The sequence below is a fragment of the Corylus avellana genome, chromosome ca3 (genome assembly GCF_901000735.1).
Source record: "Corylus avellana chromosome ca3, CavTom2PMs-1.0".
Classification (NCBI taxonomy): Eukaryota; Viridiplantae; Streptophyta; class Magnoliopsida; order Fagales; family Betulaceae; genus Corylus; species Corylus avellana.
The window spans coordinates 6209857-6354035 of NC_081543.1; the positions used below are offsets into that span (position 1 = coordinate 6209857).

The window sequence follows — 144179 nt, forward strand, 5'->3', positions numbered from 1 at the left end:
GTCAAGTGTTTTGTGTCTATAAGAGCATCTCCAGCAGTGTACTAAAATAGAGAATTGTGCTTTTTAATTAAGTAGAATACTTCTTACTGCTGGAGATGCTCTAAGTAGACACATTAGCATGAATAACAAAAGTAAAATTTATTATTTATCCACAAAATATAAAATTAAAAAAAAAATCATAAAATAAAGAACAAATCAAAAGATAAAGATAAAGATTTGGTGTTTTTACCGCACTCACTCTTGTTGTTTTATTTATTTAATAGACGAGACAAAAATTTGATTTGTAGGAGTCCGAGAATTACGATGCTATTAGAACAAAACACTAATCCAAACAAATAGGTAAAGGAAAAGGGCATAAAAAAGGAAGGAAAAAGGAAAAACACACAAAAACGCCGTCGTCTCATCTGGCTCAACTTTCTCATTTTTTTTCTTTCTCACCAACCAAACAATGCTTTCTCTCTCGCTCTCTCACTCAGACCCGTCCAAATTAGGGTTTTCATAGACACACCACCCTCTCTTGGATCTCCACCTCCCCCAAAGAAAATGCCCACCAATCACGAGATCACCACCGACCCTCACCTCTCTCTCCCGCCACTCACGAGCCTTCCCGGCAAAACGGACGGCCATAATCGGGCTTTACACACCTCCGATTGCCACGGGCTGTGGCACGACGCCGTTCTGGTAGTCTTTTCGGTGGGCTTCGTAGTGTACCTGGCGCTCCACACCAAGAAGAACGTGAAGAAGCTCTGCAATCGACGCTCCTACATTGTGATTTCTTACTATGCCCTTCTCTGGCTCGCTACCCTCCTCAACCTCGCTTGGTCGTCTCTCCAGGTACACTAAAACAAGTTTTTTTTTTTTTTTTTCCTTAGTAACAATAACAACAACAACAATATATTTGGTATTAATATCATATTCATTTGCTAACTTTAGTTCAATCAATTATAGGGATGCAAACTCACCCCTAACTTGAATAATTTTGATGATAATAATAATAATGGTATTAGAAAAATAATAAGATATTATTCATAAAAAAAAAAAAAGAATATTGTTACTGATAGTGATCTTAAATTAATTATTTTGTTGGTTTAGTTTGGAGTAGGATGCAATGTGGTGACAGACAGTACTCATTGGTTAATCACACTTGTTGACTCAATGCGGATGTGCATTTTGCTAATGAAACATGATGCAAGCTCACCTGTAAGAACGATGATAATTATGGTGATAATAGGTGTAGTTGATTGAGTGGTGGAAAGTGATAGACCTTAATCTTGTGGAGCAAGAAGCTAGATAATTAGGTGATTGTCATTCATTGTCCTTGAAGATAGATTTTTTTTTTTTTTTGATAGTGCTTAATGGGTTGAAATTTGATTTGATGAGGCAGGCATGGCAATGCTCTCCTGGGAAGGAGGCAGCGTGGAATGTCCTGTCATTGTTCACGGCATCCGGGATGCTTTGTTTGGAGATTAGCTTGTTGGCTTTCTTACTCCAGGAAGATTACAGTACTGGGTTGGATGCTTTGGCGCATAATTTCGTTGTCTCGGGGATTGTTGTTGGTGTGGATATGCTTCTTAAGGTAATATTTGGCATTTCCTTACAAAGATATGGGTGGTCATTCTCGTTGTGTAACATTTTATGTTTATGTATGAACTGTGATGGTTTTGGTTTTGTCACTGATACTTACATTAAAAAAAAAAAGAAAGTTTTGTCTCTAACGAGTGACACCCCTTTGGTATCTATGTTGGGGCCTTTCTTTATCTGGAAAAAGTCATGCTCTCCTGTTTACATGTGATCAGATTTATGGGTATGGAAAAAGCCATGCTCTGCAAATATTGCCTTGTTATCTCAAGCATTGCAATTTTACTGTTATTTAATGCTCCCGCTGCTATTTCAATTAAGCAGTAATGCTAAATGGGGTCTATTTAGGCCACTTCAAGCTAACCAAGTTGCCATTTTTGCATACTACATTTATGCTTACATAAAAGCTCTTTAAGTTCATGCTAGAAGAAAATGCCAGAGTTTAGGAGTGATTTTGGGTAAGTATTTTTTCTTTTTGCAATGGGTACTATCTCTAGCAACAAATCAAAGAGGCTGAGCAAGTTATCTCATATATTTAGATTAATTGGAGGAATCTATTTAAGACTATCGCTTTGCTCTAGCATGATAAAAACACCAAATTGCTTATGTGCTAGAGTTGATGGATATTCCTTCTTTTATTTTTTGATATTTATTTATTTTTTATCTTTGTTAAGAATGGAAACATATATCTTTAATAATTAATTACGGAGCGATGCTATTTAGTAGACATCTATACAATTAAGATGAAGTGTGTTTTTTTTTATTATCTTACAAATGCTGATCCAATGACTAATTTTCACTACCATATCATCGAATTTTATTGAAGTCGTATATTAGTCTACTAAATAACATTATTCTTAATAGCTTTTTACCTCTCCAACTAACAAAACATGAACTTTATGAAGTTAATTTCCATGTTGTATATGCATAATTTGGAAAATGAAAACAAAAATGTAATTTTCTTGAATAACTTATTTGAATTCTTACTGGAAGAGCTTGGGCATGCATGGACTCCTGTTGGACATGGCACACTACCAAAATGATAATGGATACACTATTATTTTAGATGTGGGGCTGGAATTGCACTGGCATAGAACTGATACAGTAGGAAATGGTGGGTTTATCCATAAGATATCATGTGTTTCTAAATTGTTGACATACACCGTGGAAATTAACTATATAAAATTTGTGTCGTTACTTACAGGGTTAGATATGTAATTTGTGATTAAAAATCATCTGCTTGTGATAGACGTTTCCTTTCTTGATTAGAAAAAAAATATAAAGGAGGAATGTGGAATCTATATGCAACAATGTGATCATATATTTCATTATCTGATATGCAAGAATGTGAGCACATTAAAAGAAAGCTCTCCTAGGTGCTCTTTGTTTATACTTCCCATGTATGTGGGTTGCGCCCCTCTACGCTCTTTTTATATATCATCATTACTTATCAAAAAAAAAAAACAATGTGATCATATTGTTGACTAATTTGTATTGAGGCGATCACTTAAATTACTTGGTACTTGTATAGAATGTTGATTAGAGGGGGAAGAGGACTATTCTGGGGCATTTTTAGAATGCTTACACTAAATTAGATAAACGTTTCACCATTTATGTGCACATTTAAGGATATTAGTGGTGACATAATATTTATCTCTATGGTATTACCTGGGACCACGGAAGTTACATAAGTGAAATGGTATCTGGGAAGATGATCAGATGAAGCCCAATTTTTATTCATTTACTTTACATACTCCCGGGGGGGTTCAGTTATGCACAGAATGTACATGCTCATTTGCTTGTATGGTCAATTTCTACCAAGTTTGCTAGAATTGTGTCTTTCGCTGAAGTAAGATTCTGAGATGAGGATCTTGAGCGTCTTTCCTGCCTCTGGGCAGATGTGGTGTTTGTGCCGCAATACAGGGAGTCACATTATTCACTGATTGCAAAACGAGATCCCATTGCTCAGCAGGCCTGTATGTATTGTTATATACAATTAGTTTAAACAAAGCTTGTAATATTGTCATATTTGGTGAGATCAGTCATTGCAGTTTCCTAGGATCATATGATTTTGTAGTTTTTCTTTTATGGATTTTTTCTAGTTGGTTTTGGTAGACAAGTGAGGACTGAGGAGCAAATTTCTGACATATTAGACTCTTGTACTTGCTCTAAAAATGTATATACTGTCTTTTTTCTTTTTCATTTTTTCTTTTTGGCTAACTAAGGAGAAAGGAAATTAGTAGATGAAACTTAAAAAGCATAAACCCCAAATCGAGAAACCAGTCTCCATTTATATATTTACTTGTACCTCATCTTATACATCTATTGGTGTGATTATCAGCTTTTTCATTTTTGAACTCTTCCATTTTCAGGTAATTTATGTATTTGGGTTTGGGGTCCCACTGTTCATCGACGGTGCTGGAAGTTCAAATAAGGTGAAGTGGGGTTTGTGGATCATCCACAAACTATTGCTTACTGCAGTCTATGCCTTCATATTGTTTGTGCATTTCTCAAAATGGAGAGACAAGCTGCCTCGTGAGTACATCTCAAATTTTGGTTGTCATTGTTATTCTTGCAGGATTTGATGTAATTTAACATGCAGTTGCCTCTTTATCTTTTGCAGCCAGACCAGCATTCTACAACTATATCGTGATCATGTTTGTGGTTAATGCGGTAGCATTATTTGCCTGCGGGCTTGCCGGGATCGGGGTTGGCTTTGGGATTTGGTAACTCTAAATTCCAAGTTTGTCAATGAAGTTAAAATTATGTACCCATATTTTCATTTACTGCATTTTGACATGGATCTACTGCAGGTTGTACAATCTCACAGATGTCTGCTATCACTCATTTTATCTACCTTTTCTGTATATAACTTTTCTAGCTGATTTTTTCCAGGTGATTTCTCTACCACATACATTATCTTCTTGTTTACATTGTGCGCATGGTGACGATAACACAAAGCTCAAATTTTGATGTTTACAGGAGGACGATTTTCTTTTGGAAAATGCATATTACTCCGAGATGAAAGATGCTGGGTTCTTCGATGCTGATTGGGATTAGTACATTTTGACAATTTTTGCATTGCAATACCGTTTGTTGTTTACTATGTAAATAAATGTAAAGGTTGTTCTCTTGGATTCTGTGCATTCCGGAAAAAGTGCTACTCCATTGCATTTTTGTAAGTTTTTACAAAGGTGCTATATTACAAAAGTGCCATGGAGCAGAGCACTTCTCTTACAATGTAAATCACTAAATTGTGAATTTTACCCCACTTGCTATGTACTTTCTTTCCTTTTACGGCCCACCCCAAAATACCCAAAAAAAAAAAAAAAAAAAAGAGAAAGAGGAAGAAAACTGAAGCTGTGTTTTTGTTAAGGATAATGCCATAAAACTCCAATTACCGAATGACATTTTTTGTTTTATTAAATAAAGTTGTTTATTTACTAATTTATTTAATGAACATGAGACATATAACTATTTACATGTATGCTTTTAATGATTGATATTTATTATATACATTTTTTTTTTTTTTTTTTTTTTTTTTATGACTAGGAACCTCGACAAAGCCAGGCTCTTTGGACCCATTCCTACTTGGTAAATCTTGAACCTATGCAACGCACCCTTGAAAGTTTTCTTACACGGATCAGGGTAAATCGCTAGCTTTTTACATCAAGGGGTTTGGCTCCAAAGGGGGTTTGCATCTAGCAAGTCTCAAACTTGGGATATAAGGGGTGATATTCCTTAAGACCACGCGCCTCAACCACTAGGCCAATTCCTTGGGGTTTTATTTATTATATACATATAAAGTCTATAAGTTATAGAATGTGATATAGGTGTGAGTAATGTGATTATAACACAGAAAATTTAAGTCATAAATTTTGTAACTTAAAAATTGTAGTTCATAGTTGGCAATGAAGTTGTGCATTCCATTTGCCAAGACTATAACACACCAATCATGAAGATCAATCTTAATAATGTGAATTGGAGATTTAGGATTTGATGTGTTGGTGGGATTACAATGCATTGAATGGTCTACATAAGTTGTTAGTCTTTTATAACACTAACAAAAGAATAGTAGTCACTCTCAATCTTGAGAGGGTCATGAACTCAAATGTGAAAAGTAGATCACTTTGATACCTTTACGAGTGAGATTTTTTACGGTAAAAACCACTCTTTGATTTAATCAAAGCGATAAGAAATATCCCATTGAGGTATATTTAATAAAATTTGCTATTCTCAATCTCTGGTCAAAGTATTTTAGTAAGAGTTACTAAAATTATTATGTATATAAGGAAATGAGATTTCACAAGTACGAGAATAATCAATAGATTAAATTGGTTACTCAAGGATAAGAGGTAATGAATTAAAGTGACAGTTATTTTATGGCTTTAATTCGACTACATATTATTTCATGGTTGGGTCATTGACATTATTTGATGAGGACTGCTACAGTTTTTCCTAGTGTTATCCTGATCATACGTTCATGTTATTTTATTAATTTTTTTAAGAAAATGAGGGATTGGTAGGGTAAGGTTTTTTTTTTTTTTTTTTTTGGAAAACAATATCCATGTAGGATTATGAGAACACTATGAGAAACCGTAACATTTCTCTTATTTTAGTTATATAAAAAAAAAAAAAAAATGACTAGTTTAATTGCTCCTAATTTATGACCATATTTTTATTTATGCCTCAAAACTTTAAAAAGTTACATCGGGGCCCTAAACTACGATCTAGTGTTAAATTATACACTTTTTCATTTTTTGTCCCAAAATGCCCTTGAAGTTATTAAAAAAATTACCATTTGCAAAAAAATTAAAATTATTAAAAAATTAAACAAAAAGGGAGCCTTTCTCATATTAAGTTCCTTAATTTGAGACAGTGACTAGAAAGTTGTGCTTTTGTCAAGAAGTATTAGTTTTATGGTGACATGGTGTACTATAGTTTAGAATAATAATAATAATAAAAATCTTACAGGAGCAACTGCATTATCAAAATCATGGTTTCTCAGTTGTTTTTGGAGATGTTAGAGGGAACAAGGTAAGCAACTCTGGCTCAGTGTATCCTGGTCTAGACCGGGGTGATGGATGCAAATAAAATCTTCTCTCTTTTATGGCTTTCTCTTCTTCTTGAGTATTCAATTCAGGTATTCCTGATTCTCCTTTCTTTTCATCTTCCAAGATGCATAGCCTTGAGAAAATTGTAGAAGGGGTCACAGGGCTTGGGAGAAAACCAGAGTTTCCTGATGTGGTGGGGGAGAAGCGAGGGTGCTGGTTGGTTGATGCGCCTGCAGGTTTAAATTGGACAGGGGGTTTAACTATCTCAAGTCTAGGCCTAGAGTATTGCCTTCTCTCATGTAGTCTTGGTGTTGCTCTCTTTACACCCACCTTCGTTGTTGCCACTTCTTTTGCTGCAATATTACCCTCTGATGGGCCGGTTAGCCTCTGTACGACCTCTCGGAAAGTATTTGTATTTGTTTGTACAAATGTTGTTAAGGGTTTACAACCGGTTGTGCCATGGCTACCCGGCTTCTCCATGGATTATGTTTATTTCATTTGACAAGCTTTTTAATTAATTACCACTTATCCAAGCTCTTACCTGCAATAGAGACCCGCTTATAAACTGGGATAGATGTGTTTTCATTTAGAAGACAAATTATAGATAGATAGGAGTTTAACATCTTTAAATGATAGCAAATACATCATGGTGGAAATATTTATAAATTAGACTACTAAATCTTATTAGGTATGTTTATGAATGACTTTACTTGCCTAACTTAGTCTAGTCAAGAGCAGCTAAAAGGGAGCATTTTAGAAGTTAAACCAACACATTATCTTTAACTTTAAGATGAACAATATCAACTTGTTGCATGTTGGAAGTCATATGTGCATGATATACATTTTTATTTTCAAAAAATATTGTAAGCAATTTTTTTTCAGTTAGAGAGTATAACCAGCCTAGTTGCATTTATGGTGATGAATGGTGAATGTCACTGACATGCTATATGATATTAGCAATAAGGATATAATGCAATGAAGCTGTCCATTGCATGTAATGGCCAACCACATCTGAGTGGCTGCTCGGGCCTCATCTACTCAGGCAGGTGCCTTGCCCCTACCTGAGTAAATGGAGCTCGAGCTGACTGGGCACTTACCCGAACAAGTGAGGCTTGTGCAACCTCTCTCATAAGCTTCATTGCATGTTTCAATTATATGACCCAAACCAATTAAGATTCAGTACATAAGCAATAAAAAGAGAATGACTTGTGAATGTGATTGAAATGCTATATGATATAAAGGATAAAGATCCAATTCAATGAGGTTGTCTATTGCGCATGGGATCATGATTCAGTTTAATGAGGTTGTTTGGGCCCACCGGCTCGAAGACGTGCTCGATCAGCCCGATTAGATGGAGTTCGAGATGCCTGAGCAACCTTTTACATCAATCTCATTGCATGGAATCCCCATCTTGATTTCAGTTAGTTGATCCACACTAGTCAAGTTTTGAGTATGTAATCAATGGAAAGAAAATGACATAGTGAATACTCAAAACTTGAGGGCGTGGTGAGAGCTCGAGGGCGTTCTTGAGGACTCCTTGGAGCAAGAGTGTGTAGAAGCTTGAGGAGAAGGAAATCACTCCAAAGGTAAACAGCTTCTCCTCTGTTTTATTCCCGTTTATTGGAGTTGTAAAAAGGATAGTTTAATATTGTTGTAGGGTGTTAATTTTTTTGTGGAGTGTTAAAGGAGTTGTTGAATTGATGCTTTGAAATTTATGGCATGGCTGTGCCGGTCACTAACTTCATTCGTTAGTGAACTCTAATTCAAGTGATTCTCTTGCCTTACCAAAACAGGGTCAAGTTTGAGGTTGTAATTAAATTCAACACTCACCTAATTAATGTACGTGCACTACCGGTAGAAGTATAGAACTAAAAAAGAATAAGAATAAGATACGTAAAAGATTATCAAAATCTGGGTTTTAAACAAAATGCAACCAACTTTAATCATTAGTAGGAACATATGGAAATGGAAGTAAGAACATAAACAAGTGGAAAATCTAATCATAGTCCACAACACAAGATACTATGATTCATGTTTACTTCTCAGTTAATGCATGTCAATATAATGTGATTCCAATTTATCAAACATAAAGGAAGAAAAGTTGGAATGGAGAGAATAATATATATGAAAGAAGATCCAAACATCACCTCAAGAACTGTGTAGCTGTACGTGCTTCAACACGTCGGAACATGAAAATTAGGTAGAAGAAAGAGAACGTACATGAGCAAGAAGAAAGAAAAGGAAATAATAAGTGAGAGAAGTATATGGGAGGAGAGAGTAAATAGAGAACAAAATGCAGCTAAGGTTTTCTGGCATACACTTTACTAGCCAGTTAGGACAGAAAATGTGACCTCAAAAGCCATTGCAGCCGTTGGTTTTGCCAGATCTCATGTTGTTTGTTATAAAAGGGCAAAACCCATATCACAACCCCTTCAAAATAACCGTGGAAATGCCTTTGATTGTTGAGATTCTGCAAAGCTTCTCACTTTTAGGGAATGAATAACTAATGCCCCGATATGGGTGGCATGCCCTTGCTTGAGGTGAGTTGACCCTAGTACGTACAGTGGTACTGGTTAATTGGCGAGTCCTCTAGGCCACATCTCCATGCAAGGCCTTCATGCATGTTCAACTTGTTAGATTTATCGGTTGGCTCATTTTGTGTCCAAAATTAGATTTTATGTTTATTGGAACATTGGTAGTTGTTATACTTAAGTTTAATGTAAAGATGATGAAGATCTCTTTAAGACGACAAGTATTGCAGCTCATATCCGAACATGATAGATAGGGTCGGTCCAATGTATTTGGAGGCCTTAAGGCAAAATTTGTAAGTGAGACCTTATTTCTTTTAATATTTAAATATTAATTAAATAATATTTATTTTAATATTTTTATTTAAAAATAATTCTTCTTACTTTTTTGGATGCAAAATTACTGATTAAATTTTTATATTCAAGATTTACTAAAATAAAATAAAATCACAGTGACGCAGAAACAACTCCCTAGATGCCTAATGCTAGTGTTTCTTGGATGGCTAAAGCATCCGTCCTGGCAGCTAAGATTTTAGTGTCTTGGTGAGTGACAATATTTTGAGTAACAGCAACAATCATCACTCCATTTTCCATGATCGAATTTGTCACTTTAATTGGATTACTAACGGCAGCAGATGTTGGTTATTGAATGTGTAGAAGGTTGCCCAATGTTAACAGCAGCAAAAATAAAAAGAAAAGAAAAATAAAAAAATAAAGCGGCAAAAATTGGAAGAAAAAGAATAAAAAAAAGAAAAAGAATTGGAATAAGAATAAGAATAAGAACCCCTTTCGTAATCATTTTTTATAACAATTTATCTTAGACCACTAACTAATCACATGGGAGTGGGACAATATATGCTGTTTTGCTTTTAGACCACTAATCTTAGACCACTGATCTCGAGACGCGGCAAAATGTGAATGTACAAGGCCATTGGATGTTTAACACAGGCCATTGAATTGTAGTAGACCACCAACTACAATTGCATTTATTCTGCGTTTTGCACGCACAGTTATGCATCTGTTTCAACAGCTATTATTGAATCATGGATTCACTATCTTTAATCAACACTTGAGATTCCTGCATCGAGTGGCATGGAGCGAATCTTATGCAACTACACTTGTACATGATTATATGCAAGGTTTGTTTATTCGATAGTGTGATACAACTGTAATGCAATTTTATCAAACAACAATTATATGGTGTGTGAAGGCCATGAGATCATACTTTTTGGAATGATCAAACGTCTTAAATTGAAACTTATAATTGATGATCGTGGGCAAGAGTCAAGAGAACACATGGCCATTTATGTTTCTACATAAGCTTGTAGAGGAATTGAGGCCCTATTAAATTGAGTCATTTTTTAAATTATTCATTTACCATGATTAGAGGCCTTAAATTTTTATGGAAAATTTTTTTTGTGCCTTATTAATAAAATGTAACCAAAATATTTTTTTTCGGGCCTTATTCAAAATTTTTTTTCGGCTTTACTAAATTGGGGGCCCTAGGCAACGGCCTAAGTCGCTTAGCCTTTGGGATGGCCCTGATTAAGGGCTTCGAAGAAAGTGGGAGGAAGGTGGTAAGGACGGTTGCTCATTATGTCCGTGGGTTACACCAGTCTCGTTCTTTTTTTGGTGATATTTTTCGGAGAGTACATATTCATCTACCTTCTATGTCCATTACATTTCCCTTTCAACCTGAAAGTCAGTGAATGATAAGGCTCTACTTTTAAAAGGCATAAGAACAGATACCAAACACTTCCGATTTTTTGTTATGAAGCTGATTCTGAAAGATGGAAATCATTTGTCACCTCTGTCAGATGATCTTAAATTTTTTGTTTTTGTTTTGTTTTGTTTTTTTTTCTCCTCCGCACTTTTCCAAGGGTTTGACATCAAGGAGGTCCAAAGTCGTACTCCATTACATCTTCATGCAACTCTTCCATCGGGCAATCTTCAATTGTGCTGATCGACTTAATTTTATAAGTGCAATTGCGGACTACCGAAGTTGTAATCATAAGCTGTTTGACACAAATCTCAGATTTGATAAAATGGCCTATTAGCTACATGAATGAAGAATTTTTTTAGTCACGACCATTCTCTTACAAGCATAGCGAACAGATCCACTCCTAGTAATCCATCAAAAACAGCAAAAAAAGGCAAATGCTATGGTTATGTACCATGGTTTATTCGTTGTATTCATAATCATTTACCAGTCTTGTTCTTTTTTTGGTGATATTTTTCGGAGAGTACATATTCATCTACCTTCTATGTCCATTACATTTCCCTTTCAACCTGTAAAATCAGTGAATGATAAGGCTCTACTTTTAAAAGGCATAAGAACAGATACCAAACACTTCCGATTTTTTGTTATGAAGCTGATTCTGAAAGATGGAAATCATTTGTCACCTCTGTCAGATGATCTTAAATTTTTTGTTTTTGTTTTGTTTTTTTTTTTCCTCCGCACTTTTCCAAGGGTTTGACATCAAGGAGGTCCAAAGTCGTACTCCATTACATCTTCATGCAACTCTTCCATCGGGCAATCTTTAATGGTGCTGATTGCCTTAATTTTATAAGTGCAATTGCAGACTACCGAAGTTGTAATCATAAGCTGTTTGACACAAATCTCAGATTGGATAAAATGGCCTATTAGCTACATGAATGAAGAATTTTTTTAGTCACAACCCTTCTCTTACAAGTATAGCGAACAGATCCACTCCTAGTAATCCATCAAAAACAGCAAAAAAAAGGCAAATGCTATGGTTATGTACCATGGTTTATTCGTTGTATTCATAATCATTTCATCGAAATGATTTGATAAGTTTTTCATCTGTCTAAAAAATTTAAATTTATTAGTATAATATTTTTTGTTTATTGACATTATTTTTTATGTAATAACATCGTCATGTCACTCAAAATCAGCTCCAATTCACTCAAAACTGAGGATACAAAGAAGTGAGTTGAGATCTCAAAAGCAAATTAATCAAACACTTAATCGACTATTTCCCAGTATATGCGCAAAAATATTAGACGCGTTATTGATGTGTTTTCATCGTAAGAAAGTTTTCCTCATCATTTATCTGTTGTGTAGAGGATGAGTTGTTCAGTTTTAAATCCGATAAACCCAGGTACAAAATCTAAGTTGATGGGAAAAAAAAAAAAACTGTTTATTTACTTATTATTATGATTAAAGTTCTTTTCCTTTTTTATAGAATATTCGTCTGTTTTAGAACACTTGGACTAGTTAGATGCAAATGCTAAAAATCAATTGGAAATATGAAAATTCAATCGTAAAGGAGACATTAAGGGCAGGGCTGGCTCAATGTATTTGGAGGCCTTAGGCGAAATTTGTAAGTGAGACCTTATTTTTTTTTAATATTTAAATATTAATGAAATAATATTTATTTTAATATTTTTATTTAAAAATAATTCTTCTTGCTTTTTTGGATGCAAAATTACTGATTAACTTTTTATATTCAAGATTTACTAAAATAAAATAAAATCACATTGAAGCAAAAATAGCTCCCTGGATGCCTAATGCTAGTGTTTCTTGGATGCATGGCTAAAGCATCCGTCCTAGCAGTTAAGATTTTAGTGTCCTGGTGAGTGACAATATTTTGAGTAACAGCAGCAGCCATCACTCCATTTTCCATGATCGAATTTGTCACCTTAATCGGATTACTTACAACAGTAGATGTTGGTTATCGAATGTGTAGAAGGTTGTCCAATGTTAACAGCAGCAAAAATAAGAAGAAAAGAAAAAATAAAAAATAAAAAAAATAAAGCGGCGAAAATTGGAAGAAAAAGAATAAAAAACAAAAAGAATAGGAATAAGAACCCATTTCGTAATCATTTTTTATAACAATTTATCTTAGACCACTAACTAATCACATGGGAGTGGGAAAATATATGCTGTTTTGCTTTTAGACCACTAATCTTAGACCACTGATCTCGAGGCGCAGCAAAATGTGAATGTACAGGGCCATTGGATGTTTAACACAGGCCATTGAATTATAGTAGAGCACCAACTACAATTGCATTTATTCTGTGTTTTGCATGCACAGTTATGCATCTATTTCAACAGCTATTATTGAATCATGGATTTACTTTCTTTAATCAACACTTGAGATTCTTGCATCGAGTGGCGTGAAGCAAATCTTATACCTCTACACTTGCACATGATTATATGCAAGGTTTGCAAGGTTTGTTTATTCGATAGTGTGATACAACTGTAATACAATTTTATCAAGGGAAATTATATATAAAATTTTTAGGTTAACGCGCTTTTATTAAAAATTCTTTGGGTATTTTTTTTTTTGGAAATTTAGTTCCTAGGTCACTCGAAACTACTAAAAAATTTTATTTCGTCAATTTTTGTTAACTGCTGTTAGTCCACTCAAAACTCTCTGTTTTATCTGATTAAAATATTAATTTTTTAAAAAACAAATAAAAAATAAAAAAAATTGAAGGGTGCGCAAGCCACCCCAAACCACGTGGGGGTGGCTTACGGCCACCCCATAGGGGTTGGGGGGTGGCGGTGCCACCCCTGGCCACCCTTCAATTTTTTTTATTATTTTTTTATTATTTTTTAAGATTTAATTTTTTGAATTAAATTAATAAAAAATAATATTTTAATCAGATATTACGGGGAGTTTTGAGTGGACTAACGGCAGTTAACAAAAATTAACGGTAGGAAATTTTCTAGTAGTTTCGAGTGACTCAGGGACTAAATTTTCAAAAAAAAATACTTAGAAATTTTTTAATAAAAGCACGTTGACCTAAGAATTTTATATATGATTTCTCTTTTATCAAATAACAATTATGGTGTGTGAAGGCCATGAGATCATACTTGTTGGTATGATCAAACGTCTTAAATTGAAACTTATAATTGATGATCGTGGGCAAGAGTCAAGATAACACATGGCCATTTATGTTTCTACATAAGCTTGTAGAGGAATTGAGGCCTTATTAAATTGAGCCATTTTTTAAATTATTCATTTACCATGATTAGAGGCTTTAAATTTTTATGGAAATTTTTTTTTGGGCCTTATTAAAAAAATGTTACCAAATTTTTTTTTTTGGGGCCCTATTCAAAATTTTTTTTGGCTGCTACCACCCCCAATCGGCCCTTGGGGGTGGCCATATTTTTTATTTTTATTTTTATTTTGTTTTATATTTTATTTTTACAATTTAAATAATAAAATATTATTTTTTTAATTAATGGGACACATGGCAGCTTGTACACCCTTAGATGGGATTTAATGGCCAGAATTTCAAAAAAAATTAATGGATAATTCCTCAACTATTGCTGAGGATCCCCAATCTGTCTTAATGTATTAATTTTGACTGATTACTAAATTGGAAGTCACTAAAAAAAAATAAATGAAGGCAATGAAAAACTGATCATAGCTCTATCCAAAGTAACTTAGCACATACTTTTATGCGAACTTGATCTAGAATGATAAATCTAAAGCCTAGAAAATTCTTCTGAATTTGTATTGGAGGTCCCATATTTTTACTTTATTGTTAGTTTACCTAACATATACCAAAATTAATGATATCTTCCTTAACAAAAAACTAACATTTTTTTTTTTTTTTTGGCCTATTTCTTAGTGGAAAAAAGTCAAGCAAGCAAGAGTAAGATGAAATGCCTATTAATTACGTTAATTATATTTCAATATAATTAATTGCATTAATTATATTTCAATATAATCCACATGTCATTAATTAGCATAATTAATTGCGTTAACTATATTATAATCCATGTATTCTTCTTGCTTAATTTTTTTTTCATTATACTATTCATTTTAAATCATATATACTTATATGAATAAAAATTTATTTATTTTTATTTAAAGATATGAGATATATTTTTATACGTCTTTTTAACTTATAATGAAAAATGATGTGTTTAAATTTTAAAATTAAATTATAATTAAGAATTATGTGCGGGGTATAAGCTAGTTAATGTAATTTTAAGTCAAATCGAAAATCAAGCAAGATTTAAAGATAATTGTAGAAGGGGAAAGTAATGCTTTGCTGAAGAAGTGTTCTCTATAATGTGACATGGTGTGTAGTAGTTTGGAATATGCAAAAAACAAAGTTGTTACCAGAGAAACTGTATTTTCAAAATCATGGTTTCTCAGTTGTTTTTGGAGATGTTAGAGGGAACAAGGTAAGCAATTCTGGCTCAGAGTATCCTGGTCTGGACCGGGGTGATGGGTGCAAATAAAATCTCCTCTCTTTGATGGCTTTCTCTTCTTCTTGACTATTCAATTCAGGTATTGCTGATTCTCCTTTCTTTTCGTCTTCTAGAATGCATAGCCTTGAGAAAATTGTACAAGGGGTCACAGGGCTTGGGAGAAAACCTGAGTTCCCTGATGAGGTTGGGGAGAAGCTAGGGTGTTGGTCGGTTGACGTGCCTGCAGGTTTAAATTGGAGTGGGGGTTTAACTATCTCAAGTCTAGGCCTAGAGTATTGCCTTCTCTCATGGAGTTTTGGTGTTGCTCTCTTTAGACCCACAACCTTCATTGCTGCCCCTTCTTGTTCTGCATTACCTTCTGATGGGCCAGTTAGCCGTTGTACGACTTCTCGGAAAGTATTTGTATCTGTTTGTACAAATGTGGTCAAGGGCTTACAACCGGCTGTGCCATGGCCCCCGGGCTTCTCCATGGATATTGTTTATTTCATTTGACAAGCTTTTCACCTCTTATTCAGACTCTGACCTACACTAGAGAAAAAACATCTTTTAGATAAACATGAGTTTGACGTCTTAAGATTATAGGCTTATAGCAACTACAACATGGTGGAAATATTTGTAAATTAGATTATTAAATCTTATTAGGTATGTTTGTGAATGACTTGAGTTGTCTAATTTATTCTATTCAAGAGTAGTTAGAGAGAGCATTTTAGAAGCTAAACTACCCCATTAACCCTAACTTTAAGATGAACAATAACTCGTGGCATGTTGGAATTGAAGTCATATATGTGATAAACACTTTATTTTTTTTCAAAAAATGTTGTAAGCAAAATTTGTCAGTTAAGAGAGTATAACTAGCCTAGTTGCGACGAGGTATCTCAAACACATGGTCTCTTCTTCACTGATCTATCATCTTCTTCTCAACTAGAAGCCTTCTTAGATGCTAACTGGGCTAGGTGCCTTGATAGTAGTTGGTCCACAGGATCTTATTGTGTTTTCTTGGGTTCTAATTTGATTTCATGGAGTTCTAGAAAGCAACCAACCATTTCTAGATCAGTATTAAGGTGGAATATTATAAATCTCTTGCCAATACGGCTACAGAGTTACTGTGGATTCACTCCTTACTTCGGGATCTCGGTGTTGTTCTCTCATCGATCTCCACCCAAATTGTGGTGTGATAATATTGGGGTTACTTATCTCTATACTAATCCTATTTTTCATGCTAGGACCAAGCATGTTGAAATCGATTTCCATTTCGTTCGTGATAGGGTTGGTACCAAACAATTTGAAGTGTATTTTATTTTGAGCAAAGACAAGATTGCAGATGTGCTTACTAAGCCTATCGTGTCTGGTCATTTTCAATTCTTTTGTTCCAAGTTAACGTGATGTCCCCCTTGTTAACTCACGCTTTGAGAGAAATGGAAAGACCGATACATCCGTCTTGGACACTTTCATTCAGAGTTGGAGAAATAGAAAGAGAAGCAAAAGATGTGGATAATATTAGCTAGTTTTGGGCACAAAGGCGAGTGACTATGACAGCTGGATCTTGTGCAGAGCAAATTTGGTGAAAAGTCTAATCCTGGCTACATGGATTTTGAAATTTACTTGCAATGTGGCTTGGGAACATGATGGTCCACGTAGTATTACGCACCAAGAGCATCTATCATCATAAAATTATGTTGAGCGTGTAAAAAATGATAGAGTTTTACATTAGAACAATGTAAAAAGTGTGAGTGAATAATATAGCATTGTTGGGTTCAACCTCATAAGCTTAAATTTTTGGGTTGTGTGGTGTCTCAACATATATGCTATATTATAAGCTCACTAAAAAGACTCTCTAAGATATCAATCTCCCTAACAGTGGTATTAAAGCCGATGATGTAACACTCTAGTCTCATATTGGGAAAATTTGAGGAGTAGCCCATATAGATTGGTTAGTTTATAAAGATAGTCATGAGCACTAAGTCCCACATTGCCTAATTACAAGGTGAAACTAGGTTTTATAAAGAATTTTAGGAAAGTTCAAAATTGACTAATTATTTTAGGGTGATAGTGCAGATGTGGCTAGACCTTTTTCTTAGGCCATTACAAATGGTAGTAGAGTCATGTCAGGCCATGTGGTATTGGATGATGTGGCCCTGACGAGGACGTGAGAAGTTTAAGAGGGGGAGTTTGTAACACCCCCTCTTAAAAGATGAGGAATAGCTCACATATAGTGGATGGTTTATAAAGATAGTAATGAGTGCTAAATCCCACATTACCTAGTTACTAAATGAAACTATGCTTTATAATGAATTTTAAAAAAGCTTTAAATTGACTGATCATTTTGGGGTGAAAAAGTAAATGTGGTTAGCGCTTTTTTCTAGGTTGTTACAAATGGTAGTGTGTGATATGGTGGAGTGAAGCATGCACATACAAAGGTCACTAGAGTATGGACAAAAATGTGCAAATGTGCAAGTATGGATGAGCGTCCTTGGAGTGAAGGGCAAAGGTTCGTGGCATGGGCTTGACAATGGTTCTTGGAGTAAGAAGAAAGGTGCAAGTTGTGAGCATGAATGATGGTCCTTGGAGGAGCAAAAAAGTTCATGGCATAGGCATAACGAGAATCCATGGAATATGGATAAAGGTACGTGGCATGGACAAAACCTACATACTCACATAGCCTACAAGTGATCTTAGAGATAACCTATAAGATTGATAGAAGGCTTCTATTTGAGGGGGAGTGTAGCGTACCATGGTGATGGATTCACATATAAGAGGGAGATTGTTGAGTATAATGTGAGTGTAAAAAAGGATAGAGTCTCGCATTGAAAATATGTAAAAAGTGTGAGTGGTTAATATAATATTGTTGGACCTAAACTCATAGGTTTAAGCTTTTTGATTATTTGGTGTCTCAATATGCTATATTATGAGTTTACTGAAAAGACTCTCCAATGTATTAATCTCTCTAAAAAATTAGGATGAACAGTGAGTGAAAGTCTTCCACGTGAAGTTCTTCTGCTCATTGTTGTGAAAATGTTAAATTCTATCCTAATTAACGCAATATGAACTTTTCAAAAGACCTTTCTGACTCTTGTATTAATATATTAATCTAACCCTCTTTTATTTTGTGATAAATAGAAAATTCCTACAATATTAAAAAAAAAAAAAGAAAAAAAAAGAGGTCTCCAAGAGGTAGCTCAATCGGCTGGGACTACACTTAATAAAGCAGAGGTCACTAGTTCGAATCTTCCCCCCTCTTAATGCCGGATATGTCAAAAAAAAAAAAAAAAAAAAAGAGAAAAGAAAGAGAAACTGAATGAACAAACCCAATAGCTGAAATAGCCAATAGTAGAACTACAATACCAATTGAAGAGACGAGAAAAGGGAAGTAGACCCTATAAATTCGTAGATGATTTGGCAACCAATTTATTTTTAGAAGTCTAAATAACCAATCAGAGAATTTCGATTTTCAGGATCTAAAAGAATAATTATTTTATGTATTTTATTTTATTTATTTTCTTGTGTCACCGAATGCATTATTTAATTTTTTATATATTTATTTAAAATCTTCAAACATAATGTATTTTTTATTCACACTTTGAATCCTTATTTTATTATATTTTTTATTTGGCCCCTGGCTCCGTACGTAATGTGAGGAAGCATAACACAACTGAAATTGTTGTTCCTTTAAGACTGATGTAAGCAGCCTGGTTTTTCTTAGTTCGAGGCCTAGAAGAAACAAAGAGCTACGAGTAACTTCATTTCATCACTGAACTCTGATCATAAGAACAAAATGCAACCAGCTTTTATAATAGGTAGAACAAACAAGTGGAAAATCTGTCATAGGATTCATGTTTGCTTCTCAGTTAGTGCATGTGTCAATATATATGTAATTAATCAATTTATCAAACATGGCAGAAGAGAGAAGGAATGGAGAGAATTATAATATGAAAAGGTTTTAAACATCGATCACCTGAAGAAGTGATTATGAAGCGGTGGTGCTGCAACAAGTGGAAAACTCTGGTGTCATTCAGAAAGAGAACACATGTGCAAGAAGACAGAAAAAAAGGAGACAATAAGTGAGAGAAGTAGAGGGGGGGGAGAGAGAGAGAGAGAGAAAGAGAGAAAGAAACTAATTAATGCAGCTAAGGTTTTCTGGCCTACACTGTACAAGCCAGTTAGGACAAAGAAAAAGTAACCTCAAAAGGCATTGCAGCCGTTGGCTTTGCCACATTACATGTTTGTTTGTTATAAAAGGTATCACAGTCCTTGAAGATAACCGTGGAAAAACTAAAATGGCTTTGCTTGTTGAGATTCTGAAAAGAACTTCTCTCTTTTTGGGAAGGAACAACTAATGCCCCGACATGGGTGGCCTGCCCTTGCTTCATCTGAGTCCTCCATGGCCACATCACCATGCATGCAAGTCCCTCATGTCCATCTCATCCAACTTTAAAGTCCCCGCCCGTTTACTGGTAATTGGTTGCTTCTTCTTCTTCTTCTTTTTTTCAAAACCATTTTACCAATCAATTTCATTGAATGAGAAAACAACCTTAATTAGTTTTAATTAAACAACAGGAAATGGGATTTCTAGACTCTGGTTTCTGGGTTACTCTCAGAATTTTAGGAATTTTTTGGCAACCCAATTCTTTTTGTGAAACAAACATCAAAATTTGAGCTTTGGTTCCTAAAAATGGAGGGTCTAGTTCTGGGTTTCTTTCTGAACCCGAAATTTAACTCTAACCCAGTTGTTTTATTTACTGGATTTGGTGTTATATATGGTAAATCTGAGCATAGTTACACATTTTGGTATTTTTTTTTCTTGGTAGTCATTTGCCTATGTTATCAAAATATAAATCTTCGATGAATTTATTGGTTTTTGATTTATATTAAGTGTCAGCAATTATGTTCTCTCAATCAGCTATGTAAGTTGTTTTGCTAAAATATAGAGGGAAAAATACAAAATCGGCCATGTAATTTACCTAATTTGTAATTAGTTCAGTGTGTTATTAAAATGAATTCGAAGGTCTATGAGATATACCAAAAAAATCAAATTATGTCCACTGACTTACCAGATTTTGATAGTAGTCAATTACTACAAGAATTACAGCCATTGACGTCGTTTAAAAGAAATGTCCACCTTGAAAAAACGAATGATAAGGGCTAGTTTGGGTGTGCGATTTTTTTTTTTCTATTTTACTCAACTTGACTTAAAATTGCGAATATCGATAAAAAAAAAAGAGTTGAGATTATGTTTGGGTTGTTTAAAGAATATAAAATATAATAATAATAAATCAAATTAAAATTTTTTTATATATATATATTTGAAAAAACAAAAACAAAAACAAAATTTGGTTGGTTTTGAATCACCCTAGGGGTGGCCGAGCCACCCCCGAAACCCAGGCGGCCACCCCCAATTGGTTTCGATATTTTTGAACTATGACTATTACTTTTAAACTCCATGATATACTCTAACACATCCTTAGACCCCTCCGGCAACTAGATCTAGCAAGAAACCACGACCGCAACAAACTTCTTTTTCAGGAAGATCATCACATATCTAAAAACCACCATCCCAGACTGCGTGTCATATTGTTACGTGAATACGTAACGGTGTAGAATTTTTGTTCTGAGGGAACTTAGACCTTAGATTTTAAGGGAACTTAGACCTTTTAAATTTTTAAAAAAATCTAAAAACCCTTTTTCAAACACAAGATTTTGAATTAATTTTCTGATTTCTTCTTTATTGATTGAACGTTGTTAAATAAAGATAAAATGGAAAGATAAAGATACAAACAAACTACTAACTAATGGATAACAATTGAAAATAGCTAAGCCTCCTTAAGTAATTAAACTTTTATAATTACTCTAAGATATTTATTAAACCACTCTACTCTATGTTAAGGTAAAGACAAGAAAACTTCAAATACTTGAAGAGCTTCATAAGATACATATTTGCAAGTAGTCTCTTTGTTGTAGATTTCTACACTTATAACACAATATTGCATGAGAGCTGAGAGAGAACCTAAAGTGAACAGCACGAGAACCCAGAACGGCTGAGCTTTGAGCTTGTCCATGAAACAGAGCTCCATGTTGGAAGAGCTAGCGTGCTTTGCTTTGGATCTGAGTGGGACAAAGAAACTGTGTATTACCTGGCCATATACGATTTTCATGAAGCAACGATAGCAGAGTTATATATATATATATATAAGTACGTAACTCCAACCAATGAAAGCATTTCACAATTGACAAAATGTCAAGCAAATGAGGACGCTTCTAATATTATAGCCTTTTTTGGGCTGGCCAGCCACTTCATCATTTTCCCTTTTTGCGGACTAGAGCCTCTAGGGGTTGTATGTACCTTTCATCATTCGAGGCCAATTGAAGTTAAGACATCTCTCATGCACTCTAGCTGTGGTTTACTTTCCCTTCTGCATATATATATATATATATATATATATATATATATATATAAAGATTGAAGGTCAAAGACTAGAAAACTATGTTTACTGAAGAGTTTAGTTTCCCAAAAGTCACCTCCAACAGTACCATTCCTCATCCCTTCCGCGTGTTGACAGCTCTCTAGTTTATCCGGATTATAATCTTGATGAAGATAGTTTTTCTAGGAAAAGTTTTTCCTACTTAGAAAGCAGGATGAAGAGAGAGATGGGTGCTGATGCTGCAGCAAGCCAAGATCAGACGTCAGAGGAGAAAATGGACGTGTTGTGGGAGGACTTCAATGAGGAACTACAAAGGGTATCTTCCATGAAGAAGAAGAAAGAAGCTCAGAGATTGTCTGATTCCGAGCCTTAAGGTGGTCATGCAACCAAAGAGATCATGCAGGCGTTTTCCAGGTTGCAGGCCTTGAAGATGCCCAAAACAAGCAAGAGACCCAATTTGATGGTGCTAATGAAGATCATGTTGAAGAAGCTCATCTTGCTCTGCATGCGAAACTCACCTCAAATCAAGTAGAACTACTAGCATATATATATAACTCTTTTCTGTCACTTGGATGTTGCTGCTTCACGGCAGTAATTTCCAATGGGTTCACACTGTAGTATAGATATCAACATTTTTTGGTAGGCATAATGGAAGTAATTTCTTGCTTCTATATAAGAAACATGTTAAGTTTTCGAACTTAATTTGCTATGCAAAAGATGCTTGCATCAACCTTTGTCTCTCTCTCTCTCTTCAAATCACCGAGTCAATCTGCAAGTTCGATTGAGTTATCGCCTGACATAGTTTTATCAGGACATCAATGAGACTTAAGACAATTAATACTAATCAGGTTTTGAGATTTTCATTGCGGGAGTCTAACTTTCGCCCCAATACTTGCCCATCTATATATATAGAGATTACCTTGAGGCCACTAATCTCATAACCATTAACCAATTAAATTTACTGGTCAAATTTTAATGCCACATGAGTATCCTGGCATTTTTCTTTGTTAGCATAATTGTTTCTTAGAAAAATGCTTGTGGTGTTACAGTTATAAACTGCGAGGGTAGTCTACATGGCATTGATATAGTGGTTCACATGACACTGTTACATCAACAACAATTAAATTTAACTGTTTAGTGATAAATATAATATGGATTGTCATATCCGTTTGTAAAAACTTGTAAAAAGACTTATAGTACGTACACCTAGCATCACAATTGTTTCTTCTCATTGAATGAGTTACTTAGCTTAATTGTATTCACATGATATTATGATAATTGCAATTGGAACTTAATTTCAGTGATTTATAAAGAGAATCTAGAATCAAAACTCATGGTGCATACATGTAGGAACTAACGCAACGTGACAATTAATGGACATGCAACAAATTAACAGGCCTTAATTCACGTGATGAGAGAGAGTATGTAAATGTAGTCTCAAATGAACCATCAACCACATAAAGAAACACACTCACACTCTCCGTCAATTTCCCCCCACCGGAAAAGAAATCGACTCTGATGAGTTTTTCATAATATAGGGCGTTGTAAAGATCTGGGTGATGGCGTTGTAATTCCTCAATTTGTAACCAACACTGATCTAACTTAGGGGCGTTTGTGCATCACATGTTGGTTCTCGGTGGCAAGCCACTAACCAATCAAGAGTCAAGACTGATTGATGTTATCTCCACCTTTGAATCAGTAGGTGTGTGGTGGTATTTGAAAAAACACTCCACTATGGATACCCATCTCAATGGATCTTCATCGTCCCAACGTGGGAACTCAAATATCATATGTGGAGCTCTCCCTTCATAATCATGTTTCTTGTGACTCTTGATTTTTGTTTGACCTCACTTCATCCTCCCTTTGTGATTGAACTTCTAATGACTCTCGGTTTTTGCTTGACCTAGAGTTCACCCTTCGACTATCTAAGCCTCGTTTGATTGTTCTTTCAATTGAATTTTTCATTAATTTCCTCAACTGTTCCACAATCTTTGGAACAATTATCGATTCAAAAGAAAGCTCATGTAGTGGAACGTTGCTAGTAGAGGCCATGAAGTATTGATTTAAGTTGGTAATACCAAGCTCTCTCTTTCTTACTACGAGTAAAAGACATCAAGCTTCCATTGTTTTTGGCCCTTAATTAGTCTCAATAGGATATACTCAAAATAAAGTAAGCGGTGCTAAACTTAACCCTGTTACTTCCAACACTAAACCAGAATAAGGAAATCCTTACAATGGAATAAACCTACCCATGCACTGGAATAGGGATTTTCACCAAATGCTGCAGCCAAACAACACCCTTCTTCCACAAACTAACCCAACGCACAGCCCAGGCAGTCTTGTTACAGCACCACGCACACGCTGCCTCGCACGACCGCTCACCGTTGCATTGACCTTCGCCGCTACCGGAGAGAACACGCCTCTCACCCCACCACCGGAACAGCGCTACAAGGAGAAAAAAAAAAACCGTTCAACCCGTTGCCAACACCAACCGGAGGAACACTGCCACACCGTCCCGCTCAACCACCGGGACGAAGCCGACCACCACGCGCAGAACTACAGGTAACGGCTGAGCAATAACCCACTGCGGCACAATCACACCACGCACGGCACTGCACAGCGAAATCTCCCAAGAAAGCACCGCTCTTATAGGAACCTTAGTTCTTATCGCCCAAAATCAGAGAAAACAAAGGAAAAATAGAGAACGATACGACCACTTCGAGGGGGTCTAGGCTGTCTAGCCTCTACAGATTGCTTATAGCAATTGATTGAAATTGTTATTGGGTAATAAGCCTAAAGAAATCCTAACCTAGTAAGGAAAGGACTAATTATTTAACAAAAATAATACAATTGGAGGGTTCTTAACAGTATGGTTCTGTTAAATCAGCTGCTAGTGGTTAATATTGTTAAGGAGAAGTTGATTTTTGGTGCAAACAACCTTTTCAACATTTGATGTGTGTCAAAGGGTGTGATACCGAACTGGATGAGAGCTTCTTGTAGAAATGCTTCACATGGATTATAAAACATGGAGCACCATAATCAAGAGCTGTTGTGTTGACGCCAGGCATAAGGAAGCTTTGTCCCTTTTCCTTGAAAATATACGATCTTTATGGGGCTTTAGACCTGATCACCAAGTCTTGGCAGCCATTCTTAAATCCTGCGCTGCCTCCTCAGCCGTCAAACTGGGGAAGGCTCTGCATAGTAATGTTGTGAAGGAGGGCCATCTTACTTGTCACTCTGTATCTAAAGCTCTGCTTAACATGTATGCCAAAGGTAGTGCACTTGATGATTGCCAGAAACTGTTTGGTCAGATTGGCAGCTCTGATCCTGTCTCTTGGAACATTGTCCTGTCTGGATTTTCTGGGTCCCGAATATATGATCCTGAGGTGATGAGGTTGTTTTATGCAATGCACATAGGTGGCAAGGCTAAACCTAACTCCATCACTGTTGCTATTGTTCTTCCTGTGTGTGCTCGATTACTAGATATAGATGCAGGGAAGAGTGTGCACTCTTATGTGATTAAGTCTGGACTGGAAACAGATACCCTTGTTGGGAATGCTCTGGCATCAATGTATGCAAAATGCGGGCTGGTACTCAATGATGCATACACTGTGTTTAATAGCATTAGTCACAAAGATGTTGTTTCTTGGAATGCAATTATTGCAGGGTTTGCCGAGAATAAGTTAATGGGTGATGCTTTTGGATTGTTCAGATGGATGCTTAAAGGGCCAATAGAACCAAATTATGCGACCATTGCAAGTATTCTTCCTGTTTGTGTTTCTTTAAGTGAGAATGTTCCCTACTGCTTTGGGAGAGAGATACACTGTTATGTGCAGCGGCGGACGGAATTGGTGGCAGATGTTTCTGTCTACAATGCTTTGGTAAGCTTCTACTTAAGAGTTGGATGGATGGAAGAAGCAGAGTCCTTGTTTCGGACTATGATATCAAGAGATTTGGTTTCATGGAATGCGATTATTGCAGGATATGCATCAAATGGTGACTGGTTAAAAGCTTTGGACCTGTTTCATGAATTACTCTCTCTGGAGCTAATTGGGCCAGATTCTGTAACTTTTGTTAGTATTCTGCCTGCTTGTGCATTCTTACAAAAATTGCAAGTGGGGAAAGAGATGCATGGATATATTCTACGACATCCTCACCTACGTGAGGATACAACTGTTGGCAATGCCCTAGTTAGTTTCTATGGTAAATGTGACAGAATAGAAGCAGCATTTCAGACATTTTTGATGATTTCTCAGAAAGATTTGATATCATGGAACTCTATGCTAGATGCTTTTGTAGAGAGTGGTTATAATATTAAGTTTGTGGGCCTATTAAAATGGATGCTTAGTGAGGGAATTAGACCTGACACCATTACCATCTTGACCATAATTCATTTTTGTGTTACTGTGTCGAGAGTTGAGAGGGTTAAAGAAGCTCATAGTTATTCAATTAAGGACGGTTTGTTACAAGGTGATATTAAACCTACTATTGGAAATGCATTGCTTGATGCATATGCCAAGTGTGGAAATATGGAGTACGCGTTCAAGATTTTTCAGACGTTATCAGAGAAAAGGAATTTGGTCACGTGCAACTCAATGATCTCTGGTTATGTGAGTCATGGATCACATGATGATGCACATAAGATTTTTAATGGGATGTCTGAAACAGATCTCACCACCTGGAGTCTCATGGTTCGAGTTTATGCAGAGAATGATTCTCCTGGTGAAGCTCTCAACTTGTTTCAGGAGTTACAAGCTCGAGGAATGAAGCCCGATGAGGTGACAATTATGAGCTTCCTTCCGGTATGCGCTCAAATGGCCTCAGTCGACCTGGTGAAGCAGTGTCATGGATATGCAGTTAGAGCTAGCTTTAATGATTGCCGCCTGAAGGGAGCTTTGTTAGATGTGTATGCAAAATGTGGTACTATAAAGTCTGCTTATAAGCTTTTTCATTCCAGCCCCCATAAGGATCTGGTTATGTTCACAGCTATGGTCAGTGGGTTTGCCATGCATGGTATGGGAGAGGAAGCACTAAAGATTTTCTTTCATATGCTTGAGTTGGGTGTAAAGCTAGATCATGTTATCATCACTGCTGTTTTGTCTGCTTGTTGTCATTCTGGCCTTGTAAATGAGGGGTTGAAGATATTCTATTCAATAGAGAAGGTTCATGGGTTCAAGCCAACAATGGAACAGTACGCATGTGTGGTGGATCTCCTTGCTCGAGGTGGCAGGGTAAATGATGCATATTCTTTTGTAACTAGGATGCCCATTGAAGCTAACGCAAATGTGTGGGGAACATTGTTGGGTGCCTGTCGGATCCATAATGAGGTGGAATTGGGCTGTCTTGTTGCAGATCGCCTTTTTGAAATTGAAGCTAACAATATTGGGAACTATGTAGTGATGTCAAACCTGTATGCAGCAGATGCAAGATGGGATGGGGTAGTACAGATAAGAAAGCTTATGAGGACTAGAGATCTGAAAAAGCCAGCAGGATGCAGCTGGATTGAAGTGGAGAGGAGGAAGAATGTTTTTGTGGCCGGGGACTCCACTCATCCACAAAGAAGCCTTATATACAATACATTGTGTACATTGGATCAACAGATCAAGGAGCCGCTTCATTTTTGAGTTGATTAATGGGCTTCGTTATGGCACTTGTTGTGTCATAACTCATAAGCAAAGCAGGTGGAATTACTATACCAATGATCCCGACTTGATTGCCTGTAGCTTTTGAGGGCCGAATTCTTGTGTTGCTTGGATGCTTTGCAAGTTTCATATTTCTAACTTGAGGATAATGATTAGGATTTTTTTCGGCGTTAGTACTTTGAATTCCAATTTTCAAGCTTCTTGCTGATTCTGGTACTTTTTTTTTCCCCCTTTTGTAGCTGAATTTCAAAATTCAGGTAAGCTTTTCAGTAGGGATCACACTGCATCCCTATGGATCAGATGGATAGTGCTAAGTTATCTATTTTTGCCGAGTACCATGTCGGTTCTTGGCACTCCATTTATTGGAAGTTGAGAAAGATGAATGAACTACAAAGGTTGGAGGCATACTCAAACCATTTCTACGAAAGATGAATGAACTACAAGGTTGAAGGCATACTCAAACCATTTCTATGCTTTATGATATATGCTCATCAAACACACACACACTCTCAATTCAATTGCATCGTACTGACTAGTCACACCTTTTAAACTCCACTTTTCTGTAGCAATACCTCTTCTTGTAGAATAGGAATCTTTTTGTTGTAAAATTTACCTCATAGTTTAAATGTTCCCACATTTTCTTAAATGCATTTAAATCCATAATTTTCCAATTTTTCACCCTTTAACATATTCTGCTCATTATTGCTCTGCTTACGGATATGCTGAAAAGGAAGTGTTGGCAAGGTCTTAATTTATAAATTTTGACTGATTTCTAATCTGGAAGTCACCACCAAAAATTTGAATGCAGACAATGGAAAGCTGATCAGGGCTCTATCTAAAGTAAGCAACATGGGGTCAGCTACAGGTACTTTTATGTGCACTTGATCTAGAACAATAAATCTAAAGCCTAGCTAATTCCTCAAAATCTGCGTTGAAGGTCCCAAATTTTTACTCTATTGTTAGTTTAAATAGCTATTGCTGAAAATGGAGGGTCTAGTTCTGGGTTTCTTTCTGAATCTGAAATTTAACTCTAACCCACTTGTTTTATTTACTGGATGAACGATAGTTAAAAGATCAGGATCCTCCATTCGGTTGATGATGAGAAAACTCAGGAAAACAAGAGAAAGTAGACATTTTTGGGTAACTTTGGATGAGGAACCTGGAAGTTGCTTTTCTTGCTCGCCATAAGCAATATCTCCTCTTGAAAGCAGGACAATTACTTTCAATGTCCTCTCTTTCTCTTTCTCTCTCTCTGAAACTGTTTCTGATCATTGATTTCATTTTATCAAGAACACTGGTAATTACTTACATGGTGGAGCAACGGCAACACGGGTGGATTTAGTAGGGTCAGCTGTGATATACACTGTTGGAGCTCCAGCAACTGGAGTTTTGGTGGAGATAAACGTTTCATACTTGGATGCTGCTTATGCTGATGTGAGTTTTTACCCTACTCTTTGTTTTGTTAATTTCTTATTCTTAAAGTTTTGTAGCTTTTTTTTTAATTATTTATTTATTTTATTTATTTTTTAAATCACTGATATAAATTGAAATGTGTCTATCAGAAGCACTGGTTGAGTCTTAAGAATGGAGGGGGTAACTGATATTGTTCTATGCTTACCAGTTCTGTGTGCATTGTGGCAATACTGGCATTAGCATTCTTGTTATTTCAGTCTAATTTGCACCTTTGCCTAGGCATAATTGCATTTTGGATGGTTCTTATTGTCTGGTTGTAAGACCCATTTGGACAATTCTCCATAAGAAATCCAGAGAAATCGTCATGAGAGTGCTTGAGGGTTTTGGGCTTTGTTGTCTTATGGGTGTTGGGGCACGTTACGTTTACGCTTTTTCATTAAGGTTTTGCATGAAATGGTCATGAGAATGACTTGTAGCAAGATACGGCCTCAATTCTATTATATTTTTGTATCCCTTGAGGTTAGAGACCACTTGCCTTGTAAGATTTTTAGCACTTAAAATGGGCTTGAAGGAGATAATGGACAGAACTAATTTGGTGGGCAGTAATTACCTTGAATTGGGAACCTGGTTTAAGGAGCTTGGCAGAGGCTCTTGAAAATATGCAAACCTCCAAGAGAGATTCCGAGTAATGTAAGGAATCAAAGGTTTGTATGTGTATGCTCACCAGAAAATTGTAAGGCTGATAGTTTGGGCAAACAGATCGACTACACGTTTAGGCAAACTTTTTTCAATGTCTCCCTCTGTTAGGATTTTCCGTTAAATTCCAATAAAATGTCCAAAATACTCCCCCATTTTTTTTAGAAAAAATATTTAAAATATTTTGTAAAGATTAATGCATGGTATCTTTGCAAATATCGTTAAATTTGGACCAACGCCATAATTTTTTGTAAAGATTAATGCATGGAACTTATTCATTGGTACCTGTAGCATCTATCTTTATTAATTATTTTGATAATTTCCATTGAATAAGCTCCACATCATCTTGGTAAAAAATTTGGTACCTCTACATGTGTTACAAGGATTTGTTTAGCGTTTGAAGTTCACTTGAACTACATGGAGTTTCTATTATGTATGAAATGTGTAGAACAACATTCCAAGGCGAGATGATGCAAAACGGGGAAGAGTTTTTCCACAAAATAGAAAATAGAGATGGATTCTATGTTGAAGAGTTTTATTGGCTAACAATGGAGTTTGGTAAAATCTCACCACCAAAAAGAAAGATAAGTCGCACCTTAAACAGAGAAATCTCATCTCTAACAAGAATATCTCACTCACAAAATATAATTCTTCATTGATTTTTAAACTGTTACAGAAGATATAATATATTTCTATGGGATTGAATGAAGGGGTTCGAACACTGATCAACGAATATATGATTGTAGTGATGGAACTTGTTAAGGAATGTCGACCACATACTCTACAGTCTACAGACCTTGTTAAGTAAGGAACGGGGTCCTTTCAAGTTCTTGTAAATGAGGGTAGATTTGTCGTTTCATATTATTGTGGACAAAATGCCCTCTCTTTTACAAGAACGGGATCCTCTCCGATTGTTTTTTTTTTTTTTTACATGTCCGCACAAAAATAGGGAAATGGGGGAGAGAGATTCGAACTAGTGGCCTCCGCTTCATGAAGCTTGATCCCCAGTCGATTGAGTTAGCCTTTAAGGACCTTCTTAAACTGGAGAGGGTCCCTCTCAATCAAGTAAGCATATGTGAGTGAAAAAGAATTAATCTTATAGAAAGTGTAATATATATATATATATATAACACAATCAGACTCAATAGTATAAATGCTCATTTATATATAAGACTTAAAAATTCAATAAATTACCAATAGATCAAAATTACCATTTAGTCCTTCTTATGTTCTCCTAAATATAATGTGTCTTTTAAAATTATCAATAAATTAAAATTCAATAATATGGCGATTTTAAAAATTATGTCACATTTTGAAGAAAATAAGGAAGACTCTAGTTTTCCTTTTAACATTACTCGATTTGATGTAGTTTTTCAACGGTCCAAAGTTAATTCTAAGTTTTTCATGAAAAATGCTGAGAATATAATTAAATCTAAATCATTGGAAAAACTACTACATCCAATCGTTTTTTTTTACCACACCTAAGTCTAATACTCATTATATATAAATGAGCATTTATACTATTGAGTTTGCAAAGAGAAGAGCATGATCACCGGAAAAGAAGCGGAGGTCACTAATTCGAATCTCCCTCTCACTTTCTGTAACACCCCCAAATCTGACCTTGGCTAATCTGGTAGGGTTATTGGCAATTAGCCCAGTTTAACCAACTGGTGACTAAATGGGAAACCGTCCATCTAAGCATCATCAAGGTTAATGCATAGGAAGGTGAAATAAATCTGAGAAGTTTATTAATCATTTCAGGGACAAGTATAATCCTCAAAATATGGACACGGAGCAACTAATAATAACTTAAGCAAACCTGATAGCAAGGTGAAAATCTTTCTTTAGCAAAGTCTATAGTAGCAACCACACCACTCTTTGGTTCTAGAGACATGTTTCCTACAGGAGTAATAACCGCATAAGTCTAACGACTTAGTAAGTAAACCTCACAAATGGGTACGATATGAGTCAGTTATTAGTAAGCAGAAATAAACGTGCAGTTTTGGTAAACAGTTGAAAGAGGTGTTGTCTCTGTTAATACACCATAAAAGTATTGTTTGGTTAATAAAAGATGGTATACTTCTAGCGGTAATCGCCTATGTGTTTTAATGTAGAAAACTAAGGTTTTATAGGTCATAACTATCATATATGGTTTACCCAAGATATTACTCCTTCTTAGCAGGGTTAGAGCTGTCACCTGTAATACAATGTCAGTGCCCCAACCATTGTAGGCTACCATCCATAATACTAGCAGCCCGACCAAGTCCGACTTTGGGTGGCCCACGCTACTAATGATGTACGTCCTGTAGTGACCCGCCCGTTAAGACTTCGCCGATCATGAAATAACCATTGGATTCAAGGCCCATATATCATATCCAAACACACATTTGACCATAGAATCAAGTCTATATAGTAAGCACATGATCATTATACCGCACGTACCATGTCATACAATGCATCTTATCAACCAGTTATTAAAACAGTTACCAAGTTGTACAAAACATAGACATGCTCATATTATACGTGTGTTCAGTCAGCTGACATATCACACGTTTTTAAGGAAAGTTTTCGTAAGTGTTTACTTACCTCGCGCACTCGCTTGAGTCCTTCGATATCACAAATCCATGCTATAACGAAATACGATACATCGTTATGCGCAACACTAGAGAACTCCTACGAGTATTGTACTATGTCCTATCTAACGAAAATGGGTCTTTGAACCCTAATATTGCACATTTGGAGCTAAGGGGCAGATGACTTGCTTCCTGGTCGAACGCTTGGGCTCGAGAGCGAAGGTTCGGCTAGTGAGCTAGGTACCTTGGCCAAAAGCTACAAACTATGTTTTGAGGCTTCTATCCAAACTAAGGGTTGACATATTTCATCCTATGCTACTAAGTAAGCACATGCAAAATACATATCATGTTATCATTCAACTCAAAGCATTAAAAGGAGGGTTTAAAACTCTTTCAAAACATTCTTAGTCCTTGCAAACAAGTAGGTGTAATCGCTAGTCAAAACATCTTTAAACTTGTAACACTAGTAACAATAATAAAAAACACAAAGGAATGGGTAAGGAGATTATCTTAGAAGATCGCAAAAACACCAAGCTTTCTTCATTTTCTCTCTCCAAGTCACTTCTCACACTAGGATTAGGGTTTTTTTGAGGTTAGGGAAGGCTAAGGGTCGAAGGCATGACTTATATAGGAGCTTCGGGCGTGCCTTGCTCTGAAAAAGTGGAGAATGTGTTAAAACTGATTTTCAAGGTGTCAGGGAATGTTGGGGTACTATTGGGCGAACGTTCAGGTAATATTACACGTTGGATAAAAGGATTGAAGCATACGTTATGGGGTATTGCCCACTGGTTTAAGGACTGGTTAACGAACACTCGTGTGGTCCCCTAGCGAACACTCGTACTTAAGTTAAGGGCGAACATTCAGTCAGAGAGTGGGGTTTTTAGATTTGGTTTGGAAAATTCTAGGGGATGGGCTACTCACAAGGGGTTTAGGTCTTTTGTTTTAAAACTATGTTTTATGAAAGCATTAACCGTTTTCGTAGTAAGTCATTAATCTTTTAAAACGTGTGTTTTTATTGGGATATTACACTTTCCCTCTCCTATGTAGATAGGGGTGGCCAGATTAACCATTTACCGCCTACCAACCGCCACCGAATTGTCACCGATTGACAACCGACTTCCTGCAGTCAGTAGGCGGAATAAAAATACTGTTTCGACATCAATTTTGTTCGGTATGCAGTAGAATTTTTTTTTTTGTCGGTTAACCGAAAATTAGCCAACTTAACTAATTTTTCAATTGAATTTTGAATTTTATTTGGTATTTATCCTTATTGTGTTTGTCCAGCTGATTTTGTGGTTATCTTTTTGGTGCGTGTTCTATGAATTTACTTTTTCTTTTCATTTATAAAACATATGCTTTACTGATTCTATAGTTACAATGAAGTTAATAAATCTTAAAATAAAAACTTGTAATCAACTTAGCCGACCACCTATTAACTAATTAAGTGATTAACCGAAAAAGTCTAAACTATTTTTTGTGGTATGAAGTCGGTTAATTAACTAACTTTCACGTAGGCGAAAATGCTCTACCGACACCGACTAAACTTATACCCACCCTTATATGTAGACATGTAAAAATAAAAAAATAAAAAATAAAAAATAAAAAAAGAAGAAGAAGAAGAAGGCTGAAAGATAGGATCCAACCAACCTTCTTGGTCTAACATCGCCCAGAACCGAAAATAAGAGCAAAATACTACAGAAAAGTACGTTTGCGATTGAAAGCAAAATAGTTTCAGTGCAATTATACGTGAGAAATGTTTTCAGCATTACATCACAGATATGGACACCACAAAGAATGACCTACACCCATAAACTTTTACGATAAATTGATTTGATTATATTAAATTAAGGGATTTAATTATTTTATAGAATATTAAATGAGAGGATCCTATTCCCTTATTTTAGGACTGAGATCCTCTCCAGTCCAAATGGACCAGAGGAGAGCCGGTTCTTGTTAAAGTAGGGACAAAATTGTCCAACAAATTTTTTTTTGGACAATTTTGCCCCTAATTTAACAAGAACCGACTCCCCTCCTGAGGATCCAAATGCCTTATTTTAAGGGATGGTTTGTATTTGAAATTATTCGAACTACTTGTAAAACTCTATAAATAAAGCCTTTCATTTTAATCAATAAAAGATGCGGCCCATAAGAGATTAACCGTCCGGACGTAGGCCTATAAGACTATTGGAAAATTTACTCCCATTTTCCAATGGTAGTATTTTATGCACTGCCGTTGAGGGTAATGTTAAAAAGTTTATAGTCCCCAAATGATAGTTTAATCGGCCGGAGATTATTCCTCATGAAGCAGTAGTCACTAGATCGAATCTCCCCCCTTGTGCGGACATGTTAAAAAAAAAAATGCTAAAGGTCCCTTTTGTGTCTCTTATGTCATTCAAAAAATGATGTGGCTTTTAAAATCACAATTAGACTTGTGATTTATCACTATTGAATTTTTATCAAATGATAATTTTAAAAGACACCTTATTTTTGAATTGACACAAAAAGAATACAATTGTGACTTCTAGCATTACTCATTGGTTAGTTACGCTTATACGTACTGTACTTTTCAGGCCTTTACATCTAGCAATGCTAGAAGTCTATCTTGTGTCACTCAAAAAATGTGCTAGCTTTTAAAATCACCATTTGATCGAGATCTAATAGTGATCAATCACAAGTTCAATGGTGAGTTTAAAAGTCACATCATTTTTTGGAAAAACACAAAAGTAACACAAGAAGAACTTCTACATTTACTCATTTACATCTTTGCAACATTCAACTGGGAATGAATAGCTCGAGGAGTTTCCTCATTCTAAAAAGTTCTAATTAGTCAATTTAAAGTTTGTCATCGACACTAAAGAAGTGGGAGAATTTTAGCTCTGTCACATTTAGCACTGATCTGTGTGATACAAATGTGGGATTTCCAATTGACAATTGACAATATTTCTTCCGAACTTTCAATTAGGACAATATGCTCCTCAAACTCTAAAAAAATTGATAATGTCCCTATAAGGCCAGTAAAAAGGCAAAAATGACCCTAAATTTTTGTCAATTTGACAAAAATATCTTTTCTTTAACAAAAAACAATTTTTTTTAAAAAAAAATTTCCACTCCTTTTTTTTCATTTTATTTAATTTTTTAAGTTTATTAAGGGTATTTTCGTCATTAGGGAGGATATTGACAATTTTTTGTAATTTAAGGACATTGTCGCAATTGAAAGTTTTTTTTTTTTTTGGAGGGGGGAGGGAGGGGGGAGACATTATCAATTATGTGGTAGTTTGAGGGGGTAATATGGATTTTCCCCAAGAAACAAATAAGGATAGATTATACTTTTTCTCCTCCAAAAAGTTGGTCTTGTTGTGCACAGAACTAAAATTTAGGATCTCAAAGAAGCAGAAAAGAGCAGAATAGAAAATAAATCAACTACACAAGACATCAAGATTTAAGTGGTTCGGCTTAATAAGCCTACATCCACTGGTGGAGACGACCCGGAGAAAATTCACTTTCAAAAGATAGAATACAAAGATAAGGGGAAGAAAATCACTCAAAACCCAAAATCCCAATACACCAAAATCTCTCTCACACAAAAGTGAAAAATACAAAAAAGAGAAAAAAAAAATCAACAAAAAAAAACTCTCTTATTCTCTAAGTTTCATAAAGCACAAAAAAAAAGAAAAAAAAGGAAAAAAAATGTGTGGCTTCTAATTTTTCTCCCAGTTTGCCTTGTTGCAAAGCCTCCTCGGTCAAGGGATACTCAAAAACAAGTAGTGCTGGAACACTGACTTCGGCCCGGGTAATAACTCCAAAGACAACGAATGGGCCCACGGGAAAGGACTTGATAAAATCAAATCATACATAACAGTTTTATTGTGGCTGTAGGTAGTGGTGGAGGTTCAAGTTTGTGCACAAAGTCTCTCACTCAAAAAAGAAAAGTAAAAAATGCCCAGATTTCCTAGACATTGTCACACTAGGCATACGAAAAGATGTCATATAGACATCCTAAGCACACAAAAAGTAATGATAGGCATACGAAAAGATGTCATATAGACATCCTAAGCACACAAAAAGTAATGATAGGCATACGAAAAGTTATCCTACAAAAGGAAGAGATAAGGACATCCTATGGGAAACGTGATCAGAAATCGACCTCAAGATTACATTGATTTTATCTTCATCTTTTGGATCTAGGTTACTAGTACTAGCTAGGGCTGAGCGTCGGTCGGTAATATCTGTTTCGGTAGATAAGGACATCCTATGGGAAACGTGATCAGAAATCGACCTCAAGATTACATTGATTTTATCTTCATCTTTTGGATCTAGATTACTAGTACTAGCTAGGGCTGAGCGTCGGTCGGTAATATCGGTTTCAGTAGAAAAATTTTATTTTCGCCTTTCAAACCGACAATGTCGGTAAAATTGGTTATTTCACCGACTTATTCCGCAAAATTTTATTTTATTTTGCATTTCGAACCGAATTGCGGTCGGTAAAGTCGGTGTAGGTCGGAAGTCGGTAAAGTCGGTTTCGGTAATGTCGGTATGTGGAAAAGTGGCAAATTTGTCGGTAAAGTCGATCGAAAGTCGGTTCGGTTAAAAAACCTCTTCCGCCTACCGAACCGAAAAATTCGAAATAAAAAAAATCATGCCGCCTATTGTACGCCATCTAGTCGGTAACGATCGGTGTCGGTTGAAATCGGTCGAAAGTCGGTTAGTCGGTAATTTGCTCAGCCCTAGTACTAGCTTGCGATTTCCACCATTTACTCTCTTCTCATGCAGTTTCCAACGGACATATGTTATAATGATCATGCCAAGATAGAGTAGTGATCCTTATCGGCCCTCCTGCCTTTTTTAAGCAGAAAAATAAAAATTTACTTGTAAAAAAATATTTGAAAATAATCACCATCCTCCATGTCTTTTATATATATGTATTGGCTATTGAAACTTGAAAAGCATTTTTTTTTTAGTGAAGATAGCTTCTAAACACTTGAGAGAGGAAATGGCTCTACTACCTTGGTTGCAACAATCATGGCAAGGGCTGCAAAAAATACCATTCAATCCACTCCTCTCTGTTGTTTTTCTCATCTCATTTCTCTATGTTTTCAAGCGTACTAGAATTGGCAATCCCACTTCACCTCCATCCCCACCAAAGCTACCAATTATCGGCAACCTACACCAGCTTGGCACACTCCCACACCGTTCACTTCAAGCCCTTTCTAACAAGTACGGCCCTCTAATGTTGTTATCTTTGGGCAATGCTCCAACCCTTGTGGTGTCATCTGCAGCCATGGCTAGAGAAATGATGAAGACACATGATATCATTTTCTCAAACCGGCCCAAAACCACAGCTGCTAATATCTTACTCTATGGATGCAAGGATGTAGTCTTCTCACCCTATGGTGAGTATTGGAGACAAGCTAGGAAAATTAGTGTCCTCCAACTTTTGAGCCTAAAAAATGTGCAATCGTTCCAGTGTGTAAGGGAAGAAGAAGTTGAAGTATTGATCAACAATATACGTGACTCGTGTCTCAAAGGGGCTGCTTCTATTAATCTAAGTGATATGTTCATGGCAACCTCGAACAACATAGCCTCTAGATGTATACTTGGCCAGAAGCTTGAAGAAGAAAATGGTAAGAGCAGGTTCGGACAACTATCCAGAAGAACAATGGTGCTACTTGCAGCATTCTGTTTTGGAGATTTTTTCCCTTTATTGGGATGGATTGATTTTCTTACGGGATTAATTCCTAGTCTGAAAGCCACTTTTAGAGAATTAGATACTTTTTGTGATCAAGTGATTGAAGAACACAAGACAGAGAAAAGTGATGATAAGCAGCATAAAAGGCATGATTTTGTGGATATTCTCCTCCGACTTCAAAAGAATGGCATGCTCGACTTTAAGCTCACCAAAGACAACCTCAAAGCAATTCTAGTGGTCTCTCTCTCTCTCTCTCTCTCACACACACACACTCAAACCCATGTCTAAAGTTTTGTGTTTCCATAATTTCAGGATATGTTTGTGGGAGGAACTGAAACAACTTCAACAACTTTGGAATGGTTAATGGCGGAGCTCATAAGAAATCCAAATATTATGAAGAGAGCACAAGAAGAGGTGAGAAGGGTGGTGAGAAAGAAATCAAAGATAGATGTGAATGACATCAACCAAATGGATTACTTGAAGTGTATCATCAAAGAAACTCTAAGACTACATCCACCAGGTCCTCTCTCAGTACCTCGAGAAACATCAGCAAGTGTGAAAATTGGAGGTTATGATATTCCGCCAAAAACAAGAGTATTTGTCAATTTATGGGCAATCCAAAGGGACCCTACTGTATGGGAGAGGCCAGAAAAGTTCCTCCCAGAGAGATTCAAAGACAATCCCATTGATTTCAAAGGCCAAGACTTCGAATTCATCCCATTTGGAGGTGGGAGAAGGGGATGTCCGGGATTAACATTCGGTGTTGCTTCACTTGAAATTGTGGTTGCAAACATCTTATGTTGGTTTGACTGGAAGTTGCCTAGTGCCGATGTACAGGGGAAGGACTTGGACATGAGTGAAGTTAACGGGCTCTCTGTGTCAAAGAAAATTCCTCTTCATCTTGTACCAATACTGCACTCTCCTTGATCTAAGCATTAAGAGATTCATGGTTGTAATTTTTCTTAATTCTCTTGTTTTGTTTTAGAATTTCCTGTTTTTCCTTATTGAAATTAGTGTTGAGGGTATTTCAACATTGATAATAACAGAAGCTTCAATGCTAAAATATCAAATTGACTTTTGCACTTTAGAAATATGGAATGTTTTTCCTCCTAACGGGGTTCCTCCTTTGCCTGCTGACTCTTGGCATTGTTAACATTGCTTGGAATCTTCTTCCAGTTAGAGCTTCATTTGGAGCTTTTGTCTCCTCTGAAGATCCGGATGCTTGGCAATTGATGTCCCTTTTGTAAAGGAACACAAGAAACCATTTCCCATCATTCCTTCTAGATCCTTAGAAAAAATAAAAATAAACTTAATTACGAAAGATAAAAATCAAAATAAAAAAAATAAAAAAGTGCAAAATATCAATTACCTAGTAAAGCCTTCTAGATCCTGCAACTCCTTCCATCCTTCTAGATCCTTTACCTAGTAAAGTTCAATGAAGGGTTTGAAGGTGTTCACTCAGTCTCAGTGCATCAGAGAGGTCGAGGAGAGAACGGCGTTCTTCAATCATTCGCCCAATGTTAAGAGAGGTCTCGAAGAAGAGTAAATTAGAGCATCCATGGCCACAACGTGCCATAATGGCGTAGAATAAAATGAAAATTAAGATTCCACGTGTCATCTAAATGGAGGTTAGGTTTTTTTTACTAGATTTGAGCCATTAGTTGAAATTTCAACTAAGAAGTCTGTTTGTTTTTCCATCCGCATAACCTAAGACCGTAATCTGCATCCGCATCTGCATATGTGAATATGCAGTTAATATTTGCCCGCATGTACAGCCCTACCCAAGATGAGCATCCAAGATGAGCATCATGAGTGATCTTTGCCACCCTCAAATGCACTAGTGGTGGTCGCACCATCCCCAAAGCACCTTGAGGGTGGTGTGGCCACCATTGCGTTCTTCTATGGGCCCACATATTCAATGTTTTATATATTTTTCTTTTTAAGTTTTAAAGAAAATTAAAATAATAATAATAATAATAATAATAATAATAAAATATGGTGTTTTTTTATTAAAAAAAAAATACGCATACCTCTCTCAAACTATCATTTCATTGTCATTGTCCCAATTTTGAGTTTTTTTTTTTCTAATTTTTTAAACAAATAATTTTTATCTTAATTTTTTTTTTTGTATTTCTAAACAAAAATTAAAAAAAATAAAAGAACTAAAGTGAAAAAACAAGAGGGTCATTTTAAATTTTTTTTCCCCTTTTTAAACTTTTTTTTCCTGAATTTATAAGGATAATTTCATCTTATTGAAACTTTTATACAATTATAGATACATTGACTTTATTTTAGTAGTTTATGGGAGATAGATAATGACAATTGATAGTTTGAGAGGGAAATTAACAATGAAATTGTAGTTTGATGAGAGTGTACATTTTTTGGTTAAAAAAAAAAAAAAAAAAGTCTATTTCATTAGGAATTTTTAGAAGAATAGTTATTCTCCTTTGTAAGAAAATAGGAAAAAGCCCCTACCAAATAAAAAAAAAAGCGTTAAATACTAAATACCCTCTAGGGTTTCATTGCTTTATTTTTTTTCCCCTTAGGGTTTGATTTTAATCACAGGAGGTCTCTGTGGTTTTGATAATAGACCAAATTAGTCATCTGTCAGTTGATCGTTAGTTGACTTAACGAAAATCCACGTGGACCAATCAAATGTTAACACGTAGCACCTACTTAATTTTTTTAAAAAAAAAATTTTAAAATGTTTTTTTTACAAAAAAAAAAAAAAAAAGAAAAAAAAGAAAAAAAATTGGAAGTGGCTCCTTGGCCATTTTTTTTCATTTAAAAAAAAAAATTACGTAGGTACCACGTGTCAACATTTGATTAGTTCATGTGGATTTCCGTTAAGTCAACTAACGATCAATTGACAGATGACTAATTTGGTCTATTATCAAAACCACAGACCTCCTGTGATAAAAATCAAACCCTATGTAAAAAAAAAAATAAAAAAAAAATAAAAAAAGAAAAAAGCAATGAAACCCCATAGGGTATTTAGCATTTAACCCATAAAAAAAATAGTTACTCTAATGGAATAGCCATCCCATTTCGGGGCCTATTCCATGAACCAATTAGACTCTTAGATTTTCAATAATCCTAAAAGAATAAACGCCATGTTTTAAAGTATCTAGTCTTAGATAATTATTGATGAAGGCTAATGCATTGTCAGAATAAATAAATTCATCGAACTGTAACATAAACATCTCTAATATTTATTTTACTATCTTTCTTTCTTTTTTCTCTATCCATTTATGACGCTATCTTAAATCTACATAAGCGAAGCATCTAACCATCAAGAAATGCTAAAAGCTTGTCAGCTAATGGAATAAATGTGCTGCACACCAGATCTCTTTGGAGTTTCAATCAGGAAGGCACCGCTTTGTGTTGCTTTGGAAAGGACATGAAACAACGTATTTCAGAAAAGCCTGCACAGAATGAGCACTGGCTAGCAAACTCTAATTCCTGAACATCTTGGATCCAAAAAATCAACTATTCACATTCCGTCGTCTACTTCTGATATTCGGTAAGGTGTTCGATGGGATGTTCTTGTTCGAAACCAAGATAACAATCTGACACTAAAATCAATTTGATCCCCTGGAAAACAGACACTAATGAATCAGAAGAGCATCATTGCGCACACAGCATCAGTAATTAGTTCCTTTCAACTTCAATTCAACATAAAAATACAATATTAACAATCTAAAACTTAATCAAGTCACAAAATATTTAATATATATATATATACTTTTTCATAAGAGCTTCACTAGAAGTGATTTTCCTCTTTAAGTGCTTGAAGTACACCCATGTACACATTTTCTTGCTCCCTTAACATAACCCAACATTCATCTCCTGTTAACTGATAATTCCTCCACTTGTATGAGAGTATGAAAAAAGTATGAGACACCCCTTTCATGAATAGGGATGGCAATAGAACCCGAATTTTAGGGTACCCTATCAGTCCTGTCCCTATTAGAGTGGGTTTGAATAATTTGTTGAAACTTTTTAAAACCAGATCAGGTTTGGGATGAGTTTCTGTTGCTGGGTGTCAGACACCTGCTATAATTTGTTAGAAGTCCATATCTTTGTTGTAAAATGGTAAGGTTATTTCTCTATCTCAGAGCTGTTCCCTTTGGTTGCCATAAAACATCATTTCATCCCAGATTTCACTCTCTCTCTCTCTCATCCATTTTATGATTTAGTAGAACGAAATTATATTGATTGTTAAGGAATAGTAAAGAATTGCAGATGGATGTTTGAATAATCTCACTCTCTCTCCCTCCACCCCTCTGACTTATTGTTTGATTGGCAGATTTGGTTTATGTTACGGGTTTCAGGTTTCTTTTTTGTTACTGGATGGGACAGGTTTGCGATTTATATCCTAACCCTAATCAGATATGAGAAGGGTGTCAAGATTAAACATTCTAATCAGCAGCTTTGGATTTCAATCCCATCCCAAAGCAGACCGGTTGCCACCCCCAGCTTTAGCATGGAAGAAGAATATTCAGAAAACAAGAAACTAAATAGAGAGAGAATAAATGAGGGTGGAGGACTGATTTAGAAAGAGGCAATCAAATTTGACCTGGAGACTCGTCAGATTTGATGGTAACTCCATGTGGGTGATCAAGCGATCAGAGAAAGAAACTCTCTTCAGAGCATATAGTTCGGAGGTGAAGGTGTTACCAAGAAGCAACCACCATGCTTCATCTTTTACCTGTTAAAACAATGCCAAGCTTAGTTTGTCTTACTCACTACTAATAATCTATAATGAGGTGAATTAATTACCTTAGGAAATCGGGGGGCAAAAGCTCTTGATGTGTTCCACTTGGAATTGACCTTCTCCAATCTGATGTTCAAAGTGGAAGCCTTTCCACCATCAATGTCCCTTCTCTGAAGTTTTAACCTCACTTGTACACGGGGAAAATTCTGCAAATCCTGGTAAAACGAAATAAAGAGATTAGCAACTACTGAAATCAATTGACATATGAAGAATGTGAGCTAGAGAAAATGAACATTTTTGAAAAAACGGACCCCTGTGCGTAAATTCAAAGACAAAATTGTTAAAAGCTAAAGAAACAAAAACCATTTTAGAGGGAACTCCACACCTGATATAATCTTGGAGCAGGAAAGTTTCCAATTACAGTCTGCAAATTTGCCTTGGGAAGATCCAACAGTTGCTGAACAGTGAAAATTCCTCTTTTGGTTAACAAACTTGCAAGATCATCATTCATGGATGGTAACATCCACAAGCTGGAATCCTTGTCAAACCATAAACCCTGAAAACAATTGAAAAGATATCTGAGGCATGGAGGGGAAAAGTGATATTTCTAACGAGCAAGAGATAGAGAACTTGCTAAAATCTCAAAATTTGGAATTTATACAAATTTGATATATAACTTCAAAACAATTAGGGTACATTCACCCGTAATATACTAAACCTGTGCAAATGTGTCTTCTGCTTTCTGGTGACATATAGTTCAATTTTGGAATTTCTACTTTTATGGGAAAACTTGAATGACTAAGGAATTCAATGCTATAGAACTGACAATTTATGACATATATTTGTTGTGACAAATTGATAATTTTGGATCACAAAAAAGTAGGTAAAAAAAAAGAATAAAATAAGCCAATTGCACCAGACACCAAGATTCACGTAATTCAGCTGGAAGGCCTATGTAGTATGTCCATAGACAATCAGGAAGACATTTGTAACTTTTAGTACTTAACACTGTTATCTTACTAGAAAGGCAGAAAAGTATTTGCCCTTCTACTCTTTTGGAGGTCAGCCTCCGAGAAGCAGTCCATCCCTGTTCATCTCTTTTCTCATATTTAAGGTGAGCCAATGATTGATAAACCTAAATCCTTCGAACTATTAACCAGACCAAAGAAATCTACGAATATGAACCAAACAAGGGTCAGTGTTGAGAAAGCTTCATATCTCTTATGCCAATCATTCAAAGACCGGCATTAAAAGAGCAAAACAGGTATGATTATTACGGTGGGCAATCAAACTCTAAAGGCCAAAAAATGTTCAAGGGTATTCTTTTAAAATCAAGATCTATTTCTATTCTGCTTTTGGTTAAAACTCCCACCTTGAGTAAGTACTTCTATTTGACTAAGATTATGCCCTTTAAGAAAAAAAAAATCACATAGGAAAATTATTATTGAAAGAAAAAAAAATACAGAAACAGGAGCTTTTATCACAGTAAAAACAGATGTAAAAAAACACACTAAAGAGACAGGAAGTAACAAGATCTATGAATGTTCAACCATGGCCACAACAATGAGAGAAGATCATCATGTGATTATATGATCTGCATGATCCATGCAGATGATTAAATCCTTCATTTATTTAAAACAGTCAGATATGTGGCTGATAAAGATGATACCTGCACGATCATTTGCAAAAGATGCATGCAAGCTATTGAGCTTGAAAGCCATCCGCTGTTTGCACATATATCTATCATGGCCTGGATGATACGTATACTTTGATCTAACACTGACTTTAAGTCTGTGACATAGTCGCTGATTGGTAATTCTAATTGAGAAAAATGTGCCTGAATCCCAAAAACATTTATGGTAAAGAAGTAAAATAACTAGAAAAAGGGAAGTTAAAAAGAAAGATAGACAGAAAGACAGGCATGCAAAAATTGATGTCAACAGCTCTTACCTGAAATAGTAGATTTGCTTTGACGTGTGGATCATCAAGGCGATTCTTATCCACCGCATATTGAACTCTCTTGGACAATGCTTCATTATAATTTTCCTATCACACAGAAGAGATGATACAGATTCAAATAAAAACATCTTATATGCATCACTAAAAAAAACAACTAAGTTGCACCCATGCAGGCAATGGATAACATGAATGTTAGAATTGAAGTGTTGAAAATTCCAGAAACAATAGCAAAAGCTCATGAATATTTTTAAAATGATGAACAATGTTAAATCACCACTTGTCCCAAAAGCTTAAGCATATTGAAAGAGGTAAATTTAATCATTTAATCAATACTTTAACATTTTTCCTCACGTGTGAGCTCAAACTTCATATTATTAAGTGAGACCCAACACGTGAAATATTTAATTAAAACAGGGGTGAATGGATGAAGTCAGAGTTCGAACCCATGACTTCTGGCTTTGAAACCATATTAAATCATCACTTATTAAAAAAAAAAAAAAAAAAAAATTCTTTTGACATCTGGATCATTTGTATAGTTTCTTCAAAAGAGATGCAAGAAAACTCTCAATTCTCTACATATTTCTCAAAGTATTCCACACTGAGAGTCTATCTATGTATCTCTTTCAAAAATTCTAACCTAGAGCCACCCATCACATATTCCCTCTAACATTAGAACATATCCACTTAAGGGGAGGGAAAGAGGGCACGGGGAGGGAGGGGGGATTCGATCTAAAGACCTCCGCTTCATGAGGGGTTGTCTCCAGCCGATTGAATTATCCCTTGAGAACACACATATTCCCTCTAACATTAGAACAAATTATGGTATCATTTTTGGAAATACAAATATATAATTCTCAACAAAGAACACACGATTCCTCTCAAAAATTTGTCAAATCTGAATGCAGCAGCAAGTCTGTTACCAAATAATATGGGAAAGACTTGGATAAGATACGCATAATATATTCCTTTCAAGCTTGTTAATCTAAATTCATATAAAAACAACAGTTAGGAAGCAAGTAGGGGCTACTCATAGTCAGAATTACCTCATTATGCCGCACAGGAAGTTCATCATACTCAGAAGCAGCAGAGAGTATATGCAGAAACACCTGCAATGTAGAATCTTTCTAAGGTTCATGATTAATAATAGTAAAAATAAAATCACTGGAAACACAACCTACTTCAAGTGACGTGTCTGGACCTATATTCGAACCAAACATAGATACAGTCATGTAGCTGAGGTAATACTGGGATGCTATTGAACCCAACATCATGGGCTCCACACTGTCATCACTCATCTTGATACATCCACTGTCTTCCAGGTCCTCAAATGTGTTTTGCACTAACCTGCAAAAAAGTATCCAACATAGCACAGTCAGAGAAAAGGGCACATTCTAACAAGAAATTCCATGAGATCTGGAAATGAAGTCGTTACCTAGATAAATATGAACTAATAATTTCCGGACCTGTACTCTCCAGGCCATAATAAGCAGGATTAACCGTCTGCAACAAAAAAAAAGGTAGAAACTTATGATCCGCACAATATGTTAGTTTCTTTACGTATTTAATGAATCATGTTGCGAGTCTATTATATGAAAGAGGTTTCCTCATTTCATAACTGCCACTTTGTGAGAAAGGGGGGTGGGGGGATTGGATCTGATGGGTATATTGCACCTTTCAGATATTCAACAGTATCATTTACAAACTTCGATTATTTTCTAGTAATGAACAATATGAACCTCTACATCTTAAACTACAATACATTTATTCCATCTTGTTGGCGAAACTATACCAGTCTACGGAATAAGTAGGTCCAGGTAAGGTAATGCACTGCATCCTCCTTATGGCAAATAGTGCCAGAAACTATCTCCGCATTGATGTGAACATGCAACTGCTCTCTCAGACTACTCTCAACTGGAAATGGTTCGTACAAAAACTGCATACGGAAACACCAAGGTTACTCTAGTTTGCCAAAAAAAAAGGACCATTTAAGTGACAACTCTGTTACTATACTGAGTCTAACCTTTTTATAGAAGCTCTTTTTGGGTTCATGAACAAGAATGACTGCTTTCCCGTGTTGATCAAATTGTGGGCGGCCAGCTCGGCCCATCATTTGCAATATATCTGTGATTGGAAAATCAACATATCTCTTTGCCTTTCCATCATAATATTCTGTTCCCTGCAATAGAAAAATAGTTTCAAACATATGGCATCCATGGGATGAAAAAAAAAAAAGGATCTTACAATGGATCTACCAGAAAACCAAGAATTTGACAGGCAGTTGTCTTGCCAGCGCAATTTATAACAAAAAACGCATTGAAGAATTAAACATTTAAGTGGTGGTCTCACTTATCTTGCATCTTGCATGAAAATAAATAGTCAAAGGCCCACTTATTCACCCCCTACTCCTAAATTACTGACATAAGACTCATGCTTTTATAAGTGGCTAGTGGTATCTTGTATATTTAATCCAAATATTGACGTCCTTTCCATCCCGGATTGTCACCGATATCTCCGGGTTCTCCCCATTAATACTTTCGGGAACAGATTCAGTGGAGACGGGATAGAGCTTGTAGCTCAAAGGATTCAAGCATGGTGGCAACAAACTATGGTATCCGGGGTCCAAATCCCTCCTCCCCCATAACCAGCCAAAAAGGGGAAAAAAGTGCCTGAGTGGTCATTTAGGGGCCTTAGTTGGTGATCCGGGAGTTTCCCTCTCTAAGATGAATTTCTTTTTCTTTTTCTTTTTATTTCTTTTTTTTTTTTTTTTTGGAGTATTGATTGGTCATGGGTGGGTCCTTTTGCTGTTTTTGAGTAGCGCTGATGCCAGTGGTGGATGTGCTTTCTTTTAGGTGCATTAGTACTGGTGGGTGGCCAATAGCAGCATCATTGTGGAATTTGGGGATATTATTATCGTGGGTACATCGGATTTGGGCATTTAGGCCGCATGAGGATGAATGCCTTTCAGGTTTGTGGGTGGTGGTAGAGGGCCCCAAATGAGAGTTGTGTATGGTGATGGGAGTGCATAGCAGTGACCAGCTGAACCTGAAAACCCGAAACTCAAGTCAGCCAACCAGATGAACCGAAACCAGCCAACAGCAACTGGTTCAGCTCATTTTGGTTTTTGAAGGATGGCCAACGGAAGTTTGGAACAAGCACAATGTATATGACCGCTAAAATCTATCTCAATACATGCAGGGTTACAAAACAAGTGCACATGATTTGAGAAGGAATGTTTTTGAGCCAATTGATAGGTGCTTGGACTGGCTCACAAAGAGCAAAGGGAGCTTAATTTGTAAACAGATACGCAGATCAAATTCTTAGATATTTATCTCAAAATAATTTGTATATCACTTCTTAATGCTCGCAATGCTTTTTTACATGAGAAATATGAAAAATAAGAAAGCTCAAGCTTACAAAAAAAAAAACCCACTGCCATAATTGCTGTCAGTCAAATTTGTATATATGAAATAATTACTTATAACAACAAACCATATAAACAAACACCATATTTAATTTTTACTCACCTTGATAATAACCAAATGAGCTGGAAGGTTCACACCCCATGCCAATGTGCTGGTACAAACCAATACCTATAATTGGATGATGTACCTCGTCAACATGAAATTAGAACGCATTCATTTTTTTTACAAGGAAAGAAATGAAATATTATTCAGATGATAGAATAGTGCCTGAATCTTGTTGTTTGCAAAAAGTTCCTCAACCAGAGATCTATCCTTGTCATTCAGACCCGCGTGGTGTAACCCAATGCCAAATTGCAAGGTGTGCCTTAGGTTCTGATCAGTGACCTGAGAAAGAACCATCTGAAGTGCTTCTTCTGGCATACTAAGAAACTGAATTGGATGTTCATCCGAAGCTGCAAACTTTATTTATACAAAAATAGAACCATTAAATGGTACCCGCAAATAAATAATTCACATTCAAGGCATGAAAGGGATCTCACCTGAATGAGGTCCAGAGCAGTTAGCCTTGTCTGACGACGAGATGAAACAAATATAAGAACAGGTTTTGTAGGTGAATGGGTGCATATTGCAGCATATGCTGGTTTATTCATGCTATTCATCCTTGGGCAGTAGTACTTTCCAGGATACCCCTGTTCATAGAAGCTGACATATTAAAAATGTAACATGCAGATATATAAGCCCTCAATTGACATTTACATCAACCAGAAAAAGTCATCCTGAACAAAGGATTGGTCACAAAATAATTTAGGGTCCATCAAGACTAGCACTGCAGTTCAAACAAACTAACATGAATAAATACAGAGCAAAAGATTCTCATTTTTGTAATAGCAGTTACAGTTGAAGTAATTTCCAGATAACCTCATGATGGTTTGACATTAGAGGCAAGAGAAGTGTATAGGCTCCTCTATGCCTCTTACTCATCCATTCTAATAAATAAATGGCAAATGGTGGCATTGTGGCAGTGAATCAGGTAACAAGGCAGGTCTTTTTTTTTTTTAATAGGTAATATCAATTTATATAAAAGCGCAAAGGGGCGCAACCCATTTACACAGGAAGTATACAATAGAGCCCACATATACAAATGCTTTTAAGCTAAAAATGAAGCACATAAGTCTAAGAATTCCGCAAGCGTTGAAGCTTGCGACGAATGCCACATTACTCTCCATGAGAAGAGTGTTTGGAGCACCCTTTTCTTCAACTCTATGAGTCCAAGTTCACGGTCTTCAAAACTCCGTGCATTCCTTTCTCTCCATAAGCACCACATTACACATAAAGGAGCCATTCTCCAAATTTGCAGAACAGTACGATTACCCATTTGTCCTCTCCAACTTCCTAAACATTCCTTCATCCTACTCGGCATCACCCACATAACACCAAACAACTGAAAAACCATGTTCCATACCTCTATAGCAACCTCACAATGCAATAATAAATGATCAATTGATTCACCACTATGCTTGCACATACAACACCACTCCGTCACTATAATGTTCTTCTAACGTAAATTGTCCAATGTAAATATTTTCCCCAGCACCGCCGTCCACACAAAAAAAGCCACTATTGGAGGAGCTTTACTCTTCCAAATACTCTTCCAAGGACCAACCACCTGTGCCGAATTAACCCTTACCTAATAGTATGACTTCACCTCAAAATTCTTTCTCTTCGATGGAATCCAACAAATTTTATCCACCCCACCATGCCTAATCTGATGGGAATACAGTAACTCGAAAAATCGCGAAACCTCTTCCATTTCCCAATCATGAACAGGTCGAATAAACATTACATTCCAATGAATAGCACCATTTGCTATATCCATATTCTCCTCCACCATGCCTCCTTTGCGCATGCTATATTGAACAAGGCTGGAAACAGAATCTTCAATGGTGACTCCCCACACCACACATCCTGGCAAAAAAACACTCTAGAACTGTCTCCTACCTCAAACCGCACATGCTACTTAAAATTATCCTACCCCCTTCGAATACATTTCCACACTCCCACCCCATAGGGTCCCCCTACTTCATTGGAGCACCAACCACCCCTTATCGTATCATATTTAACCTCCACTAATTTCCTCCACCAAGCATCACCCTCATTGGCAAACCTCCACAACCATTTACCTAACAAAGCTCGATTGAACTGAATCAAATTCCTTACCCCTAATCCCCCCACCTCCGTCGGCATGCAAACCTTGGACAAGCTTACCAAATGAAACTTGAATTTGTCACCTACACCTCCCCACAAGAAGTCTCTTTGTAATTTTGGTTATCCGATACCTCAAAACCATAGAATTATTGTACTTTCAACTAGTATAGAAAATTATTGTACAATACAGTATAGAAAATTCTATGGTTTTGGTTTTGAGGTATTTTTGGTTCACCAGTTCACCAACCACCCCTCATCGTACAAATACTGTACTTCAAGAACTATTTGTACTTACATGGTTATCCGATACAAAACCATAGAATTTGATCAACAATTCTAATCATAGGAAATGCTTTAAGTTTCAAGTGTAAAATATGGAAACAGTAAAGCAGGCATACTTTATGTAGTAAAATTATGACTCACTTCATTAAAAAAATGAGTCAACAATAATAAACTACTTTCCAGAAACATCTTTACCTAATGAAGACTTGAAAATAAAATTTTGCAAGAAAATATGCCTAATATGTTTGTAATTTAATTAAGAATGAAAATTTAATCATGTATACTAGGATTGCGCCCCTTTGCACTTTTCAATGAATTACTTATTTATCAAAAAAAAAAATTAAGAATGAAAATTAATTTATATATATATATATATATATATATATATATATATATATATATATATATATATTGACTTGGGTGCTCATTGTAAGGATCCCTCTATATGGAATAATGTCATTGAGAAGATGGAGACTAAGTTGGCATGGTGGAAGCGAAAGTATTTATCCAAGGGTGATACACTAACGATGATTAAAAGTACGCTTTCTAACATACCCACATACTATTTATCTCAGTTTCATATCCCAGTGAGAGTGGTGAAACGTATAGAAAAAATACAAAGAGATTTCTTGTGGGGAGGTATAGGTGACGAATTCAAGTTTCATTTGGTAAACTGGTCCAAGGTTTGCATGCGAACGGAGGCGGGGGGATTAGGGGTAAGGAATTTGATTCAGTTCAATCGAGCTTTGTTAGGTAAATGGTTGTGGAGGTTTGCCAATGAGAAAGATGCTTGGTGGAGGAAATTAGTAGAGGTTAAATATGATATGATGAGGGGTGATTGGTGCTCCAAGGATGTAGGGGGACCTTATGGGGTGGGAGTGTGGAAATGTATTCGAAGAGGGTGGGATAATTTTAAGCAGCATGTGCGGTTTGAGGTGGGAAATGGTTCTCAAGTATTGTTTTGGCAGGATGTGTGGTGTGGGGAGTTACCATCGAAGACTGTGTTTCCCGCTTTGTTCAGTATAGCATGTGCAAAGGAGGCATGGGTGGAGGAGAATATGGATATAGTAAATGGTGCTATTCATTGGAATGTAATGTTTATTCGACCTGTTCATGATTAGGAACTGGAAGAGGTTTCGCGATTTTTCAAATTGTTGTATTCTCAACAGGTAAGGCACGGTTGGGTGGATAAAATTTGTTGGATTCCCTTGAAGAGAGAGAATTTTGAGGTGAACTCATTCTATAAGGTAAAGGTTAATTCGGAACTGGTGGATGGCCCTTGGAAGATTATTTGGAAGAGTAAAGCTCCTCCGAGAGTGACTTTTTTCGTGTGGATGGCGGTAATGGGGAAAATATTAACGTTGGACAATTAAAAAAGAAGAACATTATAGTGACGGGGTGGTGTTGTATGTGCAAGAAGAGTGGTGAATCTATTGATCATTTATTATTGCATTGTGAAGTTGTTATAAAGGTATGGAACATGGTTTTTCAGCTGTTTGGTGTTACATGGGTGATGCCGGGTAGGATGAAAGAATGCTTGGGAAGTTGGAGAGGACAAAGGGGTAATCGTATAGTTCTGCAAATCTGGAGAATGACTCCTTTGTGTGTAATGTGGTGTTTATGGAGAGAAAGAAATGCACGGAGCTTTGAGGATCGTGAACTTGGACTTATAGAGTTGAAGAAAATGGTGCTCCAAACACTTTTCTCATGGAGAGTATTGTGGCATTCTTCACAAGTCTCAACGCTTGCGGAATTCCTAGATTTATGTGCTTCATTTTTAGTTTAAAAGCTTGTATATGTGGGGCGCTTTTGTATACTTTCTTTGTACATGGGTTGCGCCCCTTGAAAAAAAAAAAAAAAAAGAATAGATATTACACCCATCATTAATTCTATAGTTTCAAATCCAATAAGTACTTTCCATATCCTCTTGTGTTAACTTTGAAGGAAAAATAAAGGCCCATTACTTGCTAGATGCCTTGTTTACTCGAAAATAAGATAAAAAGTCAAATACTCCCACCATCTCATAATGAGTGTCCTACTCCACTTCTTTTTTTTTTTTTTTTTTTTGTCCCAAGATCGTCCATTTCAAAAGTCAAAGCGTTACTTTTGAAAAATGACAACTCTAGAAGATGATAACTGACGTATGAAGTGTTAATGCATTAATTTTCTCTTAAAAAAATTGATTATTTCAAAGAACACGCTTTTTAGGACAGAGAGATAAATCAGATAATACTAAATATACTTGAACAACAGAACAAGAAATATCAAAGACATTAGGAAAGCAAAGAATTATAACCCAGGTGAAGCACGGCATCAACTTGCCTGAATATGAACTTCAAGAGGAACAGGCCTCACACTTGGCTTGAAATTGAAGAGTCCGATCTCACCAACACCCAACCAATCAGCCAAATCACTACATTAAAAGAATTGCATAAGAAAATTACAAAGTAAAAGCATTGAGCATAGTGGGTGCAGAAACATGCAATTCTTCGAAAGTAGCTGAGTAAACTTTTGTATACACATTCAACTAATAAAATGATATCATGAAATTCATTTTATTCAAAATAATTCTTTCACAAGATAATATTATAGTTACACAAAAATGGGCCAAAACAAAAACTATCCTCTGCTGAGACCAACTAGTCGAGAAATGAAACACATAATAATAATAATAATAATTCTAGGACAAAAATTAAAATCTTAAATTGAGTAATAACACATAAATGACCTTGAGCTCTTAAATTTTTTTCAAGATTGATAGAATAGGCATGGAAGTTTGATCGTACAGAACAAGCATGAGCATTCTGAAGATTCAAAGAAATTTTAAATGAACTAACGTACCCTGCATTTGCTAAAGCTGTAGACAGGCCTACAAACCGTACGGCACGCTCTGTTTGTGATGATATGTATCTCATCCTCGAAACAATAACCTGACAACATTTAGTTCCGTGGTTGAAATTTCAAGGTAATTAAATTTAGAAGAATAAATTTTTAGGCTAATGAAACAAGAAAGAAAACAAAATTTTTAGGCTAATGAAACAAGAAAGAAAACAAAAGATCTATTCAAATAAACTGAGAAATTTATTTTCTATTTTCTTCCATATATTTTTGTCCAGTCCATTAAGAAAGTTGGATAATCCACTTGCCCTTTCGCCAGCAAAAGCTTTCTGTATACCTATTGAAAAGCAGAAAATACAAAATCTAGCAACTCATCACATTAACCAGAAAGCTCCAAGTGAGCCGCTACAACAGCATCCTTCACACAAATAATACCATATAAATCTGGAAATGCTTCCTTTAAGGCCTTGTCCACACACCACCGATCATGCCAGAATCTGACCTTAAAGCCATCTTCCAGCTCAAATCTCGTATAACTTGAAAACTTCCAACAATTCCTCCCAATATTCTTCCATAACCCCACCCCATATGCCCCAAGAGGCTCATTAGAACACCACCCACCCCACGAACTGCCAAATTGAGAGTCCACCACAACTCTCCATCAAGCCTCTCTCAGAGGCATGTAGAGCCATAGCCATTTTCCTAAGAAAGCATGATTAAACATTAGCATATTATGAACCCCCAGCCCTTCCAAAGATATCGGAGAACAAACCTTAGACTAGCTAACCATGTGAAATTTCAACTCTTCGTCTAGCCCACCCCATAAGAAATCTTGTTGAAGCTTCCCAATACGGTTTGCAACACCCGCAGGGAAAGGAAAGAGGGACATGAAATACGTATGCAAATTGGAAAGGGTGCTCTTGATAAGAGTAACCCTGCCACCCTAAGACAAGTACATTTTTTTTTTTTTTTTAACTAGCCAGCCGCTGCTCTATCTTCTCAATAACACCATCCTAAATTGACTTTGCCTAATGAAAGGCTCCCAATGGAAGACCAATATACTTCAAAGGCAATGTGTTACATTTGAGAAAACAAGGATTATTCAAGACAATAAGGAATTAGTTCTTCATTATGAAAACCATCAAGAAGACACCACAAAAGGAATGAAATTCACAGAACTTGGATTCTATCATAACTAACAATGCTCAGTAAAAGGTTACAGCAGTTTGTAAACAGTACCTCAAGGATAGGACCACGATCAGCTCCCAATAAGTGAATCTCATCCAAAATCAAAAGTCCAACCTATTGATTAAATACTACGCATTAAAACCTAGCTAGGAGAAGTGTGCAAATGGCCTATCAATTCAGTATTGCAATAATTAAAAATTTTAGATAATGAATGAAAGAAAAACTAATCCCATTAGAAAAAATAACAAGAAATAGATGCACCTTCATGACATAGCTTCGATTATGCCAATTACGACTGATACCATCCCACTTCTCAGGAGTAGATATTATGATATCAGCTGACAAGAGGGCCATCAAATCTGGAGTGTAATCTCCAGTCATTTCAACCTGATAAGAAATTCTAGTCAATACTAGTACCATATGTTAGATTTTATTAATGACTATAAAATAAAAACTGTCACCATCTTCTTCCCAAGCTGAGAGACAAGACGCTTTTTCCAATCATTCATTCTTTCCCGAACAATGGCCTTCAATGGTGCTATATAAATAACCTGCATTTAGAAACCAATTGAAGCGTACTTCACATTATGACATGAAGCACCTAACAGGTGTTATTAGACTGAAACACAGATATTATGAAACCATTTGCACTTGTATAATAAGGAACCTAGTTTGCAGTTTTTTTTTCAAACGACATAATTTGGTTTATGACTACGTAATAGAACTATATCAACATGAACTGAAAACAGGAAGTTATTGGTTACTAGTTCAGCAAATTCGGTCACCATTGGTAAGGTAAGAATGTATCTAATGCATATATCAAAACATCTTTGTTATGTTTCCTAAACTTACACCCAATAACTAAGCATTCATATGTTTTGACATAGTTCTAGAAGAGTATATCTTGCAATACTGCTTTGCCTATCATTTTGTGGTGTCTTTGAAGGAAAAGAAATAATAGAAGTTTCAAGGACCATGAGAAGACATTGGTGGAGCTCAAGTCCTTTTACTTTAATAATATTTATATTTAGACAGCTAAGTTTGTACCTCCTTTGGTACTTAGTTTTCATGATTTCCTTGTTCTTTTTTCTCACGTAGGTATTTCTATTATATACTTCAATTGTACTTGCGTTACGCTTTTCACATTTAATGATATTTTGCTTACAAAAATAATAATAATTTCCCAGCCAGCGAACAGCAAGCAGTGCAATACACTGAAACAAACCCTTGTGCTTTCTTATTTTGTGTTTGTCTCTATCCTAGTGTTCTTATATGCTAATCCTCCTTTATACTGCATGAAGAAAATTTAAACACATACCTTCATATCAGGCTGAGAATTTGTTTTGCTGATAGTATTAAATTTCATTCAAAAGGGCATATTGCCAGTACATAGAAAATATATAAGACAGACGCAAAAAAGGAAAGAAAAAAAACAAAAGAGGAAATAAAAGAAAAATTAAGATTTACAGCGGTGGTCCTCTTCTATAATGCATGGAGAAATTCAAGACATATACCTTCATATCTGGCTGAGTATTAAAAAGGTGAAGCATGGCAAGCTCAGCAGATATGGTTTTCCCACTTCCAGTGGGAGCTCCTAAGAGCACATTGTTATCTGAGTGATACAGGACATGAAAAGTCTGCCGAAATCCAGCACAAGCATCAAATTACAAATTCAAATTGTAACTTATCAGAAACCATAAAGCACATAAAAAAAATTTAAAAAAAAAAAAAAAACTTGCATTATAGTTTCTGAACCAAACCTGTGTTTGTATTGGATTAAAATGTGAAAACTTGTACAAGGCTTCATAAGTACTGTTTCCCAGTGAAGTCAAAGGGAGAGGTTTTAAATCTAGAAGTTCTGTGTGTGAAGTACCAGCCTGAATAAAGCAGTCTTTATATGAGACATAGCTCTGGCAGGAGCAAGTTTCCATAACTGTTATAATTTGACTGTAACTTTAATTCAAGGGTTAAGTTCACTTTACCCCCCTGAAGTTTCAGGAGTTTTTCAATTCAAACCCCAATATTCAAAAATTGGCAATGTACCCCCTTAATGTTTCAAAAATTTTCAATTCAGACCCTCCGTTACTAATTTCCGTTTAATTGGACGGAAATCATCCTACGTGCGTCTCACGTGAGATTTTGATGCCCTCTATTCCAATTCTGCCCTCATTAAAACCTATAAAATTATGTAATTACCCTCATTAAAACCTATGAAATTGAGGGTAATTATGTAATTTCATAAGTTTTAATGACGACAAAATTGGAATAAAGAGCATCAAAATCCCAAGTGAGACACATGTGGGATGATTTCCGTCCAATTAGACGGAAATTAGTAATAGAGGGGTATGAATTGAAAATTTTTGAAATATTAGGGGGTACATTGCCAATTTTTAAACATTGGGGTTCGAATTGAAAAACCGCTAAAACTTTAGAGAGGTAAAGGGAATTTTTCCCTAAATTCAAAAAATAAGATATAAATACCTCTGGCAGTGCTAGATTGTGGAAAGAAATGGTGTAGAAAGCCTCTGCATGCAACCAAGAATCAGAAACAGCACGAATGTAGTATTGGGGTGGATGTGGTTCAAATATTGGTACAGTGAAGGAAAGCTTCTGAGGTTGCCCTCTAGCCATCCGCTTTGTCAGAGTGAAAAGTTCTGAGTGGTAGATATGGTCATTCTCCGAATCCTGTTTAAAAGATTGATCAGGCATCCAATGTAGATATTGTAAAATATGGATGCCTAACTATTACCAGTAGAACATGTAAGCAACTTTTTCACCCACAGGAAGTGAAAGTAAAACCTAGTAAGAACATATTTTCCACCAAAAGTTTGAAATTACCCTTAAGTGTAACTAATAAAGAAATGAGTTTAGATTCAAATGAAGTTAAGACTGATATGACCAATTCAGAGAAAACCCTGCAAGGTGACATTTTCTACAATTAATGTTGTACAACCAGTTTTGTCTCATAACATAGCCACTATAAAAAAAGTTAGAGATGACAGAGGTTATTGAGAATCTGTACTCACCAATTTTAAAGTTTCACAAAAGTAGTCCATTGGAGTAAAGGTACTTTCATGTACACATAAGAATCATAATTGTATAATATACTAGTCAACAAGTATTTCCCACAAATATTACTTCAACCTTTTGAGCATAGTGATTCTTCAAGATAATTTATCAGCTAGTTAACTAGGTGCTCATACTAAAAATTTAACCAAGAAAATACTTGTCAAGTCAACACCTCAACTAGAATCCACCAACGCTCCGCAGCACCATGAAAACGATCTTTCCATGTAAAGTCTGGCGTTATGAGCAGATCCACCTGAAAGTACAATTGATTGCATAAAAAAAGATACTTGAATTTAAATTCACATGATTAGATGAAAGTTCTAATTTTGAAAAAGAAGTATTCACTATTCACCATAGAATTACCTTCAAAACGGTTCTGGTGATTGGACTTACGGTTGCTGATAACTGGATCCACGGGAAATATCCTAAATATTGCCTAACCAACTGCCATCACCCAAAGAAAAGAAAGAGAGAGGGTTAACTAGGATCTAATTCTTATCTGAATCCAATACCATTAAAATTTTAAAGTACCAGTTTATGAAATGAGTATACCTTTCCTCCATGGGCATAACGAATCAGTGCTCCAATGTCCTTTTCATCCATCTCCTGCAGGCGATCTAAGTCAGCCTCTCGTTCTTCGAGCTTCCGATATATCTGGACCAACCAAGATAGATTACTAAACAAGGCAATAAATGTATAATTTGAGCAGAAAGTAGGATAAAAGTATTTCAAACAAACATCTGCTGAAATATCCTTGTCAAATTGTCGAAGGGGATGTTGATGAGGCCAAATTTGCCGATCCACAGCCTTGCAATATTCTAACATAAAAAGAGACATCTCACACCAGCCTCTTCGCAAACAAATTTCAAATAAAGCCCTCATAATACGAGCTAAGCTCGCACTTATATATGAAGCATCAGAAACCAATGAGAAGGTGTCAATCCAGCCTCGAGAAATGTACAACTGCAAGTAAAATAACCAATACGTTGGTCATTAACCATCTCCTTTTTTTCTTTCACTTTGCATCTAGCGAATGGTATCAACTGCCCAAAAACAAAATAAGAAAAAGAATGTAAACCTGAATGAGAATGGAAATTTTTCCATGTTTATTCGAAGGACCACCCTTAATTTCTAATGGGCATGATGTACGCACCAACATCTCTAGCTCATTCTGTTCCTCTTCTCGAACAGCAATATTTTCAAATTCAGAAGAGTGGGCAACCATGTCAATTACCTACAGAAACAACAAATTGGAACCAACACATAAATAAAATGTTAAATATATCCAAAAAAAATAATAATAATAAGATAAGAAACTACAGATAAGCATATCATAGGGCTCGGCATATAGAGAATTAACACAAAACAAAAGAAGACTGATCACACACAAAATTGGTAATTGGCCCTCATACTCTAGATAATTGTGCTGGAATCAATGTTTTGTATAAAGAATAATTAAATAATATACAGTAAAGTAACCCAAAAGAACTAAAACATCAAGTGACAGAAAGAAACATATCACAAAATGCAATAGGTTCTATTTAATAACCTCGCTATCATTCATGTGGCGTCTCAACATTTCATTGTAAGTTTCAACACTAGAGTATTGAATATAAAAGTGGCTTGCAATGCGACCAAGCTCAGTACAGTAAAAATTGCCACTTTTCTCATCAAACCGCATCATTTTTGCTTTGTCAAGTGCCCGTGCAGCATCTGTTACAAGAGCTCTTTGCTTGGAACTTAAAGAAGGATCTGCAATAACCTGCCAAAAACAAGTAAACGACAATATGTGTAAGTGCCCCTGCAGTCAATCAACTATTCATTAAAAGCAACATTTTAGAATCAAGTTCAGGTCATTATTGAAGAATGTGTTGAACAAGTGTGAGGGGAAGGTAAAATGTCAGACATGTCTTCCTAGCTAAGTTTCATAGTAAATGCATTATCTAGATGTTCCACCAAAGAGGAGAGAACATGCCCACAGGAGAGCTAAAAAGCTGGAAAGACAAACCATTGATGAATATCTAATTGTGGGAGACATATTCCTCCCACTGGACTGATTATTAGCAGTTCTCCTTCCTAGGACTAAATCTTGTACATTATGTCATTCATTCTGGTTCAATCTTATTTGAATTTGCATTTAGGCTTGTTATATGTCACCATCTTTCTATGTAATGTTTTATGTTATTATTCCAAGATCACACTCACTGGACGTTTTTATGGATTTGAGAGTACATATTGTCAGAATTTACATACGAGGGAGGAATATATTCAAATGGGTGATAACAGATAGGTATTAAGAAAAGTCAAAAGCCCAACAAAACTAGGAGAAGAAAAAAGAAACAAAAATATCAGTAAAAAAATATTCAACCACGTTGACCACGTTGATGTCTCTATGTCTATGTCAGATCCCAACATCGCATGTGCATCAGAAAATAAATTGGTATGAACAGAATGCACAGTACCTCATCCCATCCAATACCATATGCCAAGGGATTCAACCTCATCCTTATAAAAAGATATGTATATCCAAGCCACGCACAAGCTTCCTTAACATTGGTGACCGTACCCAATGCTACTTCCGCATTTAAATTATCTTTCAAGGAGCTAATGAACTGTAAACATGAAGAAAAAAATCACAAAACATAAGGCAAACCAATAATTAACAATATAATGGAGGATTGATAGGATGATGCAAAAAAAGAAAAAACTTGCAGCATAGAAGTACTTATGAATAGCAACATCACATATAATTTAACTTAAACCATATAGCACCAAATGGATTATCTCTCTTTTTAATTCCTGTGCAAACAAGACATTCTTTTCCTATATTCTTTTGCTTAAAATGCAAACTTGTTAGAACTCAATGCAACAGAAGTTAGATACGAATTTTTAAGCAAAATGTAACTGCTTAATTAATTTTTTATGACCATTTTTTTTCTTAGGTTATGTTTAATGAGTATTGGGAGGTTTTTCTGTTTTCTATTTGAAAAAGTGTTTTGATGACATAACGATGAAAATTGTTTTTATGTTTTTAGAAATGTTTTGTTTTTAGGTTGTTTGTTAATGTTTTTGTTTTAAGAATAACATTTTAAACCGAATCACACAAATAATCTAGTTGAATGTAATTGAAAATGGATATTTTAAAATCATTTGGGAAGGTGTTGACCAAAAATGTACAGATTATAGAAGGATCATTATTAAAACATATATATCTATATATATATATATAGTAACAGCCAGAAGATATAAAAGGTGTCCATATAGTCACAATATGTTGCACATGATACGGTAGAAGGTTCTGAAAATCCAAGTTAAACAGGGTCCAAATGTTTGCATTAAGGCGTCCCAATTGTTTTATACATTATCTTCTTTTCAAAAACTAAAGGCATCAAGTTTCAAACATCCAAGGAGAGTCTTATGAATTTAATTTGGATCTTGAGTTATGGTTTAAGAGTCAATTCTTCCATAAGTGATACAGACATTACAAACACAAAACATAAATCTCCAATAAATTTTTTGAGCTCCCAAAATCATTCAAGCGACATATTAGTACCTGACTTTCAATAGGGAGTTGACTTGTCAGCAACCGCAAATAGTAGGCTAGTTTTTCATGAGATGTGATTATGATACCTTCACCACTTTTGTCAAACTGAGGTCTACCAGCTCGTCCAAATATCTAAAACAGAGATATCAATGTGAACAGTCAAAATGGCTATACAGCAAATCAACTTGTTTTAAGATGTAATTCTCAGGGGAAATTTTAGGTCTTACTTGCATAACATCTAGCATGCCGAGATCTCGCCAACCACCAGCCTTCGGATCATATAATTGTGTCCCCTGAAGAATCACACCAGGTACACAAAATTGTAAGAGGACCATCAAACGAAAGCTATATGATACTTATCAGGCTACCAAGGCTAATATTTATAAGTACCATAAATTTGAAACAGGACAGTGTAGACAAGTTTTGTTGGGATCCTCCAAGAGAGTTTAATTTGATGTAACATCGTTCTATAATGTCTTAATCCCCCATGACAGCACTCCCTTGGAGTGTATTTGGAGGACCAAGGCCCCTTTGAGAGTGACTTTCTTCACTTGACCAGCCGCTTAAAGTACGATTCTTACTTTGAACAACTTAAGGAAGTGGAAAATCATTTTGGTAGAGTGGTTTTGCATGTGTAAGAAGAGCGGAAAATCCGATGACCACCTCTTACTCCACACAGCATTTAAGTATTTCAAAGAAATGGTCCTCTTGAGAAGCAGAGATGCAAAATAAACCAACTAAATTTAAAAGGGATCCTTTTGGTAGCAAACAAACTAGCACATGCAAATTTCAGATTCAGGATCATGCTGGACAGAATCACACATTTGTTTATGACAAATGGAGAGTCAGAGTTTGACACAAGCTGAGTCAATAAATAAAAAAATTATTTATGTTGCAGTATGCGTTCAAACTTTTCGGCAGAGAAGGGTTAAAAACACTGCCCAACTCTTATACAGAGTAAAAGATATTCTAAACCTGTCAACCGTCACGCATTTGTTTACTACATGCAAATTTCAGTTTCAGCACCCTGCTAGACAGAATCACCATTTGTTTTCAACGAATGGAGAATCAAAGTTTTACACAAGCTGACTCAAAAAAAAATATATATATATATATATATATATATATTTATGTGGCAGTATGTGTTCAAACTTTTCAGCAGAGGGTTAAGAACACTACCCTACTCTTCTACAGAGTAAAAGATATTCTAAGCATGTCAAAGGTCAAAGAATTAGATAAGTTTGACCTAGCATAAAAAAGAGAGAATTAGAGGCGAAACAATTGATTATAAGGATAATGTAAAATAAAGGTTTATCCCTACAAGTGTATTATCCACTTTGTCTTTGACTATGGGATTGTAAAATTCAATAACTTAATCTGCATTAATGCTCCGGCTAAACTACAGAACACATACAATAAAGAAAAAAAAAAATTTAAATTTAAAAAAATTGAACAAACCTTAATCACAACAGTGTGAGCAGGAAGATTTACGCCCCATGCCAAAGTTGCTGTACAAACTAGTACCTAAAGCAGCGCATTACATTAATGCAGAAAAATGTCAGGATAAAAATCCAAAAGTAGTGAGCTAAGCGTAAAATTGAATGAGCTCTACCTTCAAGAGTCCATCAGAGAAAAGCCGCTCAGTCAGACCTCTATCAGTACGTAACATCCCAGCATGATGAACACCAATCCCATATTCAAAAAGTTCAACAAGATCTTTGTTTCTGGACTTAACTACTTCCCTCTGAAAAGCAGAAAGGGATATCTATGAATAACAATAGAGCAAGAGAAATGGTCCTAAGAACCAGAGAAAATGAAGCATCAGTTCCTTGCCTTGATTAAGTTAAACTGTGGATGCGTATCATTCTTTAAGAGCTCCAAATCATCATATTTTCGGCCAAGTTCAACCTGTTCAATATGCCATATATTATAATAGTGAAAGCAAAGCATGCAATGATAAGATTCAAATAAGACTGCCTGATTATAGACGCACATAACACCCATACACATTCCGTTTCACAGATTTAACAAGATGTCGTTTCACAATACAACATACATACATACATGCATAAAACATTCTTATATATATCATTGGTTGGAGAATGGAAGGAATCTTTTTTTTTTTTGGGGTGGGGGGGTAAGTGACACCATTAATATCAGCTTTTTGCAGACAAAAATGCAGACAGGTATAATAAGACTATTTGCATTTATGAACAGAACAGTCATTATGAGTTATAAACTCTATCCGGGGTGGGTGGTGCTCTGTTGATCCCCTAGGGTCATATGGGGTGGGGCTTTGGAAGTACATCAGAAGGGGGCGGAGGACCTTCTCGAGTCACACTAGATTTGACCCGGGTGGTGGAATGAGAATCAAATTTTGGGACGATGTGTGGTGCGGCGAGGTATGCCGCAAGATAGCCTTCCCAGTTCTGCATAACATTGCCTCAGTGAAGGAAGCTTCCGTGGCCACTAATATGGACTTGTCAAGTGGCACCCTTCAGTGGAACATTAACTTTATCCGCTTGGCCCATGATTGGGAAGTGGAAATTTTGGCCTCTTTTTATTCTCTGGTGTATTCTTTCAGAGGAAGGAGGGGTGGAGTGGACAAACTTTGGAGGATTCCATCCCGCAAAGGGATCTTTGATGTTAGATCTCTTTACAAGATCTTAGCACACAAAGACAATCCCTCTTTTCCTTGGAAGAGTATTTGGCGGACCAAGGCTCCCTCAAAAGTGGCCTTCTTTGCTTGGTCGGCAGCTTTGGGAAAAATTCTTACTATGGACAATCTCAGGAAAAGACAACTTATCGTGGTCAATCGGCGTTGTCTATGCAAGCTGAATTGAGAATCTGTCATTCATCTTCTTCTCCATTGTGAGGTCGCTTATTCCTTATGGAATGCTATCTTTAGTCACTTTGGTCTTTCATGGGTTATGCCTAACAGTGTGGAGGATTTGTTCGCATGTTGGTGGTCGGGGGTAACTCGCGGAGTGCGGTCGTTTGGAAGATGGTGCCCCTATGCATTATGTGGTGTTTATGGAGGGAAAGAAATGATAGGAGCTTCGAGAATCTAGAGAGGACCATAGAGGAGCTCAAGTCCTTTTTCTTTTTTTCCCTCTCTACTTGGAAAACTGCTTATTTAGCTCCTTTAATTATTAGTTTTTTCAGATTTCCTTGTTCTCTTTTCTCTTTCTTCCTAGGCGTTCTTCTCTTGTATACTCCTTGTGTACTAGGGTTGCGCCCCTCTACGCTTTTGATATATATAACATTACTTATCAAAATGAGTTAAACTTGAAAAAGTGCATAATTTTTTTATTTTTTTATTTTTTATAATTAATTGAAAAGGTGCATAATTGATTATTGCTATAGCTGATTCTGCTTTGACAACCATCTAAAGGTTACTTAAATAACAAGCTGACAAATTTTTATGATAAAGACCTTTTAGTTGAAGCTTGCACACAAGGACTTCAAGGCAACACATCCAAATTGATATTCAAATGAGAAGTACAAGGGTTTACCAATTTCTGTGCTGTTTTTGCTGTGTCCTTCCGTGAATGAACAAACACCATTGCCTGATGACCTTGCCTTACTGAATCAACAACCTGGCACAAAAAGTATCATAGACCAATAAATTACCATTCCAACAAATTACACACATGAGCCAATATGTAAAGCAGAAACCTTTTTATAGCATATGTCATTCAACAATTCGTTACAAGCTGCAAAGTTCTGCTCACTGATTCCAATATACTGTTGAGCAAGAGGAACAGGACGATAGCTAGAATCAAAGAAGAAGAGTCCTGCCTCCGGATTCACTCTCAGAAATTGTGCCACCTGGGTGTTCGTGAAAAAGATACAACCCACATTAAAAAGTTAAGCACAAAAGAGGCTTCAAATTTGACATCTGGAGGCTAATTAGAAGGAAATTATAAGCAACAATTATATGGCCAAAAAACCTCCAAATAATTCGGTAGAGTAGCTGAAAGTCCCACAATACGTATCATTGTTTGTGTTGACTCCACCTGTAAAAAGAAAAAGATTAGAAGGCAGTAAAAAAGAATAATAACCAATTATATCCATTGGTTACAAGTAATCAACGCTAAGGTACCATGCCACAAGCAAACATTTAGGTAACACCAACATATAGATTTACATACCCCAAGTCTCACAAGTCAAAGACATGATAACTGTACCTATACCATGCCCTAAAAAGACACGTGACTATTAGGAGCTCCCCCAATATCACTTTTATAGCCCCAATTGACCTAGTACACTCCTGTTATAAGACACAACAAAGCACCATGAAATGCCATCACAATCCAAATCCTCATAGTACCATAATCTTCCCCACTCAAATTCTTGATGTTCTCGTCAAATGAACCCGCATTGGGCAGCAATGCTCCCAACCCATATGATGGAACTATGCTGACTATGATATCATTAATCATGATAGAGAGACATGCTATCCACATATGTGCGATACTGCAAAATGACTACTCACTACAAATTCTTGAACTCCATAAGATTCACTAAATATTTAGTATGTTTCCTATCACATCATTCTATTAAATATTCAAACTTGTAATTGGAGATCTTCACATTCATACGATAACAACCAGAACCATAGAATTCTGAAATTGGATTGAACCAGACCTTAATGACCTTCAATCTTTAATTAGTCAAAATTTCATAAAAAATAGCTGCAATCAGGGCTGCTCGTCATTATTTGGAGTTCCCAACTAAACATTTGAAGCATCAATTTTGTGAAAACAAATCAATTTCTTATAACCCCAAATTCTCATCATGCAAACTTTCATTCACTTTTCCCACTGACTGGCCAAAATTCCAACAATTTCAAAAGCTTGATAATTGCTCGCGACATTTAAGTCAAGTCCCAAAATTAACATTTTAAGGTTCAATTTCAAGAAATTATATTCAGAGGATCATAAACCCCAAATAAGTTCTATCAAGCCCTAATGTCAACAACCATTAAATATGGCTAAATCAAAATATCAAGGGAAAATAACTTCGAATAATAAAATATCAGGTCCAAAACATAGCAATGGAGGTTTCATTCAAAGAAATTGGCTAAGAATGAGCAGGCTAGATTCAGGTAAGTGGCGGCATTTTCCAGCAATTCTGACAGCAATAGTTGTTGGGGAAGGGCAGCAATGACCACTGGATGGTTGCTGAACCTCAGACTAGGGTGAGAGTGGCCTGAATTGACCGGGTCGATGAAGTTTGTGTGAGGAGGGTTCCAGGATCAAGGAGATCTAGTTTTGAACTTGAATTTTCCAGTGAGTATGAGATAACACTGACTAGCCGTGGCTAAAAAGGGGAAGTCGCAGCCTCCGGTGGCCATTCCAACCAAAGAGGTGGCAGCAATAGTAAGGTAAGCTCATGGATTGAATGGTTTTGGGTAAAAATACTTATACCAAGCCTAAGAGTGTGATTTTATTATTTATCTTTTCAATTAATTAACTATTTTTTTAAAATCTCTATGGTTCAGAACATAAAATTTCACCCTCGTTATGGTACATCAGTAGTTGCCCCCTTAGAAAAACATAGGTGTTACACAGAGACATTTTGTAATACATATCATCAGGTTGGATGAAACTTGTCATGCATTAAGTATTGAAATTTTAGTACAGATACATATCTACATCCTTAACCGCTAGACAGATCGTCTTTTCCAGTAATACAGCACTTTTGAACAGTTAATGAACCATCCAATCACAAGTTACCCAAGATACAAATCTGAACTTTACAGAACTAACTGAATTTTTTTCTGCAGTGAGCAAGTCACTTATGGAAAAACTAAAGCAAAATCTAGATAACCTAGAAGATCTATTGACTATCTTATAGCATATGGCATTTGAAGGCTTTCTTGGTAGCAAAACCTTCTAAAATGCACCACTCACGACAAGATCCATGAATAAAGTTAGGAAGCCTTTCCAGTTTTATGGAGAGAATATTTGAAGGGGTTGGAGGAAGTTTTATAATCATACCAGATTTGAAGTGGGAGATGGCTCTAAGGTTAGATTCTAGCATAATCATTGGTGTGAGGATACGGCCCTCAAGGAAGCCTTTCCGGTTTTATTTGGTATCGCTTGCGCAAAGGATACTTCTGATACGGCTCACGTGGAAATTCCGTTAGTGTCATCAAGTGGAACGTGAGCTTTGCTAGAGCGGCTCATAATTGGGAAGTGGATGCCTTTGCCTCGTTCTTCAGGGTGTTGTATTTAGCGAGAATGAGACAAGAAAGGGAGGACAAGTTGTGGTGGTTTCTTTCCAAAAGAGAGTTGTTTGGTGTTAAATCCTTATACATTGTCATGGGTTGTCAAGATGATTTTCATTTTAGAAGAATATTTGGCAGAGTAAGGTTCCTTTGAAAGTGGTATTTTTGGTTGATCGGCGGCGGTGGTTTCTTTCCAAAAGAGAGTTGTTTGGTGTTAAATCCTTATACATTGTCATGGGTTGTCAAGATGATTTTCATTTTAGAAGAATATTTGGCAGAGTAAGGTTCCTTTGAAAGTGGTCTTTTTTGGTTGATCGGCGGCCTTAGGAAGAATCCTTACCACAGACAATCACCGACGCGTCATTGTGGTTGATAGGTGTTGTATACGTAAAAGGAATGGGGAATCTGTGGACCATCTTCTTCTTCATTGTGAGGTTGCTTGTGCTATTTAGAATGATTTCTTTAGTCGATTTGGACTATCTTGGGTTATGCCTAGATGAGTAGTCAATTTGTATACTTGTTGCTGGACAACCAGCAATACAAGGAGTGTTACTATGTGGAAGTAGTACCTTCATGCCTTTTGTGGTGTCTATGAAGATAAATAAATGATAGAAGTTTTGAAAATTGTGAAAAGACTTTATAGGAGATTAAGTCTTTATTTTCTAACATATTGTATCTTTGGACAGCTGTTTTTGCTTCTCCTTTGGTGATTAATTATCATGATTTTCTTGTTCTTTTTGCATCTACTACCTAGGTAGCTTCTCTTGTACACTTCATGTGTACTTGAGGAGCCTTACACTTTCAATGATACCTCGATTACTTACAAAAAAAAAAAAAAAAAAGTTATTCAATGTTAAACATAACAAAACAAAGGTTTCTTGGGTATCCAACAAAATATTATTTTGGTACCACAATCCATTGCGTAAAATTTTCTCGAATGCACTTCCCCCAACAAGATTCAATAATCTATATAAAGTTAGCCAGTGTTACAAATAGCAAAAAACAGGTTTCTTCGCACCATAATGCATATATATTTTTTTTTGGTAGGTAATCAAATAAGTTTTATAAAAAGTGTAGGCACCCCTAAGCATACAAAAAGTATACAAAAAAGAAGGAAAAACAGAAAAGAAAAAACTAAAAACAAAAACAAGAGAGAGCACACGCGAAAACCCAATAACACCAAAAACCCCATACTGCATATATATATATAACTCATCATGTTTCTCTAAGGAGGAAATCAGCATTTACAAATTTGTTCCCTCATCATTCCAATATAAATATTGCCTCTAGCTTCTCCACCTCTAACCTCACTGAAAATCTCCCTTGAGGCCACACGCATTTTTAGGATTCTATGCCACAAAATATTTCTAGTAAATAGCCATCTGATACAATTTTTACTTTAATCTGCTCAACATTCAGCTAACACAACAATCTGGAAGCAATCCTCAGTTGGCCCATCACGCTCTAATTTCATAGAAAGCACCTCTAAATTATTCTTTTCATTGTGATAACTGGTCAATTGACATTCTAAGAGTTATTTTTTTGAAGAATTCAAAAAAAAAAAAAAAATTATGCAATTCACAACAGCTGTCTACCTATCAAAACCTTCGTACTCCCCACAGGCTCAGGACCAGCTGTGTGAAAAATTTATATGAAATTCACAACTAAGAGGGAAAAACTAATGACATTGTATGGTCCGCTAAAAAAACCATAAAACAAAAGGAAAGAAATATTTAATGCTTGATCAGAGTATTAAAATACAATACATAACAATCTGAATTCTCTAAGCTGGTAAAAGAGACAGAGGTGAAATGAGCAATTATACATTAATGTCAAACAGGCATCTAAAGCTGAAGACTAAGATTGAGGGTGACTGATACAACTCACCCAACCATCACAAGCATAGATTTCAATTGAACAGATTCATCTTACTTATATTGATAAAAGTGATAACTTTCAACATAAGAAGAAATGATGATCAACTAAATCTTTACCTGACGGAGAGTCCGAGCAACAAGTGCCTCTATTACAGGGCCTCTATCATCATTCAAGAGATGTACTTCATCAATAATTAAGAGTTTCACCAGCATTGAAAGTGACATGTCACTGCTCTTCCTCGTAATGACATCCCATTTTTCAGGTGTCGTCACTATCATCTGATTAGCAAGCAATAAGAAAGTAAACCACTAATTTCTCTATGCATGTTTCCATGGAAGCCTAGGCGTGACTAATTTGATAGAAAAGCAACCTGAGTTTCTTCAAGTTCTTTCTTAGAAAGTTGCATGTCTCCAGTAAGTTCTCTCACAGTCATGTTCAATGGAGATAAACGATGGCTAAATGCTGATGTTACCTCCGCAGCTAATGCCTACAAAGGACATGGCCAAAAATAATCTGTTGATAACCATTTTTCATGCCACCTCCCTCCCACCCCTCAAAAAATATGTAAATGAATTATATATAAAATAAAATAAAAGGGCCAAAATAATCTATGGATTGGTTGTACCTTCATAGGAGCAACATAAACTATCTTAAACTCATTTTTATGCAAGTAGCCGTCTTTGAAGTGCTGTCCAATCTGCCATGAAACATATCACTCACTCATATATCTGAATTTCAGAGATTATAACAGGCACTGTCATATCATTTTTTCCATTTAAGTGGATAATAAGGTTAAATTCAAGTTCAAAAGCATTTTACGTATTCACAACCAAAAAGAAACCATGAATATCCTTAGTATCACCGATAAGATAAAACTATCGTTAACAGCCAAAATCTTCATTAAATTCTTGTATGATTAAAAAGACATTCAGCAAGAGAGAGCATATACTTTACATATGCATTTGACATAACAAAAGGGATGTCGGTGTATCAAGGAAAAATTAAAAAATTAAAAAGGATGTCTATACAACATCGGATGGAATAATCTCTCCAGCTCACGACATAATAAAAGGGATGTCGGTGTATCAAGGAACAAATAAAAAATGAAAAAGGATGTCTATACAACATTGGATGGAATAATCTCTCCAGCTCACGACATTTATATAACCTCTCCCACATGGGAAAGTTGACTACACAATTTGACTAAGGGATTCACATTTTTATTAAACCAAATTGTCTGACTTCCACCTCAAAGTGCATAAAATAAAAAGTAAATCCAGAATCCCAAAACAGCAGAGGAATTAAGGTACAGCTAACTGATTGCACACCTCATGTAGAATAGAAATCATAGCAATATTTGTTTTGCCAGCTCCTGTCGGAGCACAAACCTGCAAGTACATTAAAAATGCTTCAGAAATATTAAAAGCAACATTTTCACTGCTACGGTGTATCCATAACTAAAAGTTGATCACTCACTAGTATATTCTCATTAGTATAATAAACTGTTTGAAATATCCTGCTCTGAATACGGTTCAGAGATTTGTACCCTTGAAAAGCAGCTTGAGCAAAGTCATCTAACTCCTTTATCTCAATCTGACAACATTTGATAGTTTAACAGAAAAAGAAGTAAGAGAAGGATTAACATGAACAAACAACTCCTAAAAGTATTAATAAAGCAAGCAATACTGACCCAATTGGTAATATAAACCAGCAAAGACAGAAAATATACAGCAAGTTAAATCTATTGTCAGAATCTCTATGCTGCAAAGATATATGCTCATATAATCATTGCAAGGCACAAATTCTCCAAAAGAAAGCACTATCTAAACCCTTGTCCCAAGCTAACATCAAAGACTAACAAGGGGAAATTTGCATAAGGTAGAGCAAGTTAGATCGGATAATATTTTTGTGCTCTGGAAAATGGCACCAGATGGTTTCTTAACATTTTGATCAAAAAATGCAGAAATTGCATAACAACTCTTGCTTTGGACCACGCTTCTTAGTAAAGGGCCCCAATCCTTTACCACAGAATCTGCATTTCATAGAGATAATTTAAATGTACTACTCAAAGTAAAAGGGAACCAAATGCTATAGCTTGGTGTTGGTCAAGATTCCGAACTTTTGAGAATCAGCCAACACAGTGATCCTATTTAGATCCAGAAGGGGCTTTCTACAAGGTATGGCCCTGCTCCAAGAAGTTTTAATCCAGAGGTCCAGGTCTGATAAATACATGTGATTCATACTTTCCCATGTATCCTCTAATTAATGCCTCCCTCAACAAGTATTTTGCAAACCATTTCAAAAGGAAATATTATACACGTCTAGTACTAAAGACAAGCATAAACAGAGAAGCTATAAATTAGTACAGCACAGGAACTGATGGGTGTGTTTTATCATAATTATCTGACCTTGTCCACAATGGCAAGCATAAATGTTGACATACCAACAATTATCAATGTCACAAATCAAGGACAAAACTTTTCCCATCACATCTCATTACGTTAACTCAAACACAGATGTGCTTGCAACCACTTCCACTAGAAATCCAGAATCTCGAAATGTCCAAAAGACACAAACACAGAGAACAGCATTAAAAGGTTAATGGGGGAGCCCCAATAGATATTGGTATTAGACGGCATTGTTTAACATCAAACATCATTTTGCAGTATTATTTACAGACACAATAATAGCAACATATCCCAAACAGGTCCTGTTCCAACTCTCAGAAATTTGCTACACAAAACGCTCATTAGCCACATAAGATCATATCCTCTGTTTCACCTTAAGTCACTTTTATTTTCCCCATCATCTTGCTCACTGATCAATTGATGTGTCTCGAAGTTATCAATTTTCAGAATGTAGGGTGAGAGATCAGTCAATAAAATGAGATTCATAATTTTTTACGAGGAATATGAATGTATATAACAACAAAAGAGAGGTACCAATTTTTTTTTTTTTATAAATATGTAATTCATTGAAAAGCGCAAAAGGGCGCAACCCTAGTACACAGGATGTATACAAAGAGAGGTACCAGTTTCTCTCCAGGTTTCATTTGTGCAGTTGGTGTTGGGGGGATAATGACCTCCTCATACCCCTTATAATGCTTCCTGACGGTTCCTTGAGGAAGAGCAGTAACTGCTAGGGACTGGGACCCTGGGCCAGATCCAATCAGATCATCAAACGGACTTTTCCTTTCACTTGCTTGAAGTAAAGAAGAAAAATCTGCAGCAGACAAGTCACTCTCAGTCCCAAATTCTGTTCCTCGTCTATGTCGTTTTTCCTCCTTGCGCCGAAGCTTATCAATTTGCCTTTCAGACTCTGTTTGAACCGTAACCTAAAACAGAAGTAGGAAGAGAAGACTTGATGACAAATTTAACCTTTAATGAATTATAAATGAATAACAAAATTTTCTTTTCATACAAAAACCAGATGGTACCTGAGTACCATAACTTGGCATACGTGATTGAGCATTTGTAGCTGTTTTTTCAGATTTCAGTACCAGAAACCCATGATGGATAGCATCAACAAGTTCCTTCCGATGCTGAGAAAAGGAACGGAAATTTCAAAACCAAAATCAGAAAATTCCAGATTAGAATTCTGCAACATTAGTAACATTACCTTAAAAAAAATTTAAAAAAAAAAAAAAAAACAAAGCAAAAATGAAAGTAAAATTAAATAGGAGAATGGGGAAGAAAAGAAGTTAGTCCTTATCCGATTAAAATTCAACCCAGTTGGTTCAAAAAGCCTCCTTTTAAAAATATAAACTGGCACTGCGATTGGAAAATCTACATGATGCTTGAAGGTTGTTAACCAGATAGTGTAAAAAGTAGTTGCACAGTTCTAACAAAAAGGAACTGAATAATTCCTTTGAAAAGAAAAACATAATATTTCAGCTTTCAAATCCAACTAAGTACCGATTCTGATAAGATCATTATATCAAATATCACTTGTGAAAAGTATTGAAACCAACCTACTCCTCTAAACAATCATTGGCAAGTTTGGAAGACAGTTTTGAAGGCAACTAAATCAATGTAAATACCAGAGATAAATTCATGAAACCATAAGAATGGTTCATATCCTTACCGACATAAGGTCTTGAACAGTCTCGAATGCACTATCCCCAACAAGATCCAATAAATCACCAGCAATCTTCACAAAGATATAAAATAAAAAATAAAAAAAATTTGATAAGTTAAAATAAAAATACTTAAAATTACCAAGAACTTAGTTGTCATGACATGCACGCAAAAGCTACAGTAACAAAACCAAAATAAGAATAATTAGCGATACGTGATACCTCCTCACCAGGCTTGTCTGAATCAAGCACACGACAAATGGTCATTGCCAATTCATCCCTGGAAAGCTGTGAAGAACTTTCCCTAACTATCCGATCACATGCATCTCTTAACCAACTCAAATTAATATTTCCCCCATCAGCAGCAGAAGGATAATGCCGAGTCTCATTATGTTTGTACCAGCCTTCATGGAACGAAGAAGAAGGAGCAGTGCTTTCCTCACCCAATAATTCTCCATCCTCCAAAGAAACATTCACCAGAAACCGAGCTGGTGATTGAAAAACAAGGTCAGCGCCAAATTCTAAATCATTACCACTCCCATTTACATGCCCCTCTGAAACAAGGGGAGGCCCATGATCACTAGGTGTCAACCCAAACAGTTTTTGAGCCAGAGAGGCAACTCTCTGAAGATTTGCATCAGAAACCACGTGACCAAGAAGTTTTTGCAATTCTAACCTGCAAATCAGTATTACTAAAACTTTCAATCACTTACATTTTTTTTTTATATAAGTAATATATTATTCATTAAAAGTGCAGAAGGGTGCAACCCTACTATACATAGAATATAAAAGAGAACTCCTAAATTATAGAAAAAGAAAAACATAATTCCAAAAACTCAGAAAAATTGAAACATGAAAATTATTCCATCCTACTCTCCATATACGCAGGGATTATAGCATCATCTTCTTCATCTCTAGAAATCGATTCTCACGATCTTCAAAGCTCTTTACATTCCGCTCTCTCCAAAGACACCATATTAAATACAAAGGAGCCAGCCTTCATATCTTCAAAGTATTATGGTTTTCCAATTGTCCCCTCCAACTTCCCAACAAATCGCTCACCCTTCAAGGTGAAACCCAAGTAACACCAAACATCTGAAGAAGTGCACTCCATAACTTTGTTGCAATCTCACAATGAAGGAGTAGATGATCTATAGACTCCCCACATTTCTTACACATACAATACCACTCTACCACAATAACAGTCCTCATTCGTAAATTATTCAAAGTTAAGATTTTCTCTAAAATTGCCGTCCACACAAAGAACACCTCTATCAAGGGCACCTTAACTTTCCAAATACTCTTCCAAGGAAAATTGAACCTTACATGATTAGATAATACCTAATAGTAAGACTTCACTTCAAATGATCTCCTTTTAGATGGAATCCAACAAATTGTATCCTTACTCACCTCCATGCCTTACTCTTTGAGAATACAGCAACTCAAAGAACCCATAAACCACTTCCACCTCCCAATCATGCACAGCACAGGTCTAGTAAATATAAGATTCCAATGAATGTATCCACTATGGAGCTATATTTTATCCGACACCCATGCATCCTTACCACAAGCAATAGTGAACAATTCGGGAAATGAGACCTTCACAGATTGCTAAACATCATGCCAAAACAGCACTTTAGATCCATCTCCTACCTCATATCTCACATGATTAGCAAAACCGTCCCACTCCCTCCTTATACATTTCCACACTCCCACATCATAGGGCCCCCGCCCCCACCTCCTTAGAACACCAAGCTCTCCTCATACTATCATATTTAATGTCCAGCACCTTTCTCCACAAAGCCTCTCTCTCCATAGCAAACCTCCCCAACCACTTACCCAAAAGGACTCAGTTAAACTGAATCATATTTTTCACCCCTAAACCCCCTGAAATTATTGAAGTACATACATTCAACTACTTCACCAGATGAAACTTATACTCATCACCAATACCCCCAGTCCTTCTAAAGTTTTTCTAATCCATTAGCCACTCCTATCGGAATAGGAAGGAAAAAAAAAATACAAATAATACATCATACTTTTTATCAAAGTTAACCTACCTCCCTTTCATAAATAAAGCCCCTTCCAACTCACCAACCTATGCCCCATCTTCTCAGTAATGCCACTCCAAATGATGGAAGCCTTATAGTAAGCACCCAAGGGAAGACCCAAATACTTCATCAACAACGAAGCCACACCACACCCAAGAATGCTAGCCAAACCCTCCACATCGCCTAGGAGAACAATTTCTAACTTAGACAAATTTATCTTCAACCCCAACACCACCGCTTCAAAAACATAAGAACTATCTCAAATTTCAAAATTGCTCTACACTAGGCTCACAAAAGATTAACGTATCATCTGCAAACAACAAATGTGACACTACCATCTCCTCATGATTTCTCGATCCCACTGAAAACCCATATATAAGCCCTCTATCCATGGTGGAAAACATCAAGAGGAGGAGCTCTACTCAAGCACCACAGTGTCTGTATGTAAGTCATATATGGTTTTTTGAAGTTCAACTTTTGGGCTCCACTTTCAATAAATGCACTGCCAATTTTCATCTTAGATTATGCAAATCCTTCACTAATATAGCTTATGAATATAACAGTGAAAAAAGGTTGTGGGGCCTTATTTTTTTTGATAAGTAATAATGCATTAAGAGCGCAGAGGGGCGCAACCCAAGTACACAGGAAGTATATAAGAGAGCGACTAAGTAGGGGAGAAAGAAGAAGAGAACATAAAGAAAAAATCAGAAAAATTGATCACTAAAGGAGCAAGCCAGCCTGCTGTCCATTTGAATATAAGTGTACAAAAAGAAGTGAATAAGATCCTCGAGGTTCCCCGACAAATCCTCGAAGCATCTCGCATTCCTTTCCTTCCAAAGACACCATAGGAGAGAAAGGGGAGCCATCTTCCAAACCACGGCACTACTAGTTCTACCTCCTGCCCACCAACTGGCAAACATCTCCATGACGCTTCTAGGCATAACCCAACTCAAGTTAAAGCGAGAGAAAATAACCTCCCACAACTTGCGCGCGACCCCACAATGAAGGAAGAGATGATCCATGGACTCCCCATCCGCCTCACACATACAACAACGATTAATCACAACAATACATATCTTCCGAACATTATCCAGCGTGAGAGATTTCCCAAGGGCGGCCGACCATGCAAAAAACGCCACTCGCGAAGGAGCCTTAGTACGCCAAATCCTTCTCCACGGGAAGTGGTTTGGCTCCTTAAAGGCTAGCCTCCTGTAGAAAGTATGGACCTCAAACTTCCCTTTACTTGAAGGAATCCACCACATTCGGTCCTCCCCTTCCCCCCGAATCGAAGACGAATACAAGAGCGAGAAGAAAGAGGCTAAGGCCACCTCCTCCCAACATGGATACTACGAGTAAAAGTAACGTTCCAGTGCACCATCCCATTTACACACTCCCAGATATCCACAATAGAAGCATCCTTGTTGCGGGCAATATTAAAAAGACCCGGAAAAGCATCTTTGAGAGGCGTCTCGCCGCACCAACAATCCTCCCAAAATTTGACCTTCCCCCCCAAACCAGGGAGTAATCTGAAGTGGCACCGAAACAACCTCCAAACCCCGCAAATGTGTTTCCATAACCCCATCCCATGCGTTCCACGAGGGACATTTGAACGCCAACCACCCCAAACCACCCCATACTTAGCCACCAAGATACTTCTCCACCAAGCTTCTTCCTCATTTGCAAATCTCCATAACCATTTCCCCAAGAGGGCTTGATTGAAAAGGTGCAAGCTCCGAATCCCTAGACCTCCCTCAGCAATCAGAGAACAAACCTCGTGCCAACTGACCAAATGGAACTTAGGCTCATCCTTAAAACCTCCCCATAAAAAATCCCGTTGAATCTTCTCAATGCGATTCACCACGGAAATAGGGATGGGGAACAGAGACAGAAGATAGGTGGGAAGATTGGATAAGGTGCTCTTGATGAGGGTGAGCCTCACCCCCTTGGACAAATAAGAACGCTTCCAAGAGGCCAACCTTCTAGCAATTTTCTCCACCATGTCATCCCAAATAGCCAACTGCTTGAAGGAAGCCCCTAGCGGAAGACCCAGATACTTCAAGGGGAGAGAACTAGTACCACAACCCAAAACGCCAGCCAACTCATCCGTCTCAACCGAATCTCCGACTGGGACCAAAACAGACTTGGCCCAATTAACTTTTAGCCCTGAAACCGCCTCGAAGCCAATACTGAGAGCTTTAGTAAATTTAGCTTTAATAAATCTAACTTTTAGCCCAGAAACAGACTTGTGGGGCCTTATGGTGTGGGAGTGTGGAAATGTATTACGAAAGGGTGGGAAGGTTTTTCTAAATTTGTAAAGTATGAGGTCGGAGATGTTGTGGCATGATTTATGGTGTGAGGAGCAGCCTTTGAAGTTTTCTTATCCATAATTATTCAATATTGCATGTTCTAATAATGTGAGGGTGGCGAATCATATGCAACTCCGGAATGGAAATATTCATTGGAATATTCTTTACAAGACATGTGCATGATTGGAAGGTGGAAGTGGTCTCTGCTTTCTTTGAGTTATTGTATTCTCAAAAAGTAAGGTAGGGAGATGAGGATAAAATTTGTTGGATTGCTTCTAATAGGAAATTGTTTGAAGTGAAGTCTTAATATCATGTGTTATCTACTCCAGTAAGTTCCCATTTTCCTTAGAAGAGTATTTGGAAAGTTAAGGTTCCCTCAAGAGTAACGTACTTAGTGTGGACGGCAGCTTTAGGAGAAATTTTAACTTTGGATAATTTACAAAAGTGGGGAATCTATTAGTCACCTCCTTCTTCATTTTGAGTTACAAGAGAATTATGAAGTTCGCTTTTCCAGTTGTTTGGTGTTACATTGGTTATGCCTTGAAGGGTGAGAGAGTTGCTTGTGAGTTATGGAGGACAAGTAGGACACCATACTGCTTTGGTAGTGTGGAGGTTGGCTCCTTCATGTTTAATGCGGTGTTATTTGGAGAGAGTAAAAGATGTTGTTCCAATCCTTTTACACATGGAAAGTAGCGTTCAATGGGTTGCCCTTTTTTAATTTCACTGAGTTTTTTAAGTTTTGTTCTTCTTTTTTTATACATTAGGAGTTCTCTTGTATACTTCTTTGTGCACTATGGTTACACCCTCTCCGCTTTTAATGAATTTCAATTACTTACTTACAAGAGAGAGAGAGAGAGAGAGAGAGAGAGAGATGCAACGTGCCAAATGGTCAAGTCCAGCTGTGATTTTATTTTGCATCTTAACAAAAAGAACGTAAAACATTGGGAAATCAAATACTCACTTCTTCTCGGCAATATTTCTATCAAAATTGTCCTCCTCCCCTGGCCTCCCAAAAAGACGATAAACAGTGAGTGCCACCACGCGAAACTCTTCCGAGGGCACTTCTCCATCGATCAACTCCACAACTGCCGCAATAAATTGCTTGTATGCTTGTCGAACTTCAACCGAAGCTGCACCTCAAAATCCCAATAACACCGAAACATTATAACAAACAAATTCCATGAAATAGGTGTGTGTGCATGTGTAGAGTGCATAGTTAAAATACAGTAAGCAATTACAACATTAGAGTACCTTCTTCCCACCGGGGTACAATCTTCCGCGCAAGCTCCGACTCATCAAGTGAGCTCGCAGAACTAAATAATACAGTTCAAAAATTTATATCATTATTTCCATAGTATTGAACAGAAAGTAAAGCAATTTGGAAACAAGAAATGCTTTCAATGAACCTAGCACAAGCATCATAAAACCTATAAAGGATTACGTCTCCATCTGGCTGATAAGAAACCAAAGGAAAATTAAAAAAAAAAAAACTGAACGCTATTCCTTGAATTTCCGAAGAAAAACACGGTAACCCCACTTCATGTGAGAACTTTGTTTTCCAGATTCTTAGAACTTTCAATAATTAATAGAACAGACAATTGTATTGACACCACGCTGTTTGTACTTTATACTAATCATTGAAATTTTAAAATTCAGATTCTGATTTCCCATAGTTCCCTATGATTTCTCAGCAACCAAACATAAAATATAAGATAAATGAACCGGGATAAATGGTTACTTGCGGGGCCTATTATGATTTTGGAGGATGATTTTGCGTTGGAGATAGGCCTGGTCGACGTCGAAGGGGTCTCTAAGAGAGCTGGTCAAGCGAGGAAGCTGAAGCAGCATTCTTGCCAATTTTGTGTGAAGCTTTTTCTGAAACCCCAAAAATGTTTCCCGTCGGAGAAAATCGAGTGTGAAGGTTACTCTGAAATCCTAGAAACGTTTCTTCTCAGAGAATTGTGGCGGGTGCAGAGTGCCAAGCTACAGACCGGAGCGAGAGCTTGGAGAAGAAGTTTATGGTCTGATTCTGATACTCTTTTCTTCCATAGGCTAAAAAAATCACATTATAAGCTTTAGACGACATGACGTTTCAAATGCATTCCATTGATGCACTGGATTGGGCTGGGCAGGAGAGAGGAATGAAATTTTCATGTGTTGAGTGTAAAACGAACTGCCGTGGAAGCATATCCGGTATGTTATGAAGGTTATGATCCATATAGTAGTGGATCAAACCATTGAGGCCTAGGAAGGAATAGGCTTCGGCACAGGCCCAGGGGAATCGGCCATGCCAGATTTTAGGCCGGAGGATTGTATTGCGAGAGTGAGACATGTTATTCATTCATCTCTTTTTTTTTCTTTTTTTCTTTTTTTTTCAAATTTATCATTGAATTTATAGAAAAAGATAGATGGATTTTCTTGTGAGAATAATGCACAAACTATCTTTGTGTGAACATTTTGGACTCCTTCACTACGTTTATTATTGTTTTTCTCTCTTTGCGGCAATGATATGATTTTGGGACAAAGATCATTTTCATTTTAAATGAAATTGATATTATTTATTTCATGCTCATAATTTAAAGTTTATACATTTCAAGTCAACATGATTCTCCATTATGTAGGCTCTGCTTCGTTCACGGAATAAACCCTTGTAATGGAATAGTCATTCTTTTGTTTAGTAGGGACTTATTCATACGAATAGTTATTTCCATATAAATAACTATTATCTTAAGAAGAGGGAATACATATTCCTCTAAAAACTATTCCTTAAGGAATAGACACCATTTTTCTTCAAAAAAACTCATTTTTATTTTTATTTTTATTTTTATTTTTCAACCTCTTTACATAGTAGAAGACTAAGTAACCGCACTCATAAGAGGAATAACTATTCCCCAAATTTAGGGGTGGCAAAATGGGTACCTGACACGACCAGATTATGACCCGCGGGTACCCGTTACACGATTAGCCTATACACAGACACGACCCGTTTAGCTAAACGGGTAATCGGGTCTGACACGATTATGATACGAAAATAGTCAGGTAACCCGACACAACCCGTTTTACCCGTTTAAAATAACTGGGTCTAATCAGGTAGACATAACCCGACACGACCCGTTAAAACTCTAAACTATAAATTAAAAAAAAAAAAAAAAAAATCAAAATCAAAATCAAAATTGTAATAATAATACATCAATACACTGTCAATGCAAAAAAATGAGTTCCAAGATATTAAAGGCTTTAATAAATGATAAGAAAAAAAAAATGAAAAGTGATTGTAAATGTACTCCAAAAGAAATTACTAAACTCATGATTTCACCTAAACTTAAAACAAGTACGCATATTGACTAAGTTCATTTATTAAAATAATTTTTAGTATAAAGAAATTGCTCAAATTACATTCCACTAAAAAAAAATTATGTATATTTCAACACAAAATATGATATATGTAATCTATTGAAATTAAATATCTCATAACATAGATGAATTTTGCAAATCATTTGAAAAAAAAAAAAATTAAGGGCAAAAAAAATGTTTTTAAATTAAAATCATTTAATTAAATATTTAAATATAAAAAAAGCACTACCTAAATTTGTTGTCTTAGGCCTCAAAATCTATTAAGTTGGACCTACTTGAGGGGTTGGCTTAAACGCTTGGTTACTAATAAGCCACTTGGCCCTTATCGATACCTCATAAAGCATAAAGTCTAAGTAAAGACAAAACTAAAATTTCTATTTCAAAATTATCAAAATATGAATGAGATTGAGAAGTAAAATGTGTGAACATTTTCATCACAGCAATAAAAAGAAAGATAATTAAAAAAAAAGCTAACAAAAACAAAATAATAATAATAATAAAAACAAAACAAAACTCAAAACTACATCAACATTAAATTCATAATTCATTACAAAAATACTTGTCCACTTGAAGTCTTGAAGGATCTATGATCCATCCCATGTAATCAAATATATGAATTATGAAACACTACAAATATGCTCATTTTTTTACTTTTTTTCTTTAAAAAAAAAAAAAAAAAACCGGGTATGATGGGTACCCATCAGACCCGGATAGTAACCAGGTCTAACGGGTACCTGCTAGACCCAAACAGTAACCGGGTCTAACGGGAACCTGCCAGACCTGAACAGTAACCGTGTCTGGCAAGTCGACCCGCCAGACACGAATTAATCGGGTCTAATCGGGTCTTAAACGGGTAGATCCGATTAAGACCCGAACTCGATAAGGTCAAACCCAATACCTGTTTTTTCGTGTCGGGTTCATGGGTCGTGTCAAAATTGCCAGCCCTACCCATATAAATAATTATTCCCTTACAAAGAGGAATACATATTTCTCTAAAAAATGTGAATGATAAATATTCCTTAAGAAATAGACACCATTTTCCAAAATAACTTATTTGTAATTTTATTTTATTCTTCGACCCTTTGACTAGCGGAAGACTAAGTAACCACAATCAAAAGCGTCTTTGTCTGCTGGCCAAAAAATAAAACATGCCCACATGCTTAAAAAAATAAATTTATGCAAAGTCTTTGAGAGAAATTCTCTCACTTGATAATAATTCAATTGAATCTTAGTTTTACATTACAAACTAGCATATTTATAGAAGAGAAATAGAAAGTAAACCTAATCATAGTAGCAATAATAAACCTAATCCTAATAAGGAAAGGAAAATAATAAAAATAAATAAGATCCTATTAAAATAAAATAAAATCATAATATCAAATAGAAAATAGAAAATTAAACATAATTGATAATCAGCTCAAATCAAGACAAATCTTTCAATCTATTCGAGAAACCCTAAACCTTGTGAAACCCTAAGCCCCCCTCCAGAGCGCCGCCGCCTCAGGGGAGGAGGGATGCTCGTTGCCTGCATCCCTCCTCCCTTCCTTGCTTCTCGATTTTTGTTTTAGGTTTGTTTCTGTCTTTGGTGTTTTCTATTATGTTGTGCTTATGTTCTCTCTCGGTGGGTACTGCTTTTGGGGGTTTTCACTCAAACTCTCCTCCTCCCTGTTTGTTTGTGTGTGCCGCTGATCTCTTCCGCGCTCGCTGTCGGGTCTTTTCACGCGCCCTTCCCGCACCAAGCTTTTTGTGCCACCTTCCGCGGCGGTTTTCAGCCAGCTCGCGATCGGCCTCCTCCGGCTACCGTGACCCGCTTTGAGTGTTTTTCGCATTTATTTTCCTGTTTTGTTGCTTTTCTGTTTTGTATTTCCTTTGAGTTTCCCTGTATTTGGTTTTATTTGCTGTAATTTCTTTTCCTGCATTAGTTTTATCGTTCCCTTTATTTCCCTGTATGGTTTTATTTATGCTTGTAATAAGGCTTTCTCCTTCTGCTTTGTTGCGTCCGGTTGCTGCCCGATATTACTGGTCCAAACCTTTGGGTTGTGGATGTGAAATTTATCCTGGCTTTCGAGTCGAGGAGGATGAGTATCGGCTTGTGGGTTTTGCTCTCAAGGCCGAGGAATAAGTATCGGCTTAGGAGTTTTGCTCTCAAGGCCGAGGAATAAGCGCTAACAATGCATTAGATGGTGTCTGTTTGATGCAGATCTGAGTTTTCAACCTGAAATTTAGTCATAGGTTTTGTTGATTTGGTCTGTTGTTGATGACTGTATCTTTAGCTTCGGCTATGATTTACTTCAGAGCTTTTTGCTCTGTTTGTAAGAGCTTTAGGCTCGTAACTTTTATCAATAAATGAGTATGATATGTTTTTTTTTTTTAAAAAAAGACAAATCTTTCATTTTATACTTTCATTGTCTGAGAACATATAAATTTTTTTTTTATTTTTTTTTTAGAAGGAGAACATATAAAATTATGATCAAGCGCCGTTGCTTCAATATTATTTTTGACATTTTTCTTATTTTTTATTTTATCGAAAATATAGGCAAATATCATCCTACATTAAACACCCCCACTTGGAAAAAACTCACCCTCAAGTTTTATTTGGAACATGGCACATGCAGCTCCTCTAAATAATGGTACTTGGAGAAATTTACATAGCTAACAACAAGATACGATTTTTCATTTTCGTCTACTTCCACAAAAATTCCTCTAACAATTTATTCTTTAATGTTATCTTCAACTTCAATGTTTTCTTCAAAGGAACCATCAATTTTCATGGCAATCGTGATGAGTTGCACCTATAGTGGAGGAGGTGATTGTTTCTCTGACAGCAATTCCACTTTAACAACAAAATTAACAACATCCACATCATTTTCACCATAATTAATATTATCATCATAGATGAAGTGCCTATTTGGAGATTCATGAATACGGTTACGAACAGGTTGGATGCGACTTACATCGTTGTCAATGAACCTTTCAACATAAGGAAATTGAATAGGTTTCACTTGGATCTCATCGTCATCATGGGCATCATTGTCCCTTTGATTTCGAATGGAACCCGTATGCATGCATTCCAATGTCTCCCACAACTGGCGCATCTCATGATGCACCATATGCACCGTCTGCTGGAGCTCTTGGAATTTAGCTCTCCAAGGAGCCTCCAATCACTTGATGTATCACTAGTAGTTGGATCTCAAAACAACATCTCTCTCATGAACGGCGTCGTTATAGAAGTTGTTGTTGTAGTACAATTTGGCCATTAAATCCAGTAATGCCAACTTGGATACCTCATGAATTTGACTATCGAAAGAGCCCCTCCCCTACAAGCAGCATTCCCCCTCATGTACATCACCTGCCGTTGTAGAAAAAAATTAAGAAATCATGAGAATCTTCAGATGACTGACACCAAGGTCATCCATTGAAGAGCTTGAAGTAGCTGCGTATGTGCTTAAAACTGTGAACACCAAAGAGCAAATGAAGCTTGAGGAAATCTCAAAGCAAGAGGCTCTTCAACCAAGATGTCCCTAAGGAGGTCTTCTCTATGCTACAACAAGTGAAGAGAACCATGGTCTTGTTCCTAAGCCATGAGCAAAGGTGGGGGAGGTAGGCTCTCCACCTGGTTGAGCTTGATAAAATGTGAAAAACGCTATGCCAACTCAACTTGTTTATTATAATTTATGCGGAATTAATACTATGAAGCAATAAACAATTCAATCACCCAAAATATATAAAGCAATAAAGAGGCAGATACAGATATTTTGGTTACGAAGAGGAAACCTTTTAGAAACCGATCTAAAAGTAAAACATCTACGAGGCAGCCAAACCTAGGAAATCACTGTCAAAAGATTATTCAGAGATTACAGACACTATGAACACTTACAACACTTTGCAAGACCTTGGCTCTGTAAGATCGATAGGCCTACAACTCGTCTCCTTGCTCACAATCTCCTTCAACGTGATTCTCCTTTACCGGACCCTTTCGATAGATTTATCAACTGTAAATTTATCAAAAGAATAACTAAAACTCTAAGAAATTCAATTTAACGCTCACCATATATGATCTCTCTTAGCACAGTCTTTGACGAACTCTCTGGGGGCGAAAATTCATGCCTCTTGTATATATATATATATATATCAAACCCTAGACCTAGGCCCACTAAAAACAGGTTTTTGGGCATAATAGGTACGGGGTGTCTGGAGAAGTTAATTGGTTGTCCAGACAGGGTCTTGCGAAGCAAAAATATGCTTACTGGAAAGCCTGTTCGGACAGCCTAGTACCGTGTCCGGACATGGCCTACAGTAGGGAGAAAACAACATTTTGGAAATGCTGTCCAGCCTTGGTCAAAAGCTCCGATCGATGGACGTTTGTAGTCCGACTGAGCTGCAATTTTGCAAGAACGTTCATGACACATAAATCTACATTATGAACGGTGGAGATTTGATTCTGAGCATTCCATACCAGTTTTTGAACTCGTGGACAGTAACCTCTGCATTTTGAAACTAAATTAAGTCAACACAAAAACTAACAAAATGTTTAGGGTGTGTTTGTTAAAGTTTTTTTTTTTACGTGGAAAAAAAAAAGAATATTTGGTATAAAAAAGTGAAGAAAAAAAAAAACAGCATGAAAAAAAAAAGGTGTTATTTTATAGTGATTTGTTTTTATTTAAATAATAATAAAAAATGTATGATGTAATATAAAAAGTGAAAAATAAAAAATAAAAAATAAAATGAATAGTATTAAGTTGAGGAGAATGAGTTTAACTAATGGTGCGCACCTTTGATGAGAAGGGCAGTGAGAGAGGAAAATTGTTGTGGTGTTATAATAAATAATATTTTAAAAAATAGACAATTAAATAAATAGTTTGTTGAAAATTATATTAAAAAAAAAAAAACCTTTTTGAGGAGCTAAAATAGTAAAATGTATAGAAGTTGTGTGTTAATGCCAACTTTGATACCTCATGAATTTGACTCTCGAAAGAGCCCCTCCCCTACAAGCAGCATTTTTGGAGAAGTTCATCACCATTGTGCCGATTAGCCATGATCAAGATAAAGCTTGCTCTAATACCAACGTAGCGAATGACTAAGTAACCACAATCAGAATTGTCTTCGTCTTTTGACCAAAAGATAAAACAAGTCTGCGGACCTAAAAAAAATAAAACTCCGTAGATGTTTGAGAAAAATTCTCTGACTTGACAACAATTCAATTGAGTCTTAGTTTTACATTACAAACTATCCTATTTGTAGAAAATACATAATTGTAAACGAAGTAAATATAATCCTAGTAGCAATAGTAACCTTAATACTAATAAGGAAAAGAAAATAATTAAAATAAATAAGATCTTGTTTTGATGCATTTAACAATTTTTTAATATAACATAAAATTGAAAGTAATTTAGAAAGTTTTGTATTTTAAATTATTTATTCAATTTTTTTTAGATGAGAATTTCACCAGACCCTCTAAACTTTTATCACTTTTGTAATATATTCCAAAGCTAAAAAACTCTCAAATTAGTATGTTGAACTTCTAATTTTTTGCAATGTCATCAATTCATTAGGTTTTACTTATCAAAAAAAATAAAAAATTAGGTTTCTCTGCTACATCATGTCAAAATTCTCAAAATATCCCTATTTTTTATTAAAAAAATTGCAAATAATTTTTTTTTTTTTTCCAAAAACAAAATGGAAGGTATTTTAATAATTTTAACACCCCTGAAAAAATATAATAAAGTTATGATATTACAAAAAATTGAAAGTTTGATACATTATATTGAGAGTTTTTTTAACTTTAGGGAGTACTGCCGAAGTGATTGAAGTTTAGGTTAAGGGAAGTTTTTCTATTTTTGATTTAAAAATTAATAAATAAATAAAACTTGAACAAATAAAACATCTCTGCGTCTGCATTCTCCCCCTCATGCACATCACCTGCCGTTGTAGAAAAAATTAAGAAATCATGAGAATCTACATATGACTGACACCAAGGTCATCCATTGAAGAGCTTGAAGCAGCTGCGTCTGTGCTCAAAACTGTGAACACCAAAGAGCAGATGAAGCTTGAGGAAATCTCAAAGCAAGAGGCTCTTCAGCCAAGATGTCCCCAAGGAACTCTTCTCTGTGCTACAGCAAGTGAAGAGAACCATGGTCTTGTTCCTGAGCCATGAACAAAGGTGGGGGAGGCAGGCTCTCCACCTGGTTGAGCTTGATAAAATGTTTAGGGTGTGTTTGTTAAACTTTGTTTTTACGTGAAAAAAAAATATATATATATATATATTTGGTATAAAAAAATGAAAAAATATTAAAAAAATGTTATTTTATAGTGATTTGTTTTTATTTAAATAATAATAAAAATTGAATAATGTGATATAAAAAGTGAAAAGAAAAAATTATAATTTTTTTTTTGAATAAAATGAATAGAATTGAGATGAGGAGAATGAGTTTAACTAATGGTGCCAACTGCCATGCACCTTCTATGAGAAGGACAGTGAGACAGGAAAATTGTTGTGGTGTTATAATAAATAATATTTTTAAAAATAGACAATTAAATAAATAGTTTGTTGAAATTTATATTAAAATAGAAAAAAAAAATATATATATATATATATATACATTTTGAGGAGCTAAAATAGCAAAATGTATAGAAGCTCTTCCCTCCCTTCCGATCTATTCACTTTCATTTTTTTTAAAAAAATTAATATCAAAATACTTTCACTTTTTATACCATATTAGTCTTATATTGTATTATTTACTTTTTATTATTATTTAAATAAAAATATTATTATAAACAAAACTTTTTTCATTTTTTTTTTCTTCACAAAAACAAAAACAATACCAAAAAAGGAAAAAGAAAAAAGGGGAGAGCTAGGGTTAACAAACAGCCCTTATCTTTCTTCTTTCATCCAAACACACTCCTGTCTAATTTCAAGAATTTTCTATTTGTTTACTTTTACTGTGAAGTGGGAAGTCACTGTGAACCACAATTTCACGGAGACAGGCTCTTGGCTCGCACGTGGCCCCACCCCCCACATTTAAACTGTTTTCTGTTTTTTAATCTCGATAAACGGTAAAGAAGGTGGGAAAAATAAACAGTCTAGAGAAGGAAAGAAAAGAAAGAAAGAAACAAAAGAGCACTCACAAGTCACAAGCCGACACCAAACACATAGCAGGCGCCCCTGTCATCCCACCCTCCATGCGTCTATATCACACTTTTTTTTACATGTTTGTACTATTTTTTGTCTAGATATTCTCTCCTCTCCCACTTCTTGCCAACACACCCACACCCATCTCCCCTCTCTCTCTCTCTCACTCTCTCTCACTCACAGACTACTGCATTAGCAGACTTCTTCTCTAAACGGAGCAAGCACCATTGAGGCATCTTCTAACAAAACATGGCTCTTTTAGCTTTTCTAGTGCTCTTCTTGGCCATGACTGGCCATTCAAGTAAGCTTGCAGCATCTCCCTTTCCTTTTCTTTTCTTTTCTTTCTTTCGTTTAATATTTCTTTCCTACTGTTATTGTTTTTATTAAGTATTATATTCCTCATAGTTTATGTAGATTGCATATTACTAGTCACCAGCTACAGATTTTATTTCTATATCAACTTTTCTCCTTTCATTTTGTAAACAAAAATGGTTTTGATGGGGGGCTTTTTTTATTTTTATTTTTTTTTGTTTTTAAATAAATAAACCCTCTTCTTCTCTCTAAATCTACCCTCCCATTTTCAGTATAGATTTTTTTCTGAACCCAGATGAGCTCCATTTCTTTTAGTTGTTTGATTTTTTTTTACTCTCTCTGTGGCTGATCTACTTTTGGGTTTCTTTGGATTGTGTTGATTAGGTGCCACATGGTGTGTTTGCAAGGAGGGATTGAGTGACGCAGTCCTACAGAAGTCACTGGACTATGCATGTGGAGCTGGGGCTGACTGCAACCCTATCCATCAAAATGGACCTTGTTACAACCCCAACAGTGTTAGGGCTCATTGCTCCTATGCAGTCAACAGCTATTTCCAGAAGAAGGGTCAAGCTCAAGGCTCCTGTGATTTTGCTGGCACCGCAACTGTTTCTGCATCTGACCCTAGTAAGTAGCCCTCAATTACAATTTAAAAGGAAAAAAAAAAAAAAAAAGATTTTTGAAAATCCCTGTTCTTATTTTCTTTCTGTTGATGATTTACAGGTGTTACTGGTTGTGCTTTCCCTTCCAGTGCCAGGTAAACGTGTCTTTCCTTGTCTTCTGATTATTTTTCATGAACTCAACTTAAGAGTAGTATTTTGTTTTTAATTTCATCCCAATACTTTTTCTTTCTTGTTTGGATGTGGTGGTGGGTCCTTTACTTTGTGAAAGATCACCATGAGATGCGACGTTATTTAAATTTTTTTTAATGTTAACATCATATTAACTTTAAAATTTTGACTTTAAAATGGAAAGGATGAAGTTACAACGGATTAATTTTAAATCCCTACTATGAAATTAAAATAAAAAAATAAGAGCTTTATCTTTTGTCAAACATCATATGTATACCGTCAAATGCTTTAATTTTAAATCTTGACTATGAAAGACACCGACATCTTGCCGTCCTAGGTTGAAGCCAAATTTAGTAGCATAGTTTAAATTGCAGTGGGTGGAATGGGCCTTTTTTTTTTTCTTTTTCTTTTTGTTTGTTTACATGTTCATGCAAAAGAGAGCTAATGAATTTCGAACCGGTGACCTTTATTTGTCATGGCTGATTTCAATTGCTAGAGGTTAGGTTACATTTGGAAATTTGTGGAAGCCGTTTTAAATACGTGCTTTTGTTGGTCTGGCAGAGAAGTTGCCTTAGATAGAAAGTGAATCAGGCCGAATATAATTGATTTTCAAATAAAGTTAGGCTAGCTAATCAGCGGGAACCAACAAAAAAAAAAAAAAAAAAATTCAGGATCAATAGAAAAATGATCTCATCAAAAGCTGAGCTAATAAATTTTTTTTTTTTTTTTTTTTTTAAGCTTTGCTGCCTTATCGAGATTCCTTGGTGGAATAAGCATCTCTTTTTTAAATATTTTGAAAAGGATAGCTTTTGATAAGAATTCAAAGTTTCCATCATTTCTTTATTTATTTATTTTATTTTATTTTTTCTCTCTTTTAGACGCTCTATCTATACCCTTCTTAAATGGGGTTTTTAGTATGTAATCCAGTCCCCTCCTTTTCCTTTACTCCTCTGGTCCAGTGTAAATCCTTTTTGTTTTTGTTTATTTTTTGTTTTGGTTTTTTTGACTTTTGAATAATACTCTATTATGTGCATGATGATGTTCCTGACTGGATGCTCATTTATTGGTGGTAGTACTGTAGATATTTCTTTTCACTCTCTCAAAAAGACGCCACTATGATTGGGATCCAATGCCTTTCACTTTAATCTCACGAGAACCCAACAGTGTAAAGAGTAACATCTTTGACAAAGACAACATATATATTATTCTTACAAAAAAAAAAAACATATATATTATAATATTATTGTCTTTTATTAACCCAACTGCGTCAATACCTTTTTGGCCTCTTGGTAAAAGCTACGATGCCATGACATTAGGGGCCTCCCGAGTCAAAAGTTGTGGCCATCAAAGGTTCACTGTAAACTCTTAAAAACAGTGCTACTGCCTCTATATGATAGCAGGGCAATTATTTTGTGTGATTAGTGCTTCTTCATAGGCTTGGGATGGGCAAATTTATTTTTTTTGAGATTTGAGCCAACTTTTTGAAGTTTGACATGTCTCGTGGACTGTGCATGTTTTGTCCCACCACACCATAATTGATGGGGGACTCCTTGTACACTTGTACTCATTCTCCTTCACTTAAAATTCGACCAACTCAACCAACCCTTTTTGGAGAAAATGAATTTCAATATGGACTCAAATGCATTCCAAGTGTGTATTTGGAGGACATTGTTAAGATACTTGAGTTACCTTGAGGCTTTCCAGGAGAAGATTATGATCTATTACCTATTTAGGCTATTTTCCCTAAGCTCTTCCTTTGAAGATTGGTGATTATCATTAGATATTTTGCAGATTCAATAAGATTGGTAAATTATTACTTCATTGTAATAGATTCAGATAGTGATCTTTAACTGCAAGAAAAATAATGTTGCTAAAATCAATCATGCTAACTTGTAGTACAGTTCTCTTTAAATGGGGTCCATCACAAGTTGGGTATTTATTGATCTTTGAAAATAATGTCATTGTGGAGGAAATATGCTAATAGGGTTAATTGTATGCTTCTTTGGTTAGAGAAACCTTGCTTAAGGTGCAATTTTAGATTCATCTACCACCTCTTAAACAGATCCAGCCCCTTAAATGGGATCACTTAACCTTACCAAATATTTGGTGCATATTTGAAACAACAAGAGGTAAAAGTCACTTAAAACACATCATGTTAGTCAATGTGATAAATGGGTGTGAAGAGTATGATGACTTTTACACTAATAAGATAACCCCCAAGTTACGTATTCTCAAACTTCTAGTAAAACATGATGTCTATAATTGTGTTTTAGTTGAGTTCAAACCATAGACTAACTAGTTTCATGAAAAAAGAACCTCTTATTTGATGTTTCATGGATTTACCAACAAAAGTACCTAGTTATGTGATATAACTATGTTCATCACAATCTTTCTTATTAAGACCAGGTGAACAGGTGGTTTTTGGTTGATTGAATACAAGTTCCATATTCTTATAGAAATTAACTAGAATGTGCCTTAATCCCCTTCAAAGCCAATTAGATTGTGAAAGGTCCAATTAGTTAATCTTCCAACATCCAGTAATATGACAAGCTTAAAGTAGTTCATATTTCAAACTTGCCATGTCGATTTTGTTCAGTATTTTGGGCTAATGAGCATTGAATACTTATTTGGCTTCTGTCTTTGACATTCCTCAATGTCTTTCAATTCAACCTATGTTTTTGTTGAAGTTCTGAACATGTGCTGGCTTCTGGATTTCTGGCTCTTGAGATTGACTTGGTGAATCTTGCTTTGTTTTCTTAACGCAGCACCTCCGGCACCAGCACAACTCCGGTGACAACGACGCCATCCACCACCACACCCTCAACCACAACCCCATCAACCACCACCACACCTACAACTGTTACACCTACAACCACAAGTCCGTACACAGCAACACCTTCCAATGGAGTGCTGGGAGGGATTGGCAGTGGTGTAGGGCCTACAGGAGCTGGTATCAACACAGATGAGAGTCATGGTGGGCTTAGGCTGGTAGACACTACCTTCTTCTCTTTCTTTATGACCCTGTTGTTTACAGCCTTGATGCTTTGGTGGGGTTGAAGAGAAGAAAAAGTAGTGGCTGTGATGGTGGTGGGGTAGGGTGGTCAGAGATGATGCTGGATTTCAATATCCAGAGCTGGTTATCCATGTGATTCTCCTGTTGTTTTGTAGGTGTTCGTCTAAAGACAATCTTGCTAGGTTTTGTTTTTTTCTTCTCCCTCCTACTTCGTATAAAAGGTGGGCTTTTGATTCCTTTTGGTGGTATTGTGGTGTTGCTGATGGGACTATGGCAATCTCTCTCTCTCTCTCTCTCGACCTTTTTTTTTTTCTGCTCTTTTTGTACATCTAGATCTAAAAGGTACCTATTTTATTAATTTAATGAGAATTGGGCACCTCATGTTCCCAATTAGTGGAGAACTCTCTTGAACTACCAAAATGGTTGGATTGGGTTTAGTTCAAAACTTCTTAGAACAACTGAAATATAAAATTATTCACCAGTCAAAGTAGATGCCAGAATGTGAAATGAGTTGAAGCACTAAACCATATACGCTAACTAATCTCAAACATGTATTGCTTTTAGCAAATCTAGTCTTAGAATTGCTTCTTGTTTCTCACTCTCTCAATTGTGGAGACAAAATAATGTGAATGTTTATCTGGTTTCTTATGTAATGAATTATGAGACACAGGCTGTGAGGCATGTGAGGCTTTTGTCACTTGTTTTGTCTTGAAATTGGTGGGGATAAAGTGTCAGATCTGTATTCCATTCTATTCAAATTAGCGCACACATTCTGACACTTCTGCTACTTGAATTTTTTTTTTTTCTCTAATTATAAATCATTTGAGGGGAATAAATTCCATTATAACATCAATCTCAAAGCAAATGGGAACTTCATAAATTCCAAGCCCATGGACTACCAATTGGCGTGATATACCCCAAAGGTAGATAGCATGGCGGAACTAGGTAAGGCTTTGGGGGCATCAATCCCTCAAAATTTTAAAATTGCCCCTAAAATCGCGTTTTTATTCTATTTTAAATGTGTTTTTATTTTATTTTAAATGTAATTTACCCTCCAAATTAATTTTTTACCCCTAAAAGTTTTTATTTTTTTTATTTTTGGTGTACCCTGCACTTAAATGTCTAATTATGTCCCTGTATAGAGGGTATTACGATCTCAAGTATCTCATATTGGTGAAGTGTAACCTTAACTGTGTCGGTGTGTATATAAATTATTGGACACCTTATCTTTCTAAGCCAGTTTTTAAGGATAGTTTTACTTTAGATTTGTATCATTTGATACGCATCACGAATTCAAGTCACAAAGGGGTGAGCTATATGTTGGATAAAAATGTTTTGGTATTATGTATGAGCGTAATGTTAAGTCATTGGATACTAATGAGTGAGTGAGCCACCAAAAAAGAAGTGGTTACCATCAATTCAGTGCCGGTATAATGGGTCAGCCTAAATGTTTTGAGTCATCTCAAGTGTCTCATATTGATTAAGTGAAATCTTAACCATGTGTAATAAGCTTTTAGGCACCCTCTCTTATTGTTTAAGTTTTAGCAGTTCCAACCAACTTTCTTAGAAATAATATCGAGATAAGTAGTTATCCCTTAATACTTATCTTATCGTATTTATCTCATAAAATGTTCTTAATATATTTTGTATTATTGCATTAAGAGTTGTTAACTTAAAATGGGTACTTATGCTCAAGCATGAAAGGGGATTTTCAAACAAGGAAAAGGGTTGCTATTGCCGCCATCGTATTTTATGTACAAGTCAAATACCAAAAAATATTTTTCATCATAAACATTTGAAAAATTATTGGTATCAATATTTTTTTCTATCTCATCTTATAAATCAATTATTAAATTTGTGAACTTATGTGGACCCCACGTAAGTTAATGGTAGACCCTATAAATCTAATAGTTGATTTATTAAATTTATAAGAAAACATATATAAAAAAATATGGACAAATTATTGACACTAATCATTTCTCTAAACATTTTTTGTTGAAACATACCCAACCTAACCTAAGATAGTTCATGTCAAGAAAATTGGTTGTTACTTCTTGGGGGATAAGAAAGGGATATACCACAGCCTTCAAACCTGAACTTCCTAGAAGCTAAAAACTTCGAAGACTAGATTCTTCGTACCCGTTTGCCAATAGTGCGGAACGGCACTGTAGTTGGAACGGTACTGTTAAAACTACAGTATCATTCTCAGATGTGCAGCAAAAAATCTACGCAGTTTTCAATAACAACTCAAATCATTCAAACTGTCACACACCCCAACAAGTAACCAATGACAACTAACCTAACCATGTACAACCTCACTAACTCTACTTTATCTTTCAACAAAAAAGAAAAAAAAAATTAACAACTTTTCTGCTGCAAAGAACTCTTCTCCCACATTTTTTCAACAAAATTTCTTCTTCCTCTCCTCTATACGCCGACAACCCATCTCAAATCATATTTTCTTTCCCAAACCCCTTTCATTTTCCATTTTGTCATACACCCACAAAGCATTTCTCTATTGACCCCTCTCTCCTCCGCGAGCGGGTATCAGTGTAGTGCAAATTCTCCCATCCACCATTTTCAAGGTCAGCCAATGCCCATTTCTCTCATCAAACTCTGTTATTATTCATTCGTTATACTGTATTTGGCTATTTTTTGTTCCTGAATTTGCCAATTTGAACAAGTATCTTAGGCTCCTGCATGTTTGTGTGTTTTGTGCATGTGTATGTGTTTCTTATGGTGCATTATTATATGATTTAGGGATTTTATTGTTCTTTGAGTTGTGTGTTATATTACTGCATATTTGTGTGTTTTGTGCATCTGTATGTGTTTCTTATGGTGCATTATTATATGATTTAGGGATAGTTATAACTCTTCAAGTTGTTTACTTATTAAATAAGTTCAAGAATATTACGGTGACATCCTGCGGGATCATTGCCTTGAGTAAACCTCGGTGGCATTATAGTGATAGTAGATGATACTAGTGAAGGAATTTCAACATCTACTAACAAATTTTTGAATGATTAGTAAATTTAGGAAAAATTATACTTATTCCCCCATAATCTATTACGCAATTTTCAATGTCTCCTTCCTTTTAAAAAAAAAAGGTTGATATACCCTACTGATCTATCATGTCCCTTTCTCCCCCCTCCAAAATGATAAAAATACCCCATAAAACAAAAAAGGACAAAAAATAACAATTTAAATAAGACAAATAAAATAAAATAATCAAAATCAAAATGATGCCTTTTCAGATTTTTTTTTTTTTCTTTTCTTTTCATTTTGGGTTGCAAAAGGGGGACAATGCAACCTCCAATGATAGATCAGTAGGGTATATTAATCAAATTGAAAGATTGAGAAACATGCAAATTGCGTGGTAAATTGAAGGGATTAAGTGTCAATTTTCCTTCAATTGTACTTTATTATTATTTAAGGAAAAAAAAAAACAGTGAATGAGAAACATAGGTACATGGGATATATTAACCAAATTGAAAGATTAAAGGATATTACAAATTGCGTGGTAGATTGAATAGGGTAAGTGTCATTTTCCCTTATATATTTATTTTTTTTAAATAGTAAATGAGAAACATAGGTACACTATTTTTTAAGAGGAAACAATATATTGAGAAAAATCTTGAAAGAATTTTTAAGGTTTTAAAACGTTAGGAATACTATCGTAGAGATGAGAGCAAAGGGTGAGGTTTGGAAGAAGATAGAAACGTTCCTCTCTCCGTGGAACTCAATCACGAGGGGAGGTAGAGACGGAATTAGGGGTGGCTGGTCGGGGCCAGCCTCTCCCCCCCCCCCCCAAATTTGTTTGAATTATGATCTTTGATAATATCCAATTACTTATATTTGAGGGGTATTTTTATCCTCTCAAAAAGTGAAACGATGAAAATATTCTTTCAAATATAACTAAATGGATCCTTCCGGTTTAAATATTGTAATTTGTTTACAAATATTTATACAAGGTAAAATTAGCATGTTTGGACCATTGGTCCTAGTCGTTGGCCCCTTACCATAAAACTTATAAGGCAGATGGCCCTACAAGGCAAAAGGCCCCAAATCCAACACTCTTGTTGTACCCAAGAGCAAGCTCATAGGCCCCACCCCCATACTTTTTGTAGTAAGACTTCTAGAAGGCCTTGATTAGCCCACACCCTCAAATTGCACTCAAGCAGTGTTGTAGTATGTACAATTGCCCAAATGAGCAAAATGTTAGAAACATATCATTGAATTTTGAGCTCAGACCCATTAAAAAAAAGTCATTCAATCCGGCTGAGTGATTTGTCACAAGTATCAACTAAGCTTATCTTTGCTTGGTTTATCACAAAAATTTGAAACAAACAAAAAAAAAAAACTCAATTATATCCTGCTTTGAAAGATTTTTTTTAAAAAAACAAATTAAGCCTTATTTATTTTTTATTTTTTCATGTCCACACAAAATGAGAGAAATATTTGAATTAGTGATTTTCGCTTCATAAAGCGTAGTCTCTAGTCAATTGAGCTACTCCTTGGGGACAACTCATACAATTATTATTGTATATTGAAAGATAAATTGAAGCGAAATTTAATACATATTCAATCAAAGAGGAGTTTCGAGATTTAAAAAACACTGAGTTCTAGTTTGATAAGTGTTAGAGCTTAAAATTGAAATATATTATGAACAATTGTTTTGTACCTTTAATTTAATTTTTGATTTAAACTTTACTTTAATCCTTTGAACTTTCACGAAATTTGACAAACTCCCCAAACTTTCAAATTTCTCAATTTGGACCCCTTTAAACTTTCACTTGCTCTTAATATGGACCCCTCTGTCAATTTTAGCCGTTAAAAATACCAAAATATCCATGATTTTCGTTTTTTTTTTTTTAAATAAAAAAATGTTTTGGAATTAAGGGTAAAGTTAGAATTTTATACAAAAGTCAGAGATATGAACGTCATCTAACATTTAAAATCTGACGGAGGGGTCCACATTGAGAGCAATTGAAAGTTCAGAAGTTCAAAGTGAAAGATTTTAAAGTTTATGAGAGTTTGTCAAATCACATCAAAGTTCAAAGCGCTAATTTTTTTATTGAAAAAACCATGCCACATGCATTGGAGGATGGGTGACGATGGTGTATAGCATTACTCATATGGCAAGGATATCTCTGTACATTGAAAATTTAATGCAGTTGTTGAAAACAAAAGACATAACAAATTTTTTAACAAATAGACTCATTTTGGCTCTCCAACAAATGCTTAAAAGTAAAATGTTTGATACAGTGAACTTTCGCTTTTTACATATGAAAGTTTACTGTAACACATTGAATGAATATAATATTGAGGGCAATGGTTTACTTCTTCTTTCTTTCTTTCTTTTCTTTTTTTTATTTGTTTCTCTCTCCCTTTGGTACATTGAAAAATAATAATTAAAAAAAGTAGAGAGTGAAATAAATAATCGATTGGATTTTGCATTAAAAAAGTAATAATTAAAAAAAGTATTTTTTTAGTAGTTAAAATAATCACTACGGTTAGAGATGCTCTTAGAAATTTTATTTGAGGAGTGCTACACATCTCAAATTTTTCTCTCAAAAGTTAGTTTTCAAATGATGTGTCACCATCTCATGAGATTTATTATTTTGGGAAGTGTGTCACCAACTCATAGGATGATGACACATCATTTGAAAATAACTTTTGAGAAGGAAGTCTTGAGATGTCTAGCATTTCCCTTTCCATAATGATCATTACTTTGTTGGGTGGATGGGAACTGAAAACTGATTATTATTCCTTACAAGAAAAATACCAAACAATGAGACCTATATTTTTTTATTTTATAATTTGATTTAGTTTCCCATGATCAAAACGATTTGGATTTTTAAATGGTATTGTAGTTTCAAACTTTGAATCATGCTGGGATAATGAACATATATATATATATATATATATATATATATAAAGATGGTTAAAAATGAATGAATTTTATAATTTTCTTAAAATAATATTAGAAACAATGCTCCTAATGTTCTTGTAGACATGTCAAAAAAAAGAGTAATGATAGAGACAACTTTGGCTAAACTTTCTATTATGTGGTCTTTTAAAATAAAAAATAAAAAAAATTTGAAGCAATAATATCATTTTTTTTATTTGGTATTAAAAAAAAACTGGTAATTTTCTTCACAAAAATGGTCATTTTTTTTATAAAAATAAAAAAGGTAATTATTACGAAGAAAAAGACTATTTTTTTTTTTTATAAAAAAATTATAATTAAAAAAAGACCACATAAGATATTATTGCTTCAAAAAAAATTTATTTATTTATTTTTTAAAATAACCACATAAGAAAAAAATTGAGCAAATATTGTGTCTCTTTCATTTCTTAAAAAAGGAAAAAAAAAAAAAACAATTGCCAGTGTTTTGAAAGAAGTTCTCTCAATTGTTGATGTGGCAGTATTAATTCGTTCTTTTGATATTCTTTTTATAAATTTTCTCGTAATTAAAAAAAAACAAAAATTTGCACTACCACAATAATAAAAAAATAGGACAGTAATAGAATGAAATTATAATTTTGAACATTATTAAGCAAACTAATACCAGAAAGTCAAGTGCCACCGTTTCACCCTGTGCCTGTGGCACTGGCACCCAACCCATGGTCCCGAGAGTTGGGTCCTCAGTGACAGTAACCATCCAAAGAGACTCTTACTTATAGGAAAAAAAAAAAAAAAAAAAAAAAAAAAAAAAAAAGGAAAAATTACAGTTCTTAAAAAAAAAGGAACATTTATCTTAAAAAAAAAAAGAAGGAAAAATTACAGTTTACCCCCCTAAAATTGACAGCGTTTTTCAATTCGAGCACCAAAGTTTCAATTTTTGCAATCCACCCACCAAAAGTTTCAAATTTTTACAATTTGACCAATAGTATCAAAAACTTCCCATATTACCCCTAATTTTTATAAAAAAAAAATTTTAAAAAAAAATTCGAGGTGGCAGTAGCCATCCCTTTGGCCATCTAGCCATTTTTGCACCACCAATTTTTTTTTTTTTTTTATTATGAAAACTCAAATAAAAATTAGGGGCAATGTAAGAATTTTGGGATAATATTGGTTGAATTGAAAAAAATTGGAACTTTGTAGGGGTGGATTGCAAAAATTGAAACTTTGATATTTGAATTGAAAAACGTTGTCAACTTTGGAGGGGTAAACTGTAATTTCCCCTAAAAAAAAAAAAAAAAGAGTTAAATACTTTTTTATCTCATGTAGTTTAACAACTTTATTTTTTGTCGTCTAGGGTTTAGTTTTTATCACATGAGGTATTTCAGGTTTACATAAAGACGGAGATGGCATCTTCGTCAAACTTTCGTTTAAAAATGAATGGAAATCAATGTCAGCGCACCTAAAATCCTGACACTTGTCCAGATACAAAATAAAATAAAATAAAATAAAATATTTTAAATTAAAATTAAAAAAATATATATTTGGAAAGGGGTGGACGGCTAGTGGCTGAAATCACCCCCAAGTTGAAAACTAGGGGTGGCCAAAACCACCCCCAAAGGTGTTGGAGCCATCCCCGTTTGGCCTAGGGTGGTTTTGGCCACCTCAGGCTGGCTGATTTGGGGTGGCCGAACTACCTCCATCCAAAAAAGCTAATTAAAAAAAAAAAAGGTTGGCCCTTCAGGGTGGCTGAACCACCTTCCAAAGCGGCAAGGGGCCAAGGCAAAATGGGGTGGCTTCTTTCGAAAAAAAAAAAAAAAAAATTGTTTTTGTGTTTTGTTTTATTTTTTTTAATTTAAATTAAATTTAATTTTTTAATGTTTTCAATTTTTAAAAAAATTATTTTTTTATTTTTAATTTTGTATATAGACTTGTGTCAAGATTTTGGAGATGTTGATATGAATTTCTGTCAATTTTTGGATGAAAGTTTGAAGGAAGTATTATTTCCGTCTTTATATAAACTCGATGTACCTTCAGGCTCCTATGATAAAAACTAAAACTTAAAGAGCAAAAAATAAAATTGTTAAACTACAATAAAGTAAAAATATATTTAACTCTTAAAAAAAAAAAAAAAAATCAACCTCATTTTTTCATATTAATAAATAACTTTTTTATTTTTTATAATAAAAAATTCAAAATCACTTTCTAATTTATGTCACGTCAGAGTCAGTTCATACTTCATTTTTCCTCTCAAAACTCCCTGCCATGTGCCAACCATTTTCTCCCTCACAATAAATTCCACTCTTTCCTTTGTAAAAACACTCTCCCTCTCTTTTTGGTCTTTTGGGTCCGTCCCCTGCCTTGACCCACAAGCAGACTTTTTGATTCTCCAAGAAGAAGAAGAAGAATGGACCAAATCACGAGGACATAGAGAAGAACATCGGCAACAATGGAGCCACCTCGGAGTTGCACCAACTCGGTAAAATAAAGCATAAAAAAGCCCTGAAAACCTTAACTTATCATTGTTTTTGTCTCTCTTTCTCTCTCTCGTCTCCATTTTTGAACTTGGCAACCCCACTTTCGTTGGGCTGTGTATATTGGGTGAAGTGGGTTTTGCATTTTTTTTTTCTTCTCTTTCTTCTAGAATGTGTTGTTGAGATTTTTCTTTTTTCTTTTATTCGTTGTTTTTCATTTTTTTTACTTTTATAATGTTATGGTTATGGGTGAATATGGTTTTATATTCTGGAAAATCTCTGTATTCCTTCTCTGTTTGGATAAAACTTGTTGTAGGTTTTGCTTACACATGCTTCTCTTTCTTTAAAAGGAGAGTGATGTTATCCATCTTCACAAGAAAACAAGAAAAATTGCTAAAATGCTTTCTTTTTGTCTTTTTGACTTTTTTAAACTAATTCATAAAAGTTGATACAGATTATTACGTTTCTTTTGTTTGCCTTTAATTTTTAGCTTTGTTTGTTGTGAGAAGTTTGCTATGTCTGTTAGTAGAGGCGTAGATGCGTTTACTTCTTCCATATATATGCGTGTATTAATTTGTTTCTTTATATATATATATTTTCTAATTTTCTGCATGTTGAATCAAAGTCATCTTTTGTTCCTAGATACTATTATTTACAACTTGTCCTGGGATCTGGGGCTCTAACTAACGTAAAATTTGAAGCAGCTGCCGTTTCATTACAAAGATGATCATAAGAACTTGGGAAGTTGAGGAGACGAAAGTACTTCTGCTAATATTACACTGTATAAAAAAAAGAGTAAGCGTTTGCCTTGGCAATCCACCTTTATTTGACATTAATATAAAGAAAGCTAGTTTACAAACTTCACAGAAAACCCCAGCTTCATACTTGCAATGGAAGCAGGTCAAATTAAACCCTTGTCCTTCCTTTTTCAGTTTCTATTTCATGTAATGGTATTTCAAATTGTCTTTAGCTAGCGGATACCTATTGACTTCGGTATTTACTTTTTTTACAAGTGGAATCAATTATTTCAATTTTTTTTTTTCGGTAGTATTTCCCCTCAAAAAAAAAGTTTTTAAGTAGCATGGATACTAAGAAGCCATGTTCATATTGGGCAAGATACATGTTATACTTGATTGGTAGGATCCTATGTGACACTCACTTAATTGAAGTATTCATCACACATAACATGTCAGCATAAAGAAGGGAACTGTCACGCCCCTTGTGATGGGTCCTTTAATGCACAGAAATTTATTATTATAGTATGTTATTTAGTGGAGTGGGATTCAGTTCCAATGTAATGCCTCAGTGAACAACAGTTAAGAATGGTTTGTCATATAAGTTAAATGCTTAAGTCTTACTGGGATGGAATATATTCTCTTGAGAGGTAAAATATTACTCATGCACCTTGTATGGAATTGAACCTTGACCTTACCCTCCACTCCTTACTTATGAAGGAAAGATATGCCATTTAACTATAAAATGCATTCTAATTAGTGTGTAATTTTTGTGTCTTCCCCTTTTTATTTCCAATACTTGCATGATCATTTGTAAGTGGTTCCTAAAATGTATCGGTTATCTTCAGCTTTATAGAATTCTGTATAGGAGGAGTTATGCATTCAATGTACTTAGTCAAAATATACAAATGACTTAAATTTCTTGTCAAACCCTTTTGGCTTTAGATGATGGTCTATGTTCTTATGCCATTATTGTCTCTTTAGTTGTTGATTATTGACACCATCATCATTTTGATTATGATGATTTAGATTCTAGTCTTGTTGGCATTCTGATATTTGTCCTGTTTGATAATGATACTTTTTCTTTCAGCCTTATAGATTTTAAAACAAAGGTGCTTATGTATTTGATGTCACCTTGTCGCATTATTCCCCTTGCATTTTAATCTTTGTTTGAGACCCTACATCATGTACCTTCTTCAGGGCACACAGTTCTATGCCCTTTTTATATTCCATTATTCAGTTTTACCATTTTAAGTTTCATTTGACTAAGAGACTATGAGTTTCTGCAAGCCATACTTCAATTACTTCAGAAACGGATGATATTACATTTGTTTTTTTCTTTGTATTTTAGCTTCGTTTCTTATTCATGTATGCTTCACAAAGGTGCTTTGTAGTAATCTTTTACTCAGTCAGTCTATAACTCTGGTTTCAGGTCTTGTATAGACCATTTGGACCTACTTATTCTTGATGGTGTTTGGTTAAACTGAATGTTATTTACCGTTGTTGGGCTAATCACATGTTTGGATGGCAAGGGAAAGAATTATACAACTTAAATCCAACCCAACTATGGGGTGCTTGTTGCTTGGATTAACCTTGGTTTTAGGTTCAGTTCACTAATGTTCCAATTATGACCAGAAAATTTAGGAAGGACAACCCTCCCACCCAATTGGAATATAAGGGAAGTTATGCTCCAATCATCTAGAATAAGACTAGGGATCTAGTTTGAGAAACTGTGAAATCTGGTCTGATCCAGGATCGTTATAACCAATAACAGTATTAGTGTCATGTTGATCTTCTTGTTTTGTAGCTATAACTGAGTTTTGGGTGAAGAAAGTTGGACTTACCATGTTGAGCACGGTTGTGATATTGTGGAATTTTTTTTCCTTTCTTTGAGAATTTGGAGCAAAATGATAACATATATTGGTTCTTTAATTAATTAGAATATGTTTGTTTGTTATCAAGATTGGTAGATTCTTTTTTTTTTTTCAATCCCCTAGAATTTTTAATTTTTCAAAAGTTCAGTCTTTACCATTGAAAAACACTGGACATATGTTTGGATGCTTTGAATTTAGAGCTTCAATTAGCTGCCTGGCTTTTCCAGATCCAATCAAGGAATATTTAACCCTGGGAAACACCATTGTGCGATACTCTTGAACAATTATTGTGAAAGCGTTGGCACCTTGTATTCCTATTTTTAAGGTTGAAATACTGTTCACTTAATAAGTGCACGGTTGTTATATTCCATGCTTCACAAAGAGTTATGCATTCCCCCACCCAATTGGAATATGGAATTTTAAGTAACCGGAGAAACTTACCCTGCTTCTAGTAAGATGACTCTGGATTTTAATAGGGGTGCTTAGTAAGGAACAGATGGATGGGTAAATTCTAGGACTAATTGTGAAAGATATGGCTAGGATAAAAGTCTCTGGCCACTCTTTTTAGCTTTCTGCTATTATATGAAATTTTCCGTTAACTTCAAATTCAGTCCCAAAAAGTGTGAATCTCATATGCATGTTGTTCTTCTTATATATCGTAGCGTAATCTTGAACGCGAAACACTGTTCACTTATTAAGACCGTGGACATAAAAACTGTATTGCCTATTGCAAATGCATAATCTATCTCTTTCATTTCCTTCATATAACCAAAATCCTCAATATTGATATTTTCCTCCTAAAAGTAAAAATTTATTGGACAACCTTAACTCTTAAGCACCATCTGCATAATCAAATGTCATTTCTACTCAGTGTTGACACAGTTGTATTATTGTTACCAGAACCCTCATGATCATGATCACCAATAACAAGTGCTTCCATCTTCCGCTATTGTATCAATCAACAATTATGCTACCTTCACAAGATTGTAATTGCCTCAAATCACTACCTTCACTGCCTTAGTCCTATGGAAACACCATTGTGCATTTTGCCTATTCTATTTTGGTATTCCTTTTTTTATTTTTTTTTATAGCATCTCTAGAAACATCTTGTTAATTCTCACATAGAGCAAATTGCAGAAGTTGGTGACCTAAGTGGCCTTTGTTCATTTAAGTCCACCTTGTTTTTAGTTCTCAAGGCAGTGAACTAAAGAACTCTGCCTTCACACCCCTTGTGCCGTCCACCTTGAATTTAGCATCTCTAGGAACATGGTATTCTTAATTGTTCCATGGACAAAATTGCAGAAGCTGGTGACCTAAGTGGTCTTTGTTCATTGAAGTTCACCTTGTTTTTAGTTCTCAAGGCGCTAAACTAAAGAACTCTGCCTTGACTCACACTGTGCTGGGTCCAAACCGTAAGCACTTTTGTAGAATTTAACTATACAAGGACACTTGATATTGTGCAGATTCTTCCATACCAGTACATGCTGTTTCTAAGTACATACATCATAGTCATTCCTTACTATTTTACCGTCACAATTATTAACTTGTTTCAAGTTATATTTCATCATGTATCTTCTGTCTTCACTCTGCATTAAAGTTTCATGCTCAAACAATTTGAATTGAAATGGTCCTGTCTCTGCGGTTTGTCTGGGGGCATGAATACCAAGTTTATGTGGATCACATAATTTATGACATCAGCACTGTCATTTGTGTTTACTCTAAGTGATGGCCAGACTAAAGGAACTAAATAATTTGATTGAATTTAATTAAATTTCATTAAATTTGTCATTGATTAGTAACTTTTATTTTATTTGGAATTCATATGCGATACTCTTCCACCTTGCAGAATGAGCCTTGTGACATATGTGGTGATGTTGGATTTGAAGAATTGATTGCTACTTGCAGTAAATGCAGTATAGCTCGTGAACATGTGTATGATAATACCCTTAGCCCTCTCTCTCTCTCTCTCTCTCTCTCTGTGTGTGTGTGTGGAGGAGTGTGACCTTTATTTCCCTCATTTTTGCTAGAATAGTGTCTTCTAATTATGATCAGTCAAAGAAAAATGATATGCATAATTTTTTTTAGGTATATTGTTTCCCTTGTTCTTGAAAGCGAGGAGACCTAATTCTGCTGGTTCTTTCATGGCCCAAATGCAGTGTGTTTGAAACCAAACGTGGTCGGACAGATCTCTTATACTTCTTTTCTGCTCTTGAACCATCATAATCATTCTATGTTATACTTCTAAATTTTGTAAGGTCACCTAGATGGAATAGATTGGATGTGTATGGTATCTTCTTCCACTTTTATTTATTTATTTATTTATTTTTTTCCCTCTTTTCTTTTCCTTGCTAGATCTTATAACATTGTTGTTACAAGTTCCTTCTTGCCTACACCAAACTCCTATTATGCCTTAATCTAAATTTTTTGTTTGATGAATATAATACGAAGATTAGAATTATGGTCATCCTTTTTCTCAAAACGTTTCCATTTTTTCCATTTTCAGTTATTGCATGTGGGTTAATCTCAGATGGATCCCAGAAGACTGGATTTGTGAATCATGTTTGTCAAACAACATAGTTTCACCAGAAGCTGGTAGGAAGAAAGACATTGTAAGAACCATGCCGTTGGATCCCCCTGATGTCGTCTGCAATGAAAGTATGCATACATCAGGTCCCAGTTCACGGGGGCAGGCTTATCCTAGAAGGCAAAAGCCCGTAGAAACGGGCAAAGTGAAGTTCATTCCTACTGAGGAAGTCATTAGGCTATCATCGGGAGCCACTGAAAAACGAAATCTTTTAAGGTTGAAATTATATCATAGTGTTCGACCTTCAGGACTTGTGAAGTTTCCTAGGCATGGTGGTGTGCGTTCAATGCCTAATCAACAGACATCTCAAGCATTAAAAAAATTAGAAGGTGATAACTAATTTTATTTTTTGAAGATTCTACTTTTACAGTAGTTGTAGGTTAATCTATGGTTGATGCAAGTTCAGTTGGGGATAGTTCCTACATCTTAGCCCGAAAACTGAAAAAAGGTTTTTGAAAGGGATGGAAAGAAACAGATGAGATTCTCAAAATCTTGCAAGGGTGTAACTGATTTTTTGTGCTTGTGTTGATTAAAGGTGTATATGTGCAACTATTCATCTTAAGCATGCAGTTGCTGTTATGTTTTCTGTGTCAGAACCAAAGGCTCCAGTTGCTTTCACAAAGGAATATGGTCACAAGGAACAACTGGCAGCTACCTCTCCATCTGCTAAAGTAGTTAAAACTTTTGAAACGAATGTGGAGAAGGCTATAAATAAAGCATCATGTGCATCTTCACTAGCAAAAAAATGTTCGACTGTTGTCAGTACAGGCAAGAAAACTTTTTGTGTTCTTATTTGAAGTTCTTTTTGCCTTTAATTGAAGATTGTCACTTTTTCGTTATTGAATGAAATGTCGTGACTCATTAAAATAGAAAATGTTGAATGGAAAGTCCAAAAAGTTTCAATGAAGAATACGAAGCGACTAATGTATGTTGTCTTACTTATAAATGCTTTTATATTTGTCTTGATGAAAGAAAAAAGGACATAGGATGGCAAAAGGAAAATCAAGGGTTACAAAAATTAGAGTTAGTGTTTGTAACAAATTGGGTACCGGTGAAATTGATTGGGAAAATTAAGGGCTTATAGATCTAGTTATCTTTGTGGGAACCAAAGAACATACGATGAAAAAGCAAAGAATCACTTCTAGCATCGCACTAGTACTCTAATACAAATCTCAGGTAGGAATTATCTTTGAAAACCAGCTTACGAGGGGAGAGTGCTCAAAAGCTTATATGCACATAGTTAAAATTTCACTTTACCAATGTGGGGCACTTCGGATTGTAATATACTATCACATTTCACAGCCGACAGCCCACTATATTGACTCTGACTCGATGATAACTTTTTCTGTTTTGGCAGTAATACTCACCTACTAGTATTCAATAGCTTACCATTATGCTTAAACATAACACCAAGACATTTTTATCTAGCCTATAGGTTGCCCCCTTTGGGACTCGGTCACAAAGTCGCAACCCATTCGATCCCATACTCTATGAGCTACGTTCGATCTCATACTCAACGTGGCAACGGTTATGATATCAAATGATACAAACCTCATATAAAACTTACCCTTGAAAATTGGCTTGGAAGGGGAGAGTGCCCAAAAGATAATAACACATGGTTAAGATTGCATTTAACCGATGTGGGACACTTAGAATTGTAACATACTCTCTTAGGAATTACTCCTTCCAAAAAAGCAGTAGATCTTCTAGGGTTTGAGAGAAAATTCATAACCGGTTGTAAAATTTTGATAAGAGAATTATAATTAATTGAGTTATATATATATATATATATAGGGTTTCCAATAACCTCACCTAATTGTAAAAGCACTTAATCATGACCCTTTAAAGAAGTTTATTTTGACCATACATTTTACTTGATATAATAAAAGACCCCTATGCAACATGCTTGATACAGTGCCTTGAACAGTAAACCTCGGCAAGTAAACTTAAATTTAAATGCTATGCAGAAGCCACAACATAATCATCCACACCAAATCAAGGCTTGGGGTTGTTAAATCTGTCCTTCACATTTCTCACATGAAGTTTAAGTGGCTGATTTCAATAAATAAGAACTGGAAAAACTATGTTGACTTTACATTATTCAAACATCAAGTGATTCTGTAGGTGTATCAATTGTATATGACATGCATACTTCAGGTTCTCCCCTTCCAAATAAAATTTCTGTTACTTATCGAAAGAGAAAAAAAATAAAATGATTGAAAGATCTTGTATTTTTTCTACATATTTACATAAAGGTTGTCGTCAAATAGGTTAACATAGATGGAAGAGAAAAAGCTAAAGAGTCAATATGATTTGCGCACTTACGGTTTGTGCTCTCTCTCAATGCATTGTAGATGCTGGTCTAGACTTGGTGGCTCAACTTGAAATTTTTGAGTCAACTCAAAAAACTTTATTTTTTGCTTTTCTTGGTAACAAACCTGGTATAGACTTGATAGCCTCAACTAAAGTCACCTGCATTGGAACTGAGTATGTTACTTTTTGGATTATAATCGACTGAAAGGTTTGAAATTATTTTTATGATATAAATATGTTATTATTTGTCATATGTATGGGTTCAGTTAGTAATCAATGTTTTTTTTTTTTTTTTTTTTTTCAAATGTAATAGTAGTGTTGGATATAATATTTATGGCATTCTATCTAGGGTTAGAAGAAAAGTACATTACATCATCCCAATCACTAACTGTGAGTTTCAATTAATTATGATATAATATTTTTAGGTACAAGTAGTAGTTCAAATGAGTGATGCAAATTGGGATTGTATGAACCAGTTGGTACAATCCTTTTCTTTTTTATTTCAATAAAGAAAATAGCGGCCTCACTAGGCAAACCTAGCTATGAAAAAGTCCTCCCAGAACTTTTACCAACAGGCTATGAAATGGCTGTACAAGTTACTATCTTGAGTACATACAAGTTTGATGCTCTTGCCTGGTTGTTTGTGCTATTAATGATATTTACATATGAGTGCAATTGAATGATTATATGGTCTCCATGTCAGGGAAAGGGGCTCTTATAGCTGCTACAGAGGAGCTTGTTATGGAGAAACCATTGACGGGAGCCCTTATTCCTGCCAAAGAAGTTGAAACATCTAATATGAAGACAGAGAATACTATAAATAAAGCATCACGTACACCTTCACCAACAAGACATTCTTCACCTATTGTCAATTCAGGTAACGGAATCCCTATTGATGCCAATGAATTTACTAATAGGAGCTGTTGGGCTCTTTGCATATCATTATTTTGCAACTTCCATTGCTGACGTAGAAGTTTTCTAATAACAAACCTAGAAGTGAAGTCAACATTTTTATTTCTTTTTTGCCTTACTAAAGCTATCTTTCACCAATTAGAAAGCATCGGATTCGATTTAAGTGGGGGCATTTATTAATTCAGTATTTTTATCATAAGTAAACTCAAAAGGTAATGCACTTGTTGGGTATTTTATCTTTCAATATATAGATTTTCTTTTATATCTTAGTCCTAATGATCTATTTCAGAAAAAATGGCTCTTGTGGATTTGGAGGAGGATATTTCTGGAAAACTACCAATGGATCCCCCAATTGCTAAAGAACATGAAAATTCTACAATGAAGATAGAGAACAATGCAAACAGAGGATCATGCACATTTTCACCACTGATGCATACTTCTCCAATTGTCACTTCAGGCAAGAGACTTGGCACCATTTACTAATAAATTTTACTGATATGAAGTATTGGGTCTTGCCTATCTTCTGTTCATTATTGTTAAATATCTAGATTTTTTTAAAAAAAAAGAAAAAAGAAAAAAGGTTTAAGTGTTAAGAGACTGAATAATTGTTTCACTTTATTTTAGTTACATTTCATTAGTAAAAAAAAAAAGAATAGATTTTTACAATTAAATTGATAAAGTTCTGACATTAAAACGCATATGCCATGATATCTAGACAAGATATGATTTTACTTACCAATTTTTTATTTTTTTATTTTTAAATAAAATAAAAGATGTATTCGAATAAACTGTCATAATATCATTACATGATATTAAAAACGGTGTTGTTGTTGGAATTTTATTTTGTAATCCGATTGCTCTTACTAATTGCTGTTCCTCTGTTTTTTTAGGTGGTAACTTTGAAGCTGTAGCTGAATATAAGAACTCTGATGTTGAAGAAAGAGATTTGCTGAATATTCTACCCAAATTCAAGCTATGTTCTGATAGTCTCCCGTCTCTACATGTTACTTGGAAGTGGGTAACCATTCTCTTCATGATTTTGCATATAACCTATTCTTTTATGACTCTGGAAGTCATTCATTCATTAAGGAATGCACAGAATTCAATATTTCCACCATTCTGTCTGGTAGATTGTTTCTTGGTACGCACAGGCAGATTATATTCATGACTTTTTTTCTGGTAGATTGTTTCATAATATGTGCAGGGCAGATGCTTAATCTTATGATATTGTAGCCATTTAAGTGAATGCTTTCCTTAATGGTATAAGGTGCAAAAGTTGTAATGTTCCTTTAGATATTTACTCGAGCATGTAAATCTTGTAATTGAAATTGCCATGGCTTTCCAGCTCTAAAAAGTTTTCACTGTTTTGTCTTTCTTCAGGGGAGGCTTTCTTTTAACTGCTACACGTGTTAAATTTTATGGTGGATTCCAGGCTCAACCTCCATTTACTGTCAGTCGTAAAGCCTTGGAGTTTTCAAAAGGAATGCCTCAAGTCCTTCAGGTTCAGCTGCTTCCTCGGTGCCAAATGTGGGCAGACCTCTTCCAGAACGATTGTCCTGATCTTAATGATATTGCTCTATATTTTTTCCCTGCAGATAATATTGAGAGGTCTGTTTTGGACTTTGATTTCTGGGTGAAAACTCTTTTTCTTCTTCTTACTTTTTTTCTCATTCTAATGGGATTTACTGGTTATAAACTTTTTTAAAACATGTCTTCTATTGATTTCTAGATCCAAAGGGAACATTGCCTGCCTGATTGAGCTGATGGAGGTCGAAAGTTCAATGATGAGAAGCTGCATTGATGGTGTGGAGTTGCTGATATTTACATCAAAGCAGCTGCATATGGACTCACAGGGTGAGTTATCCGGCATCCACTCTTTCTTACATTTTCATATACTTTTTTGTTGTTGCTTCAGCTTTTCCCATAGATGAGTATACTAAGGACAACTGCTTAGGTTTTCTGGTTTAAATTTTCCTCACGAATTTCTTTACTTCCTTGGTTTAACATGATCGTGCATTTTGGGAATACATAAAGTCATATTACTTCAGTTAAATAGCACCTTTCTTTTATGATTTACCTGTTTATTATGAAAATAGCAGAATGCTTCTTGTGGGGAGTCTTTCGCGTAGTTGAAAACAATCAGACTCTTGACAAGGTAGGTGAGGAAGATACTCCATTCATTTCTCCTTTGGAATGTGTAAGCAATGACCACACGAGCGTGGAGAACAGTGAAGAAGTTGATATGGAAATTGATATGGTAGGTGGGAAGGACATGGGGAGAGTTGATATTGTTGTTTCAAAAGATGCATCTAGGAGAGATGTCTCTGCTTTGTGTTCTGGGGATATTGACAAAACTAGAGGTGACTTTGCTTTGGAGCTCCCCTTACAAAGCTCAAATGGGAAGCATTTCACTGTGGACCAACTTGGCTTTCCTCCAGGCTTTGAGAAGATTGCAAGAACAGATTTGAAAGATACTTCATGACAGACCATAGTGACAAAGGAAAAACCTCTTCTGGTTAGTGGGAGAACTTATAATTTTTTGGGTATAGGAAATATAGGTCTTAAGGTTGTCTCTCAAGATTAATTTGTGAAAATAGTAAATATAGGAAATATAGGTCTTGAGCCCAAACCCTAACTCTTTGAATAGTTCAGTTGGTCCAGCAATGTAAAGATCAAGTTAGAATTGGAGACACAAGCGTTAAATTGCCCTACAGATTGCTTTCTTGCATCATACGGTACAGTGTATTTGTACAGTTTCTTTCATCATGGACAAATTAGGTTGTCCATAAACTGAAATTCGATTTTGTAACAACTATTGTCTGCTTGATCAGATATAGTAAGATGTTCACCGGCAACCTCCTTTGTTGCTTTGCTTCCAAGGTGTCTCTTCTTATGTTAAACTTGGTAGGAGAAAATATTGTTGAAGCTTTTGTTTTTAGGCTTGTTTATCATATTTGGAGAAATCGCAACGCTATTAAGCATGCAAATCAGCTTCTTCGTAAAATAAGTTTGGGAAGAGGAAGACATTTACTATCAATATCATTAAGGGATTGATTCCTGGATTTTGGCGAAGGTTTGATCTTTGTTTTGGTTGAGTTCGTTGCAGTGAAGTTTGAGATTTTCAAGTCTATTCCAAAATCTTGGTTTTTGCTTGTTTTGCAGAATGAGGAGTGCTATGCTTACAAACAAATTTTATAGAAAAACTTTTACAAATTAATGGGACACAACATGATTAGTTTTTTTTTCAAAATTTGAACTTATCTTATATCCAATCATGTTGTGCCACATCAGTTTGTAAAAGTTTTTATATAAAATTTGTTTGTAAGTCTAATATTTTTCTTGCAGAATTGTACTCATTCATCCAAAAATTAATAAAAAAGAATCACTATGTTGGTTAATATTTTTCTTGTCTTTTGTTACCAAAAAAAAAAAATTATTAACAAATAATCTAAATACAAAATACTCTTCACATTTATATCACATCAATTTTTTTAAATAAAAATAAGATGTACTTTTTTTTCTTTTTTTTTAACATGTTCATACAAGGGAAGGGAAGAGGAGGGAGGATTCGAACTAGTGATTTTCGCTTTATTTTAGGCATGTACAGCCGATTAAGCTACCCCTTGGGGGACAAATTAATAGTCCTATTGATGTTCATATGATTTTCTCTATTTCAAATGAAATTAATAGTATATATTTTATGTTCAGTATTTAAAATAAGTGTATCTCACCATGTATATGAAGTCAATTTTGGCAAATCTTTGAAAAAATTTAAATATTGTAAAAATCATGTCCATCGTTAAATACAGACTTGAAATTCTGAGCATGAAATAGATCATATATGACAAGTCAATCTCTTGCCCATCTTTTTAGCAAATTCACCATTGAATTTACAGGATCTACATATGACCTCACATATTTAATAATGCATTTGTCCATCTCTTATGCCAAAATGAACCAAAAATAAAAAATAAAAAATTGGCATGATGGAGAACTTATTATTATTCCTTTTCTTTCTACATAAGAAAAATAAACAAAAACTGCGACCCATATTTTTTAAATAATTTGATTTATTTTCCCATAATAAACCCCTAATCACATAAGGTTAGTGTAATTATTATTTTTGAATAAACAATGCTAAAAACCACACTCTTGTCTCACTACTATTTTTCTTTGTCATTGTCAATTAGTCTTAATTTTGTTTGTTTGTACTTTGTAAGTATTAGTCTTTAATTTTTTTTTTGTTTTTGTAATATTACAGATTATACTCTCATTTTACCAATCTTACTAGTTGATGTGTCCATGTTTGTCGGCCTTTAGATTAGTCATTGTTAACAAAAGTTTATTTTAAGGATTAATGGATACATGAATTTAAGAGCTGATTGAGATGATTACTTTAAACAAAAAGTAAAAATAAAAATATATATGGTTTGTAATATTACTCGCCCAGCTAACAGCATTAATTTTATCATCATAATTTTAAATTGATATATTTAATAATTTGTATATTATTTAATTTTTTTTAAAAGACATGTAAAAATCCCACCCTTGACAATAAATCAATGAGAAGTGCTACATATCTTCAATTTAAAATTTTTCTTTTAAAAGTTAATTTTTAAATGATGTGTCACATTTAAAAATTATTTTGAAAAGTATGTCACCAATTGACGATAAATGATGTGTCAAAATAATATTATTTTGAAAAGTATATCACAAACTCATGAGATGGTCAACTTTTGAGAAAAAAATTTGAAATGTATAACATTTGGTCCAACAAAAAGTGTTACACATCTCAAATTTTTTTTCCAAAATTTAATTACAAAATAATATGTTACCATGGCATTTATAAGCGGTTTGTAAACTAACATGTCCCATCGAATAAATCTAGTGTACAGAATCCGTAAGAGTCCGAGACACGTCAACTCAAGGGAATAGATTGTCCCCAAGAGGTAGCTCAATCGACTGGGACTACACTTAATGAAGTGAAGGTCACTAGTTCGAATCCTCCTCCCCCTTTTGTGCGGATATGTCAAAAAAAAAAAAAAAAAAAAACTCAAGAGAATGGCATTTTTGTCCTTATATATATATATATATATATATATATATATTTGGGTTCTTCTGGATGTGAGTCCTCAGAATAAGCAAACAAGAAGACTCACACACCATATATTCTCTCCCTCACAACCAATTAATACAAGCCTCTCCCCTTTGTAAAAACACTCTCCCTCTCTTTTGTCTTTGGTCCGGCGCTTTTGCTTGCCCCACAAGCAGACTTTTGGACTCCCCAAGACGAACAAGAAGAAGAAGGGACCAAACGACGAGGACATAAAGAAGAATATCAGCAGCCATGGAAAAGAAACCACCTCGGAGTCGCAGCAACTCGGTAAAACAAACCGTTAAAAGCCATGAAAATCCTTCATCTATCATTGTTTTTGTCTCTCTCTCTCTCTCTCTCGTCTTCATTTTTGTACTTGTCAATGGCACCCCCACTTTCATTGGGTGAGAAGTGGGCTTTGCATTTCTTCTTCTTCTCTCTTTTCAAGCATGTGTTGTATGTAGAGATTTTCTTTTTTCTTTTTCATTTTTTACTTTTATAATGTTATGGTTTTATATTTTGGAAAGCTTAATCTCTGTTTGGATAACCTGTTGTAGGTTTTGTTACGGAAGTTTCTCTTTCTTTAAAAAGCGCAGAAAAAAAGGAGAGTGATGTTATCTATCCATGTTCACAAGAAAACAAGAAAATTTGCTAAAATGCGTTTCTTTTACCTTTTTGAAACTAATTTATAAAAGTTTATACAGATTATTGCGTTTCTTTTGTTTGCCTTTAATTTCTAGCTTTGTTTGTTGTGGGAACTTTGCTATGACAGTTAGTAGAGGCGTTTATTACTGTTTACTTCTTCCATAAATATATATATATGTACGTTCTGCTTCAGTTCTTGTGTTGCGCATTGCTTTGTTGAAAAATTGCATTTTTATTAATCTCCTTTTGTCTTTTTTATTTTATTTTTTGGTATAAATATTTTTTCTGATTTTCTGCATGTTGAATCAAAGTCATCTTTTGTTCCTAGATACAATTATTTATTCAGTATTCAGAACTTGTCCTGGGATCTGGGGCACTAACTAACGTAAATTTGAAGCAGCCAGGCAATCTTTTGGGGCTTTTCATTACAAAGATGATCATAAGAACTTGGGAGGTTTAGGAGACGAAACTACTTCTGCTAATATTGATGAACTGACCGTATTACACTTTATTAAAAAAAAAGAGATGAGTAAGCGTTTGCCTTGGCAATCTACCTTTGTTTGAAATTAGTATAAAGAAAGCTAGTTTACAAACTTCACAGAAAACTCCAGCTTCATACTTGCAATGAAAGCTGGTCAAATAAACCCTTGCGCTTTAGTTTTTAGTTTCTTTTTCATCTAATGGTATTTCAAATTGTCTTGAGTTAGTGGATACTTATTGACTTCGGTATTTTACTTTATTTACAAGTGGAATCAATTATTTCAGAAAAAAAAAAAAAAAAAAATTGTAGTATTTTTTCCCCCCCCAAAAAAGCAGTTTTTAAGTAGCATGGATATTTATCAAAAAAGAAGAAGTCATGTTCATATTGGGCAAGACACATGTTATACTTGATTGGTAGGATCCTATGTGATACTCACTTAATTGAAGTATTTATCACAAATAACATGTAAGCATAAAGAAAGGAACTGTCACGCTCCATGTGATGGGTCCTTTCATGCACACAAATTTATTATTATAACATGTTATTTAGTGGGATTCAGTTCCAATGTAATGCCTCAGGAACAACATTTAAGAATAGTTTGTCATATAAGTTAAATACTTGAGTCTTCCTGGGATAGGATTTCTTCACTTGATAGGTTAAATATTACTCATGCACCTTGCTTTCCCTTACTCTCCACTCCTTTCCCATATTTAAGTTAACACTCTAAATATTAAATTAAATCAAATAATAAAAAATAAGGATTATTACAGGAAATATGTTTTAAATCACTATTTTTTAAACAAGTTTTGATTCGTCAATTTCTTCTTCATGAATTTAAATGTTTGCTATAAAACTTTGAATGGTTGAGTAATTCAACCTAGACAATTAAATAAAAATAACCTTTCCGTTGATGTGAGCTCTTAGGGAAGATCAGACTGTTATCCTTAGAGTAACGTTTATTGTATGAGGGAAAGATATACAATTTAGTCTATAAAATGCATTTTGATTAGTGTGTAATTTTTTTTTGTCTTCCCCTTTTTATTTCCAATACTTGCACAATCATTGTAAGCAGTTCCTAAAATGTATCAGTTATCTTCAACTATATAGAATCCAGTATAGGAGGAGGTATGCATTCAATGTACTTCGTCAAAATATACAAATGACTTAAATTTCTTGTCAAGCCCTATAGGGTTTGGATGATGGTCTATGTTCTTATGCCATTACCGTCTCTTTAGTTTTTGATTATGATGATTTAGAATCTAGTCTTGTTGGTATTTTGATATTTGTTGTGTTTGATAATGATCCATTTTCTTTTAGACTTATAGGTTTTAAAACAAAGGTGCTATATATTTGATATTGCCTTGTCGCATTATTCCCTTTGCATTTTAATCTTTGTTTGAGACCCTACATCATGTACCTTCTTCAGAGCACACAGTTTTGTGCCCCTTTTATATTCCATTCTTCAGTTTTACCATTCTAAGTTTTTATCTGACTAAGAGACTATGAGTTCCTGCACGCCATACTTCAATTACTTCAGAAACGGATAATATTACATTTCTTTCTTATTTATTTGTACTTCTCAAAGGTGCATTATAGTAATCTTTTACTTGGTTAGTCTATAACTCTGGTTTCATGTGTTATGTATACCATTTAGACCTACTTATTCTTGATGGTGTTTGGTTAAACTGAATTTCGCATACCGTTGTTGGGGTAATCACATGATTGGATGGAGAGGGAAAGAAGTATACAACTTAAATCCAACCCAACTTTGGGGTGCTTGTTGTTCAGTCCACTAATGTTTCCAACTATGACCTTAAAATTTTGGAAGGCCCCCCTCCCACCCAATTGAATATAACGGAAGTTACGCACCAATCATCTAGAATAAGAATCTAGTTTTCATTCGTGAAAACGTAAAATCTGGTTTGATTTAGGATCGTGAAAAACAATAAGAGTATTAGTGTCATGTTGATCTTCTTGTTTTGTAGCTATAACTGAGTTTTAGGTGAAGTTTTTAATTGGACTTACCATGTTGAGTACGGTCGTGATATGGTAGAATTTGTTTTCCTTTATTTGAGAAGTAGGAGCAAAATGTTAACATATATATATATTTTTTAATCAAGTAGAATATATTTGTTTGTTATCAAGATTGGTAGTTTTTCTTTTCAGTCTCCTAGAATTTTTTATTTGTCAAAAGTCCATAGTCTTTACCATTGAAAAACACTAGACGTTTGTTTGGCTGCTTTGAATTAGTTTCCCAGCTTTTCCAGCAACAATCAAGGAATATTTAACCCAAGGTAAGTGGAGAAACTTACCTTGCGCTTAGTATGATGACTTTGGATTTTAATAGGTATGTTGGTTGGAGGCATGGTGCTTACTAAGGAGTGGATGGATGGGTAAACTTCAGGACTAACTGTGGAAGAAATGGCTAGGATAAAGTATCTGGCCACTCTTTTTAGCTTTCTGTTATTATATGAAATTTGTGGTGAACTACAAATTCAGTCCTAGAAAGTGTAAATCTCATATGGATTTTGTTATTCTTCTATTTCGTAGTGTAATCTTGAACGCGAATATTATCTCTTTGATGTGGTATAGTAAGACCATGGACATAAACACTGTATTACCTATTGCAAATGCATATTCTATCCTTCATCTTCTTCATATAACCACAATCCTCAAGATTGATGTTTTTCTCCTAAAAGTGAAATTTTATTGGGGAACCTTAAGAACCATCTTTATAATCAAATGCCATTTCTACTTGGTGTTGACACATTTCTATTATGTTACCAGAATCTTCATGATCATGATCACCGATAACATGCACTTCCATCTTCCACTTTCGTATCAATCAACTGTTATGCTACCTTCACAAGATTGTAATTGCCACAAATCGCTGCCTTCACTGCCTTAGTCCTATGGAAACACCATTGTGCATTTTGCCTATTCCTTTTTATTATTCCTATTATTTTTATAGCAGCTCTAGAAACATCTTGTTAATTCTTACATAGAGCAAATTGTAGAAGCTGGTGACTTAAGTGGCCTTTGCTCATTTAAGTCCACCTTGTTTTTAGTTCTCTAGGCATTAAACTAAAGAACTCTACCTTGACACCCCTTGTGCTGTCCTCCTTGTATTCAGTATCTGTAGGAACATTGTATTCTTAATTCTTCCATGGAGAAAATTGCAGAAGCTAGTGACCTAAGTGGCCTTTGCTCATTGAAGTCCTCGTTTTTAGTTCTCAAGGCACTAAACTAAAGAACTATGCCTTGATTCCCAATATGCTGGGTCCAAACTGTGAGCATTTTTGTAGAAAATCACTATACAAGGACACCTGATATTGTGCAGATTCTTCCATAGCTGGACATGCTGTTTCTAAGTACATACATCGCAGTTTTTCCTTGCTATTTTACCGTCAAAATTATTAACTTGTTTTAAGTTATTTTTCATCATGTATCTTCTGTCTTCACTCTTCATTAAAGTTTCATTCTCAAATAATTTGAATTGAAATGTTCCTGCCTCTACAATTTGTATATGTTCATCTGATGATGTGTATTTTAGTTTGTCTGGGAGCATGAATACTAAGTTTATGTGGATCACCGAATTTTTGACAGCAGCACTGTCATTTGTGTTTACACACCAAGTGATGGACAGATTAAAGGAACTAAATAATTTGATTGTATTTAATTAAATTTCATTAAATTTGTCATTGATTAGTAACTTCTATTTGGAATTCATATTGATACTCTTCCACCCTGCAGAATGAGCTTTGTGACATATGTGGTGATGTTGGTTTTGATAAAGTCCTAGCTACTTGCATTATATGCAATACAGCTCGTGAACATACGTATGATAATACTCTTAGCTCCCTCCACCCCCTCTCATCTTCTCTCTCTCTCTCTCTCTCTCTCTAACACGTGTGCAATTTTCTGTCACTCTATTTTCCTCATTTGTTGGCTTAACAACGTCATATGATTATATTTCTCATTTTTGCCTTTTTTAGTTATTGCATGCGGGTCTATTCCAACGATAACACAAAAAATTGGACTTGTGAATCATGTCTGTCAAGCAATATAGTTTTGCCTGAAGCTTGTTTGAAGAAAGGTATGATGAGAACTATGACATTGGATTCCTCTGAAATAGGCTGCCGAGATGGTATGCATACAGCAGGTCCCAGTTCTGGGGGGCAGGCATATTCTAAAAGGCAAAAGCCTGCTGAAACTGGCAAAGTGAAGTTCATTACTGCTAAGGAAGCCATTAAGCTATCATCAGCAGCCACGAAAAGAGGAACTCCTTCACAGACTAATTTTGGTCGGAAACCTGGTCCATCATATTCAAAGGCATCCTCTCAAAAGACACCAGTTGGATCCAGAACCGCCACCCCAAAGTGCTCCACTTTAAGGGTGAAAGAAAATCCTAGTCTTGGACCGTCAGGACTTATGAAGCCTCCTAGGCATGGTGGTGCACCTTCAATGATTAATCAACGGGCACCTCAAGCATTAAAGAAATTTAAAGGTGATAATTTTTTTTTTTTTTTTTGAATATTCATGCTTTACATCAGTTATTGCAGGTTAATACTATATAACCATCCATAACTGAACTTCCATCAATGTCTGTCACAGATATTGATGGAAGTTCAGTTATGGATGGGTTCCTCTTCTTAGCCTGGAAATTAAAAAAAAGGTTTTGAAAGGGATGGGAAGAACAGTTGAGATTCACAAAACTTTGTGAGGCTGTAACAGATTTTACGCCCTTTTCTTTTCTTGATGACACATTTTATGCCCTTGTCTTGATTAAAGGTATGGAACTTTTTCATCTCACGGAATTAATTGCTTTTATGTGCTCTGCCTGCCTCAGATCCAAATTCTCCTGCTAAAGTAGTCGAAACTTCTAAAACTAATGTGGAGAGAGCTGCAAATAAAGCATCATGTGCACCTTCAATATCAAAAAAATGTTTGCCTATTGTCAATACAGGCAAGACAGCATCTTTGATATGTTACTATTTTTAGTTGTTTTTGCCTTTTAACTTAAAGATTGTAACTTTTGCATTATTGAATGAAATCTCCAATTTATCAAAAAGAAAATATTGAATGAATTGTCCAAAGTTTCAATGAAGACTATGAAGTGAGTAATGTTTAATGTCGTATATAATTGATTTTACCTTTTTTGTCATCAGCGTAGTAAAAATGTTGTAGGATGGCATGAGGGAAAAAGGAAATCTAGGGTCTAGGAAAATTATAGTTAGGGTTTGTCACAAGTTGGTATGGTGAAATTTGTTTGTCAAATTAGGGGTTTACGTATCTAGCTGCTTTTGCTGGAACCAAAGAATGTACAATGAAAAGTAAAGAATCACTGCTAGCATCAAACTTAGTAGGAATTACTCCTTCGAAAATAGCATTAAATCTCTAGGGTTTGCAGAAAACTTGAAACCAGCTGTAAAATTGTTTAATATGTTAGATTATAATTTATAGTCATTGCAATTTATATAGGGTTCCCAATGACCTAAGTGTAATAACCCTCAATTCTTAATTGTTACCTTTGAAAGAATGTAATTTGGACCATACATTATTACTTAAGATTAATAATAGAACCCTAAAGCCTTATTATTGGACCCACAAATAATTAAAAATGAAAAAGAAATATCAACATTGATGTGGGATATGCTCGCCACAGTGCTGTGAACAGTAAATCTCAGGAAGTGAACTTTAATTTGACTGCAACATAGTGACTGCAACATAGGAGCCACAACGTAATCTTTCCACCAAATTGAAGCTTGGGGTTGCTAAATCTGCTTCTTGTTTATTGTACAAAGTTTAAGTGGCTGCTTTCTATCAACAAAACAATTTTGACCACATTATTCAAACGTCAAGTGATTTTTTAGGTGGATCAATTGTATATAATGTGCATACTTGAGGCTCTCTCTTTTCTAAGCCAAGGCAAACCTAGAACCCATGGAAACCTTGCATGGGTTCAAGGTTTGCCTTAGCTTGGCAATGTATTGTTGCTTTTCTTAGTAAAAACAAAGCCTCAACTAAAATCACCTACATTTGAACTAAATACCTTACTTTTTAAATAAAATGTCAACTGAAAGATTTAAAATTATTTTTAAAACATAAATATATTATTATTTGTCATATCTATTGGTTCAGCTAGCAATCAAAATATTTTTCTTTCAAATATAATAATACTGTTAAAAATAAAGTCTTTATGGCATAATATCTTGAGCTGAAAGCAAATGGCAGTATATTACTTTTTGAGTTTAAATTAATTATGATATATACAATTTCGAGATATAAATAGTGAATTCCAATGAGTGATGTGCAATGGGCTTGTGTGAAGCAGATGATACAATCCTCTCTCTCTCTCTCTCTCTCTCTCTCTTTCTCTCTCTCTCTCTCTCTCTCAATAAAGAAGATAGCAGCATCGTTATGCAACAAACCTAGCTATGAACAAGTCCTCTTGGCACTATTACCATTAGGCTCTGAAACGGTGGTGGTACAAGCTGCTGTCAATTAGGATATACAAGTTTGACGGTTGTTGGTGCTATTAACTGTTTTTTCTTTTAAATCTTTTGGTACAATTTAATAATTTTATGATCTCTATGTTAGTAAAAATGGCTCTCGCAGCTGCCAGAAAGGAGGATGTTTGTGGGAAACCACTTATGAATGCCCTTATTGCTACCAAAGAAGTTGAAACTTCTAATACAAAGATGGAGAAGACTACAAACGAAGCATCACATACACCTTCACTATCAAGGCATTCTTCACCTATTGTCAGTAAAGGTAACGGAATTCCTATTGATGCGTATGAATTTACTAATATGAGTTGTTAGGATCTTTGCATATTAGTGTTTAGCTATATTTATAGCTGACCACAAATTTGTTTAATTGTGCTCTTTTGGAAAAATTGTTATGGCACTATGCTTGTGAGAGAAGAACTTTGTGGAGAGCGGAGTCGATTGTAAATATGGTAGTGGGTGGGGTGGATGGCTTCTAGTGAGAGAAATGGGTCGTGTGGGGTTGGTTGTGTTTTATGTGCAAGAAGAATGGGGAATCTGTAGATCACCTTCTGCTCCATTGTGAGACTACTTATGTGTTATGGAGTTCTATCTTCGGCCTTTATGGGTTAAAGTGGATTATGCCTAGGGGTGGTGGGTCTCTTCGCTTGTTGGAGAGGGTAGTGTTGCTCTTCTCAAAGGGTAGTAATGTGGAAGATGATCCTATTTTGCTTAATGTGGTGTATTTCAAGAGAAATAAATTATTGTAGTTTTGAGGATTGCAGGAGAACGGTGGTGAAACTAAAGTCCTTTTTCTTCAAAACCCTATACCACTGAAGAGCCTCCTTTGAGTGCTTAGTATTACTAGCTTTAATGATTTTCTGATCTTTTTCTTTTTCTATTTAGGTGTCTCTTGTATACTACCTGTGTACTTGAGTTGTGTCCTTTCTCTTTTTAATAAAATTCATTTACTTAAAAAAAAAAAAAAATAGAATGATGGGTGTGCACTTTTTTTTTTTGGCTGTATTAAAGCTGTCTTTCATCAATTAGAAAGCATTGCTTCGATTTGATTGGGATGTGTCTATTAGATGCAGTGTTTCTTATATAAGTGAACTCAAAACGTAATGCATCAGTTGAGAATATTATAATATTTATCTTTTGACATTTATATTGTAGTGATGCCCTAATGATCTTTATTTCAGAAAAATTGGCCCTTGTGGCTTTGGAGGAGGATGTTTCTGGAAAACAACCAATGGATTCCTTAATTGCTAAAGAACATGGAACGTCTACTATGAAGATAGAGGATGATATTAACAAAGCATCATGCACGTTTTCACCACTGATGCATACTTCACAAACTGTCAGTTCAGGCAAGATAATTGACACTGTTTGCTTCTCTCCTGTTTCATTTTTATTATATATCTAGAAGTTTTAACATACAAATTTAACAGTGAAAAGACAGACATTTAGTTACATTTCCCAACTAAAAATAATTAATTTAGGTCTTATCAAAGTTGATGATTTAATTCATAAATTGCTGACATTAAAATACATATATCCATGATATCTAGATATGGCATGATTCTATTTACAAAAAATAAAATATATTCTGTCACTTTCACGTCAAACGAGCTCAGCCATAATATTGAAATCGTGTTATAGTTGGGATATCAGCTTGGAAATATGACTATTTGGTAATCCGATTGCTTTACTAATTGCTGTTCCTGTGTTTCTATAGGTGGTAACTTCCAAGATGATGCTGAATGTAAGAACTCTGATGTTGAAGAAAGAGACTTGCTGAATATGCTACCTAAATTCAAGCTATACTGTGATAATCTACCAGCTCTACGTATTACTTGGAAGTTTGTAACCAATCTTTTCATGATTTTGTCTATAACCTTTATTTATGAAATTGGAAGTCATTCATTCTTTACAGGAAGGAATGCATGGAAGTAAAATAAATGATGTCTAGTAGATTGTCTCTTACGCAAAGGGCAGATTATGTCCCTAATTTAGGCTTGTTCATTGTTTCTTAACATGTGCATGGCAGATATTTATTCTTCTGTATTGTTGCATTTAAGTGAATTCTTCATACAGTGCAAAAGATGTTAAGTTCCTTTAGGTGTCTGCTCTATAGAGTTTCCATTGCTTTCCTGCTCTATAGAGTTTTCATTTATTTTTCTTTCTTCAGAGGAGGCTTTCTTTTTACTAGTACCCCTGGTAAATTTTACGGTGGGTTCCTGGCTCAACCTAAATGCACCATCAATCGCAAAGCTTATGAGATTTCACAAAGAATGCCTCTAGTCCTTCAGGTTAAGTTGCTTCCTCGGTGCCAACTCTGGGAGGAGCTGTTCCAGAACAATGGTCCTGATCTTAATGACGTAGCTTTATATTTTTTCCCTGATGATAATATTGAGAGGTTTGTTTTAGCATCTAATTTTTGAGTGACAATCTTTTTTTCTTCCTTTTTTTTTTTTTTTGAGTGACAATCTGTTAATTATACAGTTTTTTAACATGACTTCTGTTGACTTATAGATCCAAAGAGACCACTGCCTGCCTGTTTGAGCTGATGGAGGCCCACAATTCAATGATGAGTAGTTTTATTGGTGGTGCAGAGTTGCTGATATTTACATCAAAACAGATGCATGTTGACTCACAGAGTGAGCTTCTCATAAGCTTCTCATCATTTGGGTTTCCTGCAGTTTTCCCATAGATGAACATACTTAGCACAACACTTCAGGTTTTGTGATTTTGTTTTGGTAGAGATTATCGTGATTGATATTGAAAATACTTTGTTGTGGTCAATGATCCTAAACCACTTTTTATAATCAGAAAATAAGATATATATATATATATATTAAAAAAAAAAAGGAAGATTGTTGGTAAACTGTTAAAGGGCTCTTAGATTGAATCTTTGTCTTCATCTTGGTGGCACAGGGGAGGCCTAAAAATTCCTACATATTTTTAGATTTATTAACTTCACAAAATTGTGGAGTTATTTGATGGCGTAACTAGGTAACTAGGTATTAACATCTGAGCTTATTTGTTGGATTTCTATTCATTTATTTGACATAAAGTTGTGTACATGTCATGTGGACTGGAAACCTGCATCCTTATATCCGATATGGACTATTGGAAAGGAGAAAAGCCGTTACATTTTGGAGGTGCCATTGCCCAAATTAGGTGGAATTAGAATTAGGTCAATCTTTCTTAGGAGTGTCTTTTATTTGTTGTGTGCTCTTTTTGTTTAGTTTTCACTCTTTTAATCATTCTTAGATTAAGAATTTTCCTTATGGATGAATAATGTTATGTTTGTGCTTCCCCTGTATTTGGGGCTCTACCTTTTAAGATTTTTCTTATGAATTACTTTATTTGCATTGTTTAATATAATTATGTATTTAGGTCAAAATCATTTTACTGCAGCTAAATGGCACCATTTTATAATGACCTTATTTGTTATGAAAATAGCAGAGTACTTCTGTGGAGTATTTCGCCATGTAAAAGATAAAAGACTCTTCACAAAGTAGATGAGGAACAACACACTACTCAGAACTCCACCTTGCAATGCCTTCTTCATACACAAGAAATGTCTATAGTGTATAGCAACCTTCTTTCTCAATGGTACTCCTTGACCAAATACAATTGGTTCGCCAATGTACAGATTCAGAACTCACAGAAAATACGGTACAGATTGCTCACTCGCATCATACGGTACAGAATCATTTTATACAGCCCTTACATGAACACTTAAACAGTAATTCACAAATTGAGATGGCAATTTTAAGGTCCATTTGTCTGCTTTTTCAGCTCCAGCAAAATGCTGTTACTTGTGTAATCTAGGGTAGTCTCCTTGTGTGAAATATGTGATGCTTTTGTTGTGTTGAGTGTGTGCAATTGTTAAATGTTTGAGAAAAGTGTAACTTCTCTTTCCCATTTTCTTAAAACTTTATACATTTCAACATATCTATTGTATTGATATCCCAGAAACGGCAATCATAACATATCGTGCAAATATTCCACAACATATGAGTCCCACAAATCTAATGATAATTCACTCATCCACGGTATGAAAATGGGATGAATGTTTCTTCCCCCACCAACCCAGCCTCCAATCCTTGTCTATGACTAATTGGGGTTCCAATCCCTTATGTCCTTCACTCTATCACCAATACTTATTTAACTTTAATTCGAAGATAAATGAGAAATAGAGTTTATAGGAGTCTTTTTATAAATCAGGTCATTTTAGACACCAATCATCATCCTATGTGATGTGACAAAGCAATTGAACGCTGTAGGAACAGCTAATTTGGAAGCCCCTAATGACAATCAGCTTCTAATTACAACAATTAAAATTACAAGAGTACTCCAATATCAAGAGATTGGCATTGCAATTTTGGGCACCAAAATTGTATTTTGAAACAAAATAAAGAAAAGTATTTTGTTTAAGAGTGTGTTTTACATTTTCAAATAAAGGAGTCCGTTTTTTTTTTAATATATATATATATATATTATCCAAAATACTGAAGATATGATATAATAGTCCTAACAAATTATTTTATCAATCATCGTTAAAAATTAAAAAATAACAAAATAAATCAAAGGTTAATTTCAAGTTCTTAACGAATAAATCTAGTAGTACTAGTGTGAACCAATTTGAGGTTTTTATTTTATTGCTGTTACACCAACACGAAGTTTGGTTTGATGGAATACATTTGAAATTGCAAAGAAAGCCAAACAAAAAGAATATATGCGAAACAATTACATAAAATGATCAAACTATTAATTTGCACCAAATAATTAATTAATTAAATGATATTGATCGGGTTCTTAAGAACGATGATTTTCTTTGCCATCCCTAATAGCTCTGTTGGTGGTGCTATGGCCCCCGTCCAAAACAAGGTTGAGGCCACTTACGTACTTGGACTCATCTCTCGCTAAGAACATTGGCGCCTCTGCAACATCGTCCGTCCCAAACACCACCCCTTGCACTTTAGTTTTTAGTTTCTTTTTCATCTAATGGTATTTCAAATTGTCTTGAGTTAGTGGATACTTATTGACTTCGGCATTTTACTTTATTTACAAGTGGAATCAATTATTTCAAAAAAACAAAAAAAAAAAACAGTTTTTAAGTAGCATGGATATTTATCAAAAAAGAAGAAGTCATGTTCATATTGGGCAAGACACATGTTATACTTGATTGGTAGGATCCTATGTGACACTCACTTAATTGAAGTATTCATCACAAATAACATGTAAGCATAAAGAAGGGAACTGTCACGCCCCATGTGATGGGTCCTTTCATGCACACAATTTTTTATTATAATATGTTATTTAGTGGGATTCAGTTCCAATGTAATGCCTCAGGAACAACATTTTAAGAATAGTTTGTCATATAAGTTAAATACTTGAGTCTTCCTGGGATAGGATTTCTTCACTTGATAGGTTAAATATTACTCATGCACCTTACTTTCCCTTACTCTCCACTCCTTTCCCATATTTAAATTAACACTCTAAATATTAAATTAAATCAAATAATAAAAAATAAGGATTATTACAGGAAATATGTTTTAAATCACTATTTTTTAAACAAGTTTTGATTCGTCAATTTCTTTCTTCATGAATTTAAATGTTTGCTATAAAACTTTGAATGGTTGAGTACTTCAACCTAGATGATTAAATAAAAATAACCTTTCCGTTGATGTGAGCTCTTAGGGAAGATCAGGCTGTTATCCTTAGAGTAACGTTTATTATATGAGGGAAAGATATACAATTTAGTCTATAAAATGCATTTTGATTAGTGTGTAATTTTTTTTTGTCTTCCCCTTTTTATTTCCAATACTTGTGCGATCATAGTAAGCAGTTCCTAAAATGTATCAGTTATCTTCAACTATATAGAATCCAGTATAGGAGGAGGTATCCATTCAATGTACTTCGTCAAAATATACAAATGACTTAAATTTCTTGTCAAGCCCAATAGGCTTTGGATGATGGTCTATGTTCTTATGCCATTACCGTCTCTTTAGTTTTTGATTATGATGATTTAGATACCGTTGTTGGGATAATCACATGATTGGATGGAGAGGGAACGATCAACGAAGTATACAACTTAAATCTAACCCAACTTTGGGGTGCTTGTTGCTTAGTCCACCAATGTTTCCAATTATCACCTTAAAATTTTGGAAGGGAAGTTTTTAATTGAATATAAGGGAAGTTACGCACCAATCATCTAGAATAAGAATCTAGTTTTCATTCGTGAAAAAGTAAAATCTGGTCTGATTTAGGATCGCGAAAAACAATAAGAGTATTAGTGTCATGTTGATCTTCTTGTTTTGTAGCTATAACTGAGTTTTGGGTGAAGTTTTTAATTGGACTTACCATGTTGAGTACGGTTGTGATATGCTAGAATTAGTTTTCCTTTATTTGAGAAGTAGGAGCAAAATGTCAACATATATATATATATATTTTTTTAATCAAGTAGAATATATTTGTTTGTTATCAAGATTGGTAGTTTTTCTTTGGGAAAAATCCACTTTACCCTTCTGAAGTTTCAGGGGTTTTTCAATTTGAACCCCAAAGTTTAAAAAGTGGCAATGTACCCCCCCAATATTTCAAAAATTTTCAATTTAAACCTTTCGTTAACAATTTCCGTTAAATTGGACGAAAATCTCTAAAATTACATAATTACCCTCAGGCTTTTTTTAAAAAAATTTCCGTCCAATTTAACGGAAATTGTAATGGAAGGTTTAAATTGAAAATTTTTGAAACATTGGGGGGGGTACATTGCCACTTTTTAAACTTTTGGGTTCAAATTGAAAAACTCCTGAAACTTCAGGGGGGTAAAGTGGATTTTCCCATTTTTCTTTTCAGTCTCCTAGAATTTTTTATTTGTCAAAAGTCCATAGTCTTTACCATTGAAAAACACCTGGACGTTTATTTGGCTACTTTGAATTAGTTTCCCAGCTTTTCTAGCAACAATCAAGGAGTATTTAACCCCAGGTAAGTGGAGAAACTTACCCTGCGTTTAGTACGATGACTCTGGATTTTAATAGGTATGTTGATTGGAGGCATGGTGCTTACTAAGGAGTGGATGGATGGGTAAACTCCAGGACTAACTGTGGAAGAAATGGCTAGGATAAAGTCTCTGGCCACTCTTTTTAGCTTTCTGTTATTATAAGAAATTTGCTGTGAACTTCAAATTCAGTCCTAGAAAGTGTAAATCTCATATGGATGTTGTTATTCTTCTATTTCATAGTGTAATCTTGAACGCAAATATTATCTCTTTGATGTGGTATAGTAAGACCATGGACATAAACATTGTATTACCTATTGCAAATGCATATTCTATCCTTCATCTTCTTCATATAACCACAATCCTCAAGATTGATGTTTTTCTCCTAAAAGTGAAATTTTATTGGGGAACCTTAAGAACCATCTTAATAATCAAATGCCATTTCTACTTGGTGTCAACACATTTCTATTTTGTTACCAGAATCTTCATGATCATGATCACCAATAACATGCACTTCCATCTTCCACTTTCGTATCAATCAACTGTTATGCTACCTTCACAAGATTGTAATTGCCACAAATCGCTGCCTTCACTGCCTTAGTCCTATGGAAACACTGTTGTGCACTTTGCATTTTCTTTTTTATTATTCCTATTATTTTTATAGCATGTCTAGAAACATCTTGTTAATTCTTACATAGAGCAAATTGCAGAAGCTGGTGCCTTAAGTGGCCTTTGCTCATTTAAGTCCACCTTGTTTTTAGTTCTCAAGGCAATAAACTAAAGAACTCTGCCTTGACACCCCTTGTGCTGTCCTCCTTGTATTCAGCATCTGTAGGAACATGGTATTCTTAATTCTTCCATGGAGAAAATTGCAGAAGGTGGTGACCTAAGTGGCCTTTGCTCATTAAAGTCCTCCTCGTTTTTAGCTCTCAAGGCACTAAACTAAAGGACTATGCCTTGATTCCCACTATGCTGGGTCCAAACTGTGAGCATTTTTGTAGAAAAATCACTATACAAGGACACCTGATATTGTGCAGATTCTTCCATAGCAGGACACGCTGCTTCTAAGTACATACATCGCAGTTTTTCCTTGCTATTTTACTGTCAAAATTATGAACTTGTTTTAAGTTATTTTTCATCATGTATCTTCTGTCTTCACTCTTCATTAAAGTTTCATTCTCAAATAATTTGAATTGAAATGTTCCTGCCTCTGCAATTTGTATATGTTCATCCGATGATGTGTATTTTAATTTGTCTGGGAGCATGAATACTAAGTTTATGTGGATCACCGAATTTTTGACAGCAGCACTGTCATTTGTGTTTACACTAAGTGATGGACAGATTAAATGAACTAAATAATTTGATTGTATTTAATTAAATTTCATTAAATTTGTCATTGATTAGTAACTTTTATTTGGAATTCATATTGATACTCTTCCACCCTGCAGAATGAGCTTTGTGACATATGTGGTGATGTTGGTTTTGATAAAGTCCTAGCTACTTGCATTATATGCAATACAGCTCGTGAACATACGAATGATAATACTCTTAGCTCCCTCCACCCCCTCTCATATTCCATCTCTCTCTCTCTCTCTCTCTCTCTCTCTCTCGTCTGTCTATAACACGTGTGCAATTTTCTGTCACTATTTTCCTCATTTGTTAGCTTAACAACGTCATATGATTATATTTCTCATTTTTGCCTTTTTCAGTTATTGCATGCGGGTCTATTCCAACGATAACACAAAAAATTGAACTTGTGAATCATGTCTGTCAAGCAATATAGTTTTGCCTGAAGCTTGTTTTAAGAAATGTATGATGAGAACTATGACATTGGATTCCTCTGAAATAGGCTGCCGAGATGGTATGCATACAGTAGGTCCCAGTTCTGGGGGGTAGGCATATTCTAAAAGGCAAAAGCCTGCTGAAACTGGCAAAGTGAAGTTCATTACTGCTAAGGAAGCCATTAAGCTATCATCAGCAGCCACGAAAAGAGGAACTCCTTCACAGACTACTTTTGGTCGGAAACCTGGTCCATCATATTCAAAGGCATCCTCTCAAAGGACACCAGTTGGATCCAGAACCGCCACCCCAAAGTGCTCCACTTTAAGGGCGAAAGAAAATCCTAGTCTTGGACCGTCAGGACTTATGAAGCCTCTTAGGCATGGTGGTGTACCTTCAATGATTAATCAACGGGCACCTCAAACATTAAAGAAATTGAAAGGTGATAATTTTTTTTTTTTTTTTTTTCAAGTATTCAAGTTTTACATCAGTTATTGCAGGTTAATACTATATAACCATCCATAACTGAACTTTCATCAATGTATGTCTCACAACATTGATGGAAGTTCAGTTATGGATGGTTTCCTCTTCTTAGCCTGGAAATTAAAAAAAGGTTTTGAAAGGGATGGGAAGAACAGCTGAGATTCACAACACTTTGTGAGGCTGTAACAAATTTTACGCCCTTTTCTTTTCTCGATAACACATTTTATGCCCTTGTCTTGATTAAAGGTATGAAACTTTTTCATCTCACGGAAGTAATTGCTTTTATGTGCTCTGCCTGCCTCAAATCCAATTTCTCCTGCTAAAGTAGTCGAAACTTCGAAAACTAATGTGGAGAGAGCTGCAAATAAAGCATCATGTGCACCTTCAATATCAAAAAAATGTCCGCCTATTGTCAATACAGGCAAGACAGCATCTTTGATATATTACTATTTTCAGTTGTTTTTGCCTTTTAACTTAAAGATTGTAACTTTTGCATTATTGAATGAAATCTCCAATTTATCAAAAAAGAAAATATTGAATGAATTGTCCAAAGTTTCAGTGAAGAATATGAAGTGAGTAATGTTTAATGTCGTATATAATTGATTTTACCTTTTTTGTCATCAGGGCAGTAAAAATGTTGCAGGATGGCATGAGGGAAAAAGGAAATCTAGGGTCTCGGAAAATTATAGTTAGGGTTTGTAACAAGTTGGTAGTGGTGAAATTTGTTTGTCAAATTAGAGGTTTACGTATCTAGTTGCTTTTGCTGGAACCAATGAACGTACAATGAAAAGTAAAGAATCACTGCTAGCATCAAACTAGTAGGAATTACTCATTCGAAAATAGCATTAAATCTCTAGGGTTTGCAGAAAACTTGAAACCAGTTGTACAATTGTTTAATATGTTAGATTATAATTTATAGTCATTGCAATTTATATTGGGTTCCCAATGATCTAAGTGTAATAACCCTCAATTTTTAATTGTTACCTTTGAAAGAAAGTAATTTGGACCATACATTATTACTTAAGATTAATAATAGAACCCTAAAGCCTTATTATTGGACCCACAAATAATTAAAAATGAAAAAGAAATATCAACACTGATGTGGGATATGCTCGCCACAGTGCTATGAACATTTAATCTCAGGAAGTGAACTTTAATTTAACTGCAACATAGGAGCCACAACGTAATCTTTCCACCGAATTGAAGCTTGGGGTTGCTAAATCTGCTCTTTGTTTATTGTACAAAGTTTAAGTGGCTGCTTTCTATTAACAAAACAATTTTGACCACATTTTTATCGCTCTGACAGTTTTTGGGTAATCAAATTTCAGAGAATGTTGTAGTGTCCTTCTCTGCTTGCAAAAGGACGGGTGAACAAGAAACTGAAGATCTAAGGAGGAGCTTTGCATTAACAAGGACTTTAACTCCCTTTTTTCCTCGCGGTCAGCGATTAGAGAGGAGAGCTAACATTAAGTATGCTATTTCTAAGCAAAAGAAGCTAGATAGTGGAGCTTTTGAATGTCACTTTGAGTGAGTCATAATGTCAATTAATATGGTGTGGGAACGATGGTCTCAATGTTTTTCCCTGTTTTCTGAATAAAATTGTTTGACATGTGTAGGAAATTATGGGGAAGCTTTTCTGAAGATAAAAGGACCTCCTTTACGTACCTTGACTGCTTATGGTTTTACATGTATAGGAGCCAACCCTATAAAGCCAAGGTGCTAACATGGATTAAGAAGAAGCACATGTTTTCAAAGAAATATGTCTTGGTTCCTATTATTTGCTAGTAAGTTCTTTCCATTAACTTGGCCGCTAAGCATTATTTTTATTGCAAATGCATGGGATTTTATTTTGTTGTCTTGTTTCTTTGGCGTATAGATTGGATTGGATTTTATTGTTCGAAATACCATTTCTTTAGGGATCACTGGAGCCTCTTGATCTTCTGACACTTTGGTGAGAGCTTGCAATAAAAAACCAGAACACCATGCATGTTATTGCTGGATTCGCTCCAAATAGCAAATCCAAGGCGGGTTGAACCACATATAAGAAAGTATGCATCTAAACAAACCCAGACTCCTTGTTTCGGTATGGTAGTTTATTGATTTTTTGGTTTCTTTCAGGTTTGTGTTGGATATTTATAAAGCAGAGGGTAGGCCTGAGAATGAGGACTTTATCTATGGAATTCCTCTCCTGGTGCCTAAGGTGACCACAATATATGCTCTTGATTCATTTCCACTTTAGTGCTATTGTATTTTCACTTGTATTTGCATCCTGGGAAAAAGTGGATTTTTTTTTTTGTTCAGGTTCCTCAGCAGACAAGTAATGAGGAATGCGGCAGATTTGTTCTTTACTTTAGCAAATTGTTCGTGGAAGGCGCTCCGAAGGATTTTAGAGTTGAGGATTATCCTTACTTTGTAAGTTTCCGCTGGTTGTCATGTTTATTGTATGAAGCGCCTGAAGCAATAAACATGACAGCCAGCTGAAACTTACAAAGTAAGGATAATCCTCAACTCTAAAATCCTCTGGAGTGCCTTCCACGAACAATTTACTAAAGTAAAGAACAAAACTACCGCATTCCTGATTACCTGTCTGTTGAGGAACCTGAACAAAAAAAAAAAAAAAAAAAAAAAAAATCCATTTTTTCCCAAGATGCAAATACAAGTGAAAAATACAATAGCACTAAAGTGGAAATGAATCAAGAGCATATATTGTGGTCACCTTAGGCACCAGGAGAGGAATTCGATAAATAAAGTCCTCATTCTCAGGCCTACCCTCTGCTTTATAAATGTCCAACACAAACCTAAAAGAAACCAAAAAATCAATAAACTACCATACTGAAACAAGGAGTCTGGGTTTGTTTAGATGCATACTTTCTTATATCTGGTTCAACCCACCTTGGATTTGCCATTAGGAGCGAATCCAGCAATAACATGCATGGTGTTCTGGTTTTTGATTGCAAGCTCTCACCAAAGTGGCAGAAGATCAAGAGGCTCCAGTGATCCCTAAAGAAATGGTATTTCAAACAATAAAATCCAATCCAATCTATACGCCAAAGAAACAAGACAACAAAATAAAATCCCATGCATTTGCAATAAAAATAATGCTTAGCGGCCAAGTTAATGGAAAGAACTTACCAGCAAATAATAGGAACCAAAACATATTTCTTTGAAAAAATGTGCTTATTCTTAATCCATGTTAGCACTTTGGCTTTATAGGGTTGTCTCCTATACAAGTGAAACCATAAGCAGTCAAGGTACGTAAAGGAGGTCCTTTTATCTTCAGAAAAGCTTCCCCATAATTTCCTACACATGTCAAACAATTTTATTCAGAAAACAGGGAAAAACATTGAGACCATCGTTCCCACACCATATTAATTGAGATTATGACTCACTCAAAGTGGCATTCAAAAGCTCCAGTATCTAGCTTCTTTTGCTTAGAAATAGCATACTTAATGTTAGCTCTCCTTAGATCTTCAGCTTCTTGTTCACCCGTCCTTTTGCAAGTAGAGAAGGACGCTACAACATTCTCTGAAATTTGATTACCCAAAAACTGTCAGAGAGCGATAAAAATGTGGTCAAAATTGTTTTATTGATAGAAAGTGGCCACTTAAACTTTGTACAATAAACAAGGAGCAGATTTAGCAACCCCAAGCTTCAATTTGGTGGAAAGATTACGTTGTGGCTCCTATGTTGCAGTTAAATTAAAGTTCACTTCCTGACATTAACTGTTCACAGCACTGTGGCAAGCATATCCCACATCAGTGTTGATATTTCTTTTTCATTTTTAATTATTTGTGGGTCCAATAATAAGGCTTTAGGGTTCTATTATTAATCTTTAGTAATAATGTATGGTCCAAATTACTTTCTTTCAAAGGCAACAATTAAGAATTGAGGGTTATTAGACTTAGGTCATTGCGAACCCTATATAAATTGCAATGACTATAAATTATAATCTAACATATTAAACAATTGTACAATTGGTTTCAAGTTTTCTGTAAACCATGGAGATTTAATGCTATTTTCGAATGAGTAATTCCTACTAGTTTGATGCTAGCAGTGATTCTTTACTTTTCATTGTACGTTCATTGGTTCCAGCAAAAGCAACTAGATACGTAAACCCCTAATTTGACAAACAAATTTCACCAATACCAACTTGTTACAAACCCTAACTATAATTTTCTGAGACCCTAGATTTCCTTTTTCCCTCATGCCATCCTACAACATTTTTACTGCCCTGATGACAAAAAAGGTAAAATCAATTATATACGACATTAAACATTACTCACTTCATATTCTTCACTGAAACTTTGGACAATTCATTCAATATTTTCTTTTTTGATAAATTGGAGATTTCATTCAATAATGCAAAAGTTACAATCTTTAAGTTAAAAGGCAAAAACAACTGAAAATAGTAATATATCAAAGATGCTGTCTTGCCTGTATTGACAATAGGCGGACATTTTTTTGATATTGAAGGTGCACATGATGCTTTATTTGCAGCTCTCTCCACATTAGTTTTCGAAGTTTCGACTACTTTAGCAGGAGAATTTGGATCTGAGGCAGGCAGAGCACATAAAAGCAATTACTTCCGTGAGATGAAAAAGTTTCATACCTTTAATCAAGACAAGGGCATAAAATGTGTTATCGAGAAAAGAAAAGGGCGTAAAATTGTTACAGCCTCACAAAGTGTTGTGAATCTCAGATGTTCTTCCCATCCCTTTCAAAACCTTTTTTTAATTTCCAGGCTAAGAAGAGGAAACCATCCATAACTGAACTTCCATCAATGTCTGTGAGACATACATTGATGAAAGTTCAGTTATGGATGGTTATATAGTATTAACCTGCAATAACTGATGTAAAACTTGAATACTTGAAAAAAAAAAAAAAAAAAAATTATCACCTTTCAATTTCTTTAATGTTTGAGGTGCCCGTTGATTAATCATTGAAGGTACACCACCATGCCTAGGAGGCTTCATAAGTCCTGACGGTCCAAGACTAGGATTTTCTTTCGCCCTTAAAGTGGAGCACTTTGGGGTGGCGGTTCTGGATCCAATTGGTGTCCTTTGAGAGGATGCCTTTGAATATGATGGACCAGGTTTCCGACCAAAATTAGTCTGTGAAGGAGTTCCTCTTTTCGTGGCTGCTGATGATAGCTTAATGGCTTCCTTAGCAATAATGACCTTCATTTTGCCAGTTTCAGCAGGCTTTTGCCTTCTAGAATATGCCTGCCCCCCAGAACTGGGGCCTGCTGTATGCATACCATCTCAGCAGCCTATTTCAGAGGAATCCAATGTCATAGTTCTCATCATACCTTTCTTCAAACAAGCTTCAGGCAAAACTATATTGCTTGATAGACATGATTCACAAGTCCAATTTTTTGTGTTATCGTTGGAATAGACCCGCATGCAATAACTGAAAAAGGCAAAAATGAGAAATATAATCATATGACGTTGTTAAGCTAACAAATAAGGAAAATAGTGATAGAAAATTGCACACGTGTTATAGACAGACGAGAGAGAGAGATGGAAGATGAGAGGGGGTGGAGGGAGCTAAGAGTATTATCATACGTATGTTCACGAGCTGTATTGTATATAATGCAAGTAGCTAGGACTTTATCAAAACCAACATCACCACATATATCACAAAGCTCATTCTGCAGGGTGGAAGAGTATCAATATGAATTCCAAATAAAAGTTACTAATCAATGACAAATTTAATGAAATTTAATTAAATACAATCAAATTATTTAGTTCATTTAATCTGTCCATCACTTGGTGTAAACACAAATGACAGTGCTGCTGTCAAAAATTCGGTGATCCACATAAACTTAGTATTCATGCTCCCAGACAAACTAAAATACACATCATCGGATGAACATATACAAATTGCAGAGGCAGGAACATTTCAATTCAAATTATTTGAGAATGAAACTTTAATGAAGAGTGAAGACAGAAGAGACATGATGAAAAATAACTTAAAACAAGTTAATAATTTTGACAGTAAAATAGCAAGGAAAAACTGCGATGTATGTACTTAGAAGCAGCGTGTCCTGCTATGGAAGAATCTGCACAATATCAGGTGTCCTTGTATAGTGATTTTTATACAAAAATGCTCACAGTTTGGACCCAGCATAGTGGGAATCAAGGCATAGTTCTTTAGTTTAGTGCCTTGAGAACTAAAAACGAGGACTTCAATGAGCAAAGGCCACTTAGGTCACCAGCTTCTGCAATTTTCTCCATGGAAGAATTAAGAATACCATGTTCCTACAGATACTGAATACAAGGAGGACAGCACAAGGGGTGTCATGGCAGAGTTCTTTAGTTTACTGCCTTGAGAACTAAAAACAAGGTGGACTTTAATGAGCAAAGGCCACTTAAGTCACCAGCTTCTGCAATTTGCTCTATGTAAGAATTAACAAGATGTTTCTAGACATGCTATAAAAATAATAGGAATAATAAAAAAGAAAAGGCAAAGTGCACAATGGTGTTTCCATAGGACTAAGGCAGTGAAGGCAGCGATTTGTGGCAATTATAATCTTGTGAAGGTAGCATAACAGTTGATTGATACGAAAGTGGAAGATGGAAGTGCATGTTATTGGTGATCATGATCGTGAAGATTCTGGTAACAAAATAGAAATGTGTCGACACCAAGTAGAAATGACATTTTATTATAAAGATGATTCTTAAGGTTCCCCAATAAAATTTCACTTTTAGGAGAAAACCATCAATCTTGAGGATTATGGTTATATGAAGAAGATGAAGGATAGAATATGCATTTGCAATAGGTAATACAGTGTTTATGTCCATGGTCTTACTATACCACATCAAAGAGATAATATTCGCGTTCAAGATTACACTATGAAATAGAAGAATAACAACATCCATATGAGAATTACACTTTCTAGGACTGAATTTGAAGTTCACCGCAAATTTCATATAATAACAAAAAGCTACAAAGAGTGGCCAGAGACTTTATCCTAGCCATTTCTTCCACAGTTAGTCCTGGAGTTTACCCATCCATCTACTCGATCCTTAGTAAGCGTCATGCCTCTAACCAACATACCTATTAAAATCCAAAGTCATCGTACTAAACGCAGGGTAAGTTTCTCCACTTACCTGGGGTTAAATACTCCTTGATTGTTGCTGGAAAAGCTGGGAAACTAATTCAAAGCAGCCAAACAAACGTCCAGTGTTTTTCAATGGTAAAGACTATGGACTTTTGACAAATAAAAAATTCTAGGAGACTGAAAAGAAAAACTACCAATCTTGATAACAAACAAATATATTCTACTTGATTTTATATATATATGTGTGTGTGTGTGTGTGTGTGTGTTAACATTTTGCTCCTACTTCTCAAATAAAGGAAAAAAAATTCTACCATATCACGACCGTACTCAACATGGTAAGTCCAATTAAAAACTTCACCCAAAACTCAGTTATAGCTACAAAACAAGAAGATCAACATGACACTAATACTCTTATTGTTTTTCGCGATCCTAAATCAGACCAGATTTTACTTTTTCACGAATGAAAACTAGATTCTTATTCTAGATGATTGGAGCGTAACTTCCCTTATATTCAATTGGGTGGGAGGGGGGCCTTCCAAAATTTTAAGGTCATAATTGGAAACATTAGTGGACTGAGCAACAAGCACCCCAAAGTTGGGTTAGATTTAAGTTGTATACTTCTTTCCCTCTCTATCCAATCATGTGATTATCCCGACAACGGTATACGAAATTCAGTTTAACCAAACACCATCAAGAATAAGTAGTTCTAAATGGTATACATATATAACACATGAAACCAGAGTTATAGACTGACCAAGTAAAAGATTACTATAATGCACCTTTGAGAAGTACAAATTAAATGAATAAGAAACAAATGTAATATTCTCTGCTCTCTTTTTCTTCAAGACCCACCCCACCTGCTATTTGCTTTCCCCGCAAACTAAACCGCTCTGGAGGAGAAAGATGGATCATGTGAAGATCGAGATCAAGAGGATTGAGAACCAGGCGAACTGGCAGGCTCCTTGGGGTGGTTCGAGGGCCAAAAAAAAAATTAAAATTTATGTTTGGCCGGAACAAAGACAAAAAAGAGAAGGAGAGTGTTTTTACAAAGGAGAGAGACTTGTATTGGTTGGGAGGGAGAGAATGTGTGTGAGTCTTTTTGTTTGCATGTATGGTGTGTGAGTCAATTTTCCAAACAAGAATACACGCAATTGAAAGCTCCATTAGTGGGTACAAATTAAAGCAACCAGAGAAAACGACATCTCCCAAGTCCCACCAGCCTTTGTCCCTCGTTTAAAGCACACAGCAGTGAGCCCTCACCCCCCACCCACATGTCTTTCTTTCCATTTTAAGAAAGTTCTTCAAGGCAAATGTCTTTTCACGTATTAAAAACCGAGGAATGAGTTGGTGGGCACATTTTAAAGCACACAGCAGTGAACCCTCACCCCCCACCCACATGTCTTTCATTCCATTTTAAGAAAGTTCTTCAAGGCAAATGTATTTTCACGTATTAAAAACCGAGAAATGAGTTGGTGGCCGAAAAAGAAAACAAACAGCAACAACAAAAGTCTGTTTCTTGTATTTTGAAACAAACTTCATTTCAAATAAGCCGGTGAAACACACGTGCTTCAACTACTTCTCAAATAATTCAACGTGTGGTTTTAGGTAAGAAAGTATGTTTCCAAAATGTATTCATGTGGGCTTAGGGCTGTAAATGAGCCGACACACTCGATAGCTCGCTCGATACCTGCCCGGCTAAGCTCGACTCCAGCTCGAGCTCGACACTGTACAAGCTCGCTCGTTACTGTTGAAACTCGCTCAATTAGCTAGTGACACATACCTGGCTCGCTCGATTAAACTCGACGGGGGCTCGTGAGTTCGACTCGTTTAAGTCGAGATCGTTTAAAGCTCACCCAACTCGTTTAGGGCTCACGAGCTCGACCCGAGTATCGCTCAACCCGACCTGACCCGACTGCACGAGAATGTAACTATGTTTATGGACTATGTTATAAATCAATAATAATCATATATTGAATGTGTATACAATTAACTAATTAAGGGTATAACTAGGATTATATTTATATGGACTATGTTATTAATTATAGGTTTAATGTCCAATTCAAAAAACAAAAAAAAAAAAGGTTTAATGTCTACAATTAACTAATTAAGGGTATAACTAACATTATATGTACTATGTTATTAATTATAGATTGAATGTGTATACAATTAACTAATTAAGGGTATAATTAACATTATATGGACTATGTTATTAATTATAGATTTAATGTGTACAAAATTAACTAATTAAGGGTATAACTAACATTATATGGAATATGTTATTAATCATAGTTATAATTTTATAATTTAATAACTTAGTTAATACTTAATACTTAATATATACTAAATTACAAAACTTAAGAATGAGAATGTGTGATATAACTTATAAGTTATAAGTAACTACAAAGGTAGTTAATATGTAACTACTAATTAGTTATATACTTTCTTTCTTTTCTTTTCTTTTCTTTCATTTTTTTTTTCTTTTTTTCCTTGAGCAACTAGTTATATACTAATTATGTTACTTGTTGCTAGTTAATAGTGTGTGACATTATTATAATTTAATTGTAACAATTTAACATATTAATTATTACATGTACGATATATGAATCATATGATATATCATATATGAATCAATATGATTTGAAATTATTACAAAGTTACTAACATGTAACACTATATACAAAATTGATTATAAATTATTACATATATGATGTATTGATGTATGATATATTAATTACAAATTTCAAATTTAATATGTAATTAATGACAACTATGTTTATGAACTATAGTCTATATATGTTACTTACTTACTTGTTTTTGTCTTAGAGATATATTAATTAGGACTAGGAGACTTAAAACACTAAAACAACTAGACATTATAGACTACTAGTTAGTCTAGTTACTTAGTTAGTAACCTAGGGATAAGTTGATAACTAAATAATCTAACATGATAAGTTATTAATATTAACTATTAATTACTACTATTACACTACTAGTTAGTCACTTAGTATTTAGTAAGTTAGTATGTTATATATTAATGGTGTTAAGTATAACATATTAATTAAAATTGTAAATAATACTACATATAATATGATAATAGTGATTAGTGTGTGTGACATAATGACATTATATGATAATACTAATAGTATGTGAAAATGTGAGCCGTGAATGTAACTATGTTTATGGACTATATTATTAATCAATAATAATCATAGATTTAATGTGTATACAATTAACTAATTAAGGGTATAACTAGCATTATATTTATATGAGACTATGTTATTAATAATATGTTTAATGTATTGGTGTATGATATATTAATTACAAATTTCAAATTTAATATGTAATGTAGCTATGTTTATGAACTATAGTCTATATATGCTACTTACTTGTTTTTGTCTTAATGATATATTAATTAAGATTCGGAGACTTACTTGTTGGATACAAATTCCTTGTCCATTGTCTTCATCATTTGACTTAAGATCTATAATAGTCGGCGGAGAGCGTGTCTCTTGTCCACTCATTTCATTATCTGAACTAAGATCTTTAATTGTTGGAGCAGAATGTATCCATTGTGGACTCTCTTCATCATCTGAACTAAGATCTATAACAGTCGGGGCTATTGCAGTGCCACCATTAAAAGGCTCTAAATTAATGACATTTTGATGTGCCTGATGAGTGACCTGCTGGTTCACCGACTTAGAAGGCTCTTTACAGTGGTTCTTTGGCACTTCTGAACATGTATCGTGAAGCCTATGATAGTTTGGCAACTGTGACCTTTGTGAGAAAAGCTCCTCTGTTTCTTTTGTCAGACTTCCAAATGGACTTGTATCCAACTCTTGCAGTAACTTGGGAATGTCAAATGGGTCAGAATCATTAACAAACCTTGATGTGGCCTTTTCTTGCTTCTTTTTAGATACGTCATGCTTAATCACAGAATTTGCTGTGCTATCAGAATCTTCTCCTTCAAAGTGAATTTTCCTCCTTTTGTACCCCTTGGAGATCTCTGTTTTCAACATGAAAATCATTAGAACCATGTAAGTTGTGCACTTGTAGAAGCAAACAAATAAAAGGATTTCAGAACAAAGTTCATAATACTTCGTCATAACAAGCCTCAATACATTATAAACAAAAGAAAAACAATATCAAAATAGCTTTGGAGAAACATAAACACCCTTTCCATGAGTAGAAAGTTCGTAAAAATCAGGTTTTATAAATATAATCATAATTCCACAATACAAAGTCTATCAAAGCAAAGCAATTAGGTGGGTCTGAATATACTGGGTTATTCTTAATTTACTTTGACCATAGTGGCATATTTACAATGTACTTTATGCCAAAAAGATTGTTGTGAAAATTGGAATTTCGTCGTTGTGTGCAATCTGCTGCATTATCAACACATACATGGAGCTATAGAGTTTTAGACATCCAACGAGACAATGTACAAGCAAATTGCCAGCATAAGATTGGAAGAGCATCCCCACCCCCTTGTTTTGAATTACATATTATATAGTAATATATATACACACTAGTCTAAAAATTAATTTGGTCTCTATCAAAATTAGGCTTGATCCCTCATTAATACTTTGGCCCCTCCAATAAAAAATTGGAGTTCCGTTCCTGAATGTGGGTACCTAGTTAAACATACAAAAGTTGAAAATATAATTATAATGATGATAAATCCTTAATCGCTTTCAACTCATGACCAAAGGAAAACCTATAAGTCTCCATATAATTCAGTAAAGAAAATGGTTGGAGAAAAATCTTCCTGTCAAAAGGGTATTATCAATTATCAAAGGTTCTATTCATCTCAAGGGGTTTTCCTTTTTCGGTTTTTCTTTTACCTAAAAGTTGGAACTTGTACTGTGCCCTTTATAGTTATATTTGAAATAAATAAATAAAATGCTTAAGCCTTGACTTAAAAATAAAAAAAAAAAATTCTCCAGGAAATATTTTTCTTCAAGACGATTAAATATTAATTAAATAATTAAATAAATTATTTTTTTATCCACTTACACTTTTAGGACAAACAGTAACATGGTATTATAATAGTGATAGTGAGTTTAAACCTTAATTAGCACAGTTTACCTTTATTATCATTAAAGCATTATACGTATTGGGTCTCATTTGTTAAGATGGAGTTTCATTAGTATTAAAATATTTGAATCAATCATTTCTATCAACAACATATCCTTAAAGCAACTTTCTTTAACACATATGGAAACATGGTTTATAAAAAGAATGAACATGAAGAACAAAACTTAAAAAAAAAAAAAAAAAAAAAATCCAAAATGCACATGAACATGATGAACTAAAAAAAAAAAAAACGAAAATGAACAAAACGAAATGAGAACCAGCAAAAGTTTGATCAAGCTAAATGGGTAGTGAAACTTGCCTGCAGCTGGACTTGGGTAGTTCTTCTCTGGCGCCATATTGTTGTAATATTTGTTACAAACATTCATTTTAAGTCATTTGGAAATGTTTTATCATTTGATAATATCTTCTTAAAGGTTTTTATGAGAAATAAAAATCATCTTTAACCATTTTGATTTATAACCGTTTGTATTTATTACTTGGTTATAAGATATAACTTTTATGACCGTTAGTGTTTATTACTTGGTTATGAAATATAACTTTTATGATTGTTTGTATTTATTACTTGGTTATGAGTTATTAAATAAAAATTAGTTTTAATTGATTTTTACCGTTTTGACCGTTAGTCTTTAACAAGTTTTATTGTAGTTTGACCATTTTGTTATTAACAAATGTTTTACCGTTTTTGGTGTTATGACCATTTGGACATTATAAAAAGAAAAGAAAACATCCACAATCCCATGGTAGAGTGAGCTTGCAACAAGAAAGAAAGAAAGGCAAACTCATTTTCTTTATAAAAGAGTTTTGTCCTATTTTAGAAGATCAATTGCATAGAATTGTATTATATTCAATTTCTATTTTCTCTTTGCGGTTTTTTTTTAAGAAGATCAAAGGGTTGTTCTACTAGTCTTCGTTATTGGAAGTGCGTCCTTAACGAAGGTAGACGCTATAGTCTAATCCTGGGAGGTTGCGTGTCAAAGGATCCGATCGCACCGAGTTATACACTCCGGGAGGCACGAATCAACCTTTAAGGACAACGCTCTTGCGTGATTCTATAGCACATTGTGAGATCTTTCCATACTCTACTTTTCATCTCTTGTAT

The 144179-nt window shown here is 35.1% G+C and overlaps 10 protein-coding genes across 18 annotated transcripts; 6 read left to right on the forward strand and 4 right to left on the reverse strand.

The window, feature by feature from the left end:
• Positions 1–405: 405 nt before the first annotated feature.
• Positions 406–4875, forward strand: LOC132175451 (protein CANDIDATE G-PROTEIN COUPLED RECEPTOR 2-like). The gene is made up of 6 exons (XM_059587404.1): positions 406–834; positions 1385–1576; positions 3951–4113; positions 4202–4304; positions 4392–4473; positions 4561–4875. Exons 1-6 carry the CDS (start codon positions 544–546, stop codon positions 4636–4638), a joined length of 909 nt encoding a protein of 302 aa, XP_059443387.1. The 5' UTR covers positions 406–543; the 3' UTR covers positions 4639–4875.
• Positions 4876–6572: 1697 nt separating this feature from the next.
• On the reverse strand, positions 6573–7112 carry LOC132173379 (VQ motif-containing protein 31-like). Its single transcript, XM_059584868.1, has one exon. The coding sequence runs from the start codon at positions 7110–7112 to the stop codon at positions 6573–6575; it is 540 nt and encodes a 179-aa protein (XP_059440851.1).
• Positions 7113–15286: 8174 nt separating this feature from the next.
• LOC132174002 (VQ motif-containing protein 31-like) lies at positions 15287–15826 on the reverse strand. The gene has a single exon (XM_059585720.1). The coding sequence runs from the start codon at positions 15824–15826 to the stop codon at positions 15287–15289; it is 540 nt and encodes a 179-aa protein (XP_059441703.1).
• An 8305-nt stretch (positions 15827–24131) lies between these two features.
• Positions 24132–28788, forward strand: LOC132176523 (putative pentatricopeptide repeat-containing protein At5g08490). 2 transcript variants are annotated; one of them, XM_059588756.1, is made up of 2 exons: positions 24132–28279; positions 28481–28788. In XM_059588756.1, the coding sequence occupies exon 1, from the start codon at positions 24775–24777 to the stop codon at positions 27394–27396; it is 2622 nt and encodes an 873-aa protein (XP_059444739.1). In that variant the 5' UTR covers positions 24132–24774; the 3' UTR covers positions 27397–28279; positions 28481–28788. The 2 variants fall into 2 exon arrangements, with proteins under 2 accessions (XP_059444739.1, XP_059444737.1); XM_059588754.1 differs by having other exon boundaries at positions 24132–27858; positions 28223–28788.
• An 8295-nt stretch (positions 28789–37083) lies between these two features.
• On the forward strand, positions 37084–38787 carry LOC132176193 (cytochrome P450 71A1-like). Its single transcript, XM_059588330.1, has 2 exons — positions 37084–38019; positions 38095–38787. Exons 1-2 carry the CDS (start codon positions 37087–37089, stop codon positions 38707–38709), a joined length of 1548 nt encoding a protein of 515 aa, XP_059444313.1. The 5' UTR covers positions 37084–37086; the 3' UTR covers positions 38710–38787.
• Positions 38788–40896: 2109 nt separating this feature from the next.
• LOC132173542 (DExH-box ATP-dependent RNA helicase DExH14) lies at positions 40897–79562 on the reverse strand. 5 transcript variants are annotated; one of them, XM_059585058.1, is made up of 49 exons: positions 79290–79562; positions 78803–78864; positions 78513–78681; positions 73417–73870; positions 73203–73268; positions 72556–72660; positions 72151–72453; positions 70596–70712; positions 70448–70507; positions 69745–69816; positions 69490–69606; positions 69236–69397; positions 64960–65025; positions 64685–64837; positions 64522–64605; positions 62840–62914; positions 62619–62750; positions 62465–62530; positions 61234–61299; positions 61016–61138; positions 59925–60074; positions 59012–59224; positions 58541–58696; positions 58201–58425; positions 58015–58116; positions 57826–57906; positions 57635–57715; positions 56875–57078; positions 56154–56270; positions 55908–56030; positions 54855–54944; positions 54655–54780; positions 54445–54507; positions 53209–53297; positions 52690–52780; positions 48420–48569; positions 48148–48339; positions 47983–48048; positions 46479–46634; positions 46248–46391; positions 45891–45958; positions 45637–45802; positions 45502–45564; positions 44450–44545; positions 44169–44336; positions 42885–43055; positions 42565–42714; positions 42362–42493; positions 40897–41376 (listed from the first exon to the last, which is right to left on the reverse strand). In XM_059585058.1, the coding sequence occupies exons 1-49, from the start codon at positions 79397–79399 to the stop codon at positions 41290–41292; spliced, it is 6282 nt and encodes a 2093-aa protein (XP_059441041.1). In that variant the 5' UTR covers positions 79400–79562; the 3' UTR covers positions 40897–41289. The 5 variants fall into 5 exon arrangements, with proteins under 5 accessions (XP_059441041.1, XP_059441040.1, XP_059441039.1 ...); XM_059585057.1 differs by having other exon boundaries at positions 78513–78687; XM_059585056.1 differs by having other exon boundaries at positions 58015–58425.
• Positions 79563–88151: 8589 nt separating this feature from the next.
• LOC132175235 (PLASMODESMATA CALLOSE-BINDING PROTEIN 3-like) lies at positions 88152–92383 on the forward strand. The gene is made up of 4 exons (XM_059587105.1): positions 88152–88335; positions 88731–88970; positions 89067–89100; positions 91900–92383. The coding sequence occupies exons 1-4, from the start codon at positions 88284–88286 to the stop codon at positions 92189–92191; spliced, it is 618 nt and encodes a 205-aa protein (XP_059443088.1). The 5' UTR covers positions 88152–88283; the 3' UTR covers positions 92192–92383.
• Positions 92384–100370: 7987 nt separating this feature from the next.
• Positions 100371–111898, forward strand: LOC132175601 (uncharacterized). Of its 3 annotated transcripts, none has more exons than XM_059587591.1 (10): positions 100371–100531; positions 104981–105066; positions 105638–106047; positions 106313–106486; positions 108735–108908; positions 109233–109400; positions 109834–109957; positions 110324–110551; positions 110673–110797; positions 111040–111898. In XM_059587591.1, exons 1-10 carry the CDS (start codon positions 100502–100504, stop codon positions 111423–111425), a joined length of 1905 nt encoding a protein of 634 aa, XP_059443574.1. In that variant the 5' UTR covers positions 100371–100501; the 3' UTR covers positions 111426–111898. The 3 variants fall into 3 exon arrangements, with proteins under 3 accessions (XP_059443574.1, XP_059443575.1, XP_059443576.1); XM_059587592.1 differs by having other exon boundaries at positions 111043–111897; XM_059587593.1 differs by lacking the exon at positions 106313–106486 and having other exon boundaries at positions 111040–111897.
• Positions 111899–114179: 2281 nt separating this feature from the next.
• LOC132176587 (uncharacterized) lies at positions 114180–125637 on the forward strand. 2 transcript variants are annotated; one of them, XM_059588836.1, is made up of 10 exons: positions 114180–114326; positions 118918–119003; positions 119160–119671; positions 120014–120130; positions 121765–121938; positions 122855–123022; positions 123391–123514; positions 123844–124071; positions 124188–124312; positions 125121–125637. In XM_059588836.1, exons 1-10 carry the CDS (start codon positions 114291–114293, stop codon positions 125177–125179), a joined length of 1629 nt encoding a protein of 542 aa, XP_059444819.1. In that variant the 5' UTR covers positions 114180–114290; the 3' UTR covers positions 125180–125637. The 2 variants fall into 2 exon arrangements, with proteins under 2 accessions (XP_059444819.1, XP_059444820.1); XM_059588837.1 differs by having other exon boundaries at positions 125124–125637.
• Positions 125638–130385: 4748 nt separating this feature from the next.
• Positions 130386–134231, reverse strand: LOC132174005 (probable ubiquitin-like-specific protease 2A). The gene is made up of 5 exons (XM_059585721.1): positions 134056–134231; positions 133792–133923; positions 133640–133721; positions 133333–133522; positions 130386–130687 (listed from the first exon to the last, which is right to left on the reverse strand). The coding sequence occupies exons 1-5, from the start codon at positions 134229–134231 to the stop codon at positions 130386–130388; spliced, it is 882 nt and encodes a 293-aa protein (XP_059441704.1).
• Positions 134232–144179: the final 9948 nt, after the last annotated feature.

Coding starts and splice junctions, on each gene's coding strand:
- LOC132175451 (XM_059587404.1), top strand. CDS start 544: ATGCCCACCAATCACGAGATCACCACCGACCCTCACCTCTCTCTCCCG. Junction 835..1,384: donor TCGCTTGGTCGTCTCTCCAG/GTACACTAAAAC, acceptor TTGATGAGGCAG/GCATGGCAATGCTCTCCTGG. Junction 4,305..4,391: donor GGGGTTGGCTTTGGGATTTG/GTAACTCTAAAT, acceptor GATCTACTGCAG/GTTGTACAATCTCACAGATG.
- LOC132173379 (XM_059584868.1), bottom strand. CDS start 7,112: ATGGAGAAGCCGGGTAGCCATGGCACAACCGGTTGTAAACCCTTAACA.
- LOC132174002 (XM_059585720.1), bottom strand. CDS start 15,826: ATGGAGAAGCCCGGGGGCCATGGCACAGCCGGTTGTAAGCCCTTGACC.
- LOC132176523 (XM_059588756.1), top strand. CDS start 24,775: ATGCTTCACATGGATTATAAAACATGGAGCACCATAATCAAGAGCTGT.
- LOC132176193 (XM_059588330.1), top strand. CDS start 37,087: ATGGCTCTACTACCTTGGTTGCAACAATCATGGCAAGGGCTGCAAAAA. Junction 38,020..38,094: donor ACCTCAAAGCAATTCTAGTG/GTCTCTCTCTCT, acceptor CCATAATTTCAG/GATATGTTTGTGGGAGGAAC.
- LOC132173542 (XM_059585055.1), bottom strand. CDS start 79,399: ATGCTGCTTCAGCTTCCTCGCTTGACCAGCTCTCTTAGAGACCCCTTC. Junction 48,570..52,689: donor CTCTTGAAGTTCATATTCAG/GCAAGTTGATGC, acceptor TTCTATGAACAG/GGGTATCCTGGAAAGTACTA. Junction 44,337..44,449: donor AAGCAAATCTACTATTTCAG/GTAAGAGCTGTT, acceptor TTTGGGATTCAG/GCACATTTTTCTCAATTAGA.
- LOC132175235 (XM_059587105.1), top strand. CDS start 88,284: ATGGCTCTTTTAGCTTTTCTAGTGCTCTTCTTGGCCATGACTGGCCAT. Junction 88,336..88,730: donor GGCCATGACTGGCCATTCAA/GTAAGCTTGCAG, acceptor TGTGTTGATTAG/GTGCCACATGGTGTGTTTGC. Junction 89,101..91,899: donor GCTTTCCCTTCCAGTGCCAG/GTAAACGTGTCT, acceptor TTCTTAACGCAG/CACCTCCGGCACCAGCACAA.
- LOC132175601 (XM_059587591.1), top strand. CDS start 100,502: ATGGAGCCACCTCGGAGTTGCACCAACTCG. Junction 100,532..104,980: donor CTCGGAGTTGCACCAACTCG/GTAAAATAAAGC, acceptor TCCACCTTGCAG/AATGAGCCTTGTGACATATG. Junction 109,958..110,323: donor TCTCTACATGTTACTTGGAA/GTGGGTAACCAT, acceptor GTCTTTCTTCAG/GGGAGGCTTTCTTTTAACTG.
- LOC132176587 (XM_059588836.1), top strand. CDS start 114,291: ATGGAAAAGAAACCACCTCGGAGTCGCAGCAACTCG. Junction 120,131..121,764: donor TTTGCCTATTGTCAATACAG/GCAAGACAGCAT, acceptor TCTCTATGTTAG/TAAAAATGGCTCTCGCAGCT. Junction 124,072..124,187: donor CCTGATGATAATATTGAGAG/GTTTGTTTTAGC, acceptor GTTGACTTATAG/ATCCAAAGAGACCACTGCCT.
- LOC132174005 (XM_059585721.1), bottom strand. CDS start 134,231: ATGTGTAGGAAATTATGGGGAAGCTTTTCTGAAGATAAAAGGACCTCC. Junction 133,924..134,055: donor TTGGTTCCTATTATTTGCTG/GTAAGTTCTTTC, acceptor CCATTTCTTTAG/GGATCACTGGAGCCTCTTGA. Junction 133,722..133,791: donor GTTGAACCAGATATAAGAAA/GTATGCATCTAA, acceptor GGTTTCTTTTAG/GTTTGTGTTGGACATTTATA.